Genomic DNA, 141118 nt, shown 5'->3' on the forward strand with positions numbered 1-141118 from the left:
AACTTTACCTCATGGCAAGCAATGCCCCTTTCACCTTTTCAACGCTCACTGGTTTTCTGAATCAGATTACCTCCTCCGTGTATGTTGCCCTTTTGAAACAAACAAAAAAATCACTTCAGATTTTGGTTGGGGTTTTGGGAACAAGTTTTATGAAATAAAAAAACACCAAATAGCCACACACAAAAAATTAGTGAGGTGTTCTTTCCACCTGTCTCTGTACACCCAAACCAAAAGAAATTTTGGTTTTAGCTTCTGTTGTAAGCTGCCCAGTTTTCTGTCTGAAAAAGACTAAAATCTAATAGACTTTTCCAGTCTGAGGCAAGCCATGCTGAGAAGTCGCACACTGGTTGTGTGAGAGAAAAGGAGCTCTTTGATTGTTGTGACAGGAGAATAACTTTCCCCTCAGAACAAAACGGTTGTCGCCAAAATACCTGATAACTTTTTGAATTCACTGATGTAAGAGGGAGCCAAGAAAGGGCTAATCTTGATATTTCTGACTCAAAACATCAGTTCCACTGGTTTCCCTTTTAGATTACACAGATAATCCAGTTAAAGATTTCCCCCTTTTCTTCTCTTCTTTTATTACGGTCTTTATCTTCATCTTCCCTTTCCTTTCTACATTTGTCATCAATGTTGTTTTCCTTTAACACAGGTCAGCCACCAAGCACTTATCAGTTACATTTGTTTGATGTTTCTACTGCTTTACAAATGATAAAACGCCTTGATATTTATTTATTTTTAAATGTCAGCGGTGCAAGCGTGGCTCTCTTGAAGCTGGCAAAACTAATTTGCTACCTGTATGCAGTTTCCTCAGAAAATAATAATACCTGTTTTATTTTTATTTTGAACCGTTGTACTGGTTATTTTATTTATTTACAACATATACACAGGAAAACCTAGCTGTTACCCAGCGGGAATATTTGATTAAAACAAAAATAAATCCAATAAGATAAGTTAATATATCCCTTCCAGCAAAACCGACCTTAGGAACTAGGTTGGTTGTCTCATGAATAACCAGCAACTACAACTGTTTTGTTGCAACGGTGGGCAGCAAATAGTGGAAATTGTTCTTTGAGGACTAGAAGCACAGAATTTAAATTAAGGAAAGGGTGGTGGGGATATAACTGCCATTACAACTTCTTTGCAGGAAATGCAATCACTGCCCCTTCCCAGTTTTTGCAACAGTTGCAGCTGGGATGCCATGCACCGCAGCGACAACAACAGACCGATTATGAGACATTTTCCTGGATTACATGAAGTGCCAGTGAGAGAGAAAAATTCCAGAGAACTCTTTCATTACGTGCCTCAGTTTCCCCAGCCACGCTCTTTTTAGAGACATTAGGACACTTCCTCACCAAAGGATGAGGTAATGAAGAAACAAAGTGGCTTTGGGTGTTGCATTTGAGGGGGATTGTTTGGTTTAGTTTGGATTTTATAACAAATTTGCACTTCCTGGAGCAATACGTCAACCCCAATACCCACATCTACGCTGCAAGATTTGCACTTACACAAATTTTGTGCTGCAGTTCTGCAATGGGTTAAAAAATGTGAATATCAGGGGGCATTCATTAAAATTGCAGACTAAAAGGCATTAGGGTAGGGAAATGTGCTTACAAAAGTGTCTACATTAGGCAAAAGCTATTTTTTAAAAAAATGCATATTATGAGAAATACACACTAAATATTGACAAATTTTTGTGATTACCTTTTTTAAAAAAAATATATAAACTGATGTGGAAATGTTGCAAACTGAATTTATGACTGAATAAGAAATTGACAAGATTTATCCATCCCTTTATGTGGGAAAGAGGTGGCATACAGTACATCCCTGGTGAATCTGAGTTGCGTCCAAGTTTTTACTCAATAGTAGTAGATCCATCAAAATTAATGGCCTACTCTGAAAATGACTTAAGGTTGAACACAACCCCATTTATTCAGTGTCAATGCGTGTAAGAAGATTCCCAAAGGCTTCCAGGTCTTTGCAAAAAGTTGACCCAGACTGGCAGAGTCAGCATATTTCTCATCCAGGGCTCACTTCCAACCAGGAAAAGCCGTTGCTGGATGAGAGGTTAAGCAACTCAGCTACACCCAAAACCAGAGTGACAAAACGGTTTGGGAATTGGCGTCATTTCCCACCTCAATTTTCATTATTTTATTTTTAAAGGTGCACGGTCTAATCTGGGTTCGCAGAAAGGCCTAGCTAAGAACAGGCATCATTTTCAAGTTGGCAATATGTGGGTGTGGGTGTGTGGGTATGGGTATGTAAGTGCCATAAAGGCTGCAAGGGGATGCAAGTTGGTTGTGTTGTGTGGAGGCTTGTTTAGTTAGATTTCATCTCATATCCAGGAAGGAAGAAAACTGTTTTGAAATTGCTGTAAAAGCCAATGGCAGGGAAAGAAAAATTGAGCAATGATTCAGCAAAGAAACAAATTTAGAGTGCAGGAAGGTTGATTAACCAAACAGCATATTTATCTCTTCTGAACACAAGTGAACATTTGCAATTAAAAATAAAGTCTACAGATATTCCAGAATTGCTCTGAGAATGTTATTCACTGAGAGATGTGAATACTCTAAAAATCTAACTTCTGAGGTACTATTCAAAATATATACAGTACCTCTCATCTCTGGATCTGAAGATGTAGGCTGTGAAGAATTTGAGGAACACAAAAATGTCAGTTAGTGATTGAAATATACTCAGAGTCGCAAAGTGATTTCATGCTCTTTATTCAGCTCATAGTGGTGAGGAGGAATGAATGAATGTCCCCTCAAAGTACCTGCTTTATATAGATTATTTACACAATGGGCTGCACATGATTGGCTAATTCCGGAATTCTACTGTAAGCCAATCAGGTTGTGGATTCACTTCTATCTGGAGCATGATTGGGTAGTTCCTGCCAACCAATCATACCGCTGCATTGTTCTAGGACCAATCAGACTGCTGCATTCTGAATCCTATTGTTCTAGGACCAATCAGACTGCTGCCTTTTGGATCCTATTGTTCTAGGACCAATCAGACTGCTGCAGTTTGGATCCTATTCAACTCAGTACATAACAGTGATTTTTCAGTCAGCACTACTGAGCCTTTAATAGTTGCACAACAGACAGAAATTAAAGAGGGAAATTTCTCCAGAATTCAAAGTGAAAGTCATACAAGATTGTTTCCATTTGTTCCCTTTCAGGAACTCGGGATGACTACAAATCTCTCCAGGACACTCCCAAATGCTTTGGGTCGATGCCTGGAAGGGACATCAATCTCACATTACAAGGTAGAAGATGGCTTTTCCATGTAGCTGTTTATCAATATAGCACCTTTTTGCCACCTAAAGGGACCCTTTCCTGCTTCTAAATCTTTCCTCTGATCTCCACAACTGTGGTCTCTCTTCTTAGCCTTCCTGGCTCTTTCTCCTCAACAAGCCTTTTCTCTTTAAAAGCTACTGGCATGAAACATTTGCTTCAAGATGCAAAGAAACTCTTGCATTAGCTTCTGCTGCAACAGCCTAAAACTTCTCTGGTTCCTTCCCTCTCACTTTTCACATCTACGTTTCAAGATTCTAGTCCTCACTGTGCAAACATCTCTCTCTCTCTCTCTCGCTCTCTCTCTCTCTCTCTCTCTCTCTTTCTCTCTTCTCCCCACTTATGTTACTTTCTTTGTTCCTCACAATATCACTGGTGCTATGGGCACTGGACGAAGGCTTGAGGGTGCTGTGCCAAGGGATGTAATCCCAATGGGGCTACTCTGGAGAAGGGTCATGTCATTGGTACCAAAAATTGGGTAACACAGGGGTGTGGAACCTCTGGCCTGAAAGACAAACACAAGCACCCAAGGTTCTCTATTTGGCACTTGGGCTCTCTCCAAGCCACGCCCTTCACTGGTCTTCACTGGTGTCTCAAGGTGGGGAGTGAGCGTGTGTACTTAAAAATGGAAAGCGTAATGCTGGTGGTCAACAAAAGTGGTTTAAAGACTGTCTCAAGGCAAATCTAAAAAAAGTAGTATAAACACTGACAACTGGGAAAGACTGGCCTGTGAGCGCTCCAGTTGGAGAACAGCCTTTACCAAAGGTGTCATGGGTTTTGAAGACACTCGAACTCAGGACCAGTGGCGTAGCGTGGGGGGTGCAGGGGGGGCCGGCCGCCCCGGGCGCAACATCCGGGGGTTAGGGTTAGGGTGCGCAAATCCACGGGTTAGGGGGCGCAAATTACTTGCCTTGCCCCGGGTGCTGACAACCCACGCTACGCCACTGCTCAGGACGCAAGGGAGAAATGTCCTAAGAGGAAGGCACGCTTGGCAAATCCACACCATGATCAACTCCTGCCCGGAAACCAATGTCACCAACTGTGGAAGGACGTGTGAATCCAGAATTGGCCTCCACAGTCACTTACAGACTCATTGTTAAAACCGTGTTTATGGAAGACAATCTTACTTGGCTACGAGTGATCGCCAAAGAACATTTGCATTCATTGCTCCATCCAGTATTGTCTCTGGCCCTGCCCACCAATGGAAAGTTGCCCGGAAGGAAATGTGGTCCTTAATCTGAAAAAAAGGGGTCTGCACCCCCATTTTAGCACTACTGTCTATGCATTTGTCTGACAGCCCAGCTCTGAGTGCGGATTCTGGGAAATGAGAAACTGCAGCTTGGCTGTCTAGTAAGAATGGGCTGGCCCTGTCATGGCTGCTTAAGCGTTTTTGTGGCTTTAAACAGAAAATCCACAACAATGTCCTCTTTGCCTCCTGCCAATTAACATGGGCCACAATCCAGCGGCATCTGGGTTTGGGTGTTTATTGGTTTTTGCACAGTGCTGAAATAAGCAGTTGCTCTGTTTAGTGAATGTGGAATTCCTCAGAACCCGGTGCTTCCCACTAATTTTAATTGGCAATAAAACTAAGCCAATCTTGCAAAGCCTGGATAAAAATCTTTCGAACTTCTCCCGTACTGCTCAGCCGAGGAGGAGTTTGGAATTTTTGAAAGCCTCGATGATACCAGATGCATATTGCATTTCTGTTCCATCACCAGCCCTTCTGGCAAGTAGAGAAGTGGGAATTGTTTAAAGGGCATTATGAATGTAGGAAGCTGTCTTAAGCCCAGTCAGACCACTGGTCCATCTTGCTCCATACTGTCTACACAAACTGGCAGTGATTCTCCAGGGTTTCAGACAGGCAATTAATCCCAGCCCTACTCGAAGATGCTCAGGGCAGGGATGTGACTTTGTTCATTGTGTCTCTCAATACCAGAGAATTTAAGGGGCGGGAAAAGACTGCATGGAGGGGACTTCAAGACCCAATTGTGGGCTTCCTGTTGGGATGGATCCAAGAAGGCAAATTCTTGTGTGGCAATGTACCAGCTTGTGTATCTGAAAAAGGAGTGTGTCCCCAGGACAACCTCAGAGCCAGGTGTGGGCTAATCTTAACACACCAGGTGTGCGAAAGTACATTGCAAGGAATGTTCTTGAGGTGTGCTCCTCTCGGTTCAGCTTTCAGGAACCAGTTTGGTTAAGGTAATTGAGCGGCACCCATCTCTCCCCAGAACCCCCCTTGTAAGCATTAGTCAGGGGAATTTTATCTGATCTCCCCAATTCGAAAACAAAGGGGCAGCTTGATCTCCCCGGAAGGTATAGGAATGTTTACAGGAAGATGCAGAATACAGGAGGCTGGTAACTAGGGGAACCTCTCGTCTTTTGAAAGAACGTCTCATTCTTCTCTAACAAAATGTGTCATAATGTTTATGAAGAGTTCTCTGAAAACACGTATGTGGCAATGAATAATGGAAGGGGAACAAAAGCGTCCACTGTCCCTCATGTTTTAAAATATTTTTTTTAACACCCAGAGACGGGGCATGCCATTGAATGAATGAGACATGCATTACACACGTGCATCCAAAGCAAGTAATTGTGGCATCATTTGTTTTGGGTATAAGGAAGGAAGCAACTTGTGCTTCACATCTCCTCTGAAAGGACAGCCTCTCATCTCCCAGCAAAATAGGACCTCAAGTGCCAACCAATTGAGCAAGTCATGCGGAAAAGGACAGTTAAGCTAGAACGTCACAGACGCCCAGACCTGTCCCAAAACACAGGTGCACACAACGTCCCAGTCTAGCCCAGCCTGTCGTGAAGTCTTAACGTTTGTGCGAAGGGGTTTGTGCTTGTTCAACCTGTTTCCTCTCTAACTGCTCTCGAAGCTGGAGTTTGTAAGCTTCTTGGGGAAAGGGCCTTTGGATTGCCCACCCATTTTTGCTTGGACACAAGGCAATAATACTGTATAAATAGTAAGGACCAGGGGTTAGGGGAGTTATAGTCCAAAGCAAATGGAGGGCACCAAGACTTGCGAAGTGCATTTGAGTCCCTATTCTGGCCCCATTCATTACGTAAGACCCAACCAAGGGAATCAGGCACAGCGACTTCTTCACTGTGGCCCCACTACTGTGGCACATACTAGGGACATTTGCCAAGCCTGCTCTTTCCTGTTTCTCTCTTTCCTGTCTTCTGGAATTCTTTTTCTAAATGGTTTGTTTTGCTTTTCCCAGCATCGTGTTTTGAACTCCTGGTTGCTCTCTTACTGTAACCCCCTCAGGGATGGAAATTGCCTTCTCGTGCTTTACGTAGTGCCATCTACTGAAATAGCTCTATAATTTAAATAGCTCCTCGACACATCACCCATCTAGTCAAGCACAATAAATTAAACTAATTTACATGATTAAAGTGTCCAAGGGATGATCATCAGTTGATGTTGTTTATCCCTCTGTCTTATGAATATGGTAGCATATTATCTCCTTCTATATTTGACCAATATGTTGTTACTTCAGCAGTAAAGCCATTATAGTTGTTGGGTTTTGGGGGCGTGGGGCGTGTGCAAGTGTATGTTCCAGAGTTTTATTTGTTTATTGGTGCTTCTGTTTGGAAAACTGCATTCAACAGTTTTTTATACTTATATATATTGAAACTTAAGAGTAAAAATCACATGAAGCTGAACATAGGGAGGATTCAGGACAGACAAAAGACGGTATATCTTTATGCAGTGCATAAACTATGGAATATATTTCCACACGAGGCAGTGATGACCACCAAGTACCTCATAATGCCTGTATTCTGCGGCCACAACTGGAGGCAGCCATGCTTGATGCAGCAGAGAGAAAGAAAAAAGCTAACGCTATTCTAGGCTGCATCAACAGAAATAGTGTCCAGACCAAAGGAAGTAATAGTACCACTATATTCTGCCATTCTGCCACACTATATTCTGCCATTCATTCATCCATTCTGAAGGAAATCAGCCCTGAGTGCTCCCTGGAAGGACAGATCCTGAAGCTGAGGCTCCAATACTTTGGCCACCTCATGAGAAGACTCCCTGGAAAAGACCCTGATGTTGGGAAAGATGGAGGGCACAAGGAGAGAAGGGGACGACAGAGGACGAGATGGTGGGGCAGTGTTCTCGAAGCTACCAGCATGAGTTTGACCAAACTGCGGGAGGCAGTGGAAGACAGGAGTGCCTGGCGTGCTCTGGTCCAGGGGGTCACAAAGAGGCGGACACGACTGAACAACAATATTCTGCCTTGGTCAGTTCTGGGCGCCCCAATTTAAGAAGGATGTTGGAAGATGTGCAGAGGAGGGCTACCAAGATGATCAAGAGTCCGGAAATCAAGCCTTATGAGGAACGGTTGAAGGAGCTGGATATGTTTAGCCTGGAAAACAGGGGACTGAAAGGAGATATGAGAGCCATCTTCAAGTATCTGAAAGGCTGTCACATGGAAGAAGGAACAAGCTTGTTTCCTCCTGCTTTGGAGCGTAGGACTCAGACCAATGACTTCAAGTTGCAAGAAAGGAAATTTAGACTAAACACTAGGAAGAACTTTCTGGCAGCAAGAGCTGTTAGATAGTGGAACGGGCGCCTTTGGAATGTTGTGGGCTCTCCTTCCTTGGAGGTTTTTAAGCAGAGGTTGGATGGTCATCTGTCATGGATGCTTTAAGTTGAGATTCTTACATTGCAAGGAGTTGGAATAGATGACCCTGGAAGGTCCCTTCCAACTCTATGTTTCTGAATACAAGTTGCTATTGCACTTGGGACCTGCTTGCAGGCTTCACACTGGGGCATCTGGTTGACTACTGTGAGACCAGGATGCTGGACTGGATGGGCCACTGGTCTGATCCTGCTACAGGGCTCTCCTGATGCAATTCTTTCACAGGTTTGCAAAAATTCAGCTTTTCATGAGGCAGTATTCCCTGCACCCTGAAGCAGAAACCCAGCCCCACAGAGCATTCACAGACCTGCTTATTGATCTCTGGGAGTTTTTTTTTACCTGAAAAAGAGATGGTGGGGAGGAGGAAGTTGCAAGAGTTGCCAGAGGCTCCATTGCACAAGGGAAGCCTACACCACAATGAGCCCTGCTGCTGCCACTCCTGCCAAAGAAAAGCGAAATTGCATCAGGGGCTTGAAAGTCATCCTTTACTCACATGAGGATTCCGGCTCCTTGGAAAAGGGGGAGGGAGGGAGCAGACGTTGCGAAAGAGGGGCCGTTTTGTTGTCTTGGGCAACTAGAGGCCGTTTAAGAAAATAAAATAGATGAATGAAGAAGAAGAAGAGGAGGAGGAGTTTGGATTTGATATCCCGCTTTATCACTACTCGAAGGAGTCTCAAAGCAGCTAACATTCTCCTTTCCCTTCCTCCCCCACAACAAACACTCTGTGAGGTGAGTGGGGCTGAGAAACTTCAGAGAAGTGTGACTAGCCCAAGGTCACCCTGCTGCTGCATGTGGAGGAGCGGGGACGCAAACCTGGTTCACCAGATTACGAGTCCACCGCTCTTAACCACTACACCACACTGGTGAAGCTGTACCCACTTTCCAAGATTGCTTCCACAATCCACGGGCTGGCTCCACGGCCTTGTTTCTGCAGAACAAGATCTCAAGGCAAGAGCTGGGATGCATCAAGAAGGGAAAGCACCTGTGTCTTGGTTGCCACCCTCTGCACAAATTCGAGGTTGTCAATATCCTTCTTAATGTGCAGTGCCCAGAATTGGGCACAGTATTCCAGGTGTGGTCTGACCAAGGCAGAATAGAGTGGTACTATTACTTTCCTTGATTTGGACACTAGACTTCTGTTGATGCAGCCTAGAATAGCGTTCGCTTTTTTTTTTTTTTTGCTGCTGCTGCTGCATCACACTGTTGACTCATGTTCAGCTTGTGGTCTACTATGACCCCTAAATCCTTTTCACATGTACTGCTAGTAAGCCAGGTGTCCCCCGTCTTATATTTGTGCATCTGGTTCTTCCTGCCGAAGTGCAGAACCTTAACATTTGTTCCTATTGAAATTCATTTTGTTACGTTTGGGCCCAGGTTCTCAAATCTGTTGTCATTTTGAATCCCAATCCTGTTTTCTGTGGCATTAGTTACCCTTCCCAGTTTGGTGTCGTCTGCAAATCCAATGAGCATCCCCTCAGTTCCTGCATCTGTTTATAAATATATTGAACAACAACAGACCCCAGACAGAATTCTGCAACACTCCACTTGCCACTTTTCCCCCAGGATGCTGAGGAACCATTAGTAAGCATTCTTTGGCTTCCGTCAGTCAACCAGCTACAAATACAAATTTTGACCAATTAAATGTGTCTATTTCACAGTCAAGGAACACTGAGGTGGAAACATCAAATGCTTAAGGACAAGGCAAGATGTGTAAATATATCGTTTATTTTTATTTACATGCAGTTTCACGGAACGAGTTGTTGTTCCAGTGGAGAGTACCAGCCAGGAAACACCAAGACTGAGAGAGAACATTCCCACTGAGCAAGCAGTGCTAAGCGTAAGTACACTACAATACTATGATCCTATGATGGCTGTGTTTTTGTGCAGTTGTGTGAAAGCCTCGCTGACTTACTGCAGCAAGGGGAAATCTACCAGTCCCCTAGGGTAAAGCAAAAACAGCATATGTACTTCTGAGTTTGAACAGAGAGCATTACACTTATTACTCAGTCTACACTCACCTTTCCCCAAGTTCCCAACTCCCTGCAAGTTAGAAAGTAAGTAAGTCAAAGATCAGAGGGTAGTGGGTGCCAGTCATCTAAAAGCCCCCAGGTCTCAGTCTCTCTTTCTGAAGAGCTGAATGCCAGGTTATGTTTGCAACAGAGTTAGTGGTTGCCTTGAATTTTTGATGGATGCCAATTACAGATTTAAAAGCACTTAGTCACTCATGCGCGGGTGATAAATCCTTTCAAACAGGTTTTTCCAACCTGCAGCGGAAAACCTCCCTTCTGAGTTCAGGCCTTCAGCATCCCTTTCCCCCCTTTTTAACAAGCCAAACAAAGCCACCAAATAAAATATTGAAGAGTCACTGAAGCCCAGTAAAAACTGACTCCTGGCCTGGCTCTTTATGATACCCCGCAATATCCGGCTTGCTATCAGAAGGTCACGTTTCTGTCCTATCCAAAAGGAAAAAGGGGGTGCAGAGCCGTGCAAACAATGCAGGTTGATCTAGAACACCTGACCGCAATGATTTACTCAACTGTGAGTCAAGGGTTCTCTGTCCATGCTCAGGGGCACCATGTCATAGCTTCGTTTTTGTTCCGGAGCTCAACTGTGGCATTAAGGACGTGCCTTTTCTTTTCCTTCGAGCGGATGAAAGCCAAACTGAGTCAGAGTTGGGTGGCGACCCACGTCACCTGTTGCCCCAACTTCAAGTATTCTTGAACCAGAAAAAAATGCTGCTCCTTCCTCCCCCCCCTTGCACCCTCCCCCTCCGCCAAGTGTTTTGTAAGTGTGTTACGTAAGAAGAGGAGCCCGGCTGAATCAGATGCAGAGTGACCATCTAAAGTTTAATGTAGAGGCCGAAGTGGTGCCCCAACAGGAAACTTGACCGGAAGGACACCTTCTCCCCTCCCGTTTTCAGCAGCTGACGTTCAAGGGATATTTCCCCCCTAGCATTTTAGCAATCAATCAATCAATCAATCAATATCAAGGCAGACTGCCTCTGAGCATGGGAGGTTCAATTTTAAGCCACCACCATGGTTAAAAGGTCTTTGATAGAGCTCTCCTCTGTGAATTGGTTCCATCTTTTTTCCCCTGACAGTCACCTGAGCTTTAAAAGACAAGAGCTGCAAGACAGAACCTATCATTAGGCAAACTGAATTATCATTATTATTATTAGCATTCCACAGATAGACAGACCGACAGACCAGGGCAGTTCAATTTTTCATGCCAAGCGGGCCGCAAGAGAACTTCCAACACAGGACCTGTGGGCCGCACACTGAAGTAAATTTCCGTATCGTAAATAAAAAGTGTTCACAATATATTTAATATTATTTAATGTACACAATTTATATATTTAATTAAATATTTATAATTATATACACAATTAATAGGTTTAACTATTAAAGAAATTTTATACACCAACAGATGCATGCGCTTTCATTAGCAATGCATGACACACACCAAATTTAATTTTTAAAGGCTTTAAGGTGTTCTTTCCTGAATGTTGCCGAGAGCCGCCAAAAAAAGCCTCGTGGGCTGCACCACCCTGATATACCAAAATGCTAAAACAACTTAAATACTAAAAATAACTAAAACAACTTAAAAAGCACTTAACGTAAGTACCTAAAAAGACCCCGATGGACCTGCTACCGGGATGTTACGCAGGCCGGCCCTGAGTAACTATTTCCATGCATCAACTCCCATAACCATTAAAGAGACCTATTTGCATCTGATAAAGGATATTAGGGGCAGGGGGCAAGGTAGAATTTATGAGCCGAGCTGCTGTTGACTCAGTCCTGTGAAGAGGTGTGTGTGTGCGTCTCTCTTCCCTTCCCACCTGTGGGTCCTCTGCAGCTTTCCGGGAATGAGCTGCGACAAAGATGAATCACTTGAGCAATGTGCACACACACCTGCCGTTAAATGCCCCCCCACTCTAGGCACCAGTTTCAGTGGGATCCCTTATCAACAAGACACACCTTACGCATCCTTAGAAAAGAACAACTTGGCCTGACCCCGACCTCGACCCGCCAGGGCCCCTGGGGCTAATGCAGTAGTTCGCAGCGAGGCCAACCAATCAATGAGACCGCCAGCCAAGCTGCAATTTCTCAAGAAAAGGTATTTTAATTACGGGCCTCCGCAGGGGATGCGGTGACCATGAAAGACAGGCTGGCCAGCGCGAAGGAGAGAAACTTGGCATCCCCCCAAGAATGCGTTTCCACAGACAGCTTTTCTGAGAAAGCGGGTTCTGCTCTCCTGCAGCCTGGTTGCTCTACATGCTGCTCTGCCAGTCAACCAAGAAAAATGGCAAGATTTTGAGGGATGTTTGAAGAAGGCAGCGGGGAGGCTTTGATGTACGGCCTGGGCTGGTTCAGCTCTAGCAAACAAGGGTTCCTTGCTTGATAAGATGACCTCAGTCTCCAAACTGTGGGGGAAACGATGCAAATTGGTGAAGACAAGGATCTTGAAACGTATTGTGACCTTGAGGTGCCCCAAAAGCATGACACTTGTGAAATGATTCACACACCCTGACAGCTTTTGCTGTTGTTTCTGTTACTTGTGGATGTCCTGGCAAGTTGATGATGGGGGTCTCACCTCTCCTTTAGAAGAGCTCTTCAGCATTTATGACACGAGCTTCCTGGAGCTCATGGAGCCTGCGCAGCACCTCGTGCGAATCCCGCTCGCCATATTGGTGGTTGTTGCGGCTACGGACGTTAACGGTGCGGTTGGACTTCTCCTTCCGGCCGACCACTAGAAGCAAGAACATAAGATTAAGGGAAGGCTGCTGGGTCAGGCCAATGGCCCATCAAGGTCTAGGGTCCTGTTCTCACAGTGGCCAAATGCCCCAAAGAACCCAGTAATCTCGACAGTCTGCCTCTGAACCTGGAGGCTCCATAAGGACATCAGAAGAGCCTGCTGTATTGGACCAAAGGGGCCCACTCAGCCCAGCATCCTGTTCTCATAGGTCACTATGATGCTTGTGGTGAACCCGCAAACAAGACCCAAGCACAAGAGTAACACTCCCCTGTCTTGTGTTTTCCAGCAACTGGTATTCAGAAGCATTGCTGCGTCCAACTGTGGAGGCACAACACAGCCTCTCCAACATGGCTAGTAGCTATCAATAGGTGTCTCCTCCTCCTTCATGACTTTGTCTAATCCAACTCTGAAGCCATCCAAGCTGGTGGCCATCACTGCCTCCTGGGCGAGGGAGTTCAATAATAATAATAATAATAATAATAATAATAATAATAATAATAATAATAATAATTTATTCGTACCCCGCCCATCTGGCTGGGTTTCCCCAGCCACTCTGGGCAGCTTCCAACAAAGATTAAAAATACATTAAAATGTCACACATTAATAGCTTCAGTGAACAGGGCTGCCTTCAGATGTCTTCTAAATGTCAGGTAGTTGTTTATCTCTTTGACATCTGATGGGAGGGTGTTCCACAGGGCAGGCGCCACCACCAAGAAGGCCCTCTGCCTGGTTCCCTGTAGCTTTGCTTCTCGCAGTGAGGGAACCGCCAGAAGGCCCTCGGCGCTGGACCTCAGCGTCCAGGCAGAACAATGGGGGTAGAGACGCTCCTTCAGGTATACGGGGGCCGAGGCAGTTTAGTTTAACTACACATTGCATGAAGAAGTACTTTCATTCTAAGCAGTAGTAGAGAAGAAACAGGAAGAGACATGGAGATTTGGAGGAGACCACTTGGCTACATGGATTGCAAGCTTTCTGGGGACATAAAACAGGGCTGCCCAAACTCCCCATTGTTTTTTAAAATTGCCCCTACACTTGCAAGCATATAGCCCAAAGCGTAACAACTCAAAACTTGATTCTGAGCCCACTCCAGAGACTTTGCTTATTCTTCACCCTTGTGGATGCTGCAGCTGTACAAGAAGTTTGGATCAAGCCCAAACTTTTAATCAACCTAAGACAGCTGGGGTGGGGTGGGGCAATGATCCAACTTGGTATAACGTAGCTTCCTACGATGGGGAAGGGCTGTAACTCAGCGGCAGAGCAGAAGATCCCGGGCTCCTTTGCCGGCACCTCCATCTACGGCTGGGGAAAGACTCCCCCCTGCCAGAAACAACGGAGAGCCAGACAGTGTAGCCAATGCTGAAGCTAGATGAACCAATTTGGTCTGACTCCGGGTTAAGGCAGGCTATTTCCACTCGCTTTTGGAGATGCCAGCTCACCAAACTGGAAGTTGTACTGGGCCAGCTGGGCTTTTCGGATCTTGCGGTTGAGGGTAAAGCTTTGGTCGGCATTGATGTCTGCCATGAATCCTGCCTGGTGGAAGAGCTGGTGGACCTGAAACACAAGCGGGAGAGTGTGTGAGAGAAGCGTCAAATACAGTGGTACCTTGGGTTACATATGCTTCAGGTTACATACTCTGCTAGCCCAGAAATATTACCTCGGGTTAAGAACTTTGCTTCAGGATGAGAACACTTCCTTACTGATAATCACACACCCCAGTTCTATCCCTCCAGGGCAGCTACACTTTATAAAAATATATACCGTATTTTTTGCTCTATAAGACGCACCAGACCACAAGACGCACCTAGTTTTTGGAGCAGGAAAACAAGAAAAAAAATATTCTGAATCTCAGAAGTCAGAACAGCAAGAGGGATCGCTGCGCAGTGAAAGCAGCAATCCCTCTTGCTGTTCTGGCTTCTGGGATAGCTGGGCAGCCTGCATTCGCTCCATAAGACGCACACACATTTCCCCTTACTTTTTAGGAGGGAAAAAGTGAGTCTTATAGAGCAAAAAATACGGTATTTGTGTATGCTAAACATTCTGTGGCAAAGCAATTCCAGGCCTTTCCATCTGAATGTCTTAATCCTTTTAACTGCATGAAACTTATTAACAGTATTTAACATTTGACTAGGGGACATGGGGCGGCAGGGAGTGATTACAAAGAGGCCAAACAATTAAATAGAAGTCCTGCCCATGATAGATTGGGGGGGGGCGCTTTCTTGACCTCCTCTACAGCTTTTTCCACATTTCAGCAGAAGCACACTTTTCACACCAAGAGGACTAGAGTATTTTTTTTAATGCACTGAAATTCCTAGAAAGCTGAATTGTGCACCTAATACTTCTCCCCTTCACATGATTTCACAGCGTATAACGTTTTGTGTATAACGAACAGGCAGATCCACTCTGGAGACTGCTAGTTCTTCTTGTCTCTCACCTCGCAGGCATAGTCCTCCACGTCTGGGCCAACAGGGATCACCATAATTTGGAATGGGGACAGCCAGAAGGGCCTGCAATGAGAGCAGAAAGCAGAACATCCTCAAGTCAGCCTAATTCTTCCTTCCCCTCCTGCAGCTCCCACTTCCTCGGTGATCTATTGATTTATTAACTTTTATGGCTGGCACTCATCAGCTTTTGCAGCTCCACAAAAACCCACGGTCCTGATTCCTTGACTGCTTTTGCCCCCGCATTGCGGCATTTTCTGTTCACAATAAACCCCGGAGAGCATATATAGCTGGCTCCACAGGGACAATGCCAGCTTAACACTTAAAAGTTGGACATTTCGGTTGTTGATTTTTCTTTGACAGGTAGAAGCACAGCAGCAGGGAGTGATCTGGCCTATTTATAAGAACGTAAGAAGAACCGGGGGACGCGGTTGGTGCTGTGGGTTAAACCACAGAGCCTAGGACTTGCCGATCAGAAGGTTGGCGGTTTGAATCCCCGCGACGGGGTGAGCTCCCGTTGCTCGGTCCCAGCTCCTGCCAACCTAGCAGTTCGAAAGCACATCAAAGTGCAAGTAGATAAATAGGTACCATTCCAGCGGGAAGGTAAACAGCGTTTCTGTGCGCGGCTCTGGTTCGCCAGAAGTGGCTTAGTCATGCTGGCCACATGACCCGGAAGCTGTCTGCGGACAAACGCCAGCTCCCTTGGCCAATAAAGCAAGATGAGCGCCGCAACCTCAGAGTCAGTCACGACTGGACCTAATGGTCAGGGGACCCTTTACCTAAGAAGAACCAGATGGATCAGGCCAATGACCCACCTAGACCAGCATCCCGTTCTCCAGGTAGCCAACCAGATGCCCCAACAGGAAGCCTGCAAGCAAGATTTGAGCCAAGGGCAAACCCCCCTCCTGTGGTTTCCAGTTTTCAAAATTATTACTGACTCCATCTGTGAAGACACAGCATAGCCATTCTGGCTGGAAGCCATCAACAGCCCTCTTACTTCCGTGAATTTGTCTACTTCCCTTCTAAAGCCATCTAGGTTGGTGTCCTGCAGGAAGGAGTTCCATAGTTTAACTATGTGGTTCAATAAGAAGGACTTTCCTTTGTGTCCTGAATCATACAGCTTCATTGGATGTCCACAGCTTCTAGCGTTACGTGAAAGGGAGATAAAACTTTTCCCCATCCAGTTTCCCCAGGCCATGCATCCTTTTACGAACTTCATCTATACGTATTTGAACAAGAGGAAACGTTTTCAAACAATGGCAGCCTCCACTTGCAGTCGCTTTAACCAGCTCATCCTGCAACATGGCGAGACCCAGCAAGGAAGATCGGCGGCACAGCTCCCCCGGTCACTCACCACTTCCCGCCGTAGTTCTCCGCCAGGACAGCCAACATCCTCTCGACAGAGCCAAGGACCGCTCGGTGGATCATCACTGGTCTCTCCTCCAAACCACTGTCTTTGCTGTATGGGACATGAGCACACGGAGTCAGCACCTGAACTCTCAGGGCTGTGTACGCTCCAAGTTCCTGAAATCCTTTTGGGTGAAGCTAACCTTGGTTTCTGCCCCAACGCTGCAGCCTACGTTGAATGGCGGAAATTAAGAAGGTAAGAAGGGCCCTGCTGGATCAGGCCAGTGGCCCATCTAGTCCGGCCTCCTGTTCTCACCGTGGGAAGCCATCAGATGCCAGTGGGAATCCCCACAAACAGGACCTGAGCACAAGAGCTCTCTCACCCCTGGGATTCGGAAGCACTGCTGCCTGCAGCTGTGGGCTGAGTGCGTTTGCGTAATCTAGGCCAGGGGTGCAAGCTTCGCTCAGGTGGGCCCTGTAGCTTCCCTGTGGATTTGTGGCGAAAGGCAGGAGATGGCACATGTTTAGGAATGAAGGAAGCTGCCATACCTTGAATCACATCATTGGGGTCCGTCTAAACTGACTGGCAGCAGCCTTCCAGGATTTCAGGCAAGAGACGTTCCCATCCCTTCCTGCAAATGCCGTTTAGAACTGAACATGCATGCAAAGCATGTGATTCTACCACTAAATAATGCTAATATTCCAGTCCTTGTGGTTCCAAATCAGGGGCTGACTTAGGAAAGCTACCTTATACCCGAGTCAGATGCTTGGTCAGTATTTGTCCACACTGTCCAGCATCTGGTCTTCAGGGTTTCAGGCAGGGGGTGTTCCCAGACTTAATTGGAGAGGTCAGCAGTAAAACCTGGGACCTTTCGCATGCAGATTCTAGCAGCTGTTCCTGACTTCCTGCTGGGAAGGTGAACAAGGATCTCAACCCCTCCCTTCCCCAAACCAAACCAAACCACGTCAGGTCTGGACCAAAATTTCATTTCGGGCTTTTTTTGCTTTTGCCTGCTTGCGTTGTTACTACTGTTTTGTGGTTTAAAATTAAGACAATTGCTTTTTTTAGATGATAGATAGATAGATGTATGGTAGATAGAATACCAGTACTTTGAAGGGGCCCAGTCTCCCCACCTAGATATTCCTTATTTCTAAGAGGGATCTTTGCCAAGATGCACAAAAAAGCTTGCCCAACAACAAGGTTACAGTCAGACCTCTGGCAGGCAAAACACTTCCCCATTCTTCCAAGTCTGACACCTAGAGCTGGCACACAGCTGGTGCCACGCAGATTGCAGATTAGCTCCTGCAGCTGGTAAACCAATCTCCAGAAAGCTACTAAACAAAGGCGCCTTCACATTCCTAGGCAGTTCCTCTTTCCCTGTCCTGTGGTCAGACAGGGGTTGGGTAGGGGAAGGACCAGTTGCGAAAGTCGGGTGTGAGGAAGCAAAGGGAGAGGGAGAGAGTGAGAAAAGGGAACCTTCTACTCAAAGAGACCCGAGAATGAGGCTCCTCTGACGGAATCACCGTGGAGATTTTGCGTTGGCTCTCTCAGAAGTTACGCACTCATGTCTGAGCTTCTTGCTTGATGTTATAAACACTATGGCAATGTGCTGTGCTCAGTGTAGGGCTTTTTTGCGGGGAGGGGGGGAGCGAAGGGTGCAAGCCCAGTGGTGGAGCATCTGCTTTGCATGCTACGGTGCCAGGTTCATTCGCACAAAACTTACTCCACGTTTTGTTTGCACAATCTGGCAGGTCTGGAAAGAAACTCGGGTGCATCTGAGTCACTTCAGCCAAGATCTGAAAATGCAAGAGCCTGTAGCTCTGCGGCAGAAAGTCTGCTTCGCATGCAGAAGGTCCTTCGGGTCAATTCCCAATGGCATCTTCAGGGACGGTGGGCAAACACTCCTGTCTAGAGCAGGTGTGGGGAAAACTGTGGCTCACCAGACATTGCTGAACTACAGCTCCCATTCATCAGCATCCCCAGCCACTGGCCATGCTTGCTGGGGCTGATGGGAGTTGAAGTTCAACAACATCTTGAGGGCCAAAGGCTCCCCACCATCACCTTACAGAACCACTGCTGATTAGTGCAGGGCCACAATGGAAACCTGTGCCTCTCCAGGTGTTATTGGGCTACAGTACCCATTATTTTTTTGTTTTAGTTTTAACCATTTTAACTACAGTGGTACCTCTGGTTGCAAACGGGATCCATTCCGGAGGCCCGTTCACAACATGAAAAGAGCGCAACCCGCAAATCTGCACACGCGTGGGTTGCGATTCGCCGCTTCTGCGCATGCGTGTGACATCATTTTGCGCTTCTGCGCATGTGCGAGTGACGAAACCCGGAAGTAACCCTTTCTGGTACTTCTGGGTCACCGCAGGACGTAACCTGAAAGAACGTCATGTGAAGCAGACGTAACATGAGGCATGACTGTATTTATTTGTGTTTTTACCTTGTATTTTTACTGTGTGAACCGCCCTGAGATCTTGTGATGAAGAGTGGGATCTTAATAATGATAAGAATGATAAGAATTCTAACCAGTAACTATGCTGGCTGATTGGGAGTTGAGCGTCCTTCCATGCTGTTGAAAACCAGTCATTTTTCCAGAACCATGAGGACTGGGACCTTGCTTTATTTCTAAGGGAACAGCTATAGCTGAGCAGTTGAGCACCTGCTTTGCATGCAGAAGGTCCCAGGCAGGCAACTCCAGGTAGGGCTCTTCAAGGCCCCCGACAGAAAACTCTGCCTTGTCAGCCTAGACCAAGGATCGGGATAAATCCCAGCCAGTCAGGATGGTGGGAATTATAGTCTGGACAGCTACAGGTGTGTCCAGGGGAACCAAGAGGAAGACCCGAAGTTGCCTCCTACCCAGTCAGACCATTGGCCCATCAACATCAGTAGTGTCTGCACTCACTGACAACAGTTCTCCAGGATTTCAGGAAAGGAGACATGGCGATGCCATTTTACATAGGACCTTTTGCATGGAAAGCAGATGCTCTCCCACTGAACTATGGCCTTCCCCTTAGACCATAATGGCCTGACATGGCAGGAGACAGCTCCCTCTGTTTCCAAAACGTTTTCTTTTCATTAAATCCCCCTGCATGAAAATTCGAAGGCAACCTGGGAATTTTAGGGGATGGCAGGAGCAAAGTGGCAAGTATGTGAAGCCCCCTGGCTATCTACCTGGAGCAGAGCTCACCTTGCGTATGAGAGATCAAACCGGATGGGCATCTGGAAATCCAGCTGAATGGTGGCACATTGGTGGTGCCGGCCAAGGGCATCTTTAATCTGAATATCAACCTGGGGGAAAATGCAAACACAGAGAATGCTGTGAGGAACAGGACCCATTACGTGCCTCAGCTAGCTTTGACCTGCAAGTGCCGTTGGGCGATGTTCAAAGAGGATCAGAAAAATCCACAGAGGATAAGGCTGCCAGTGGCTGCCAGCCCTAATGGGCATGTTCTGCCTTGACTGTCGGAGGCAGGCAGCTTTTGAACGTCAGTCGCCGGGACTCAGAAGTGAGAGGAGTGGGCTTGGTTCTCACTGTGAACACAAGCACATAAGAAGAGCCTTCTGGATCAGGCCAAAGGGGGCCCATTTGGTCCAGAACCTTGTTCCTAGAGTCGCCAACCAGATGCCCCAATGAGAACCCACAAGCAGGATTCAGAAATAACAACAACAACAACAACAACAACAACAACAACAACAACAACAACAACAATAATAATAATAATAAAACAATTTTATTTATATCCCGTCCTCCCCAGCCAAAGCCAGGCTCAGAGCAGCTAACAACAATAAAAATAGCACAGCATTCTAAATCAATTCATTCTAAAATCAATTCAAAATCAAATTAATGGCAACCATTCGGCTAGAGTTCTGTGAGGATTACCAAAGGAGGGGGTCAGACTGTGCCTTGGCCAAAGGCCTGGTGGAACAGCTCTGTCTTGCAGGCCCTGTGGAAAGATGTCAAGTCCCGCAGGGCCCTAGTCTCTTGTGACAGAGCGTTCCACCAGATCAGGGTCACAGCTGAAAAAGCCCTGGCTCTGGTTGAGGCTAGCCTAACCTCCCTGTGGCCTGGGATCTCCAAGATGTTTTTGTTTGAAGACCGTAAGGTCCTCCGTGGTACATACCAGGAGAGGCGGTCCCGTAGGTACGAGGGTCCTAGGCCGCATAGGGCTTTAAAGGTTAAAACCAGCACTTTAAACCTGATCCTGTACTCCACCGGGAGCCAGTGCAGTTGGTAAAGCACTGGGTGAATGTGATCCCATGGCGAGGACCCCGTAAAGATTCTCGCCGCGGCATTCTGCACCCGCTGGAGTTTCTGGGTCAGTCTCAAGGGCAGCCCCACGTAGAGAGAGAACACTCTTCCCTCCTGGAGTCTTCAGCAACTGGGATTCAGAACCACTGCTGCCTCTATGACTATGGAAGCAGAGCAGAGTCACCAGGATTAGCAGCCATCCATGAATTTGTCCTGTCCTATTTTAAAGCCCTCCCAGTTGGTGGCAATCACTGCCTCCTGTGGGAGAGAGTTCCATAGTTTTAACTCTGCACTGCACAGAGAAGGACTTTATTCCAACAGCTCTGAATTTCGCAACATTCAGCTTGGCTGGATGCCCACAAGCTCTAGAGTTAGGGGGAACCAGAGCCTAGGTGGGTCCCCATTGGCCGCATCCAGCTACCGGGCTCTTCCTACGGTTCAGGATTTCTGGCAGGCGGGGCCACTCACTGACCTTTGGCCCGTAGAAAGCGCCATCCCCAGGATTGAGCTCCCAAGGCTGTCCAAAGTCTCGGAGGCTTTTTTCCAGCAGCTGGAAGGTGAGAGAAAAAGGAGGAGTCAGGAAACTGAGCTTGTTTTACCCTTGGCAAGCGCCCGCCAGCTGGGTGGTCAGGTCACGGGAGCTTCTTTGAGCAGAAAAAGGACCTCAGGGCATGTTTGCCTAGCAAACAGGATGGAACAAAGGATATTTTTAAAGGGGAGAGAAGCGTTTTGAGAACACACACAAAGCTAATCCTTCCCATCACTGCGAGGGATAAAACCCGCACGAATATGGATTGAAACATAACAATGAAAGCTATTTAAGTGCTTCTTGGGTTGATCAATTTGCAGGCAGGAAAAAAAAATTGGCTCTCCTAGGCAATGGCAGGGGGTCTCATTCTTACCTCCTCGGCCCGATCCCAAAGGTGAGGCTCCCCAAGGAATTTCTCGGGGCGGGTGGAAAGGTAGAAGCGCAAAGTGAATCCGAAAACAGAGTAGACAGCTTGAAGGAAGTCTAGGCAGCCTTGAATTTCTCCTTCCAGCTGAATTTGAGGGGTGGGGGAAGAGAGAAGAGAAGAGGTGATAATATCCCGTCCCTTCCTGGTTTGTCCCGGCATTCCCTCCTCCCCTTTAAAAGATGTTCCAGTTTTTGCCCATTTGGTATCAGAACACTTTTATGTTTTATTTTTCTTCTTATTGATACTCATCAAAAGGTACACAAAAGTTTATACCCAACACAAATTCTATTTCTCTGATATACGAGAATAAAAGAAATGTTTTAAAAATCCAATCAAAAAAGAAATAGGAGCAAAGAGGAGGAAGGTAGAAGAAAAGGAAAGAGAGAGGAAAAGAAACAAATGCCAGTCTCAGAGCGCGGTTTCAACAGAGACAGGTGGAGCCTTTGGGTTCAGCCATGCAGGTACAGTGGTACCTCTGGTTAAGTACTTAATTCATTCCAGAGGTCCGTTCTTAACCTGAAGCACCACTTTAGCTAATGGGGCCTCCTGCTGCCTCCTCACCACCAGAGCACGATTTCTGTTCTCATCCTGAAGCAAAGTTCTTAACCCGAGGTACTATTTCTGGGTTAGTGGAGTCTGTAACCTGAAGCGTATGTAACCTGAGGTACCACTGTATCTTGCCATCGCCACATCCCTCACCTGATCCATGGCGCAGAAGATGTGAGCGTCATCCTGCTGGAACCGGCGCACCCGTGTCAGCCCAGTCAGGGCCCCCGACGGCTCGTTTCTGTGCAGAACCCCAAAGTCAGCAAGGCGGAGAGGCAGCTCCCTCCAGGATCGGGGGCGGTGGCCAAACATGAGGCTACGTGGAGGAAAGGGAGAGGAACTTGCTTCTACCTCTCAAGGCACATCAGTGGAGCTGTAGGGGCAAGCTGAATATACCCCCCCAGGTCTCCATCCCTGTCCCCCCCCAATAATTCATAACTCACCAATGGCCAGGGCAGTTCATTGGTTTGAGGGCAAAGGTCTCCTTTTCGACCCTGAAGGAGAACATGTTCTCGGCATAGTGCTGCCAGTGGCCAGACGCTTCCCACAGCTTCGCGTTGTAAATGTTGGGGGTGATCACCTCAGAGAAGCCACGCTTGAGATACTCACTCTGGGACACCAAAAATCAAAAGGGAGGGGGATACCAGGAGTTGGGGGCAGAGAATTAAGTAAGAAATGGAGCATCAGTCCCAGCACAGCTAAAAGATATTTAAAATTAGTTTTCTTCATGCACCAGTTCATTAAAAATAATAAACGTTTGTTTTTTAATTCCTGACTTTATAAAGGTAAAGGGACCCCTGACCATTAGGTCCAGTCGTGACCGACTCTGGGGTCGCGGCGCTCATCTCACTTTATTGGCCGAGGGAGCCGGTGTACAGCTTCCGGGTCATTTGGCCAGCATGACTAAGCTGCTTCTGGCGAACCAAAGCAGCGCACGGAAACACTGTTTACCTTCCCACTGGAGTGGTACCTATTTATCTACTTGCACTTTGTGCTTTCGAACTACTAGGTTGGCAGGAGCAGGGACTGAGCAACGGGAGCTCATCCCGTCGCAGGGATTCGAACCGCTGACCTTCTGATTGGCAAGTCCTAGGCTCTGTGGTTTAACCCACAGCACCACCCGCGTCCCTCCTGACTTTATAACTCGCTCCAATAGGCTGACTATGTGGTTCGTCTTTTAATAAAGTCTGCATAGGAAATTAGGTCGTTTGCTTGCATCTCTTTGCTCACATATAACGGGCTGATGTAGCAAGAGTGGCATAAACTGTCTTTTTCAAACTGGCCATCCTATTCTCCTGTCCAGGACACAGATTTTCTCCAGTTCTTACCATACAAAAGCCTGACTGCGCTGTACAGGGAAACATATTTTGCATTGTATATATCAATAATGAACACTGGGTTTAAAGTCAACTTGAATTGTCATTCTTATGGACTGTTTCTGATACTTAGCCAGGGAAGGATGAACTTAGATCGTCCGCCTCAAACAGTGTGTGGCATCAGAGACCAGCTCTGACCTTTGCACATAAGTCACGCACAGGCAAACACTCCGATCTGGAGCATTTGAGAAGCGATGGATTAGGAAGCAGAGCACACCTTAATGAAGTCCATGAGAGTTGTGTAAATGTGCGCTCCTTTGGGGAGGAAGAAGCAGCTTCCTGGGCTCAGTTCATGGAAGAAGAAAAGCTCTTGATCCTGTAGAGGAACAAAGTCAGTCTGTGCGGCGTAATAGTTTAGAACGGGGGAATAGGTTCTGAGAGACCAGGGTTCAAATCTTCACAAGGAGACCTTGGGCCCAGTCACTGTCTCTATGGCAGGCATAGGCAAACCTGGCCCTCCAGATGGTTTTTGGGACTACAACTCCCATCATCCCTAGCTAACAGGACCAGTGGTCAGGGATGGTGGGAATTGTAGTCCCAAAACATCTGGAGGGCCGAGTTTGCCTATGCCTGCTCTATGGCTTGCAGGAGTGCTGAGAGGATAAAAATGGGGGAGAACCACGTACAACCATCTTGAGCTACTCAGCAGGAAGGCAGGGTGTCAGTGCATCAATATATACCGTATTTTTTGCTCTAGAAGACTCATCTTTTCCCTCCTAAAAAGTGAGGGGAAATGTGTGTGCATCTTATGGAGCGAATGCAGGCTGCGCAGCTATCACAGAAGGCAGAACAGCAAGAGGGATTGCTGCTTTCACTGCGCAATGATCCCTCTTGCTGTTCTGGCTTCTGAGATTCAGAATATATTTTTTCTTGTTTTCCTCCTCCAAAAACTAGGTGCGTCTTGTGGTCTGGTGCGTCTTATAAAGCGAAAAATACGGCATTTTACAGGTGCTTGTTCGTAAAGGAATGTGACCCCCTGGGCTAAAAAAACCCCTCCCCCGCCCTTGGGGGATGGGGAGAGAGGGAGGGAAGCATTTCCTCCCAGAGGTTATACCAGACCCGACAGGTCTTAATTCCACCTTGCCTATCCGCCGATGATCCCGCTGGGCAGCCTCCTCTTGAGCACGTTCCCATTCCGCGAGCTGCTTGGGGCTGGGGAAGGAGATGCCGTAGACCCGCTGCAGGGACTCCTTCGAAGGGTCTCCGTGCCAGTAGGAGGCGGCGTTCTGCCAAGCCAAGAGGAATGACAAAAATATATATATAAGCATGCAATATTGCCTGGTCCAGAAAGAAGGGTTTCTGAATGTATGAAGGTTCAGGACAGGGGAAAAGAAAGCAGTGAAACTATGGAACTGGCTTCCGGGGGAGGCAGCGATGGCGGCCAACTTAAGATGGCTTCCAAAGAGGATTTGAGGCAAATTCATGGATGGCTATGCTCTGCCTCCACTGCTAGAGGGAGCAATGCTTCTGAATACCAGTTGGTGGGAATTGCGAGTGGGGAAAGTGGTTCTTGTGTTCAAACCCTGCTTGCTGGTTTCCCTTGAGGGCATCTGTCTTGCCCCTGTGAGAACAGGATGCTGGACTAGGTGGGCCCTTGGCTCGATTCAGCAGCCTCTGCTTAAGCTGTTACATTAGCGCAACTTTGGCATTTCTACCATCTGGGATATTATTATTATTATTATTATTATTATTATTATTACAGTGATACCTCATGTTATGTTTGCTTCACGTTACGTTCTTTCAGGTTGCGACCCAGAAGTACCGGAAAGGGTTACTTCCAGAAGCGCAAAATGACGTCACAAGCATGCGCAGGAGTGTCGAATCGCAACCCGCACGTGCGCAGACGCGCCGCTGCGGGTTGCGCTTCCTTGTTGTGAACGGGCCTCCGGAACGGATCCTGTTCGCAACCAGAGGTACCACTGTATTATTATTATTATTATTATTATTATTATTATTATTATTATTGCTATTTAGACTTAATGGTCACTTGCTACCTAACAAGCCTCCAAGTGACTTAAAAACATAAATACAAAGGGGGGGATTATATGAAACATTAAAATGTTCACACAACAGCTATGCTTAATTAATATGCCTATCCTTATTTTATTGATTCGCAGCATTTGCACTAGGCTCTTCAGCCCCCCCCAAAAGGCCCCCCACCCTACTGCCGGATGCCTGCACATGGGACGTTAGCAACCACCTTCAGGAGCTTCAGTGCACGGATCTCCCCCGTATGCCGGACGTGTGGCCCCCGGCAGAGGTCGATGAAGGGCCCACACCTGCAGACAGGAAAGAGGAGAGACGGTGAGTATCGGGCCTTGATTATTCCTGATGCTTTGACTCCTTAGGTGGCGTACTTATGCTCCAAATGGAGAACAGCCTTTAACAAACCTGTCATGGGTTTTGAAGACGCTCGAACTCAGGACAAAAGGGAGAAACGTGCTAGGAGGAAGGCACTCTTGGCAAACCCTCACCGTGATCAACTCCTGCCTGGAAACCAATGTCCCCACTGTGGAAGGACATGTGGATCCAGAATTGGCCTCCACAGTCACCTACGGACACACGGCTAAGACTGTGTTCATGGAAGACAATCGTACTTGGCTACGAGTCCTTGAAACTTGGCTATATTTTATATTTTTAAAATATAAATATCTCTTTAAGAAATATAACTAAACAAAACTAAATTAGAATAACAGGAGCATTGACGCTGTGGCGATCGCAACAGGTCTGTTAAAGGGCTAGGTGGCAATATTGCTTACACTGATGCCCCTAAAGGGTTTTGCTACAATAAGAGGAGCCCTTTGGGGAATTTAGTTGATCACTGTGAGGACAGGATGCTGAGCTATTGACTTGATCCAGCCCTAAGGCTCTTCTTAGGTTCTTACCACATATAAGAAATAAGATACGGGATGGAAATAAACTGACCTGCTTATCTCCATCGCCAGGAATAAGCTCAGATTTGCACTAAAGATCAGGAGGCACTCCTGTTTTCTCAAAAGGCGGGTAAGGTAAAGGTAAAGGACCCCTGGACAGTTAAATCCATTCAAAGGAGACTATAGGGTTGCGGCGCTCATCTCGCTTCAGGCTGAGGAAGCCAGCGTTTGTCCGCAGCTTTCCGGGTCGTGTGGCCAGCAGGACTAAACTGCTTTTGGCAGCAGAACTCCATGATGGAAACCAGAGTGCACAGAAACGCCATTTACCTTCCCGCCGGAGCGGTACCTATTTATCTACTTGCACTGGTGTGCTTTCGAACTGCTAGGTTGGCAGGAGCTGGGACAGAGCAGCGGGAGCTCACCCCGTTGCGGGGATTTGAACTGCCCACCTTCTCATCAGCAAGCCCAAGAGGCCCAGTGGTTTAGACCACAGTGCCACCCGCGTCTCAAAAGGAGGCAACAACCGCAGGTCAGCCGTGGATGTCCAGAGTCGAGGGTTTCTCTCACCTGTACACAGTGGCAGTCGGAGATTTCACCTTTTCGTCGATAATCTGAAGTTTGAACTTGTTGTGCTGGAAGGGCAAAAAAGAGAGCCAACAATCGTCAAGGAAGTTTTGCAATAGTTCGCTGTGAGAAACAGGGTGCTGGACTACGTGGGCCATTGGCCTGATCCTGCCAGCTCCTCTGGTGTTCTATCCATCCTGCAACCGCATCACCCAAAATCCCACTTCCCTGAACACTTTCCAAAAGAAGAAAATTAGTCTGAATGCTCAACCCAAAGCTGCTGGCCTGCATGCAGAAGTCTCCCGGTTCAATCTCCAGCATCTCCAGGTAAGGCTGGGAATATCCCCTGCCTGAAACCCTGGAAGAACCTCTGTTGGATCATCAGTCTGGCTCATTAAATGGCAGCTTCCTCTAGTCCTATTTAAACTGGCCTATTAATCAGAACCATGAGAACTGAAATCTTACTAGCTGTTTGAAACAACCCACACTACAGTGGTACCCCAGGTTACAGACTCCGCTAACCCAGAAATAGTGGTTCAGGTTAAGAACTTTGCTTCAGGATGAGAACAGAAATCGGGCTCCGGCGGCGCTGCAGCAGCAGGAGGCCCCATTAGCTAAAGTGGTGCTTCAGGTTAAGAACAGTTTCAGGTTAAGTACAGACCTCCGGAACGAATTAAGTACTTAACCTGAGGTACCACTGTACTAAAAAGCCATTATTAGCTCCAAAACAGTGAGAGAAAAAACAATATTCAAAACACAGCTCATCATTTCAATAAGAAGTAGGGTCAAAAGAACAAGCCTGCTTAAAAGCAAAACATGTGAGGGAGCAACTCCTCTCCTTTGGGAGGAAGCCTCAGAAATGTGAGGCCACCACTGAAAAGGCCCTGTTCCCTGCATTCAACAGCCTAGTTGGACCTTAATTGCAGATACTTAGACCTGGGCTGGTTCATTGAAAATACATAGGTGAAGGCTGTCCTTCAAGGCTCTCTCTACTGTTGCATGAATGGTATCCTGCCATTAGACCTGGAGGCTGTGGGTTGTATTCTCTCTCTGCTAGTGCAAGGGCAATTCAGCACAACAAGCTGTGCCAGTGGAAACTTGTTGTGCAACAGATTACACAACCTATCGGTCAACACAAGTGACCAGCAACCTATTTACATGTTCTCTTGTGCAAAACACGTCAGCTATGCCTGACTGTGAGTTTGCACCTATGTTCCCATATCCAAGAAGGATATGCAAGAGGAACCCTGCACTTTTTCTAAAAATCGGCCACCAAGCCCAGCCGTTCCCCATGCTTTCTGGTGCCTTCTAGATCTTTTGGACTACAGCTCTCCCCAATCACAGTGTTGGCTAAGGATGATGGGACCTGAATACCAAAATATCTGTAGGGTATGAGCCCAGGGAAGGCTGAACTAGGCCATCATTCTGTTTCCCCACAAAAGCCCAAACAAATTATTCTGGGAGGCCCCAAAAGAGAGGGCGGATGGCAGATGTTTATGTCTCCAACAACTGGGATAGACAGCCTCTGAACATGGAGGTTCAGTTGACTAATAGCCACTGACAGGCAGCACTTCAGAAACTGGTTTAATGCCCTCTTAAAAGCTACACTAAAGCCTCTGGTTCATTGGCGCATCCTGTGGCAGCAGATGCCACAAACTGAAGTCAACTTCCAGGAATTGTAGACAACCTTGCACCCGTTTCAGAAACCAGGCCATCAAAACAAAAACAGAAGAAAAAGCTTGAAGAACCTGTTGCCAGCCATTTTAGTAATTTTCACAGCCACAACGTTTTCAGGAGTGGAAATTCCAGTAGGGTAGGAAAGCAAAGCAAAGGGAAGAATGCCCCACAGCACCTTGAAACTAAGGTGTGGAACATCTGTGGCAGCCCAGATGTTGCTGCAAGATTCCACCCTAGTCAGTGGTCAAGGATGACAACAAGAGTTCCAATCCATGAACACCGGGGAGCACCAGATCTCAAACTGGAAATGGACTAGCAATACAATTACCGGTAACTTCTGGACAAGCAAGGCCTCAGCTCAGGGGACAAATATGTCACATTTTACCTAAGCATTAAACTAATTTTCTTGTCCTTCTTGTGCTCCTCTAACATAGTACTTGTCCAGAAGATGTTGCCTTCCTGGACACTCTTGCCATCCTCACTCATCTTGGTTTCAGGTGCAAAATCCAGTTACGTCACTGGCAAGGCAGAGGCCCCGGCATTTAACTAAATAATTCTAAGCTTCTTTTTATTCCATCTTTCTACAAAATGACGGAGGGCGCTTCTGACATTCTTTGGCGTTTGCACCTTAAAGAGCTCCACCAGATCCTCTCGAGAGACTTCCAGCCGTTCAAAGGGATGGTTCTTGGCGATTATCCCCTTGCAGATTTCCTCCAGGACCGGCAGGTCTTTACTGGACACAGTCCTGTGAAGAAGAAAGAAATGAGAAGCTCTTTACAGGACACATGGAGACATCAACAGATAATGTCAAACAATTATAGGCAGCCCAGACAGACCCAAAATGACAAAGAGGGTCATAAAACCCCTGATCTTCAAAGTTTTGATACCTAACCAACAGACAGAAAGATAAACCCTTGATTTGGAGCAGCCAGTTCTGTGGACCAGACAGCCTTTGTCCCTGCATATGTTGTGAACTGCTCCTAATCAAGTTTATTTACTTCCCTGCTTGTTTGATCTTAGAAACTTTGGAGATTAAGGCTTTGTTATCCTGTTTGCCGTTTTCAGCAACCCTTCAACCAGCAACCCTTGCAAGTCTTCTGCCTAAGTCAAACTTTATGACGATTCGGAGATTAAATCATCAGGATTTGGAAAGAAGTTTCAAGACTAGCAAAATTTCAGTACAGAAAAGTCATTGCTTGACCAGTGGCGACACCTAGTGGACTGTAGAGGTGCAACATGCACAACCACGGGATTGAGGAAGTCCTACAGGCCAATTCATTCGTGCAAGGCAAAAAGTGTGTGCATGCACGCGCATGCACACAGACCACTTTCAGAAGGAGATTCTTTTCACAATCAATATCTCATGCACCATATGCCTATCCTGCCTCTTTTTTTTTCAACAACAAAATCTCAAAAGCAATTAACACATTAAGAGGAACATGTGAAGCTGCCGTATACCGAGTAAGATCATTAGGGTGCATCTAGCACAGGGGTCAGCAAACATTTTCAGCAGGGGGCCAGTCCACTGTTCCTCAGACCTTGGGGGGAAGGCGGACTATATTTTGAAGAAAAAAATGAATGATTTTTGCCCGGCCGAAAAGAGGCCTGAAGATGCTTCGCTTTACTAGTCCCAGCTATCGTCCCAATAGCCGCAGTTGGACTTCTCCAGCCAGCCAGACGCCATGGCGGGGTAGGAGGCTGAGTCGGCCGGCGAAGACAGAAACAGCAGCCCCAGAGGAGGAGCTGCGGGCAGAGGTAGGGGAACCGGGGCGGCGCCAGAGCTTTTACCCACTACCTGCTGCTGCTGCTGCTTCCTGAGAGGCACCGCAGAGAAGAAGACAGAGCCGCCCTTTAACCTACAAGCAGTGGCCGCGGCCACCGCAACGAACCGCCTGAACACCATGGGAGGAATGAAGGAGGAGGGAGGCGGCAACGAAGAAAGCGCGCGAGGAAGCGGCATGGAAAAGGGGCGCGGAGAAGGAAGGGCTGAGGGAGAAGAAGCAGAAGGAAAACGCAGCAGCCACTGGTGTCGCAGGCCCCCTTCACAGCACCGCCCTGCTGAGGCAGGCAAGCCAACTCCCGCCATCAACGGGGCCTGGCGTGGGACAAGATTGCTCCATCTCTGAGGAGAAAAGCACCGCCCTGTGAGGGAGAGGGAAAGAACGTGTGCGCTGGCGAACCACACGGCGATTCCTGGACTGTCTGCAGGCCAGATCTAGAAGGCAATTGGGCCTGATCCGGCCCGTGGGCCTTAGTTTGCTGACCCATGATCTAGCACAATGCTGTTAACAGTGACTGGCAGCAATGTGTCTCTGGTGCTTCATTGCAAAACAACATCAAACCTAGCATTACGTAAAATACATTGAACAAACACACAAAACGTAACCAGCTGTGCATTCACATAAACAATTCTCTCCTGTATTTTTATACTTCTCTTGCACATTATCAACACATAAAGTACAACATTGTAAGCAGACGTCCCAATAGATCAGTTCATTCACAGAGTCCAAATATCTGCTAGTTTCTGCTCCACGTATGTCTTTGTATGTTCATAAAATCCAAATGGGAGCTTACTATAGTTCCAGAGAATCTTGACAAGGATTTCCGGAATAATGCCTTGTTTCGCCGTCCTGGGCTTATCAGTTGTATGTGTTCATATGTTTTATATCAAGATAATGGAATTTATGAGATAGTGGTTTTGTGTTGATAATGCGCAAGAGAAGTATTTGATACCGTGATAAAAATACAGAAGAGAATTGTTTATGTGAATGCACAGCCGGTTACGTTTTGTGTGTTTGTTCTCCGGTGCTTCAGACAGGGAGTCCTTCCCGGCTCAATCAGAGACAGAACCTGGAGCCTTCTGCATGCACCCTGGGTAATCTCCCACTGAGCTACAGCCCTGGCTCTAAGCAATAAAATTAAGATTCCAGTCCTCATGTTTCTGAATAAAGGGATGATTTAAATGGGGACCCAGGAAGGTGGCTTATACCAAGCCAGGCCATTGTTGCATCTAGCTCTGGGTTAGGCTGACTTTCCCCTATTTTCTCCAAGGAGCGTACTCCGTTCCAGGTCAGCCCTTTAGCGGGAGAAATCATTTTCTTATTTTATATATTCGCTTCCTTCCACCCCACCCCCGAAAGGGAAGCAGGTGGGATGTAACGAAACACCGCAACCACAAAACACACACAATTTAGAAAGGATAGATGTCCACTTGCAACCTTTTCTTATAATAGGGTTATAATAACTGACTTGGAGCATTTCCCTGGGGGTTTCCACTGAGCTACAGCTGTTCCTTAAAAATAAATCAAAGTCTGCAGCCTTTATGGTTCTGAAAGCAAGGCTTAATTTCATTAGGAACAGAAGGAACTGCCTTATACCACATCAGACCCTTGATCCATTATTGTCTACAGCAGGCACCCCCAAACTCGGCTCTCCAGATGTTTTTGGGACTACAATTCCCATCATCCCTGACCACTGGTCCTGTTAGCTAGGGATGATGGGAGTTGTAGTCCTAAAACAGCTGGAGGGCCAAGTTTGGGGATGCCTGGTCTACAGTGATTGCCAGTGTCTTTCCAGGGTTTTAGGCACAGGAAATTCCCTGCCCTACCTGGAAAAACCATTCAGGCCCTTTGGCATGCCAAGCAAGGACTCTACTACTGAGCCATGTGTCCCTTTCACTTGAGAGAGGGAAGGCAAGGCCTCTCCAGCGGCTCAGCCGAGAGACCAGGGACTTTAGCTTCCAACTCTCTTTACATTCCAGCCAGTTGTTACAAGAACTCCGTAACCTGAAGAACTACAGACTGCATCTGCTGTTTTCCTCTCCTACCCCCTTTCCCTTTTCTGCCGCATCTTTTCAACAACACTTCCCACCATCGCCCTTCCAACTTACCTCTCCTCATCCAAATACATGTCGTAGAAGAAGCCATTTTCCGTGCTGGGTCCGTGGCACAGGTAGGCACCGTAGAACTGCTCGGCGGCACCTCCTAGAACGTGGGCACTGGAGTGCCAGAAAAGCTGGCAAAAGAGAAATTTGGGGAGAGGTCTAGTTAGGTACGCAGGAACTCCAGGCTCCTTCCCAACGCAGCAGCGCTGCCCCCCTCCCCATTTGCAGAGGCGAGCTGAGGACAATGGTCAAAACAAACCAAGGGAGAATATTATTATAAGAACATCAAAAGAGGCTGGCTGCTAGATCAGGCCGTTAAGAAATGTTGTCTGTCTGCAGGCGTGGACTTGGTTGAATGCATATGATGCACCTTAGAGAAACAATCTTCTTGAAAAGTGCTACTAGACAATCTACAAGCCTGAAAAGGAATCAGCAGTTTAGGCAAATAAGCTCTGTCTGGTGCTAAAGGTACCTTAACAGCTGGACAGAAAATGGAAGAACAGGCCGGGGTGCTCTTTTGCCAGACAGCTTTTAAATTAAACAAAATGGCGTTTTCCTTAAAGCTTCAAAAGTGAAACTCTTACGGAATTCTAATTCTAAAATGTCTGCTCCATAAACAAGTCCTTGCTGGTGGGGGGGTGGCCAAGCTAACCCAGGATCCTGTCCTCGCAGTGGCCAACCAGATGCCCCAATGGGAAGCTTGCAAGCAGGACCTGAGTGCAACAGCAGCCCTCTCACCACTTGTGAGTCTCAGCAGCTGGTATTGTTCAGAGGCATTTACTGTCTCTGACGGTAAAGGAAGAACAGCCCTAGATGCTGCTAGTCACTGACAGTCTCCTCTGCCTCCTCCCTGAACCAGCCTGACCCTCTTTCAAATCTAAGTTGTTAGCCATCATTATGTCTCATGGGAACGAATCCCAGAGTTTATCTGTGCTCTTTGTGAGGAAGTCCTTCCTCTTCTGGACTCACAGCTGTCCATGGAGGCGCAGGTCAATTCTGTGTCCAGGGCAGCTGTTTATCTGCTCCATCTGGTCCGCAGGCGGAGACCCTACCTGCCCGCAGACTGTCTCATCAGAGTGCTGCATGCTCCGGTTATCTCCCGCTTGGACTACTGCAATGCGCTCTACGTGGGGCTACCTTTGAAGGTGACCCAGAAACTACAACTAATCCAGAATGCGGCAGCTAGACTGGGGATGGGAGCGGCCGCTGAGACCACATAACACCAGTCTTGAAAGACCTACACTGGCTCCCAGTACGTTTCCGAGCACAATTCAAAGTGCTGGTGCTGACCTTTAAAGCCCTAAACGGCCTCGGTCCAGTATACCTTGAAGGAGCGTCTCCACCCCCATCATTCTGCCCGGACGCTGAGGTCCAGTGCCGAGGGTATTATGGCGGTTCCCTCACTGCGAGAAGCCAAGTTACAGGGAACCAGGCAGAGGGTCTTCTCGGTAGTGGCACCCGCCCTGTGGAACGCCCTCCCACCAGATGTCAAAGAGAAAAACAACTACCAGACTTTTAGAAGACATCTGAAGGCAGCCCTGTTTAGGGACGCTTTCAATGTTTAATAGGTTATTGTATTTTAATATTCTGTTGGAAGCCGCCCAGAGTGGCTGGGGAAACCCAGTCAGATGGGAGGGGTATATATAAAATATTATTATTATTATTATTATTATTATTATTATTATTATTATTATTATTATTATTATTATTATCTTCTCTGTCCCAAATCTTCCAGCCATCATGCAAGGAGCTAGGAAGAAGCCCAATATAATTCCGAAAGGATGACACCCCAGGAGCCTGAGGAAGGAGGGCTGGAGGTTGAGGTATTTCTGCCTTCGCCTACAGAGCAACGTCACCAGACTGGACTTTCCTGGCAAGAATGACCACACCACCCTGACGGAGAAGGCCGCCCACTGGGACATTCCTCCTGAAAGCATCCTCTCCTGGAACACTGGCAATGAGACACAGCTTGGGTCCAAGCTGCCCGGCAGCCTGCCTCTACAAGCCCCTGAAGCTCACAAGCTAAGGTTTGATGCAGGCGACCAGCCCCATTTAGCTCATAGCTGTTCACACGCCTATTACCCACCAACGAGCTCCTTTTAAAAGCTGCTCTTCCTGTAGTACAGGGTCTGAGGAACCCATTTCTTGGCCAGGCAGGGCAGTCCTTTCTCTTCTCCACCCCCCCGCGCCCCCCACAAAGAAATGCTGACAGGTGGGCAGGGCCACCCATCTGTTAAAGTTAACCAATAGCGGTGGGAGGAGAGAGGTCTGTTTCACCAGTGCCTTCCTCGCAGGAAAGGATTCTCTGCTTCTCTTTTGCGGTAGATATTTTTTATTTATTTTAAAAAATAGTATTAATATAAATTTACAGAATTTATACGAACACTGTGTTTATCAGCTGATGAGCAGAGGGTTCAAGCCTGCTGCTTGGGCTACACGCCAGTTCCCTGTGGAGGATCTGGTGGGCACCGCCAATGAGGAATCAGGGTGCCTGGCAGTGCCAAACCTTGATTTCAGCCCCCAGAAGTTCTGGTATCTGGAAGGGGAGTGAGACCCTTTTCCTTGCTTGCTTGCTAAACTCCAGTCAAGATTTAGCAGCTCCCTTCCCTCTCTTCCGCACAAGTGAAACTCCTCTGGGTACTCACCGCCCGCCCATCCCGAGATTCAAAATCCACAAACTCCAAGCTGGTGTCGCTCTCCAGCGGGCGATCCAGGTCATGGAGGCTCCCATTCACCCGTGCCACCACGGCACCCTGGGCCAGACTCCGGCTGCAAGAGCAAGAGCAGTAATAATAATAATAATAATAATAATAATAATAATAATAATAATTTATTATTTATACCCCACCCATCTGCCTAGGTCCTCCCAGCCACTCTGGGCGGCTTCCAACAAAACACTAAAATACAATAACCTATTAAACATTAAAAGCTTCCCTAAACAGGGATACCTTTAGATGTCTTCTAAAGTGGGAGGTTAGGACACATCTGACTGGCAACTGCCTCGCAACCATGAGGAGAAACGGACCAGATATTTATTTTTATTTATTTTAGGTACTTCTGCGCTGCTTGATATTAATAATCTCTAAGCGGTGCAGAAACATATTGTTATTTTTAAGGTATGACGATTGCCCCCAAAAGGCAGAAGCTGGAAACTGCCTTGTAGCGAGCCAGACTATCTGTCTACCTAGTTCAGTCCTGCCCACACTGACTGGCAGAGGTTCTCTAGAATCCCACAGGGGGGTCTCTTTTCCCAGCCCAGCCTGGATATGCCACTGGGGATAGAAACTGGACCTGTCTGCTTGCAAAGCAGATGCTCTCTCCCTGAGCTACGGCTGTTCCAGTGAATCAGAAGGTTTCAGATTCTGAGTTAAAGAAGAGCTTGCTAAGAAGGCCAAAGGTGCTGAACCTCCAGATGCTGCTGAACTACAACTCCCATCAACTCAGGGGCATCTCAAAAAACTTCAAATGTTACTCATCTTCTAGGGATATGTTTTTACAAGTGAAGGACAGGATCTCAAATTTTTGAATCGCACCTCTCTGTTCATATCTCAAGAGCTGCCAACCCTTTGCCTAAAACAGTTTGGTGTTTTTTTTAAAAAAAGTGTTCAAGAGGAAGCACATTTGAAGAAAGCACATAGCAAACATCTAACACACACACCTGATCTGCAGCGCCACTTGATACGGCGTGGTCATCCAGGCCTCCCCGTTTATTTCACTGCCACCTGGTAGGGAAATCCGGATCGGCCGGCTGTTTTTGTGGCTTCGCTCGGCACATCGTTCAGCCGCAGCAGCTTTTAGCTTCTTATAAAACGCCAGGCGCTCAGAGATGTGGGAAGGAAGAGCACCCGCCTACAGGAGAAGACATAGGACAGAGTCAGTCGCCGTGAATTCTGGCCTTACCTTAGGGAAATGGCCACTTTCAAAATGCAGAATGACTGACAAGACCCCCATTAAAACAGATGGCCAGGAAATCTATCAATGTTCATATTTGTTAAAGGTAAAGGTACCCCTGCCCGTACGGGCCAGTCTTGCCAGACTCTAGGGTTGTGCGCTCATCTCACTCTATAGGCCGGGAGCCAGCGCTGTCCGCAGACACTTTCGGGTCACGTGGCCAGCGTGACAAGCTGCATCTGGCGAGCCAGCGCAGCACACGGAACGCCGTTTACCTTCCCGCTGGTAAGCGGTCCCTATTTATCTACTTGCACCCGGGGGTGCTTTCGAACTGCTAGGTTGGCAAGCGCTGGGACCGAACGACGGGAGCGCACCCCGCCGCGGGGATTCGAACCGCCGACCATGCGATCGGAAAGTCCTAGGCGCTGAGGTTTTACCCACAGCGCCACCCGCGCCCCTTACATATTTGTTACAGGACTGGAAAAAAAACCACTCCAGGTACTACAGCCAACATAGTTCTGTTGAGGGGAAAGTGAAGAAGAGTTACATGGTTTGTGGGGAAATGGTACCGTTTGCCGAGAATGATGGAAAGGGGTAAGCAACTGCCTTGGAGCAGTTTTCTCCCCAAAACCGGTAGCAGATAAACCTGGAGGCAGCAGACTCCCTTTTATACCAGTTAGGAGTGTCAGTGTGACAACTGCCAACCCAAAGAGAAACTGATATACAGACCCCTGCACTGTCTCTCCAAGAACAGGTTTCACATGGGGCGCCCAGAATGGCAATTCAGCGCTCAGTCAGACACTCAAGGGCAAACATCAGATGCTCCCAAGATAGAGGAAAAATAAAGAGCACCTACTAACGGGAGCTTGCCTCCAAAGGATGCACAACTTGTACAGCGATGCTACAGGAGTGCATTTGGCACCTAGTCGTTTCATTTAGCAAGCCCCAATTGGGTGAGTTGCAAATGTATGGGAGCACCATCATAAAGCAATAACCTCTAAGGTTTGGGGTGGGGAGACTGGATGATGAGCTCCGAAGGTTGTGAAGGGAAGAAAGTACTGTTTTATCTGGAGCGACGCTGGACACCAGGGATTGCCCGGCAACCATGCTTCTTCATTCTCAGCGGTGTGGGGGAAATGCCACAGATGCACTCTGTGCATGTTCAGAGATGCTCCATTATGTTGTATCGCTTTGCAACGTGTTTTCTCTACGCAGCACTGTCCTGAAAGCAACGTTAAGGAACGGCCAAGTTCAGGCCAGACGGTCTCGCCTTGGTCATTCACATAAATCTGAAAGTGCTGGTGCTTTGAATGACCTGCTACAACAGGCAAAAATCTGGCTCTACTCCTGGGGCGGATGGAAGGCCTCACTCGTTGAAAGCCTGCCTGCTGGACAGAAAAGCAACAGCAGCAGCACAGGAGCTCTCAAGACGAGAGGCTGCAGCTTTAGAAGTTATGGGGCAGCAAGAAAAATAGGATTGGAGACTGGGAAAAGGAGGGATTCGAAAAATAAATACATTTAAATTAGAAGGCTAGCAACAGACCCTGTACAGCCTGCAGAGATGGCTCTTCCCAGCCCAGATCTTCCTCCAAGGCCAAAGGACCTTCATCTTTTAGGAGACCCGTGTCAAGTCCTCAGTTCCCACGTGGGAAACTGCCGGGGTCCCTCTGGCCGGTTGCACCCTCTGCAAAAGCAGCTCCAGCATCCCTCTCCACCTTGCAAACTGCGAACCGGGAGCAGCAGCAGCAGCCGCCGCCTGCGTGGGACTCTGCGTGTGCTGATTGGCCGCCTCTGCAAAGAGGAAGAGAACGCAGATTGGTAGTCTAGCTGGCCAATAGGCTTCCTCCCCCTGGAAGGAGTTTCCTTCCCCCTCCCCTCCTGAAACAAGGACTCGAGGATGTGAAGTTCCGCCCACCTTTCCTCCCCCGCCCGGATCAACGCGACAAGCAAATGAAATTCTGCAGCCACCGATTCTCTTGCAAATTAAGAAGGGCTTCTTGCATCGCAGGCTTGCACGCGAGGTTGCCAGCTGACCAGAAACTGATATGCAGGCCTTTGTGTAGGGTACAAAGGGGGAAAGGCTCCCCTCACGGCATGCAGGTGAGAAGCACGCTTTAACCATGCTGAGCGAGGTCTGTCAACCTGCACAGCTGCAGCGGCCAGTTGGAAAGTTGGCAGCCCAGTAGGCGCGGCCCTAGCGTTGGCAGGGAACGCTTAAGGCAAAACACAGCCTAGCTGCACAGGAATTTGGTGGCCATACACTGAAGAGAACTACATGTTGCAATTAAAACCAAAACATACCCAATTTCTGCGTAACAGGCATAAAGCATGCAGCTTTCAGCCTGATAGGTAGAGTTCAGAAAAAGCTGCATTGGTTGGATTTCCACGTCCCCTACAGTACTCAAAGGTCTTTAAAAAATGCCTTTATTTATTTAAAACATATGTGGCATAATCAGTGTGCTAAATAAAGTAATTTTGTTTCTGTCTCATTTAAATACTGTAGGAGGTGGAAATTCAACAGGTGCAGCTTCCCTATCCATCATAGGGAAAGGGGCAAGCTTTGAATTGTGCCCAACTGAATTCTACTCAGAGTAGACACATTGAAAACAATGGACCTATATCATGTCCATTTGTTTCAGTGGGTTTACTCAAGAGTATGACTAACACTACATACGAACCCTTTGCCTGTTAGGCTGCTGATTCAAGGGCCCAGGGGTTCCTGTCAGGAAAAAGGTCATGACCCCATATCCTCCTAGCAGCTCCATGAAATCCTATAAACCAGATTATCAGTGTGTACATACAAAAGGCAGAAAAGGCGTATTTAAGCATTAAAATCACATTAGAAAGTAATCACCCAAATATGAATTGGATCCCAGTCTTTTCAATGAGCAATTTGTAGAATGGGCAGGATTTGGCCAAAGACAGCCTCTTAAATTCCACTAATTTTTTTCCCAGTAGGAGAGTTAAGTGCATATCCTTGAATCCCTTCTACTAGAATCAATGTGGTATAAAAGTACCAGGGCTGGCCAAAGACATTTTGGCACCCGAGACGAACCACAAGATGGTGTTCCTCTCCTCCCTGAAATGTAAAGATCTACATGGCAATCTGCTGCCCCTGTGAATCCGGCCACCTGCAGTGGTCGCCTCATCTTCCCTTGAGGGCGGGCCGGCCCTGCCAAGTGCTCATGAGAGCCAGACAGCTCTCAATATATTTTGGCCCCCCACCCCAACACCTGAAATTGATATCAAATCCCTAACCCTCCCCATTCCCTCCTAACACCGAAAAGGACCATATTTCACCCTCTTGGTTTTTCATATTTTTAATCGGCAAATCCAAGCAGCTCATACCAGTTTTTTTCCCTATGAGTAATGGCAGAGTGGGCTCTTTACTCTGAAGTTGCTACTGGTGTCTGTTCTATCCGAATAATGCCTTATTATTTTTCACACGTACAACTGAAAAACCCAAACTGTGTCCTACCTTTTAAGACTTGTTCCATGGATTACTGCCTCACTCACACAAAAACCACCCCTCTCAAGCATGGCCTAGCTTTTAAGGCTTATTCTGAGGATGATGGAAGTGTTTGCGAATTACAAACAACTTGGTCCTACCTAAATTTATTTGGTTGCATATCCCAATTTGGCTTACTCTTGGTTGCATGTGCACAGGACTGCAGTTGTGTGGATCGGGCCCCATATGTAAATACAGATAAGCTCAGCAGAACTCACTCCTAACTCTGGAGGTAAAGTAACTTAACTACTTAAGTAAACAGCATGCTAGGAAAATAGATAACCAGGTTGTTACCTTGGCAAAATAATCAGATGTGCAGAGAGAGATGATAAATGTAAAAACCAAAACCTAAAAACAAGGCACAGACACAGAAGAAATAAATTGCAACCCAGTCTTGTAGGAAGCCTTTAAAAGGAGTTGATTCGGGTTTACAAAGAACAAGAATTGAGGAGGTCTAATCCGAGAGTGCCCACATGAGCTCTATGCCCAGGCTCATGTGGTGCCATTTCAAGGAATTTTTTATGACGCTGGTGCCCAATTCAGGTGGGAGAGGATTGGGCAGTCTCACCCCATCCCCTGGCAACACACATGCATATCATGTATACTACAGATGCTGGATTTGCATGATCTATGCCTCTTCAAAAAGAGAAGGCAGTTTGTACACGTTGATGATTGGTACTATTGGGCCCATAAATAATTTGCAATATCAGCTTGAAGAGATTTAATAGACCACTGTAAGGTTTGAAGCCCCAGCTCAGGTCTGATCGGTGCATGGAAAGGGGACTGGTTCTCTATAGGGGCACTAAGCACACCTGCCAAAGGAGAGAAGTCCAGAGTTTCTAGGCAAGGGTGCTGTAGGCATCAGAACGTAAGGAAGGAAGAGCCTGCTGGATCAGGTCAATAGGCCATTGAGTCCCAGCATCCTGTTCTCACAGTGGCCAAGATGTCCTTAATGGGAAACTCACAAGAAGGATCTCAACACAAGAGCCCTCTGCCTGCTCTTGTGGTTTCCAGCAACTGGGATTCAGACCCATTGCTGCCTCCAACTGTGGAGGGCAGAACATAGCCATCACGGCTAGCAGCCATCAGAAGTCCTCTCACCCATTGATTTATCTAATCCTCTAATCTAGGTTGGTAACCCATCACTGCCTCCTCTGGGAACAAGTTCCATAGTTTCACTAAACACTGCACGGAGTTCATTTTCTCTGCCCTGAACCTTCCAGTATTCAGCTTCGCTGCATATCCAGCACCCAGGCGTGTGCTCCTACGGCAAAGACGCTCAGCACATGAACACAGGTCACACTTGTACTCCATGCTCCCAGCAACATCACTCTCACAACCACAACTCAAGCCTGGTTCCACTCAGCCAACATTTCCACACCAATAGATTTGGCTATTTCAGCATCAGGTGAAGCTTTTGTCTGTGCAACTTTATTCTTAGATCTTCCTGTCCAAGCCCTTTTGGCACAGATGCCGCCTTTGGTTTCGTCTTACTCCCCAGGGTCTTCATTGGACCAGGCCTTCTATCGCCCTAGGATTCAGAGCACCTCAAGCCAATGACTTGAGTAGAAACAATTTAGCCAATAGCAGCAAGACGCACTTGTGTGACAGGGAGCAAGCAAGCCAATTGGAGCCATAGGTTTGTGCTGCCATTGCACAACACCTGCCTCCCTGGGGGATATTTTTCGTCGCATGCTGCAAATACATGCTATAATCTTCTCTGCCCTCAGGGCTTTCCCTGTGAACAAAGATGTTCTTAGAATCATAGAAATGTAGAGCTGCAAGAAACCCAGAGGATCATCTAGCTTTCAAAATATTCACCCTGTGAAGTTGCTCTAGCTGGTTTAAAAAGCGCCCCCGTCTTTTGAGCCAAATTATGAACCATTGGATGTTTCTGGCCATCAGGTCACCCCACAAGAACAAGTCAATTCAGGCCAAGGAACAGAAGCCAGTCATTCAACAGGCCTGAAGACCACACAGAGCTCCTCCTCCTTTTCCCTTCTGCTTGTGGGAACCACCAGTGACTCAAGGCCTCCGATGCGCACGGTCCTCTGTTTCAAGCTTCCCCAATCTGGTGCTCCAAAGCTGTTTTTGGACTTCAGCGCTTCATCAGCCATGCGTGCAACTGAGCGCCACTTTAGGCGAAAACAGCGCTGCTACTTGCACTTGAACTTAGCGATACTGCAGACAGCAGTGGCACCTTAAAAGCAGGAACCCAAGGTTCCACGGCTTCTTCAGCTCCCTGTCAGCCTTTCGGAGGAAATCTTTAAGAGCAGGTTGCCGAATCTTGTGCTTGAATAGTCCTATGCACATCTTCTCAGAAGCCATTAAGTTCAAGGCGGTTCACCCCCAGGTAAGTGTGCAGTGGGTTACAGGTGAATTTTGACCCTGTTCATGGCTCTTTTGGGTAAGATTTCTTAGGGGCACAAGAAGCTGCCTTATACAGAGCCAGGCCATTGGTTCGCATAACCCAGATCTGCCTACACTGACTGGCAGCAGCTCCTGGGTGTTTTAAAGCAGGGGGATTCCCAAGCTTTACTTGGGAGAGGTCCAGGAATGAACCGGGAACCTTCCACACGCAAAGGGAGTCCTCTCCCAGTGACACAGCCCTTAGGAAGAAAAATAAAAAGGAACGGTGAACTGCTTTAAGCTGTAACAAAGCAGATTTTAAATACTGGATTGGTTGGCAACCAATGTAGTCAGGTGGCACAGTTTCTAGAGCGAAGAGCTTATAATTACATCAGGGTAAGAACCTGGCCAACCTTAACTAGTTATAGGCAAGTTTGGAAAGCTTTGTGATGGCTCTTTGGTATCTCAAGTGGAAATAGTTCCCCAAGGTGCTTTTCTTGGTATGGAGATGCAAGCAAGGCCCCACTTGCCCTCCTCTTGAGATCAGCAAGGCTAGACATCTCCCTCTGCATGTTTAAAGAACCAGGCCTGAGACCAGAGGAGTCATACTGTACTTGGCAATCAGAAAGGCCCCAGATAACTGTGAGAAAGCATTCTAGGGTCACTGAGATGGACCGAAGTGCTCAACCCTAGGGAGCAGGGAGCCAGTCCAGTGAAGAAACTCTGCCTCAACCGTTTCAAGACTTTCCCCTCACATAATTATCTTTTTCCAGTGGGGATTTATGGCTTTCTGCGGGTCTGCTGTTGTCCTTGTTACTCGACAGCCCTCCACACAAACTTCTAAGCCAGATTTCTATGCAGCCTTCTGATTTCACGGGCACAAACAGTACAGATGGGTCGTCCCCCCCATTCAATTGGGGGTGCTATCAGGCATACCCTAGTTATGCCTGCCCCAAGAGTTGGCACGGTTGTAAATACTTAGGTACGGACTTGTGGAAGATCCCATAAAAACAAGACCAGCAGGATGCAACAGGGTGTAGACCCAGTGGGCTTCCACTCTGCAAAGCTCAGCCCCACCCCACCCCATGAAAACACTTCCTAGATGCAGCCACTGACAAAAGGGTGACTCCTGGCTGCAGAAATGCTGTTCAGTCAACAAAAAACCCAAGCAAAACCAGTTATTGGAGGCTCCTTAGCTGTCCCCCACCCCCGGGGAAAAAAGTTTTGCAATGGTAGTCTCCTCCACGATGATGGACATTTCTGTATTCTTCCCTTGGATGCATATGGCCTGATAGTATTTTGACCACCACCAATCACAAGAGTGGGTGCACAGGTGGGAAAGCTTTGCACCCTGAAATTAGTATTCTCTGATTTAAAAAAAAACCCAGCCTGTCACTGCTCAACTGGTTGACTGACCACCTGCTGCCCCCACTCTACTCCGGTGAGAAAGGCGAGGGGCTTAATGTTTGAGCTGCCGCTTGAATGCCACCACAGCAGACTTGGGCAACGAGGACCCTGATCCCTTAAGGCCACAGTCCTCTGCAAACCAGCGCAAGAAGCAGCGTTTGGATGGGTATTTAGGAGCGCGTCTAGCAGTAGCTGGCACTGCACAAACCAGTTTAAGCAAGTCTACTGAGACAGAGAACAAACAGCGGGCTTTTAAAGGTTTTGGCTTTGCCAGGGTGGTGGCATGAGCTAAACACCCCCCCAACACACAATTTACCAATTGTGATGCTTTTAATGAATCATGGAGGATAAAGCGATCCATGGCTACTAGCTCCGATTTGCGTTAACTACCTCCCTACATGTGGACTTCCTATAATAGGCATCCGCTTGGCTGCTATGAGACCAGGATTTTGGACCACACGGGCTCCCTTTGGGCAGACCCAGCACCCACAATTCTTAACTCTTGTTTCAGGCCTTTAAAAAACTTTACATGTGCTGTGGCAGTAGCAAAGTACCTGCTCAGAATGACTTTATCCGGTAGATTAAATGGGAAGGGCTGTTAAAACCTCCCTCTCCAACACACACACACACACACACACACACACACACACACACACACACACACAAAATAGGCACACAGTTCCCTTGGAAGGGACCTCAAGAGTTATCTAGTTCAACCCCCTGCAATACAGGAATCACAGCTAGAGAGTCCCCGACGTATCAGTAAAGCAGTGGTGCACTGAGCTGCTGCTACTGCCTGAGATTGCGAGTGCAAGCAGGCGCACGCAAACAGATTTTCTAAAGGCCACCTTCTCCTTTGTACCACAAGTAGTGAAAATAAAAACTCTCCTGTCATTAGGGTAGGGGGGTCATATCGTAAGGCAGCAGTGTCTTTGAAGTTCAACTGGAGGCACGCAGATCCCTTCCCATGCCGTAAGTACATTTCTTTATGAAAATATAGTCAAATGTGTGCTGCAGCCCAGGTCGGGAACCAGAAGTGCCAGACCTAGCTGTTTTTTAGAAGGCTTGTTTGTTCCAGCAAGACTGCGCCTTCTGAAGACGGTAAATGTGGCTTCTCGTGCCCTCTACCCCAAACAGATGTTTAAAGTTATTTTAAGAACTACCCGTCTACCCAATACTTAGCCTCAAAACAGTTTTTTTTTAAAAAGAGCTTTTAACATTTTATAACCAAGAGGTAAAAGGGGGTAGGGGTTGGACACAGAGGCAAAATGAGCTTTGCCCAACAAGGGAAACAAAGATTTGACAAAAAAACAAAACATCCATTCGATTTCTTTCAGAATTATCTGCAGGCCAGGAATGGTCAAGATGCACAATCCCCATTTCCCCCCCGCAAAAGTGAAATAAAATGTATCACATGCTGCCTTGGAGCCCAATCCACAGGGCAGAGAGCTGGGTCCCTGGGTTCTCCTAGAAATGGAGGCCACAACAAGTCAAGAACACTTTATTAGTATACAATACAAAAATAAGGAAGGAGGGAGAGAGGGCAGGGGAGGGGGAAGAGAGAGAGAGAACCTCAAAAAGCAAAACAAAACAAACCGCACTGCTCCGATTGTGTTTTAAGCTTTGGAATTGGTTTCCAGACCTCCTTCCAACACAGAGACAAGATGCATAAATTAAAAGAGCAACAGTCAAGACTTCCTCCAAGGGGGAGCGCTGTGGGTCTTTCGGAAATCGGGAGGCGGCGCTTCTACCTGCTCTGCTCTTCCCCCTCCAGGCTGGGTTGGTGCCGAAGAAACCACTTCCGGCTCCGATTCCAGGTTGCAAAGCAAGGAAGGGATGGATGGGTGGGGGTCCCGTTCTCAACCTTATGCACCTATTGCACACTTAAGAGAGCACTTATTTACAAGAAGTGTAGAGATATATATATATATATGTATATGTATATATAAAACATTCAAACTAGGGTATTTTATTAAATCGTGTTAATATACAATCAAGAAGATGGTCTGCAGTTGCTTGCTCTTCAGCCCAATGCACATCGGGTTCTCGGTCCCCCCTCGTCCCCCCTGCAACTCCCCCACAAGAAAACACTTGAAAATAAAACCAAGCCAACAAATATTAAACTCTCCCCACCCCTCCTCTTAAAACAGGCACACACAAAGAAAATGAAAAGCACATCCATTATGTACAGTGTTTGTTTCCCCCCCCCCCTTCCGAAATGGCAGCACAGCCGCACACTTCCGGGGGGAATGGGGTGTATCCCCAAAGCATATGCTCCCTTAATGTGGGAAGCAGGTTCCCTCGCGTTCCCCCAACCCTGAAAGCTACCCCCTGCCCGAGATTCGGCTCTGCAAACATGCCAAGTGCCCCACCACCACCCCAGAATGAAATACGCTATTTCCCCTGCGCTATGCAAGTAATTTTGCCTCGGAAGGTCAAAATGCGTATCTAAGGGGAACTGCGCCGGAGGAATAATGGACACCAAGAAATCTGCGGAGGGTGCTGCTCCCACCCCAATGACCCTATAAAAATCTGCCATGAAAGTTACTTTTTTGTCATCAATGAGAAGTGGGTTCCGTAAACGGGATACTTTCAACCCCCGCCAGATACCCCCCCTGTCCAAAACAGCTGGAAAGTAAGGGGGGGAGGAGACTTCTGTGTCTCCCTTCCTCTCCTAGGAAATTCTGCCCTTCATGACAGAGACTAAGGTTTTCCTTAAAAAATACATGTTTATTTCTTATTTCCATTTTGTTTCTCTCCTTGTCAGGTGAAATACAAAGGTAACAGCAAAGGGAAAGGGTGTGTGAAGAAACCAGAGACAGGGAAATCCTTCCTGCCCAACAACCTAACCTTTTTTGTTTTGTTTTTTTTACACACACATATGTACATTGCTAACTGCGAACATCTTAAAGTAAAAGCACAAAATCATTCTCATATATATATATATATGAATATATATATATATATGAGAGAGAGAATTGGGGGAGAAGAGGGAAAGACATGGAACTCTTACCATTAAAATATTTTTGTCTTTCTTACAGGTTCCCTTTTCCTGCAAGAAGCCCTCCCCCCGCCACAATGGCACCCCCCCAATTCTTAGCATTCTGTGGCAATCTGAGTAGCGGTTAACTCTGAGGGTGCTTTTCATCGCCCACGGGTTAATTTTCTTTTTTTAAAAGGATCCATGGAATCGCCACAGAGAGAAAGAGAGCAGCAGAAATAAGAAGTTTCACATTCTATTCTCCTAGGAAGGAAAAACAAAGAAAACTGCGCCGCCGCCAAACCACCTTTGCTCGTTTTCAATATTGGTTTTGAGTCCCTCTGCAAATTGTGAAGCCTGTCTGAAGAAACCGTGGGAAAATCTAAGAAGCTGACTCGGGGAACGCTTCACAAGAAAGCTCTGCTGAACAGGCCACGTCAAAACGAACTGGTCTGACGCGGGAGAAAGCTGCGATGGATTTCGGCCCCGTGGGTTTATATACAGGATAATGCAAGTAAGTGATGTTTCTGAGGTGGGAGGCATAGACCCACAAAACCTCCCTAATGTCTAAAGATGAAACACTTTAATCTAGAGTGGCACCAGAAGCCATGCAGTTAAGAGAGAGATTAGCTGTACAGATTAGCCACAGACTGTTGTTAGCTCCCTCGTGTCACAAGGTGGGGAGGAGAGATATGTTTTTTTTTTCTGAATGGCAGGTGCAATTGGAGCTTCACAATAGCGAGGTTAAGCTGGTTTATCAGATGGGCGCCCCCTCCCTGCAAGCACTTCTGGGAATTTCAGTTCTGGGGAGGGGTGTTAAGGTTCCTGTGCTCACAAGCCAGTAGCAACCAGGGATCTCTGAGAGGGGTCCTGCCAGCTGCACAATCAGCTTGCGAGAGGATTTAAACTCGATTTTCCTGCTTCCTGGTAAGAGATGAGCTCAAGAACTGCGAGTCACAGACCCCTAATATGGATAGTGACAATCTCTTCTGCTTGGGGTTGGGGATCAGAACAACAGGATCTGAATGAATTTGAGTTTACCCTTTTGAGGTCTGCCAGTCGCTAAAATTAATTTTTCAGGGGGAAAACCCCTGGGAGTAGACATCACCCAGATTGGGTGGATCAAGGAGGACTGTAGGGAAAACTAACCCCCCTTTTTTAGAGCCTTGGCATTTTAAAACTGTCAGGTTTTAATAAAACCAAACTCTTCATAATCCCTGGACCTTCAAGATCTACCTGATATATAAAAACTGTTCATGCTATGTACTTTTTTTTAAAAAAAGGAAAACTGTGCACATAAGAGCTGTGGAATATTGTTTCAAATGCACAGAATAGCAGATTATTCCTAACGTTGTTTTTTTTTAAATGTAACTTTCCTGTCGCCTTAAAGGAAACGTGGCTATTAAGTGAATCCCAGTTTTTACAGAAAAGTCGTCTATGCCCACAGCTGCGTTGAGAGAAAAATAAGGAGGCAAATGGGCAGGTAACAGGTGGGAGGGGAGAGAGTAGAGAAGAGAATCTGGGTGGAGTTCATCTGGCAACTTGAGAACAGCTCCGCTCTCGAGGAGGGATTTTGGGGGAGGGAAAGCGGGAAAAGACTTGAGGAGAAGGAAGCAGGAGTCGCCTGGCATCAGGTACAGCCATTCTCCGTGGAACCCAATTGAAGGGACCTGAAATTCACTAGGCCAATGTGTCTGCTGAGGCACAGATGACCTGTACAAAATGCTACGCATTAACCAAGCCGTTTTCACTGACTGATGGCACCTCCTTGCCCATTCCTCTCCTTAAAGAGCGCAAAGCTCGCTATCTGAGCAAACTAAGTTCAGAAAAAGCAGGAGAGCTTAGCAACGCTCAGCAGAGTCCTGGCCAAATCCTGCCCTCTTGTGATTTGGGGGTGAGGGAGGGACTGAAAAGCAGCAGCTTTTAGCAATGCATAGCTGGCTTCAAGAGGAAGGTGACCAGGGGGAGAGCTTGGGCCATATATGCTCCCCGCCCGCACCCCTCAAAATGACTCCAGCAGCCTCAGCCGGCTATAAGCACCAGGATAGAATTTGCCCATTACCCACCCTGTGTATAACCTGTCTCCAGATAGCAATCTCTTTAAAGCCCTCGAGACCCCGGGCAAAGTGGAGTTATTCCGGCATGGGCTTCTCCCGCTCCCATCCCTTGCCAATCTGAGAAATGTATGAGAACCTAAAGGACTGCAAGGAAGCAAGAAAAAGGGGTTAACAGGTGCACAGAAATAGCAAATCCTTCCCTTTCCCCTACGGTTGACTCAAGCAAATACTAAATGTGCCCATGAAGAATCAGCCCAGGTCACTGAAGGGTGCGGGGAGAGTAATTCTGACCCCCCCCCCAAAAAAAGGAAAAGAGGCACAAGAAAAGTTAAAAGCGACAGCATGAAAGGCAAGCTTTGACTTCTTGGACCTTTTCTCTTCCTAAATTGTGTTAGGATCTTTTCTCCTAACTGTGACTTCAATGCTAGGGGAGTCCCAATATATATATATATATATATATATATATATAAAATATAACCCTATGTTTCATGAACTGAAAAGTCTTTATTTCTACGTTCACTTTATGGTTAGGTTTTTAGTTATTCTGCAAAAAAGGAAAGCCAAAACCAAAACTCACTCTCTAAATTTAGGCCGTCAACTAAAAAGCCCCTCCAAACAAGCAAAGAGAAAGAAAATGGGGAGGGGGGAGAATGCAATAAATGCATTGAAGTACAGAACATACCTTAATTGACAACGAAAAAAGTTGTGGGGCCCTTTAAGGGGCAGACTGGTTTGTTGTTCTTGTTTTTAAAGAAAAGATTTTAAACATAAAACGAAAGTGAACATGTCACTTCCGCCGCTCTCTAGAAAAGTTCTGGAACACCTTCATTCAGTACCTGGGAGGGAAGAAGGGACGTTTTGGTGCGAAGAAGGGGGGGCCCCTGGCGAAGGGGGGCCGAGGCCTTTTTAAGCTGTTAAAGGGGTCTCTGTTTAAGAACAATTCCCTGGGTCGGAAATCCGGCCTCTGGTTTCTCATCCCCAGCCCGCCTCGGTTTGTGGCGTCCCGGTGAGGGGGGACAGAGGAGCTGATGTTAAGGGCCGCGCCCAGAGGATCTCTTGGGAGGGTGCCCAGGCCCATGTTCTCTCTCGCCCGGCCGCCATGGTCGCGCTGCCCCTGGCCCAGCTGGTCCCGAGAAGCTCCCGACGGCATGCTAAAATGCTCCTTCATTGTCCCCTGGTGCGCGGCCAAGGGGCTCTGGCGCTCGGCGGCTAGAGGGGGAGCCGGGAACGGGAGTCCGAGGTCCCCGGGAGGGGGCGGTGGGCTGGAGAACGGGACGCTGCCGTGCTCCCCGGGGAGAGGAGGGGGCGGCTGGGTGGGGAAGGGCACCCCGCTGCGTTCCAAGGAGGGAGGCGGGGGGACGCCGTGGGGCAGGCTGAGCGGGGAGGCGGCTTCCTTTGAGAAAGGGCCGGCGTGATCCACCGACGGCATCCGGGGCGGGGGGACTGAGTGGTCCCGGGAGAAAAGGCTGCCGAGATCCTTCGGAGGCAGGGACTGAGGCCCTGTGGGGGGAGGCGGCCCAATTTGGTCCATGGGGAAAGACGCCCCGTGCTCAAGGGGAGGGGGCGGCACGTGGCGGTCGAAGGCGGCAGCGGCAAAGCCTCCGGGTCGGAAGTTGTTGACGTTCTCCTGGAACGGCGGCCCACGGTCTTTGTACTGGGTCGGGAAGCTGGACACGCCGCTGCCGCCGCCACCACCGCCGCCACCCATGGGAGCCATCTCTGTCGTACCCGAAGGACCGTTATCGAAGGTACTACCTGCGCTGCTCAACTCAAACCACCCCGCTCTGGGGGTCTCTCGCCCGTGGCCTCGGCTCCCTTTCCCAAGGACTCTTATGGACTCTACTGTCTGAATGGGCTCGCCTGACATGCCTCTGCTGGAGGCATTGTGGTAGCCCAGCGTTTCGATGGGGGCTCCCTTCTCTTCGGTGCTGTCGGGCAAATCTAGGCAGGATGACGACACCCTGGTCTCGATCCGGTAATGTTCCTCTTGCTGCTTCTGCTGCTCCCCCCCGGGAGGAACCCCCACCTGGCCGAGGCCCGAGAGGCCCGTGCTGTCGCTGGGACCCCCTTTCGCAACCTGGCCGAAATGCTTGCTCTCGTCCGAGGGCTTGCGGGAGGCGTTCTTCAGCATGTTCTTGAACTCAATGGTCGAAGTGGCAGAGATGGAAGACACGACGGGCTTGTCTGCGTTGCTCGTGGGGAGTCTACTGGCCGGGGCCAGGAGAGCGTTCTGTGGTGAGAAAAGCGACCTTTGGGGGACCAAGTGTGGGGAATCTGGATACTGCTTCTGAGGCATGGGTTTGGACAAGCTGTTGTGATTGGAATCCGGTGGGAAGAAGACATCGTTCTTGCTCGGCGTAGGCGAAGCATCCGAGCCGGAGTCGTTTCCCCGCAAACCGTAGCCCCCGTATATTCCAGGCGAAGACAATGGGTCGCAGCTTTCGCTCTGGTCGTGGAGAGCTCTCATTGACTGGGGGAAAGCAGATTTCAGGCCAAACCCAGAGGCACGTTGACCGTAACTCGACAGAACAGGCGGGTACTCGGAGGGGTCAGAAAGCTTAGTGGACTTCAGGATTGACTTTCCTGGCTGCTTCTCCAGGTTCACCAAAGCAGAAGGCGGTGGGCCGGAGTAATCAAAGTCACGGTAGTCTTCATCCTCCTGGAATGAGGTGTCTGGGTAGAACTTCTCTTGCGGGGAGTCCATTAAAGAGGAAGGCAACTCTATCCCATCAGAAGACTGCTTGTACATGCTGGCTGGAGAATCTCGGCTCAAGCTGAAGGACCTGTACACCGAGTTGGACAATTCTTGGGTGTAGCTGTCATCCCGGCTCTGAAGGGGTGACCTTGTGCTACTCGGAGTAGAGGATCCGGGGCTGATGATCTTTGAGAGCAGCGACATGGTGTCCACGTTGCTGGATGACGGCTTGTCCATCATCTCATCTTGAGTCGGAGTCCCGCTCCTCTCATCCCGGACAGGAGTCCCATCAATGCTGTCCATAGAGGTGCTTGTGGGTCCGCGGTTGAAATCAGAGGACGACGACTGGCTCTCGGGGGGCGCGGCGGCAGACCCCAGGCTGCTCAGAATGGGGATGTTGAGGTTCAAGCCGCTGAAGCCTGGGTTCCCCTTCAGGAAGTTGTGTATCTTCATTTCCAGACTCGGGGAAGGGGGTTCCAACTCGAGCTTGGCCTCCGCCAGCTCGGAGGATTGGCTCGTGGGGTTCTCAGCCGGCCGAAGGGAAGGGCTGACATTGTGGGAGCCGGAGAACCCCAAGGAATTGGTGGGAGGCTTGAAACTGGAACTGGGGAGCCCCACACTGTGCCCAGAAGGAACCTTGTTGACCGAGGTGGAAGAGACCTCAGCCGAGGAGGAAGAATTTGGAGAATAGCCAAAACTCTGGGGCATGAAGGGCTGAGCATTAGAGGAAATGTTCCTTCCTTTTACAGAAGAAGCCGTCGTGTTGGCCGGCGATGCCGACGTACTCTGGGATGCCATCTCGGTGGGCTGGGCTGTGTTCCCAGCCACACTCTGGAGGAACGAGGAGAGACCTGGAGCGGAAGAGGAACATTCTGATCAAGAAGCAAGAGGGGCAAGAGAGCCCCCTCCATAAAGCAGCAGCCTTTCAGCAAACCTTGGCCACTTCTTTTAAAAATCCTTTTAGAATCTAAGCCAACCCAGGTTGTTATTTTAACTAACCGTTTTATTGGGCTGTTTTGCTGGTGGTCAAGGGGCTGGGAAGCCCCAATCTGCAACCACACAGTTGTGCCAATCTCAACGTGGCCTCCGAGAGGCCTAATTCCCCTCCACCCGAGTCAAGCAGGCACGTGGCCACATGTTATTTTATGTATCACTGTGATTTTGGGAGACTGGGTTGTCTCAAATGTTAGTCCTACTTAAGAGTAAAAAGGTAAAGGGACCCCTGACCGTTAGGTCCCGTGGTGGCCGACTCTGGGGTTGCGGTGCTCATCTCGCTTTATTGGCCGAGGGAGCCTGTGTACAGCTTCCGGGTCATGTGGCCAGCATGACTAAGCTGCTTCTAGCGAACCAGAGCAGCGCACGGAAACGCCGTTTACCTTCCCGCTGGAGTGGTACCTATTTATCTACTTGCACTCTGACGTGCTTTCGAACTGCTAGGTGGGCAGGAGCAGGGACCGAGCAACGGGAGCTCACCCCGTCGCGGGGATTCGAACTGCCGACCTTCTGATCGGCAAGCCCTAGGCTCTGTGGTTTAACCCACAGCGCCACCCATCTACTTAAGAGTAGAACTGCTTAAATTACCCAACACAACTGAATCTCAGTCCATTAAGCTGAACTTACTTGGATCCCAACCTTTGCAAAATGAATATAAGCTGAAGATGGCATCCAACATTAAGGCGGCTGATTCCAATGGGTTAACTAGGAGTATGAAATCACCCTAAATAAACATTCCCCCTGAAAACAATACTAAGGACATTCTGGCACATTTTAAGCTCGAAGCTGCTCTTCAAGGAGCAAGCTGCCTCAGCCAGGGGGGATAACTAAGAAGGTCCATTCCAGCAAGGGAGTCCCCCATTGATGCTCGCCCAGTCTGACCACTGGCCTCATCCCTCCCAGGCTGACTATCTACTTACCTTGCAGGCCTGGTGCAGCCTGGCTCTGGCTCTTGGAGAGCACCGAGAGGATACTTTCGGGGGTGATCTCGACTTTGGAGAAGATATTGGCCAAAGGGTTTGGAGGGGCAGTCAGGGGGCCCATCCCTGCGGTCTTCAGGCCGCTCATAAGTGTCGTTGGGCTGGTTGGGGTGCCAGGCGAAGGTCTTGAGGCAGGACTGACGCCTGGAGGGAAGAAAAGGTTGCACAACGTGGAATTATACAGAAGCCTCTGGGCCTGACACACTCCTGAGCCAGGATAAAGACCACGGTTCACCCCAAAACTCCAAGAAACTCACGCACCATATAAAAAAACGGAAGAGGGAGAGAGGGTGCCAAAGGCTGGGAAGTCAGGTTGGGCTAGGACTTTGTGGAGGTGAAGAAAACCCGTAAAAAGCAGAGTTTGGAGGAGAATTCAGTTTCCCAAACATTTCCATTTTTTAAAAAAACTTTTCTAGCTCTCTTGGCTACAAAGATATGCTGGGAAAAGGGAGCAAGCAGACCTCACACCAAGAAGGGTGGCCAAGTGCGGTTTCCAGTGTTGGGGGCTTCAGTGCCGCTGCCCCTCCCACAACTAACAAGCACAGAGGTAGGTTATGCAAGGAGAACGTACGCCCAGTTTGCGTCATTTATTCAGCCTGCAAAGGACCCCTTGACACAGATGCCCAAGACCCAGTCCAGTTGTCACAGAGCACCAGGACACGCGACTCTCACCTGTGTTCTTCATCACCGAGGTGAGGCTGCTGAGAATGGAGCTGATCTTGGCCAAATCCACATTGGCGAGGTTCGGCAAGGCGAGGGCAGGGGACTGGGGAAGGGGTGCTGCTGGGGTGGCCGGCTTAGGGGTTGTAGGGGTGATGGGGCTTGGAGCCAGTGTTGCCACAACCGGAGCAGGTAGCGCTGCTGCTGCTGCTTGCAGTGGTGGCACTGCTGCTGCTGCTGCTGCTGCAGCTGTCGTGGAAGGAGACATTTTTGGGACGCTTTCAGCCATCTTCGCAGGGGGCATTGTGGAAACAGCCGGCTTCTCTTTCCGTTCGTCCACTGGTGCAAAAGACACAGAGAGGAGACAGTGAGGAGAGGGCATTGCTCAGTCCACACCAGCTTTCCCTAAGCAGGGACCCTCCAGGTGTTTTAGAATACACTCCCCACAGTGGATAATAGGATTGGCAGCCAAACATCCAAAGGGCTTGGAGAAGGAAAATGCACAGAATTCATTCATATGGTCATTCATGGTGTTTGCATTACTCTGTCTGTGTGTGCGAAACAAAGTTTAGAACAATTCTAACCATTTCAGTTCCTTATCCCGCCTGCCCCCCAATGTGGCAGTTTATGTGTTTCCTAAACCTTCTGCGGCCACTGCCAGCTTGGTTTCCTAAATTCATCCCCAGTGCCCCCTACTCTTAACCTATGAAAAGCATTATATAGAATAGCGCTTTGCACGAGCCACAATGGAAAGAACATGATAAAATTCAAAACAGTAATTAACTGCATATTGAATCACAAAATCTGATTCAATCTATTTAGTTTAATTCGTTCAACAAAATTGATGAGCTTGAACCAGCTCTTGCTGCCAACTTTCCAAACTCTGATAGTCATTTAAAACTCTGGTGCCCCCCCTTAAGTAACCCCAGTGCCCCCAAGGGGACAGTACTGCCCATTTGGGAACCATCGCTTTGCTTGTCTCCCTGACACAATGAGGGTTTCCCCACCCTTTTCTCCACAGATCCCTCACCTCTTCCCACCCCCCAGAATGGCAGAGTCCAGAACCATCTTTACATGTGGCCATTCCCTAAGTTCAAAGCCCACCCCCCCAAAAAAAGCCCTGATGGACAACCTACCGATGATCTTTGGGGCCTCCTCCTCCTCCTCCACATCAGAGAGCTCCATGTCCTCCACGTCACGATTGTCCGTTGCGGGCTCTGGAGTCGGAGACTTCTCCCTTTCTGCCCCTGGGGAAGGGGAGTTGTCGTCCTCCCCCATCCCAGGGAAGGGAGACTCCGAGCCAGTCGGGGAAGGGGCGTCCATGCTCGGGGAGGGGACGGGCGATTCTTCAGGGTCAGGAAGCGTCGCCTTCAGCTGGTCCAGTTTCTTCTTGAGGTTGTTCACTCTGTTAGCAAAGGTCTTGTAAGCCTGGCCAAAGCGGTGGAATGAGAGAGAAAAGCCGTGTTCACGTCTTGCCTTTAACAAGCGTGCACAAATATTTGTGTTTTCTGCTGCCCAGAAAGTAGGACCTGAACCATTGCATTCAGATTACAAAGAGGAAGACTCTGACTAAACATTGGGGGGAAAACCTCCTGATTGTTTGACAGTGGAACAGACTCCCGCTCAGAAGGTGGTGGAACCTCCTTCATTGGAGATTTTTAAGCAGAGGTTGGGTGGCCACCTGTCAGTGATTCTTTAGCTGTGGTTGCAGAAGGGTTGGAGAATTGGAAGGGATTCCAAGATGACCCTCGGGATCCCTTCCAACTCTATGATGTTTTGGTGCCACCACTGAAGAGACTCTGTCCCTTACACCTGGGTGCTGCCCCGCCCGAACCAAGAGGACACTCTGGAGCATGCCCAATGCTCTCCTGTGGCTGCCCAGAGCAACACAGAACTGGGTGCTTGCTCACCACCTATCTGTTCGTTAAGAAATCCTCAGTAGAGTTCTGGAGGAAAACTGCCCTCCACACCCAATAGCGCAGTTTGAAAGCCACAGGTTTCCAGTGAACATGAGATTGCGTTAACTACACTGACTCAGTTGATGCTTTAGCCTTTCTGAACTTGGTGCCTGTGGGACATTTTGGATGGCAGCTCCACCAGGCCCTGCTGGCCAATGCCCAGGGCTGATGGGTGTTGTAGTCCCAAAGACTTGGAGAGCACCATGTGCTCAGCCGGGAGGCTGCTTTATGGAGTGGAGAAGCCCCTTGCACTCACATTTGCCACCACCTTGACTTCCTTGTATTGCGCTTCATAGAAGATCCCCGCGTTCTCAAGCACCTCTGTCAAGGATGGGCCGCTTTTCACCTGCTTGTCCAGGCTGTTGACAAACTCTTCCAGCTTGGCACTCGCCTCCTCAAACTCCTTGGAGAATTTCTTTCCCCCTGTTTTGTCTGAAAGGGGAAAGAGATTTTTTTGGCTTAGCAGGGGGAGGAGAGAAAGCAAGAGAGACCAACCCTTCCTCCCCCAAAAGAAATCAACAGGCGATGGTCAGTACTAGTCCTACTCAAGACATATATATTCAACAAAGCGAAAGAAAAGAGAGAGAAATTAGAATACAATACAAAGCCCTCTCTCAAAGGTAGATTTTAATTCTTGTCTCACACAGAAGATGGTGGACCCTCCCATCTCTCACCTGGGAGATCTTCAGAGCAGACCCAATTAAGTTAGTAGACCTATCTACTCTGGATCTCCTCTGAGCAGAACTTTGTGGAGACAAGCCATTGACCCTACACCTTGGTGGTGGTCGTGGGAGGATAGGCGTGTGTGTATTTGTATACAGGCAGGGCTATGTAAGTGTTTGGGCAGTTCTTAAGGTAACGTGGCTTAAGGGAAATCCGATGCCCCGCCCCGCCTGCGCACTGCACCTTTCAAGCACTTCAGGGTCTCGGTGCTGCAGACGTCGACTCGCATGGTGGAGAGTTGCTTTTCCTTCAGCTCTATCTGGTCCTCAGAACGCTTGTAGCAGAGCAGCTCATCAACCAGGGACTGCGGCTGGATGGGGAGGGAGGAGGGAGAGAAAATGAGAGAGATGTGGATTCCGTCAGACACAAAAATGGAAGCAAACTGATTTATGAAGCTGAAAGTACTTTGTGGGGAGGCAGGCAGGGAGAGAAGAATGCAGTGCAAATGCTCCCAGTTCTTGGGGTTGGGAGGGAGTCCCACTGGTGTACAGAAAGATGGGAAACCGTTGCAGGTATGGGGCACACAAGACATTTTTCCGGCGTGGCATTTTTCTAGGGTAGCTTCTCTGCCCCTCTCCCCACCAACACCCAATTCCCTGACCTCCCTCTCACGTACAGTGCTGATCTCTGACCTCTTGGCTGCCATCTCAACCACCAGGGCAACACACTGTGTGGCAGTGGGCAAAAGGTGACCGTTAAATACACACCCAGCAACAAGAACACGCAGGCCCCGGATATGCCCAGGATTCAGCATCTCTCTCTCCTCCTCCTCCTCCTCCGGTTGACCAAGCTGCTAACAAGGCTCCAGGATCTATACTTTGGCCCTGCAGCTTGCAGCATAGTCTTGCCCTGCTATTCTGGCACATGCACCCCAAAACAAATTGCCTTTGTAATACGATTTCCAAATCTGTCCCTTCTAATCTTTTTAAAATATGTGGATATGTCAAAATACATCCAAACACATGACCGTTACGTGTGTGTGAGAGAGAATGAATGAATGAGCAAGACATGCTAGATTTTATGTTTTCAAATAGAGGGGACCGGCCATATTTGTGCGGCTTCCAAAAAAGCACTTCTTCGTGGGTTCTAAAACTACAGAATACCCTCTCACTGAGGTAGTTACGCCCCTCAGCTTCAAAATAAGACTGAACAAATTCATGCAGGAGTGGGCAACTAGCCACAATGGCCATGCTCTGCCTTCCCGTTCAGACCAGCTGCTGGCAGCAGCAAGAGAGGCTGGTGCCATTGTGCTTGGATTCTGTTTGTGGGCTTCCCTTGGTTGGCTACTGTGGGGACAGGATGCTGGACTAGATGAGCCACTGGCCTGATCCAGTGGGCTCCTCTTAACTTTCTTGTTTACCCCCGCATCCCTATGGGTAGCTCGAAAAACATGCAGAGCTCCTTGGAGTGTCTAGCCTATCCACTCTGCTACCTCATTGACACTCTGTCTGAAGGCAGATATGGGTGCAGAGTTCAAGGCAGGGGCCGGGAACCGGTGGGCCTGCAGTTGTCTCTGGATGCCAATTCCCACCAGCAACCTCCCTGGTCACAGGGGCTGTACCAGCTGCTGGGAGTTGGAGTCAAGCAACCTCTGGTCCCCAGGGCCTGCTTTATGACTTGAGCACCAAGGGCCACCAGTTTGTCATCCCTGCTGCAAACTGACGGTTTTTCGGGTCTCGTGCCCATGCACAAAGCGAATAAGGTGAGGAGGTTACTGGACTTACCCGAAATTCTGCAACAATCTTGGACTTCAGTGCGGCTTTTGGATTTGTAGAGGCTGTGGGAACAAAGGAACAAGGTGTTTAAGGAAGATAGTGCAGGCAGGTGCAGCATTCTAGGGGAGAACCCCTCCTTCGTTTCCCACATGCAAGGGTCTGTGCAAAATCCCCCAGCAGGAAGCCACTATCCTCCCTCCACACTCAATTGTAACACGGATGCTTCACACATGCAGGGAGAGTGATACACCCGGGTTGGTTGCTCCCCAGGAACAGCCCTCTGCCACCAACCATCCCCCCTCTAAACCTCTGAGCGCACTGCTGTGCCTCTTACTCTAAAGAGGCAAGAGGAGGAATCCCCTCCTCTCTCTGCATGAATGCCTGTTCTGTCCTAGTGCAGGGCAGCAACTAATGCAGAGATGCGACGGGCAACTTCTTGTGATAGGTGGGTCATTCTGCAGTACCCCCCACCCCTGCCAAATGCTTGCAAAGCAACGCCTTAGCTTCCTTGCTCTAATTTGCTGCTTCCAGAGAGGAAGAACAGAATACTCCTTTCAGGATAAATCCAGATGTTGCTTAGCAAAATGAAGACTATTTGCAGCCTCCTTTACGTCTCTTCTCCTGACAGAGGAACAATGTGCCGTTAGAGACAGGCTTTCGGCCTTGTGCCAAACTGGTTTCCAGGTGGATCCAAGCCCAACTCCCAAACATTAGCCTAATGCGGTTGACAGAAGCCTTTCCTGTCTGACGTCCCATTGGTCATCTTCTCTTAGCCATTTGGGGCTTTCCTGTCTGTACTGCTGCTGTGCTGGTGGACTTATAAGCTGTTCTCCGAGAATGCCAAAGACGGTTTGTTATCTGCGTGCTCTCTCTCTCCCCGCTGCATTTAAAGGAGCCTGCTGTTTAAGTTAACCTAGTCCAGCGCCACTGGATGCAGGTCCTTGGCTTCAAGTCTGACCGGCCAGGTGTAAATTGCCACTCACTAATCATGTGTGCTGTCTCTCCTTCTTTCAATATACTAATGCCAGCTCCCCTAAACACCCCACCACATCTTTTCTCTGTACACCATGGGCTAATTTAAACACAGTGATATGTCCTGCATAATTTTAAGAAGCTCCTCTCTTGTTGCCGTTAGCAAAGGACGCTGCCAGCCTGATGAAGAACACAAGGCACTGTGAGTGCCTACGGTGAGGTGTGTTTTTTTGGTGTGTGTGTGTCTGTTCTAGGCTGTTCCTCAAGGAGGTTAAAATATCAAAAGCTCAGACCGTTTCCCGTGAGGATTTCCTTACTTTGAGGTTTCTTCCATGACTTAGTTGGCTGTTTGCTCTGAGTTTCTTTCTGCTGCTTCTGAGCTTTGAAAGTGGAACCTGGAAAACATTTTTGTTTGGTTTTGTTTTTTGTTTTGCAGTCTGAGATTATGGGATGCCCTTTAGGAGTCTCTATGCATGTTTAAAATAAAAAAAGGGAGAGAAAGAGAGAGACCAATAGAGGTTGATACCTGCTGGCAAACATTTGACAAGGCAAAGCAGCAGGAGACTTAAAACCAAAAATCTGAGCTTACAATGCGGAAACTTCCGAGGACGGGTCCCTCCGCCTTTCAGGATTTCAACCATGCTTTACATGAAAAGGACGAAGTTGGCAATCTCAAGGAACAGAGTTGGGACCTCAAGTGAATTTGCAGGCAGTAGTTTAAAAGCCCCTTTCGCTTGGCTTGTGAGCGCAGACAGGAAGCCTTATGTCCATGGATGTCTGGCAGCTTAAATGGACTTGAAAGATTCCACCGTGCAAATTAAATACGGAAGTCTCTCACACTTTTTGAACATGCCACTCCCCAGAATTCATTCTATATTCATGGCCCACCCAGCCCAGCATTTAAACTGTAGGGGCTCTGCAGACAAATAAGCTCTGAGGAACAGCAGGGCTATAGATAACCTGGAAAGCAACGTTAAAAATCTCTTGCTGCAGCGAGAAAAGTCTGTTGACTGGGGCACTAATCCAAGGGCAGCGTTACAAGGGAGATGGTACCTGCGAACACCAGCACCCCAGACGAAAAGCATCGTCAAAATAGCAAAAGCAGGACTTATCGTGCAACATCATGACCATCTGTGAGGCTTCAGTGTACGAATGCTACTCTATGGGGCTATTAGGTTAGTCTAGACAAAGGAGGATCCTGCTTCCCTGGAGAGAGTTTCCTTACAGTTGCATACAAAAATGTACTGCATGAACTTTCCACTGGGATATGCTGAACTGGAACTTTGTTGCCACAGCAAGCTAAAAGATTGCATCACTCACCAGTGTCACACAGAATCGTAATAATATTAATAATAATGATTTCTTATTTATACCCCGCCCATCTGGCTGGGTTTCCCCAGGGATGTATATTTAAGTAACCTTTCAGATATTTAAAATTAAGGGCGGAAATTAAGTGGCAAGAGGTGTAAACCACAGCAACCTGGGGCAGACAGTCCAGAATTCTCTTCCCTAAGCAAAATGCCACTACTGACTTCTGTGCAGGTGCAGAGAGATGATAGTTAATGGATTTAAAAGATAAAACGTTGTCCTCGTAATCTCAAACCAAACTCTGCCTCACTCACCCTCTAAGTCATCACCACGACTGCACAGAAGTGAAAAAGAGTAATGGAGAACTTACTTAAAGCTTCTTTCAGTAACATGATGGTTTCTTCTGGATACACATTTCTATCTTCCCAGATTTTAAAGATTCTTTCTATAGATTTGGAGACTGATGGATCTCTGAAAAGGACACATAGATAACACATGACTGTTTCTAGCGCATCAATTCGCCCTCTCCTCTATGGACATACAAAGTGCCAGAAGAGATGGCTGATTAAAATAAAATGCAAAGAGGAGGCTTCTCACCTTACCTTCTCTTTCAATAATTTTCTGAAGGTGGAGATAGCAACTAGCACAGGTTGGGGCAAATTACTAAAATATGTACAACTGATATTTCCCCCCCCCCAATTCCACACACAAAAAAATGCACATTCTGACATAGATAGTAGCCTGAGCCTCAGCACGTATCTTACAACGCTAGTGCAGGGATCTGCCACTCGCTAAAGTCTCTTCCCCCAAATTCTCCACTCTGGAGGTGCATTCCTACCATGAAACAGACATGCGTCTAAAGGGTGAAGCTGTAGACTGTTTTTTCCATATGCAAATTTAACAAACACATTGACAGAGCTCACAGATGGACTAAGGTGTCTTTTCATCTGGCAACACCCTGGCTTTCAGTTAGCACAACTTGTTCTTACAAAAGGGCAAACAGTGCTGCGCTTGTAAAACCAGGGGTTAGATCAAGGCAGTCAAGAAACACCTGAAAACAGGGATAGTTCGCTGAGAAAAGGCAAAAATCTCCCCCCGAAATCTTTCCCTTAGGACAGTTTTCATCAACCTGGTGTCCTCTAGTTTGTTTTTGGGCTACAATTCCCACCTGCCCCAGCCAGAGATGAATATTAACACAAAAGCCTGTGGCTTCAGAGCTAAAATCACAAAATTATTTTAGATTTTAAGATCTTGAGTTTGGACAGCAGCAAAACGAAAAGACTTTTGTTGTGTTGGATGAGAAATGCAGGGGGAAGCCATCAACTTACTTCACCAAAGCGGCAGCCTCCGGGAGCACTTCAGCAAACGTGTCACGGAACACAATCGCGTTTTTCCTTTTGCAGTTCTGGATGACATCATTGGCCAGGTAGAAAAGGTTCAGCCGATGCGGAAAGGCAGCTGGAAAGAGCAAGGAGGAAGAAGGTCAGTTGGTGCACAAAGTCACGACCCGTGAGCCAGGAAGGCTCCTTTGGTAAAGCCACGGGATAAGGGGGCAATGCGGGGTGGAAATTATTGCAACACTTAATTTTCCTGCAGAAAAAAATGTGTTTTGTAAAGTTCATCAGTGACAATGAATGGATGCAGGATGCAACTGCAATATTAGGCAAAGCATGGCAGTTTGGGCTTCACTTGCCAAATACTAGTAAAGCAAGCATGCTAATGGGCAGCCTTTGCCAACCTGATGCCCTCCAGATGTTTTGGGCTACAACTCGCTTCAGCACCAGCCAGCACATGCCTCGGGTCAAAAGGCTCCCTACTGAAAAGCCCAGCAGAAATGGGAGCATTTAAAAAATGTGACCTGCAATTTTAAAAAGTGTTTCTGCTCATCCCTTTCCACAGCGTGGCAGAACAGATTCTCACCCTGAACAGCACACAACCACAATGCCACCATCTGCATGAATCCTTGTGATTCTGCCTTGCAGAGAGGCAGGGTCACTCTCTGAAGACCAGCTTGGCAACTATCGAGAACCAGCAGTGCTCAGGAAGCCAGGGCGGATGCTGGAGTCAATACTTGTAAGGAGATGTGCAAGGAGCTGCCTTGGACCAAGCTGACCAGTGCTGTCGACTCTGACTGGCAGTGTCCCTTCTCTGCCTGATTAAGATCCTTCAGTTGGGAAGTCCAAGCATTTGGAACAGGAACAGGAAAACCTTCTCAGCCTGAGGGCCACAAGTGAGTGGTGGGCGGAGCCAGGGACAAAAACGGGCGGAGCAACGAATGTAAATTTTATTCTACAAACAACTTACACACCCCTCTCTATTCTGAATCCAGGCAAGCAAGAGGCAAACCTATGCAATCTTCCCCCAGCCAGACAGGGTATTCGCCACAGTATGGGGAAAGCAGAGGGCAGGTGAAGAATGATGTCTCCCCATCCACCCCACTGCTGCCGTCACAGATTTCCCCCGGGCCCTACTCTGCAGCAGAGAAGGAGCCATCAGGTTTCCCAGACTCCACAAATGCGGCCCAAGTTCAATATCCCCAAACCCTGATGCAGAACGATGGCCCCTCCTCATGAGGCAGCCACACATGGGCTACTGCAATCCCTGCAGTCGGGCCATTCAAGGGCAGCTCCAAATCCATTCTGCAGCCCTTCTGATCTGTGCTCCCAAACTGTAAGCCAGATGGGCAAGTCTTGTCCCTGCTCATATGAAGATCCGAGCAGTGCAACAGACTGTGCTGCAATCGGCTCCCATCACATTGGGGACAGATGCAGGGCAGCCTCGGAAGGCGCTCCTCCTGCGTATACCTTGCCCGGAAGCAACCCAAAAGCCTGACTCAATGCTATGTTCAGCAGGTACTTTTGCTAGACCTCATTTATTGCCTCAAAGGGGAGAGACAGTATGTTTTCGAGCACAATTCAAAGTGTTGGTGATGACTTTTAAAGCCCTAAATGGCCTTGGTCAAGTATACCTGAAGGAGCATCTCCACCCCCATTGTTCTGCCCGGACACTGAGGTCCAGTGCCGAGGGCCTTCTGGCGGTTCCCTCACTGCGAGAAGCGAGGTTGCAGGGAACCAGGCAGAGGGCCTTCTCGGTAGTGGCACCCGCCCTGTGGAACGCCCTCCCACCAGATGTCAAAGAGAAAAACAACTACCAGACTTTTAGAAGACATCTGAAGGCAGCCCTCTTTAGGGAAGCTTTTAATGTTTGACAAACTACAGTACTGTAATTTAATATTTTGTGGGAAGCCGCCCAGAGTAGCTGGGGAAATCCAGCCAGATGGGTGGGGAATAAATAATAAATTATTATTATTATTATTATTATTATTATTATTATTATTATTATTATTAGCAGCAACAATTGTTCCTTGCTGGGCCCATATACTGTTGGTAATGTAATGAGGAGATGAAACTCAAGATGTAAAGCACCTGAAACCTAATAAAAGGTTACATACCCCTTTTAGCTTTTTAAAATTAGTCTGTTCTCTCTCTCATGATGCACGGAATGTAACCACCGGCAAACAGAAGTAAAAAGCACAGAATGCAGCTTCTCACTGTAGCACTGTGTGGGTGGGAACCTCCAGCCTCCAGGCCTCTCAATCTGGTCCTCAGCACCGTCCCCAGGGCACACCTCTGTCTGCCACTGCCCTCTCTTGTGCCTCTGCCTGGCGGGAACATAGGCCTGAGCTGTGGCAATGCCTCTTGCCTGCCTGGACAGCACAGAACAGAATCTAGCTCACCGGACAAAAGTTAAGGAGTCACAACTGCTACTTTGCCCACTTTGGTCTTGCCCAGGAGCGAATGCAGCCCTGACTGAAAAGAGGTCCCTCCCCAGGGCAGTGTAACAGAAACAGCGCTATCAATTTTCAAATTCCAAATGTGAGAGATCTAGCTTCTCACACTCATCAAAATGACTAGGACAGCACAGTGAAATCTTGCCTATTTCCCCATGCCATCGCACACCCTGCACAGCATCAAACCATTAATTGTTCTAATTAAGTATTTATTTGCTTGCAAGCTCTCCTGCCATCGGTGAGGTTTAAAAAACAGAACAAGCTGTCCTGGCTGCAAAGTGCTCCAGAGTTGTGATTAAGGCCTCTTACATGTCTGGATGGGAGGGTGGAGAGGTAGGTGCATGTAGAAAACTGTTGCTTGCACAAGGCTGGTACGTAGCCTACTGCATAGGTAAAGGTAAAAAGAAAAGGGCCCCTGGATGGTTAAGTCCAGTCAAAGGTGACTATGGGGTTGCGGCGCTCATCTCCACTTTCAGGCCAAGGGAGCTGGCGTTTGTCCACAGACAGCTTTCCGGATCATGTGGCTAGCAGGACTAACCCGCTTCTGGTGCAATGAAACACCGTCATCAGGGTGGATAAAAATTAATGATTAAAAAAATAAAATAAGTAAATAAATAATCTTTTTTTAAAATAAATCAGATTTTTAAAATAAAATGCTTTTGGAGGAAAAAGCTTTCTAAATATTTTTCTATTTAAGTTACATTACAGTCCAAAGGCTATTCATCAGGAAATAAGGATTTGTTTTAGGTTTTTCATGTGTGGTAAAACTCAGTCTAAGGTTTTTTGTTTTGCTTAAGTTTAACCACATCAGTTAACAAACAGGGATACATATGCTACAATGTTATTGCTTTAGTTGAATAAATTGTTTAAATTGTTATTAAGGAAATGATCATTTTTCTCCTTCCAATAAAGTCCAGCAGAAAAGTTGTCCAAATATAAACAGTTAACTTATTAAACCTCACAATAATTTCATAATTACCTGTCTATGTATTTCTAATAGTATAACCAAATTAGTAATTTTTGATATAACTGTAAAAACTACTCTGAAAATTTATTATTCCAAAAATGAAACCTTCATCTGCTAGTAAATATTAAGATTATACCAGCAAGAATAAGTCTTTCTGTAAAAAAAAAAAAAAATTTAAACCAAGTCTTTAAAAAAAGGTAAAGGACCCCTGACAGTTAAGTCCAGTAAATCAAGTCTTACTGACTAGTGATTTAAATTTGATTTAAATCAAATCTACCCTGACCGTGACGGAAACCAGAGCGCATGGAAACGCTGTTTACCTTCCCGCCGCAGCGGTAACTATTTATCTACTTGCACTTTGATGTGCTTTCGAACTGCTAGGTTGGCAGGAGCAAGAGCAACGGGAGCTCCCTACGTCGGGCGGGATTCGAACCGCCAACCTTCTGATCGGCAAACCCAAGAGGCTTAGTGGTTTAGACCACAGCGCCACCCACGTCCCACCTACTGCGTAACAGCAAGCATCACAAGACACTGATTTGGCTTGGACAGCCGCCTTGGCCCCTGGCCCTCAAAAGGCTGCCAACCCGAGAATGCTTCCCTTGGGTTGAAAATGTGCCCCACCCCTGCAATATAAAAAGGGAAGGAAGTAGGGCCAATTTGCATTAGCTACAAACTCCCAAGGTAAAGCCGTATTCTAACGCTCATGATATGCAAAGATTGAAGTCTATTTTTAAGTCATCGGAAACTATAAAAAGCTACAACACAAAATAGCATGCTTATTCCACAAAAGACAGAAACAGACAACAGATTTTCTTTTGCCTGGCCTACCAGCATATTCTGCAATTACCACTGATTCATCAGTGAACTGACAGCCAACTGCTCTTCAAACCAAACATAAGGCATGGTGAACTGAGATCTGCTAGTGGAGACATACTTTTGTCAGCAGGCTCTACAGGGACTGGTTTTAAATAAAAAATAAAAAATTCAAGCCACTAATTTAAATCAAGCTGAGGCGCCAACAGACTCAAGGGACCTATCTGTTTGATCAGCGGTTTTTTATAGGTAGCTCCCATTATGCTAAGAAAAGCCTTTAATAGTTTCTGCTGTCACATTTCAGGGTTCCAATTCTGCAGAAAATATTTGCAAAGATGTTCCTCCCCATAAAACACTCCAAAGTCATTAACAATAACACCAACAGAAAAAGTGTATTTCCAAACAATTTATTCAAGTAGAGGCAGGTAGAGACAGGTACAATCCTCCCCTGACTTAATCACTTGTCGGGATATGAAGGTCTTCAGTAGGTGCCAGAAAGACAGTAAGAGATGCTGGCTGCCCTGATACGTAATGGAAGGGAGCTCAATTTCCTTCAGTGCCACTCCAAAGGCCAGATTCCTACACTGTAACAAACAGACTTCCTAATGTCATGGTGTCCGGAGAAAGCAGCGATTACTAGGCAGACAAGCACAATTTGGGGACTGGAAGATGCTCTTTTTTAAGAGGGTAGAAAATTAGACTGCAAGTCCTAACTCTTGTTAGCAAGCACCTCTTGTTCTCAGCTTACCCCAGGTGTTTTACAAACCCTGGGATTCTTCTGAAGCTTATGAGGGTTTTTTGGTTTTTCTGAAGATCAGAAACGGTGGGTAAGGGACGCGGGTGGCGCTGCAGGTTAAACCACAGAGCCTAGGACTTGCCGATCAGAAGGTCAGCGGTTCGAATCCCCACGACGGGGTGAGCTCCTGTTGCTCGGTCCCTGCTCCTGCCAACCTAGCAGTTCGAAAGCACGTCAAAGTGCAAGTAGATAAATAGGTACCGCTCCAGCGGGAAGGTAAACGGCGTTTCCGTGCGCTGCTCTGGTTTGCCAGAAGCGGCTTAGTCATGCTGGCCACATGACCCGGAAGCTGTATGCCGGCTCCCTCGGCCAATAAAGCGAGATGAGCGCCACAAACCCAGGATCAGCCATGACTGGACTTAATGGTCAGGGGTCCCTTTACCCTTTACCTTTACTAACGGTGGGTAAAAGCAGCCTGCCCAGAATTACTCCTCTTTCTATGAAGGACAGCAAAAAGGGGCTAGAAACATTCTTGGGCATACACAGAGCTCACGGAGGGTAACTTCTGAGCCTGAGAAGACATGCATGTGTCTCATGGGAACTTAAAAAGATGCTTCTTGCTATCTCAAAACACACAAAGAAGATGCAACAGGGCTCCTTGGCAATGGCAAGCAGGAGAAGGGTCATGGCTCAGTGGTACAGAATTCATGCCCTGCATGTGGAAGGTTCCAGGCTCAATCCCCAGCATCTCCAGGTAAGGCTGGCAATATCCCCTGCCTGAAACCCTAGACAGCTGCTGCCAGCCAGTGTGGACAACACTGAGCCAGCTGAACCAAGGGACTGACTTCCTACATTCCTATGTGAGTGTGAAGATCACCAGCTTCCTTGATCCTTTGGGTTTACCACCAGCTCCAGGAACCTCACTGGACAATAAAGGCACCAGCTTAGCTCCTAGCACCCACCCACAGACACACACATATACCCACACACCCTGCCACTTCAAATGCTGCTTCGCCCTGTGCCCAGTTCCACGTCCAGCCTGAAACAAGCAGACCTACAGCAAAGTTTCATCACTCCATTCTTCCCCTTCCCTAATCTGGAGGTAGGCAGACTGTGGACTCTAAGCCCATCATCCCTGACCACTAGCCACAATTGCTTGGAGTCTAGAAACATCGGGGGGGGGGTCCTACAAGTTCCTTGCCTGTTTACAGGTCGCTTGGGAGAGAGGCGCACAACCCCTTGTACTCCTACCAAGCCAGGGACCTGCTGGAGAAACTCAAGAGTTGAAACACAACCACCTAAGCCTCTAACACAGAGACACTGTTGTCCCCAAACCACCTATGGCAAAGTATTCCCTCCCCAAATAGCACAATCCCATGCATGTTTATTCATACACTCTTTACTTTTGATTTTAATGTTTTGTTTGTTGTAAACCGCTTTGAGGTTTTTTAGTATCAAGCTGTGTATAAATGTTATGAAATAATATAATAATAAAATGCCACTTGAAATACTGCTTAGTACCTGTACACAGGACTGCAAAGCCTTTGCTTTTAAAAAAGTGCTTTTTATCGTGCTCATTAAAGAAATTGTCCAATGCCAAAAAAGAAAGAAAAAAGATCAGAGGAGACATTGAAAAACAGTCAATGAAAGGCTGCGCTCAAGGCAGGAGGCCTCCTTTTCCTTCAGAAAAGGCTCCCCCCCCACCTCCTAATTCTTCTCTCCCTTTGCTATGCAGAAACAGCACAAGGTCTGACCAAGATTCCACCTCTTTCAAAACTCTCACCCAGTATTTGTTCCTGCGAGAAAACAAGATGCACCAAGCACGCTCCCCAGCTCAAAGTCTTGAATGGAGCAGCAAAATCAGAGGAGAGTAAAGTTCCCTCTCTTTTTGGGTGGGGGCAAGGGCTTTCAGATATACTGCCATCTGTGTGTACTCAACAACCAGCCACAAGGCTTCAAAACCCTAAAATGTATTTTATATAATTGACTTTTTATTTCTATTCTTTGTATATCGTATTGTTTTATTGCTATGGCCGAAGGCTGATGCAAATAAAGATTCGTTCATTCATTCACCCACCCACAAGGGGCAGGTCCAGCCATACTAGTTCTAAAAGCTGCCCCTCTGTGGGGAGCGGGAAAGACCCCAGACAACGGGCATCCAAGCAGCAGCAAGAGAACTGCCTAGGATGGGGGGCAGCCACACGGCACCCATACATGTGCCTTCCACAGCCCCCTTCCAGCACCCACAGGGCTCCTCCCCTCCACCTGCTAAAATCAGCCTTGAAAGAAGCATTCTATCGTAGCCATTAGAATATGCCAGGGTGCGCGGCTGAGTTGAGATGCTTCTCCAGCATCCACAATAGTGCACGACTAGCTCCTAAAATGCTCAGCACTAGCCCCTCTGAATCAGAAATGATTTTTCCAGCCCTGCCTTTTAGCTCTCCCCCCTCCCACCCCTGCTGTTGTTATTCATTTCGTTTCTATACCGCTTTATATCTTCAGCAGAAAAATAATAATCTCAAAGCGGTTTACAACACATTAAAACATCAAAAACAAAACAACAATTCAGAATGAAACATTACTGCTGAAAATCAACAAGTAAAATATACATTCTTAACAGGAAACTAAATATTATCCTAAAGATTTCAAAATAAAACATTGCAAAAGAGGTCAGTGGCAGAATGCACATTTAATGTAGCATAGCTAACCAAAATAAATAAATAAATAAATAAATAAATATCTTAAACATTTCAAAAGAAAACATTAGCAAAGGAAGTCAACTATAAACTGCACATTTAAAACATCATAATTAACAAGAGAATAAAATATTATTATAAGCAAAGAACGTATCTGCTGCCAATGGTGGTTCATGGTGGGCGGCGAGTCTGCACTAAGAGACAATAAAGATGGCCTCTTGCTACTCCTTCCAGACACCGACACCCTCCTTCCGTCCCTTCCGCTTCTCTCAGCTTCTTACGCTGGAAACAAATATTTTCTTTGGCCTCCTGCAAGCACCAGGTTCACACACCAACCAAACCCCACACATCCCACTTGCTGGTGGCCAAACACACTCTAGGGGGTCTACTCTGTGGTCCTGGCTTAGCAGAAGGAGACCCTCCCTGCCCAGGTCCTTTGGCACAACTGCAGGATGAATAAACCCACCTGGGATTGAAGTGGCAGCTGTGCGAGGAGCCCAAGAAGGAATGTGCCCGCCCCACACAGCCAGCCCCGAATCAAGGAAAAAGCCTTCCTTTTCAGCAGGTGAAGCCATAAATATGAGAAGAGGCGTTCAGGATCTGACACTCACAGTGGAACCGAGCTCAAGAGCCCTCTCCCCTCCTCTGGTTTTCAGCAACTAATACAGTGGTACCTCGGGTTACATACGCTTCAGGTTACAGACTCCGCTAACCCAGAAATAGTGCTTCAGTTTAAGAACTTTGCTTCAGGATGAGAACAGAAATTGTGCTCTGACGGCGCGGCAGCAGCAGGAGGCCCCATTAGCTAAAGTGGTGCTTCAGGTTAAGAACAGTTTCAGGTTAAGAACGGACCTCCGGAACGAATTAAGTACTTAACCCGAGGTACCACTGTATTCAGAAGCAGTACTGTCTTCCAGTCCCTCCCCAAGAGTCACAATAAAATTGCTCGGGGGAACAAGACAACTTCATTTCCTCACCTTTGTTCCAATGGGAATAAACAGAGGAGTGGAGTAATTAAAAGAATCTCTGGAAATTTCCTAGGATCTCCCCAACCCATCGTCTCTGTCCCTGTGCCTGGGATGAGGAAGACGTAGCAACCCAGCGGTGATTTTACACATCTGGAGATATGAAACAGCTGTGTAGCGCATGTGTGGGTGTGGGTATGGGTGTGGAGGGAGGCTCTCAGCACAAACACAAGCCACTTGATCCTTGCCGTGGGGCTGGGAGGCCTTGTGAAGAGAGCACTTGAAACCTCTTGCCATAAAACGCAGGGCCTTAGGAAATGCAATTTGTGCGCGGAACGGGAAAGGAGCAGCGCATGAGACAGACCTTCAAAGGTGAGACTCTCTTGTAACAAATTCGTGGCTGCTCACTGCACCTTTAGGGCAGTAGTTGATGCAGCCTGTCAAAGATCGGCAAGTGGTCTGCTGTGGTTAAGCAGCCCAGACGGAAATTGATCCAGTGGCTTTTTGATAAAGCTGTAATGTTTCAGGGTATCACCAATTCAATGTTATGGCTGCTTAAAAAGGGGACCTCCTTGGTTCAGTTCTCGTGCCTGCTCCCCACTGCTGCCAGCCCTTATCCTGGCTGAACCATGTAAGCAGAGCTTTGTAGGTACTGACTGTATTCACATGTCATGATAATAACCCAGAATTGCATGCTCTTGGCTTCTGGGGAATGAGCAGCAGCCCTGTTCCCAAGTGATGCAGGGCAGAAATTTCTACAAAGCCAGGTTTTTCCCCCCATAGAAAAACTTCCCGTTTCTGAAGTTTGATAGTAAGAACGCACAGCACAGGTGCCAACTGCAAACACGATTATTAGGCAAGCTTGGCCGTTTCAAAGTTTCTAGCTTTACAGTGGTACCTCGGGTTAAGTCCTTAATTCGTTCCAGAGGTCCATTCTTAAGCTGAAACTGTTCTTAACCTGAAGCACCACTTTAGCTAATGGGCCTCCCGCTGCCGCCACGCCACTGGAGCACGATTTCTGTTCTTATCCTGAAGCAAAGTTCTTAACCCGGAGCACTATTTCTGGGTTAGCAAAGTCTGTAACCTGAAGCGTATGTAACCCAAGGTACCACTGTATTTACTAATTACAGAGCAAAATTAACATGCTAAATTAGATGGGCAATAGGACATTTTCTGTTGCAAACCAAGCATTTTCCAGAAAATCTACACCACTGTCATGAACACTGACCAATCGCTCCCACTTCTCTCTTCACCAGTGCAAGAAGCAAGCTGAGATTCAAAAGTGACAAACAAACCTTGGTTTAAGGCTGGCTGGGGATCCTGGCTTGTTAGAGAAGAACAAGCCAAGACCCTCCGTTCATGAATTGTTGGAAGCCAACTTAACTGTGACTGCTAGCTTATTCCTCCTGCTTGTGCCAGGCAGAAATGAAGTGGGGGCAACTGGGCCATGTGGGCCCCTGATGTTCCACAAGACCAGTGCCACTGGCTTATCCTGATGTGTGAACAGTGGCCACTGGGAGAGTTAAGCCCCTCAAGGCAAACAAACCAAGCTTTTCCCATCTTGCCAAAGCAAAAGAGAACATCTACTAGCGACACTGTCTGGTGCCTCTGTCCTAAGCAGGGAGAAACACAGGGACCCAAATGGACCAGAAATGCATTTAAAAAAAGAGGGTCTGGTGTTCTTAGAAATATAGTAAAGCTTAGGTCTGATTTATTTCTATCATTTTCCAAAATTCCTGTGGGCAAAATTGTTCTTCACTCCCACCCCAGCTTCAAGATGTATGGAAGTTGCAAATGTCTAAATCACACAGCCTCTGCATTTTATACTGATTGTTGGCTTTTAACTGCATACTTTTGCCATTTTTGTGATTCTTACTCTACATTTTGCTTTAACGTAAACCACATAGAGGTCATTTTGACAAAATGTGCTGTACAAGAATGCAAAGTAAGTGATAAATGAATAGCATAAGTTCCAAATGCTGCTGCTTCATTGGCTGAAGAATGCAGCACTATCTTTCTTGCTGGCTATATCACACCCCCAAACTATTTTTCTCTGTTCTCCCACTCAAAATTTGAGTTCCGCTCTGGCTCAGAAGCACATCTAGCCTCCTGCTAACTTCCAACCTTCACAGACTGTTTAAGAAACATCTTCAAGGTATTAATTAGCTCCCATTCAACAAACATCAAGCACCAAAATCTGGCAAACTCCAAAGTCCAGAGTTAGGCAATACCTTTATTAGGCACAAAAGTGTGGCAAGCTTCTGAGCGCTGCAGAACTCTTCATCAGCTAACGTTACACAAGGTAGGGCATGACTGGATGAGGATTTCTTTTTTAAAACGAAAAGTTAAGCGGGTTGTTGCATGGTGAGGTCAGCCTGTATGTAAACTCCATTCTGAGATGGAGATTTGCAGGCTGAGTCCCTCCCAGGTGTTGAGATATCAGGTTGCACACCTGGGATTCTAGGATAAAGAAGCAATGGCTGCTCCCCATCTCTCAGAAAAGAAACGCCTGGCTTGCGACCTACTTTGGTCATACGCTGTTAAACAAAATACACAAGCTCTCGGGCAGGTAGAGAATTGAAGCAAAGAAGAACATGGCAGTATCAGCAAAGCCAGGAGTTAATTTAGGAAGATGCACTAGATAAGAGAGCCACAAAGTGTAGTGCTACCCAGTGGCTGGAGGGAATGTAACTGTATCATCTTCAAATTGTAGAAGACAAGCCTTTAGCAGCTGCTAAAGTATTAGCAGGCTGTTTTTACAAATTTATTTAGCCTGCTACTGTTTTTATCCATTGTTTTAATGATTTTTAGATATGCTATGTTTTAATATGGTGATTTTATTATTTAATTATTGCAGGTGTTGCTGCTAACATGCTGGGAGCTCCCTTGAGAAGCTGCCTATAGATTAAGGATTGTAACCAGCTATTAATGGGCCTGACTAACTTAGGTCCATTAATTTCAAGGTGTCTATTCTGAGTAAACCTAGTTGGATACAACTAATGGAATTTTAAAAAAGAAAAATGGAGATCTTACTTAAGAACCTCTACACTACACATTTTGAATAGAACCTTGCTTTAGAAACTGTTTCACTCACCATCCCAAAATAGTTATCATTTTGTTGTCATAGACTCCCCCTCCAGGTGTTTCCCAAATTTTCTACTGACATCCAACTAAGCCAACTGTCCTCTGAGCATAAGGCCATTGATTACAATGGGTTTAGTCTCGTGTTTGAGACTAACAATGTGTATCACCCTTCCAATTATTCTATCAGAAAAAATGAAAAAGTCCTTCAGGAAGGAGAGGAAGAGGAATAGGAATAAGAGAGAAATCAGAGCATCCCTTCTGGGGGGGGGGCTCCACATTTAATTGTTCACACATACAGCTCAAAACTAGCTACTCGGTTTGTTGTCCCTTGACTGGTCACACATTTCAACAGTAGCAACCTTTCCATTCCAATTGATGAGTCATTTGGCTAAACCTGAAGGCTTTGTTACATGCAGCCATGTGAACAAGAAGCTTGTCCAATTTTTTACATACACGGTCTCCTTGTGTCTTTTCCAGTTTGGAAATAGCAGTCAATCCATTTATTTCCTTCCACGTATAAAAAAATCCCTGACTCTGAAGGCGAGCAAGACTTCATTCACCCTGAACTCCTCTAAAGAACCATGTGAGCCACCATGAGTTCCATTGGAGAAATGGTGGGATATAAATTAGACAGACAGACAGACAGACAGACAGACAGACAGACAGACAGAGTTGACTCTTGGCTTGGAGAACAGAAACAAACATTATTCAAACATCCTTTCTACAGGCGGGTTCCCTTTTCCCCTGTGACACTCAAGTCAATATTTACAACCAGACCCAGAAGTTTCTAAAGCAGCTTTGCACCAGTGGGCAATTTTTCAAGGGAAGAAAGAACCAGCCCATAGATTACTCTACCATTCTGCTACCCCTCCTCTCTTCCGAGGTACAAAAGAAACCAGAGAAGGGCAACTTCTGTGTCCTCCAATTCTAAGCTTCTTGAAGCAGGTGTTCAGTGAAAATGAATGAGATTTCTGAAAAACAATGCCAGGGATCAAGGTGTTCCTCCGGTGTGAGAGGTATAGTATTGCTGGCATTGAGGTAGGAGGAGCTGAACCATCACACACCGTCTGGCACAAGCAGGTGCTTCCATGTTTCCACTAAGTTCATGCGTACAATTTGTGCGTCAGCAACCAGGTCCCAGGAGTTCCCAAGGTCTCTGACAAACAATAACTCTTTTTTAAAAATCACCTAGAAATCAATCCAGGTGTTTGCAGGAGTGTGGAAAAAGAATCTGCTCAAGGCTGAGTCCACAGAAGAACCCAGAGAAGTACAGGCAATGGTGGAGCCTCCATCTTCAGCAGGTGCTGCTCTTAAGACCTGATCCTTAAGTGTGGGATTTGCATGCAAGCAGCACGTATGAGAACCAAAATGTCGAGATTCCTGCATTCCCTTCCAACTCTGCAATTCTACGATTCTATAAAAGGCTACCCCTGCCCCCAGATTGTAAAGTATGTTGTTGGATTACAACTCCCATGATTGCTGACCATGGGCTGTATTGGCTGGGGCTGGTGGGAGTTTGAACCCCACAATCTCTGGGAGAAACCAGGGCTGCTGGGGAAGGTTGTCCGAGACCAAACTCTCTGTCCATGCTCAGATAGAATCAGCAAGCCATGGTTTGTTTACGAACACCGGAAGCTGCTTTAAACTGACTCAAGCCCACTGCGGTCAGTGTTAGAAACTGAGATAAGAAAGCTAGGAGCTAAATGGCACCTTAAACCTAGGTTATGGGCACAACAGAATGTCCAGGTGCGCTTTTTTATAGCAAGAATACAAAGCTGAAAATGAATGAACTGCAGCTAAAATTCATGTTCATTTTTCACATGGTCTAGTCCTCCCCTGCCCACCCCCCTAATATTCTTAAGAGGGTCTCTTCCCCAGTCTTCAGAGAGTAACTGGAAGTGTAGAGATAGAAAAAGGTCCTCCTTTCCTTCCGCTCTGCAGTTTTAATCTGAAATCTTAGGTGCGGTACTGCACCCAGAGCTCAGAAACTTCTCACGCTAATGAAATTTCCTGCTGCAAAATGTGCCTAGAACAATGGGAGTTTTGAACACTGACTGGGGTCCACCTAGCTCAGTACTGCCTACACTGACTGGCAGCGGCTCTTCAGGGCTTCAGGCAGGGATCTCTCCCAGTTCTGCCTGGAGATGCCAGGGACTGAACCTAGGACTTTCTGCAAGCAAAGCAGATGCTCTAACACTCAGCTACAGCCAAATGGTGGTTGGTTGAAACTTCTGAACAACCTGGCAGACCAACCATGGTTTGTTTTGTGGCAACAAACCATGGTGTGAAGCCATCGTGTGTGGCTGGCTTGCAAACCGTATGGCTTCGTTCTGAACCCAGCTTAGCCATGGTTTGTTTGCCTCCTGTCACAGATGCTCGCCAAGCTTCAAAGGCACAAGAGGAGAAAAATGAACCAGTTTTGGAGAAATAAGCTGTGTGGCTTGTTTGCTCATCTAAAAAGACAACTCGTGGCTTCTTGAACAAACTATGGCTCAGTTTTATGTGTGAATTCAGCCACTGTGTGCACACCAGAAGCCTTTTCACTGAATGTGTTCTTTAGAAACATCTCATTTTAAAGATCACAAAACTCCCAAGAAGAGCTATTTTGCAATTCATTAGGATTTTGATAAGCAAACTTCATTTTTCTTTTTAAGACTTTTGTTACGCCCAACTGCCTTTTCCGTATCCCACTGCAACTCCTAAAGTTGCAGTTTCTAATTAATGGAAAGAGTTCACATAATACATAGACAATCAGGACTCTCACAGAGACCGCCTATGAAATAGTCCCACAAATGCCGTTGTCACAAGGTCTGGAAAGATAGTGTGAATGAACCAAAATTATCGTGAAGGACTGGCTCAGGGATTCTCAGATAACCCACCATGCACCTCCAGACTATGAGGGGAGCAAGCAGGAGTCTACATTTCACAAAAAGAAAAGAAAAATAAGTATGTGATCTGCTGCAAGTTCAGAAGCTGATCCTTGCAAGAGAGATGTATGAGAACATCCCTAAGCAGCCAACATTCAACACTACCAAGTGCATTCACGGCTAGCGAAGCACTCTTGACTTGTAACTCAGATTTGCATATTCCTAAAACTAGCAGAAGTTGTTCCAGTAAAATCTTACTGCCTTGGCTTATTTCCTTCCCTTCATCGCTAGGAAGCAAGCCAAGTGCAACTGTCTAATACCCTCCTTTGGAATACAGCACTGACTGCACCAATATAGTTGCTCACTTTTGGGGTTTATCTTGCTGCAATTACAGCTTAGGCAATATTTTGCCCCACAGGAACAGGTTTCAGCTCAGCTGCAGGTACAGAACAGAAGGAAGCACTTAGCTCAGTTGGTTAGAGCATGGTGCTGATAAAACGCCAATGTTGCAGGTAGCGATGTTAAATTCTCGAGAATAATCTTTTGGAGAAAATTCTCGATTAATGAGAATATAGGTATTAGAGAATTTTCATTTAAAATAGGAGAATATTCATTTTAATGCATTGAAAATGATATGATTAGTTAACATACATGTTTATTCATGGGTAAACTTGTTCAAACGGCAACCAAAAACTGTACAGATACTTTTATTCAATGGGGCTATGCAGTGAATTCACATTCTTTGATTTTTTTTTGCACTAAACTTGAAATTGAAAATTCAACCTGAATGACTCATGTTAATCACTAAGCCTGCCACTAACCGAGAATTTACAGTTTGTGGAGAATATTCTCCGGAAAATTTTCTAGCAGAGAATATTCTCCAGAAAATATTCTCACCTCACATCACTAGTTGCAGGTTTGATTCCTATAAGGGCCACCTCTGTTTCATTGCAGGGGCTTGAATGAGATGACCCCCGGGATCCCTTCCAGCTCTACAATTCTAAAATTCTGTGATCAGACAGATTCAGATACACCCTAGGCCCAGCCAAATACACAGAGGTGAGCACTTGCTTGAAAATGCAACCTACATTTCAAGCTTCCCGGGGGCTTAAGCATTATCCAAGAGGGCAAACTGAAATAGTTTGCTCACAGAAAGGAAATTCAAAGTGGTTGAGATATCACAGCAATCCTGCTCTTCTTGGACAACCATGCTGAGGACTTGAGCCAGCCGGCAGGTCAAACCTAAGGCGCTCCAGATGTTGCGCTTATGGGGAAGGATAGCTCAGTGGTACAGAATCTGCTTTGAGTGCAGAAGGTCCCTGCCCTGGTGGCGGGTGTCTCCAGGTAGGACTAGGAGAAGTTCCTGCCTGAAAGCCCGGGGAACTGCTGCCAGTGTGGACAATACAGTGGTACCTCAGGGTTAAGAACTTAATTTGTTCTGGACGTCCATTCTTAACCTGAAACTGTTCTTAACCTGAGGTACCACTTTAGCTAATGGGGCCTCCCACTGCTGCCGTGCCGCAGCCGCACGATTTGTGTTCTCATCCTGAAGCAAAGTTCTTAACCTGAGGTACTATTTCTGGGTTAGCAGAGTCTGTAACCTGAAGCGTCTGTAACCTGAGGTACCACTGTACTGAGACAGATGGGCCAGTGGTCTAACCCAGTTTCATGCAGCTTCCTAAGTTCCTGCTGGCCCCACCTAGTGTGTCCAGTGGTCAGGGATGACCAGGGAGATGGGAGTCCAACAGCACCTGGAAGGCCATAGGCTCTCCATCTCTACTTAAATATGGACAGGACAGGGCTCACGATCCAGTATGTTAGGAGAGAGGTGGAAGTGAGATGGCTAAGAAGGACACACACGGACGGACACACGGATACACACACACACACACAAAACTCCTTACATTTACAAACATTAATACAGGCTTGTCAATTGTCACTTGCCAAGCAACTTGTGGTTGGAATTGACTGCCTTGAGGCAAGCTGGGAAGATTTACAAGATTGTTCTTTTTTTTAATAAGGCAACAGTGACTAATAAGGCATTCGTGGGTGGATGGTCCACAAGCCTAGCAACTTTCATAGACTTCTTTGCAAGGCTACTTGCAGCCCCTCCAGCTCGCTAATTGCAAATATTCAAGTGGAGGGGGAAGGTTTATTTAATGGCCAGCCTGTTGAATCCCTGTACACTGTCCAATCTTCAGATTTAGCTATGCACTTGAGGGGAGAACACAGGACAGTCAAACTTGCTTTTGAAAACAGCAGCAGCAGCAAAGGAAGGTTTGCTGGCATTCAAAAGCAGATTTAGCACCCTGCTGTTCAGCGACACTCCAGGCAATTCATGACAGATAAAAAACATAAGAGTTTTTTGTCATCTAGAATTATTGTTAAAAAGTCACCTACATCCATTCTACTTATCTCATTCTGTACCTGAAGTCAACAGCTTGAATGCCGTGCTCTCATTCAGAACCACCCCCAATGTTTTCCATTTCCCAAAGCAATAAAATCTAAGATGCTGGATTCTCACTCAGGCAGGAAGTTTACTGAGCAACCACAACAGCCCAGTTATTGCAACTTAGCCTACATTACAGAAGTAATATGACACATATAAGGGCTAATAATAGGAGAATGTGGCACTTTCTCTAATTACCCTGAGCTGCCTGTTATCTTAGGGAATATTCAGGACAACCAAGCAGGTTCAAGATTCAAACCTCATGCAACCCACCAAGTTGCTGGGTGGCCCTAACCAAGCCACTACTCACTCAGCCTCAGCACCCTCCTTCCCAAATCTTCATCAAAAGGATTGGAATCCATTATTTAAGTGTTCCTTACCGCAGCTTTGTACAGAATACACACCATCACTTCAAACATCTGAAAAGTATTACTGCTCCAAGGCAGACCAACCCATCCTTTTGACCTAATGTATGCAAAGTGTTTCTATACTATTGAAATGCAGTATATGGGTGCTAATAAACTAAGCCCACCTCACTTTGTGTGGGAACTCACCCCACCCCCGCAAATTTTGGCCCTCTTTACAAAGTTATTGCATGGGTCACTGAGATAATACAAGCAGAATCCTTTGGCTTCTTCAGATGCATTGATCAGCCTGCTTGCCATACCACAGACCCTCTCTCAGAAGCAAGCCCCGCTGGCTTCAACTGAACTTAATTCCACGTAACACAGGTGCAGGATAACAGCCTTAAACATCACCCTTACACCATCACCTCTGTACAGATTGCAGACCCCTTTGCACTGCCCCAGAGCCCCCATTCTTAGCCCCCTAAAAATAATTGCTGCAAGGCAGAAGTTACATATTTGCCTCTGAACCCTTTGAAGGGGAAGTGGGGAATGACAAAGTTTGTGTTATTTTATCCATTTATTTATTACATTTTTACCACTCCTTTCCTCCAAGGAGGACAGTGCATTGTTCTCCTCCCCTGTAAAGGAAGTTAACCCTCCATTGTCCTCTTGCTGCCTTGCTGACCATAAAGCAGAGGGTCTCACCACCGCTTTGCAATCCCTTCATATTCAGCCCACCTTAAGGGACTCTTGCAAGGAGCACCAAGGAAAATTCACTCTGCATAAACATTTAAGTGTGTACACTGCACCAATCCCAAATGTTTGCATCAACAGCAAGAATCACCATCATAGTAATTCTTATCATAAAGACCTAGTAAAGTGTTATACTAAACCTGTTATACTAAATTTGTGTATCACCCTTCATCTGTAGATGCACAAGCTATAGTTACCAAGTGAGATCTGCACCCACATAGATGTGATTTTCTATAAACCCGTATCTAGGGGCAACAGAGGAAGCAGACTTATCCTGAGCAAGACCTTGGGTCCATCTAGCACAGTGGTGTCCAAACATTTTCCAAAGAGGGCCAGATTTGATGAAGAGAAGAGCCATGGGGACCGGCCAAAGTAGTTGTTGACCTTTTTTTTTAGGATTGGAGTTGTTGAGGTTGTTTTTAGGATTTTACCCCAGGAGATAAACTACCACAGGGGCCAGATTAAATTGACCAGCGGGCCGGATTAGGCCCCCAAAATGGATTTTGGACATGCCTGATCTAGCACAATATTGTTCTAGACTGACTTGAAGTGTCTCTCCAGAGTGTCAGGCAGGAACCATTCCTAGCCCTACCTGGAGATGTCGGCGATTGAATCTGGGACTTTCTGAATGCATAGCAGATGCTCTACCACTATGGTCCTTCCCCAAGCATTACACTTACACACACCAATAACCACAAACAATGGCAGGAAATCCCACCCAATCCCCCTTGCATCTACTCTCTCCATTCTTATTTCACCGTGCAGGGCTGTTGCAAAGACCAAAGTTGTACTACAACTCACATCTTCCCTGATACACGAGTATGGAGGTGGGGTAGGCTGTATGTCTGAGCATGGATTCAATTGCTGGAATAGCCAGGCCAGCCTGGTAATGGCCCGCTAAGTATGGGTCCCTAAGGGGACCAGAAGGCAAATGGGTGGGCTTCCCTCCCTCAGAAGGCTGGAGTTGAGAATTGAGTGATGTGAGCTAGAAGCTGCAAGAAAAGCTGCAGGCTTGAAATGCAGGGAAAGAGTCAAGCCTGATTTCTGCAGGCACCCATGGCTGCAGCTATGGGGGAAGCAAGGCCCTTCTTGGGGTGCTAATGCTGTGAACCCCTCCATCGTGGTCTGAGGTGGTATATATGTGTAAATAAACCGTATGTGATGAAGACACCACAGACTCCACTGTGCCTCATTCCAAACTCTGGGTAAGTGTTCTGATCCATGTATATGATGAACTTTTTCTATGCCAATAAAGGAAATTGATGGGTGCATTATACACACACACATAGTGAAAGCATAAAGTGCATTTGACCTCATCATCAATGTAGGAATATCAGTAACAGTGCACCCTATATAATATGCTGCGTCAAATTCACACAGATATTGTGTACGCACAAACACCACAGCATAATTAAGAAACTACATGAATTGCCAAGTAAACTATGCATATCTTGTACAAGCTGCCATAATCGTTGCCGCCACAGTCATCATTACCATCACTGTAATAGTAATAATGCACCCTGTATAAAATGAAAAGTAAATTCTACAAAGTGTTTTTGTGCATAACATCATCATCAATCACCACAACGTAGCTTATCATAGTACTGTTAATACAATGCCAAAACAGGGACTTCTGAAGGACTACCTTACCCCGAGGGAAGCAGGGTGGAAGCATTTGCCACTTGTCTAAACAAATCCTTGTCTTTCAGCTAAATAAATAATGCACACTATAAACTAAACTATAAAATAAAATCTGCCAGCTAAGATATACACACCAGCAGCAGCGCCATAATAATCACACCAATACTACTAATAATGCATCCGTTATAAACTGTCAAGTAAACCTACATGTTGTACTGAGATGGTGTCTCTGTTGTAGCATCAATTATCATAATCATAGCAACCTTAATTATGCAGTTTGGATAGACTTCCAAATAAAATCTACACAGAAATACTGTACGCATCATCAGTGCTACCACTAGAGAAATATAATCACAGTAATAATAATGTATCCTCTATAAACTGCTAAGCTACATAGATACGACAGCACTATGAACAATTATAGTAATATCAACAATTACAAACTACCAACTAAAATCCACACAGAGAGACACAGGATCAGTAGCCTCAACATAATAACATTAAGGGTCATCATCACAAAAATATTAATAATGCATATGATATATAAAGCCAAGTAAAATCTTCACCATCATGGTAACATCACACCCTGCATAAAACACCAAGCAAATCTATACACAGGTATCATTATTAATAATTTTATTTATGAACTGCTTCCCAGGAAGCATCTTGGAGCAATTTCCTATAAATTATGCCATATATGACAGTTACATTTATAAAAACAACAGGTAGAGTTCAAAACAACAGTGCCTACACTAAAAAAATAAATCAATTCAGCTCTGAGACAGATACCAAGTGAGGCAAAGATTTTGAAAGGCTCGTTGAAAAAGGAAGGTAGCAGAGAGAGAGGATAGAGACAGACAGACAGCATATAAAAAACAGTTACATTTCTAAAACCCCTTGACAACAACTGCGTACAAAAGCAACTTAATAAAACAACAGCAGCGGCAAACCTTTTCAAACAGCACATGTAAAAAAAACCAATTCAGATCCGGGAGCGATACCAAGTGGGAGGAAGACCTTTTATTTTTTTAGAAGGCTCCTTGAAAGAAGAAGAAGAAGAACGCGGGAGGCGGCGGCGATGCCAGGTATATCCCACACCCCTTGTCTTATCCACACGCCACATAGAAAAAAGCGGCACATAACAGAAACGGCAGCTCAAGACAACCGCATGCAAAAAGAACTTTTTTTTTTGAAAGCAGCTATTTGGAAATCCTGTTTAAAACAGCAAACTATAAACACATATGCATGTAAAAATACAACAAAACAAAATAATTGACGCGTATATCCGGGCGGGAGGGAGGCTTTGTTGAAAGGTGACGGAGGAGGCGTCGCCAGGTATCCCACCTTTGCCACCACCCATTTCCCTGCCCCCCCCCGGCCCTCAGGTGAGCCCCTCCCCGCGCACTCACATCTGCGCATCCACTTGATCCAGTGGTGGACGATGGTGCTGTGGTGCCGCTTGTTCTCCAGGCACCACGACGACAGGCCCTGGATGGACTCCATGGTGTTGGTCACCCCCTGCAGCTTCCTGTCCAGGGACGCCTCCAGAGGGCCGGACGACGACGACGACGAGGCCGGCCCGCCCCCGCCGCCCGCGGCAGCGGCGGAGGACGACGACGACGAAGAAGAGGAGGACGACGACGACGACGAGGAGGAGGCCTTGCCGCCGCCGCCACTGCCGCCGGCCGCCATCTTCCCTCCCCTTCGGTCGCACAAGCAACGCCGCTCGGGAAGGGGGGGGAGGGGGGACGAGAGCGAGGGAGCGCGAGGGAGGGAGCGTGTCTCGGCGCGTGCGTGAGTAGCGTAGCGTACGTGCGCGCGCTCAGCCCGCCCGCCTCGAGCGCGCTTCTCTCTCTCTCGCTCGCCGTCTCCTCTCCAGCGCGCAGGCGCACTCGGGACGAGGCGGAGCTTTTCCCCCGGGGAAACTCATCGCGAAGGGCGGGGGAGGGAGGAGGGGAGCTGATATCGATTATGGTCATAGTTAAATCGCAGCTGCGCATTTAGCGTTATGAATACGAATATATTTTCCCCCAAAAAAGTTTTTATTGGTTTTCACAACATTATCAACAAACAAACAAACACATAAAACAAACATAATCATAACCTTATTAAAAATTACACTTGTTAACATTAAGTGACTTCCTCGTCCTTTTAACGCTTTTCCAAATCACAGTTCTTCAAATAATTTAACTTAAACATTAACATCCTTAGATCTTCACATTATGAAATGAAACATATTAATTCATCACTTAAATAAAATCCTAAGCCAATTAAGTATCTGCAAGCTGTTTTCAGTTTAACTTAACATATTTAACTATTCGTTATACAGTATATCTTTTCCCCGAAGTCTCTCACCTTGGGGCAAGTCCACCACATATGATAAAATGTCCCTTCCTTTTCTTTACATTTCCAACATAAATTATCACAGTTATGATGTATCTTTGCTAATTTTACAGGAGTCCTGTGAATATGAATACATTTATTGGCTGCGTTGTATTGCGTTGAATTTATTACACTGGTAATACGCCAATATCTATTGTGTCGGTTTGTTGCAATAACTTGAAAACAATGAAACAGCACAATTGTTCTGTTTATTGCATAGGTAGGCAAACTAAGGCCCGGGGGCCGGATCCGGCCCAATCGCCTTCTAAATCCGGCCTGCAGACGGTCCAGGAATCAGCATATTTTTACATGAGTAAACTGTGTGCCTTTATTTAAAATGCATCTGGGTTATTTGTGGGGCATAGGAATTTGTTCATCTCCACCCAAAAAAATATAGTCCGGCCCCCCACAAGGTCTGTGGGACAGTGGACCAGCCCCCTGCTGAAAAAGTTTGCTGACCTCTGGTATTGTTGCGATAGCTACGATAATTATGCTTATGAGCATCCTTGCAATAACATCACCATAATATTATATTGGTATAATAATATTCCTTTTGTTAATTGCGTTAATAAACATAATCTTAATGGTGGTGATGCATTTACAGCCGCGCACTGTCTAGAAGCCGCGGCAGCGCAGGGTTTTGGGGGTTTTCCTCGTTTCCGCTCCGTGCAAACGCGGATTCCGCCGTGCGCGAGGGCGTGTGGCCGAGTTGGTCCACGCTCCTCCGAGCCCGATCACGCACCGCGGTGCAAAGTAAGGCCAGCGTCACTTGCGCCCCTCGCTTTTTTTGCAAAGGTTTCCCAGCGATTCAGGGAATCGCTGCTTGCCCAGCCTGTATGCAAAAAATTTGTCAATGAAAAATGTTCCTTGCCCCGATTTTTTTTGTCAGTGCAAAATGTTCCTTGCCCCGATTTTTTTAGGGTAAAAAATAAAACAAAAAACCTTTCCCGCTGGCAATGGCTTTTTTAATATATAATTTTTATATATAAGTATAATTTTTGCAACTGGCGGCCCCGCCCCCCCTGCACGGAGCCGCAGCAGCAGCAGCAAAAGCAGCCGCTCCTCCCACGTGACCAAGCAACGAAAGTTGCTCTGGTTGTTTCCCCCCGCCCGCCTCCAACGAGCCGGTCAAAAGTTTAGTCCTCGTCGAGCGGCGATTGGTGTACGCCGGCGCGCGCGTTCACCTGGACACCAATGGGGAAACTACAGGAGAGCTGAGAAAGCCCAATGAGGAGGCAGCGGCGGCGCGACGCAGCCAATGGGAAGCGAGAGGCGGAGGAGCCAAAGAGCGCAGCAGCGGCTCCGTTCAGGATTGAGTGCCCCGCCCCCTTTCGACCGTGAGGCGAAGGGCGATTTAAACCGTCGCCGTCCCCCTCATCCAGTTTAAAGGATCAGCGACGCTTTGAACGCCGTTCCTACAACAGGCTTCAACAAACCGCCATTTTATATATAGCGCGGGGGGGTGTCCGCTCCCTCAAAAGCGCGTGCGCATGCCCAGCGCGCGGCCCCGCGGCGCATGCGCAACGTGCTCCAACCAAAACTCCCTCTCGATAGCGCGAAGCTGATGTGCAGCATAAGTAAAATGTGAGGCGGCTCACAGTCACTTCCCAGAAGCCTTTGCGCACCAACTTGGCCACACTCCCATAATTCCATGGGCCAGTTCCCAGCATTCACTGGGGGATAAGCCAAGGTTTCTATTTCTACTCCCCTAATTTACATACTGGTATCACTTAAAACAGTAAATCACCTTTGGTGATGTATACAACGAATAAATAAATTTATTTTTTAAAAAATGTTTAAAAACCCTTTCATAATACCATAAATTTAAATATTTCCAGCTCTACATCAATACATATCTCTATGGGAGCCCCTTTTCTGGTTTCCCCCCTCATCAACATTTATAGTTCATGAATTTTGAAAATTCAAGAGGCCCAACATTTTTCACCGCCCCATTATTATTTTGAGGGGGCAGCCCCCCCAAGGTCCAAAAAGGAGCCAAGCACGGAGCCTAGCACAGTGTAGCTTCAATGGCCAGCTTCTACATCTCCAGGAAAAGCAGGGCCCCACCGGTGGTGGCAGCAGCAGGAGCCACTGAAGGCACGTTCAGCTCTACCCCCTGGCTCCTCCAACTTTCTGGCAAGACATTGGGATGTCACATGTGTGACATCGCATGCAAGCGCGCACGCACGCACACACACACACACACACACACACACACACAAATCTCCCTCACAAGTTGTCACCTCTGATCCCTGGCCTTCAAGTGGTGTGTCAGGACCCCTTACAGCACGGGTGTCAAACACAAGGCCCGCGGGCCGAATCCGGCCCGCCAGACCTCATCATGTGGCCCGTGTAGCCGCTGCCGGCCGCCAGCCTTCACCTTTTATTCTCGCTTTTTTTTTTTACACAAGAAAGCCGCCTCTTCAGCGCATGCACGGCAGCCTACAAGCCAGAGAACGTCTGCCCTCTAGCGGCGCCGGCCGTTCTACACAGGAAACCTCCACTTTACATGCATTCAGGAAACCTCCACTTGTTTTTATATTGAGCGCATGCCATCCTGTGATGTGACAGATCCAACGGCTGCCTGAACCCTTCTCTCCTGTACTGTAAGTCCTACAGATACAACCGGCCCTTTGAGGGTGAACAAACTGCTGATGCGGCCCCCGATGAATTTGAGTTAGACACCCCTGCCTTACAGGGTCACAGCCCAATTGATCCAAGGCGAGTCGCAACAGGAGCACTACCACCGTTCAAATATATGGTAAAAAATTAAGGAATGGATCCCCAGATGCATGTTTGGATTAAAGGCTGGTTCTGAAAAGATTAAAGATTACTGCTCTAGAACAGTCTTTGCCAACCTTGCGCCCTCTAACTGCTTCAGACTACAACTCCCATCAGTTCCAAAGGAAGGATTCAGAGGCTGCTACAGAAATAAGAATTTTTAAAAATGAAAAGCAGTTCTGAACACGAGCTGAATTCCATCTGGAAGGGGAAGCCAAACCCAAAGTAGATTTGAAAGGAAGCATAAAAGCATCCCCTCTAATTCATACTTTTGTTGTCCTGAGAGCCCAAGGATAAAAATCCTGGCTCGTGGACAGCTTTCTGAAAGATTGCCTCTAGACCAGACCTAACCAACTTTACAGGAACAAAGAAGTCCTCTGCCATCGCTGGGATCCTTTGTTTTCCAGAGCCCTCACCTGGAATTTACACATTTCTACCAAATCACAGCACAGTTCTGCTTCACCCTCACAACCCTGCACAGGATTTAATATTGCTTCAAAGGGACTGATACCACCTCTAGACCCAGGTGTATCACATCTCTAATAAAACCATTGAAGTTAAAGGACCCAAGTAAGCGAATGTGAATTTAACATCCTTATCATGACACCAAGGGTCACAACGGGACATAGACACAACCCCATTAATAAGAATTTCTGAAGGCACACCCCTGGACACCACAATTCACAATGCAATAGAAGGTCCTAAGGTATCAAGCTACTTTGTCCCAAAATTTTACTTCACCTACTTTCCTCTGGACCATAAAGGCTGATTGCCGAAGAATGGATGCTTTTGAATTCTGGTGCTGGAGGAGGCTCTTGAGAGTCCCATGGACTGCAAGAAGATCAAACCTCTCCATTCTGAAGGAAATCAGCCCTGAGTGCTCACTAGGAGGACAGATCCTGAAGCTGAGGCTCCAAGACTTTGGCCACCTCATGAGAAGAGAAGACTCCCTGGAAAAGACCCTGATGCTGGGAAAGATGGAGGGCACAAGGAGAAGGGGACGACAGAGGACGAGATGGTTGGACAGTGTTCTCGAAGCTACCAGCATGAGTTTGACTAAACTGCGGGAGGCAGTGGAAGACAGGAGTGCCTGGCGTGCTCAGGTCCAGGGGGTCACAAAGAGTCGGACAACTACTACTTTCCTCTGCAGTGTGGCAAGCTGGGAATGATGTGGCACCTTCTATTTTGTATAGAACAGATACAGACTCTAGTCCCAAATCCCAATACATCTGGCTGGCCACTCTGAGAACAGGATGCTGGGAATAGATGCGCCCCCTTTGGCCTGATCCAGCAGGCTCTCGTATCCTTGAATTGAAGGGCGGTACTGAAATGTGAAAAATGCTGCTACAGGAGCACATTTATTGAAAGCAAAAGGATGGCTGGCCTGTGGCCCACCTGATATCGATGGATTCCAACCTCCACCAGTCCCAACAAGCATGATCAATGATTCCTGGTGAAAGGCTGGGAGGGTGGGCTTCCCAGAGGTATTCGACAAGGCCCTAGGCCGACATCCACACCAGTGTGGAGTTGCAAACTTTTTCAGCAGGGGGCCATTCCACAGACCTTTTGGGGGGGAAATGAACGAATTCCTATGCCCCACAAACAACTCAGAGATGCATTTTAAATAAAAGCACACATTCTACTTGTGCAAAAACACCAGACAGGCCACACAAATCAGCGTGTTTTTACATGAGTAGAATGTGTCCTTTTATTTAAAATGCATCTCTGGGTTGAGATGCACTTTAAATAAAAGGACACATTCTACTCATGTAAAAACACGCCGATTCCCAGACCATCCATGGGCCAGATTTAGAAGGCGATTGGGCCAGATCCGGCCCCCGGGCCTTAGTTTACCCACTCATGGGTTAATTAGTGTGTTAGACTAGGGTGCAGGAGACCACTAGGTGTAACGCCTTGGGCCGACCACTCCCTCTCAGCCTAGGCTACCTCACAGGGTTTTTGTGAGGACAAAATGAGAATTACGAACACCACCTAGATTTCCTTGGAGGCAAGGTGGGATAAGTATATGGAACAACAACAAAAACACGTTTGAAGTACCGTATATGGCTCCTCGCTCCTCAAAGAACCCTGAGAATTGTGGATTGTTGTGGATGCTGAGAACTGTAGCCTTGAGAGCTGTAAACTACAGTTCCCAGGATTCTTTGGAGAAAGCCATGTGTTTTAAAGGTGTAGATGTGACCTGCTGTAAGGAAGACGAATGATGATCCAGCAGGATGACTCTTTCTGCTGCTACCCACAATGCAGTTGGTCTTCGGTCATGCCAAGCCTTGAAATCATAACCACTTTGTTTAATGCACAGTGAACAGACTTGCTCAAAAGAAACAGGTAAAGAAACATGGTTGGGTTTTCCTTTTTTTTTTTTTTTTTTTGCTTTTAACTTCTTACCAAAGAAAAAAAAAGTTTATTATGTAAATGTAGGATGCGGGCTAAATCCCCAGCTCCTAAAATCTGCTGTACAAGTTTCCAACGCTGCGATCTGCCCTCTTAACGTCCATCGAAGTCGGTGACCCCACAAGAGCTCCTTTCTCCCCATGATGGAGGTGCCTGGCTGACTTGCCTAATGTCCAAACAAACCTACTGAACTGGCAAAAAAAGAAGAACAAAAAAGCTCAAAGAGCTGCGTGTGGTTAGGAGGCCAATGGATTTGGAAAAGAGAAGACCTGGGCGGCGTACGGATTTCTTTCGACGCTTTCTCCACGGCCTCCAAGTCGGATTGTTTCCAGAGGGCATGACAAGGGAGCTAAAAAGAGCGCACGTCAAGATCCACGAACTGTTTCAGTCCAAAACAAAAACAGGAAAACCCCTAGGTAGTTTTGCTCTGTTTTTTAAAAATATTTCTTTTAATCGGATGCTGTCACACTGCAGGGAACTTGAGGGGAGAAAGTGGGCTTGGGGAGGGGGGGCGCTTGGATGGCAGGGGGAGAGGAACCTCCAAGGCCAAAGTCTCAGCTGAGTTCTCACTCTCCAAACTGAACACCACAAAAAGCCAAGAGAGAGAGGGGGGGCCCTTTAGTCTGTGGATTCTAATACGGACTCGCTCAGAGCCAGGTCCCAGTAGTGCTCTGCCGCGTGTTTCTTAAAGTGCTCCCGTGCCATGTTCTCGGTGGGGCACTGCTTGAATTTCATCTCCCCGAAGCTGCGCTCCTTTGCTGTGCCCTGGAGGGGGGGGAAAGACAAGAGGGGGTGGAATTGGGTTTAGGAGTTAAAAGAAAAGAAAGGAGAAGGAAGAAAGCCACTAACATGCTTAGCGCTGTGGACCAGGAAGTAAACACTTGGATGCTTAAACTGGTTTAACCAGGACGACCCTCCAGACAAAACAGAGTTCTAGGGAGGAGGCCAGCAATCCCAAGAATAAGTTCAGTATCTTTTCACAAACAGTCTGGCCACACCTGGGACGTTGCAGTGGGTGGGTGGGGAGATACAGGCGAGATATTGGAAGAGTGGGGTCCAACAATTTCAGCGTGGCCCAGAAAACAAAGTGCAAAGACCCAGCAATAATTTAGGTGGCTACTTACCTCCCAAACCAGAGAACATTTGTTTGACTTTTTCACAGACTCCTCGTCGGATTCGTCGTCATCTGAAGAAAGGAAAACCGGGGGACGGAGGAGGGGGAGAGAGAGAAGGCTGTGCTTAAAGATGAACACTATTGGACTATCAGCCTGAAGGAGGGCTTTTTCTCAAGTGCTGCACACATCAAGATTGGGACCTCTGTTTGGCAAGGAGATTCAAAAAATCAGCTAGTACATGAGAAGAGCCTGCTGGACCAGGCCAATGGGCCGTCTAGTCCAGCATCCTGTTCTCACAGTGGCCAATCAGATGCCCCAATGGGAAGCCCAAAGGCAGGATGCAAACACAAGAGCCCTCTTCTCCCCTCCTATGGTTATACAGAAGCATTGCTGCTTCTGACCATGGAAGCAGAACACAGTCATCATGGCTGGGAGCCATTGATAGCACTCTCCTCTTATCAAAAGGCTTTGTGGCTACTGGTTATTTTAAAATGCTCTGATTAGTGTTTAGAGTTTTCATCTGTTGTCAACTGAGAGAGTGGAACCACAATTATATACAATATCTTTATTGTCATTGTCCCACACAGAACAATGAAATTGAAAATCTACAAAAAACATGCAAAAACCCCTAAAAAATCTGAAACCCCATTTTAAAATACAATATACTATAGAGACCCCTTATGCTGTGTTTAGAACCAGAATTGCATTTGGGTAGAAACTGTTTCTCAGGCAGCTAGCCCTGGTCTTTATAACCCTATACCTTCTTCCAGAAGGCAGCTTTCTTATAGCACCTGATTTATTTTAAATCACCATTTAAAATAAATACTATACTCCCTTATGCTGGGCATAAGAGGGCTATGCGATTGTGGTGGGTTATGTGTGTCCTTACCGTCTCCTTTTGTATTTGATGTCTGCTCATCCCACTTTATTCGATGCAACATGAGCCGTTTGAATTTTTTCTGTGCTTTAGGGCCTAGGAGGGAAGAGAAAGATCACCGAGGACCATTTTAATTCTGAAGGGAGTGTGGGCAGTCAGCCAAAAAAGCAGCGTTGTTACGTTATTGCGAAAGGTTCTAATAAAGCGGCAGGATTGCCCACATTCCTTCGAGCGCATTTTGAACACGAGGGTTGGAAAAAATGCTCTGTGAAAGGCTTGGGTGGGAGAACGGAGTCTTGGAAAGCCATGCTGCACACCCAACCCACACACCCTCCTGCAAGCCCCACAGGTTCTCTGGAGAACGTCCTTTGATAAAAGCACCCCACTGTAAAGAACTATCCTGCAGCAAGGAATTCCATGCGTTAAGCTGGGGCTGCATGAAGCAGGCGGCTCCCTTTCAGGCCTGGTTCTGCTGCCGAGCGATTCCAGTGTAGGAACCCACGTCCCAGAACACGTAAACCAAGCACAACCCATCCTCGCCCGCCTCACCTCCTTCTACCACCACCACATTGACATCTTTGTGTAAAACCACAACTCCTGTTAGGTACAGCTGGCCGGCGTTCGCTTCAATTTTGAATTTCTTTGCCGGATTGCTTAGATTTCGGACTCTGAGAGAGAGAGAGAGAGAGAGAGAGAGAGAGAGAGAGAGAGAGAGAGGGAAGAGATGTTTAAAATTTTTATCTTTTTTACCAACAACCAAAACACAAACAGTGAAACCCCCCAGGCAGCTGATACAATGGGTATACATAATCAATAATAACATATTCAAATCAACCATATGTACAATTTTATGTATGTTAACACTCCTCCCTCCACAAGGTTTATTTAACTTTTAACATTTTAATTGCCCCAAATTGTTCAAACCTTTCCAAATAATTCAGTATCTTCTCAAACAAATCCTCCTCTTTCTCACTGACCTAAAACCCTTTCATTCCGTGTACCTTCAGAGTTAGATATTCTAAAATTATAATATTATTCCGTTTTTTCCTCCATTGATTCACCCCTAACTTTTGCATTTTCCCAATTACTCGCTATAACCTGTCTGGCTTCAGCTACCATCAATTTTACCCATTTACATTCCTCTTTTGTTTTTAACTCGGTGCTACTCAGACTAATAAGAACCATTAATTTAGATAATCCCACCTTCCTACCCACAATTCCCGATATTTCTATACCAAGCTGTTTCCAAAATTCATTTGGAATTTTGGAGAGAGGGAAGAAAAACGCGTTAAAGCTTTTCTCTTTAAAAGCTTTCCTCTGGGTGTGGGGGGACGGGGATGTGAAGAAGGCGTGGGCAAAGGCCACAGAGAGGCCTTTGCCTCTGGGGATGGAGGAGACTCACCTATAGACAGCTACGTGGACCCCCTGTGAAATATCCTCTTTCAGCTTTTTAACCTTCTTGGCTTTCCTCTGTTCCACGGTTAGCTTCCGTGCAGCGTTCGCCTCTTCGTGAGCTCTGGGGAAGCAAGATTATATATGCAGCTAAGGAGCAAGCAGGGACACTTCCTTTCTCTGTTATCGTTACTGTATTTTTGAAATAAAAGCCTCCTGTGTGATGATGCATCAGCAAGGATAGAGAACTGGGTCTGGATGGTACCAATTTATGTGAATGCACACACGCACACACATGCAAGCATGACAAACAAATCAGCATCAGCCTTACTTTTGCCTCTTGGCCATCTGTGCACGAACATGAGCCTCTACTTTGGTTGGGTCCTGAACGGCTTCCGTTCCCAGAACACGCATCAGGTTAGAGATTCGTACTGCAGAGGGAGAAACAGCGACGGCATTGAGAGCAGAAGTTGAGAACGGAAAAACAGCCCTGGGGCAGCTGGATCGAGCCAAAGGAGCCCATCTAGTCCAGCACCCTGTTCCCACAGTGGCCACCCAGACGCCAAAACAGGAAGGATCTGAGAACAACCGCTACTCTCCCCTCCCATTTCCAGCAATTGGCATTCAGAAGCATGTTGCCTCCGACAGTGAAGGTAGAACATCGCCACTGTGGCTCCTCTTTTCAAGTCATCCAAGTTGGTGACCACCATGGGTAGACAAACTAAGGCCCGGGGGCCAAATCATGCCAAATCGCCTTCTCAATCCGGCCCGCAGACAGTCCAGAAATTAGTGTGTTTTTACATGAGTAGAATGTGTGCTTTTATTTAAAATGCATCTCTGGGTTATTTGTGGGGCACAGGAATTCGTTCATCTTTCCGCAGGGCCTGCAAGACAGAGCTGTTCCGCCTGGCCTTTGGTTTGGACTCAGTCTGACCCTTACGTTTCCCTCCCCTTATGGTTTTGATTTATGGCTATTATTAAAATGAGGCTGCATTTTAAATTGTATTTTTAACCTGTATTTTAAATTGTTGTTTTCCCCCTCCCCTATTATGTTTTTATTGTAATTTTACAGGTGTTAGCTGCCCTGAGCTCGGCCCTGGCTGGGGAGGGCGGGGTATAAATAAAAAATTCTTCTTCTTCTTCTCAATATAGTCCGGTCCCCCAAAAGGTCTGAGGGACAGTGGAAAAAGTATGCTGACCCCAGGTGACCACCATGCCTGTATCTCGTGGGAGCCGGTTTCAGAGTTTAATGAGGTGCTGCGTGATGAAGTCTTTCCCACATTCAGCATCACTGGATAGCCCCCATCCTGAGTTCTAGTATTATGCGTTAGAATTCCAACTTCAAGCTTCAGCGTTTGTTTTTTTTATCTCTCTCCCTCTCTCAACAGAAGCCCCACCTGTCCACTACAAAAATCCCTACCTTTTGGTTCAGGAGGCGGCATGAGGCCTAACCTCACTTTCTCCTGCAACTCCTTCTGCGCTTCCCTCCTGGTCTGGCGCCGTAGTTTCTTCTGCTCTTTTTTGGTGAGGTAGACCCCCAGGGTCACCGGCATGTCACTGTCCACTGAGGTTGCGGTGGGGGAACACACATCACAAGGACAACGAAGCAGAAACATAGTCAGAGACAAGCAGGGTTTTCTCCTTTTAGAATGGGGCTCACCCACCAAGCTTGTTCCGAGGGGCTTACAACACATCTCCGAGTGGCTTACAACACTTTTAAAAACATGAAAATAAACACATTATACCCGTAACAGCAGCAGGAAGCTTATTCCCTCCCACATCTTTGTGTGTGCTTCATTCTATGTGATTTTTAGACTGTTAGGTGTCTGGGAATAATAATAATAATAATTTATCATTCGTACCCCGCCCATCTGGCTGGGTTTCCCCAGCCACTCTGGGCGGCTTCCAACAAAGATTAAAGTGCGGGATATTGAGTATTGTGCCTGTGATATTATAGAAGCCTTCTTTTTTAAAAAAAGTTAGGCCCCCTTTCCCAATATCCACACATTCCCCATACTGTTCAGTTCCTCAAAGACCACTGATCTGAAGACTGGGGGGCGGGGGGGAGGTAGTAAGATCTTTGCTCCCACAGAGCTTCCTGCACTGGTTGTGGGTGGATTGTGAGATACAGCAGCAGTAGCAGGAAGGTCATGCCCTGTGTGGGGTTGACACCTAGCTACTAAAGCAGTCAATCCTAAGCAAGGAGATTGGAGCATCAGGCGAACATCACACACACAGCTTTCCCCTGCTGTACTGCCTATTGGATCATTCCCAAATCCTTTGTGTTTAAAATGTATTGCAAGCTACCTCGAGAACTGTGGTTAGTAGGCAGCGCACAAACACTCCTAAATAAATAAAATGAGCTGGGGCTTTTAGACTCACCAAGCTCTTCATTCCCTGGGGACAGAAAGGGTGGGGGTTAAGGAGAACGGAACAGGGTTTGGCTCTGCACCCATCTGTTCTGCTTCCAATTTTCTTGTCTCTACGGACTCCCCCCAATGCAGAAGCAAAGAGATGGAGCGTACTCACCTGGAGGGTTTAGCTGAGCTGGGTGCTCCACTAGGTTCGTGATGCCAAAATAGTCCTCTTTTTTAAGCGAATCAGCGGCTTTTCTGAAACGGGAAGGAGAATTCACACAGTTGCGGGTGACGCCTCAAGAGGAGGGTGCTCCTATTCTGATCCTCACACTGCTTATGCCTGCTGCAAGGAGCTGAGGCTTGGAGGGCTAAGTGCTCATCTAGGAAAACCCTCTCTATGGCAGTGCCCCAGCTGTCACCTCAGAATAGCTAGCTTGGGAGCTAAAGGCCCCCGGGCTTGATTTCCCCCCATCAAATGCCCAAGTTAACTATGCTGCTGTGCTGCATTGTGTTCTATTAGCTTGGCTGCTGACACGGATTAAGTCCAGTGGAGAGCTCCAATTTGGGAACCATCTCAGCAGGGCTGGCACCTGGTGCCAAATTTAAAAAGCAGGCCCTGCTGGAAAAAAATGAAGAGCTCCCCTGAACAACAAGGGCTTCACCTGCTCTATTCCTGATGTCACAGGACGCCGGGTGAGCCTGTGCAACTAAAAACAGCCGTGGCCTAGCACATTTAATTTGGCCCATGAGCCAAGGGCTCCCCATCCCTGCTCTACAGCAGAGACAGAGGAATCTGTAGCACACTGGAATTTGTGGGACTACAACTCCCACCAGCCCCTAACCGCTGGCCATGCTGAGTACTGGAGTATTGGAACATTTGGATGGCTACAGATCCGTCCGCCCCCCACACTTAAAAACTGAATGCCTTCAGTTCTTTGAAGAAATGTGGTCTTACAAATCCAGGAAAGAAATTCAGCAGGCAGCAAGAAGGGTGCACTCACCCCAAAATTAATTCTAGCCCAGAGATTTAAGAGCTGAAAGGCAGAGCAACTCACAAATCGATGCCATTGGGTATGATGTAGGAGTCCCACCATTCCACCTCGGGGGTGTCCCCTTCCTTCAGCTCCTTCTTGGGGGTGATAAGGGCCAATTTGGTCGAGGTGTGGATTCCGGTCTTCTTGGCAGCTTGAGAAATCTCGGCCTGGAGTTTTTCCAGCTGGGCCTGAGGGAGACAGAAGGGTTTTCAGGGAGGTGCACGGAAGAGAAATAACATGCCTAATTCAAAATACAAACTGCCCTCGAAGCACCAGTTCTCTCTGACGGGGCTTTCTAAGTATCTATGGCAAGGGTGCTTCTGGAGAAGTCAAAGGCCCCCAGTGCAGTGGGCCTGATCCAGCCCTCGCCAGCATCAGCCTGATAAAGAACCATTTGTCTGCTCACCTGCGGCGAATACGCACTGCCAGCAGGTGAGCATTCAAGGGAGCCTTTATGAAGTTTAATGTAGTTATTTATTTTAGGTTGTTTTTAAGGAGGATATTCTGCTCCCCGCTCCCTAAGAAATATATTTTCCTTAAGAGCAAGCAAGCAAGAGTACCATGCTATCTATATACATGGGTTGACTGTGACTCACACTTTGCCTTCCCAGCACAGGAGGAAAGCGTCCGCTTGTGCTGAGCTCCTGCTTACAGGCTTGCTTCCCTGCCCCTTTCTACAAGTTTTGACTTGTAATTAATTTGCTAAGGGGTTGCTGGAAATTGCAAATCTGCGAGGGATAAACTACAGTGCCCAGAATTCTTTGAGAGAGAGAAATGTGCCTCGAATATGCTTCAAAGGCATCGTGTGTGTGCAACACCTCAGTATAAGGCAGAATATGCTTCAAAGGCATTGTGTGTGTGCAACACCTCAGTATAAGGCAGATTCCTATGTTCCTTCCATGGTCAGAGGCAATGATGCTTCTGAACACCAGTTGCTGGAAGCAACAGGAGGGGAGACTGGCTCTTGTGCTGGGGTCCTGTTTAAGGGTTTCCTACAGGCACCAGAAACTCCAGCGGGTGCAGAATGCCGCGGCGAGACTCCTTACAGGGTCCTTGCTGCGGGATCACATTCACCCAGTGCTATACCAGCTGCTCCCGGTGGAGTACAGGATCAGGTTTAAGGTGCTGGTTTTAACCTTTAAAGCCCTATACAGCCTAGGACCCTCGTACCTATGGGACCGCCTCTCCTGGTATGTCCCACAGAGGACCTTACGGTCTTCAAACAAAAACATCTTGGAGGTCCCGGGCCACAGGAAGGTTAGGCTGGCCTCAACCAGAGCCAGGGCTTTTTCAGCTATGGCTCCGATCTGGTGGAACGCTCTGTCCCAAGAGACTAGGGTCCTGCGGGAATTGACATCTTTCCGCAGGGCCTGCAAGACAGAGCTGTTCCACCAGGCCTTGGGCTAAGGCACAGCCTGACCCCCTCCTTTGGTAATCCTCACAGAACTCTACGCCAATGGTTGCCATTAATTTGATTTGAACTGATTTTATAATGAATTGATTTTACAATGCTGTACGATTTTACTGTTGTTAGCCGCTCTGAGCCTGGCTTCAGCTGGGGAGGGCGGGACATAAATAAATTGTTGTTGTTGTTGTTATTGCGGGGGACACCATTCCTGCTCAAGAATGCGGGGCCCCTTTGGTCTGATCCTGCAGGCTCTTCCTATCTATACCCTGCTCCAGCTCTCTGTGACGCCCCTTCCCAGGATGTTGGGTGAGGAGGTTAGGTCCGCTTGCCAGAAGGAAAGTGCTGTACCTTCGTCCGCAACCTCTGGGCAATTTTTTCAAATTTGCCCTTGTCGTGGAACTTGAAGGTCCGCTTCGGCCGCTGGGCCGGAGTGATGTAGACCCGGGGGTCGAAGTATGTGTTGGACTCCATGTCCTCGGAGGGCTTCTCCTTCAGCTGCTGCTTGAACTGCTCCCTCTTCACGGCCCGGATGTTGGCCTTGAGGGTGGGCATGCGGTGTGTCAGCTCCACCTCCTTGCCGGTGGCATCCACAGTGCGGCCTTGCTCGTCCAAGATCAGTGGCGTCGGCTTGGTCTGGTCCTTCAGCTCCACTTTCCTGGGCCAAGACATCCCCAAGGCAAACTCTGGTTACAAAGCAGCCCTGGCCAATGGCCCTGAGCCCACTGGGTACGGGGCAAGAGTCTCAAGCCCGCTCAGTCTGAAATAAAGCCTACGGAACAAGGGATTCTGGGAAGCCGCCTCCCACAAAGAAAGCCCTGGCCCTTTTTTGCCTGTCGGGGTTGTGTACAGAAAGGATCTGCAGGATTTCTGACTCTCGGCTACTCCCCCACCCCCGCCACAAACTAGGCTGCTGAAATAAAGCTTCGAAAGTGGGCAAGGGAAGGCCTTTGTGTGGAAGGACTGTGATTTCCCAGCTCTGCTTCTAAAAGCAAATTTCTGGGCTAAGATACCCTTAGAATTATGGAACGGGGCATCTCTCGAGTCCTCTGCCCCAACCCCGCTTTCTAAGCCACTGTTTTTCCACTTGAACCCAGCTGGTGGGGCTAGGGGGGGTGTCTAGGGAAAACAACATCACAAAATAGATCTCACAAGTCTGAAGTCTGCCCACCCACACTTTAGAACAGGGGTAGGGAACCTCTGGCCTGGGCGCCAAATGTGGCCCCTCCAGGCCTTGCTAGCCGCTCCTTGGGACACAGACAAGCCCTCCCCCCCCAAAAAACACCCCTTGCCGGCTCTCCTCCACACCCACCCTCCTTGAGGGCTTTGGCGTGAAACGTGACAGTTCCATATTCACAATTTACATGATTTTCGACCAGGGCCGGAGGAAGATATCTATAGCATTGATGGATGCAGCCTCCTGTATGAGGTGAGGGAAGAATCACGCACCCGTTGCCCTGTCCACTTTGGCCTCTGACCCCAGGGAGTTCCCCAGGAGGGTCATGTAACTTGGCAATGGTTCCCCACCCCTGCTTGAGACACTTCTCTTGGGGGTCACACTTGCCAGGAAGGGCTGGCTGCTACTGGCTTACCGCGTACAAGGGGCAAATCCCTGTGTGATGGGACATTTCTGCCCATGTGATCCATTTCTGTCCAATGAGAAAAAACAATTCAGTGGCGTTTCATCAGGCTTTTCAACTTTGCAGACCAATGAAATCGAGAAAGAAAGAAAAAAAGAACACAAACAAAGCAAGCAAACCGAAAGCACATCCCACACCCCATCCGCCCCCCTGGGCAGAGTGTTGCGATACTCACGGCGGGGCGATCCCCATGGCGTGCAGGTTGGCCAAGCCAACCATGTTGGTGTTGCCAATCAGGCCAGGCTTCAGGGCCAGCTGGGCCTGGATCCGGGCCTGCAGCTCGGCCGCCTTGCGGGCCTTCTCAATGGCGTCGTTCATGAAGGTGGCCGCCTGCGAGGGCTGGATGGTGTTCCCAATGGGGAGGCGCTCCGGCTGGGTGGTGGTTGTCGGGGCTTTCGGCTGCAGAGGGAGAGAGGGGAGTCACTGGCTGGAACAGCGGGCAGGCAGGGCTGACTCTGGGGCCTCCAGAGAGAGTGAGATACAGCCTCGCCTCCCTTGCGAAAGGGCGCGAAGCCGTAAGAAGGGGGCGAGGAGAGGGAAACAGCCAGGGAGGCACGAGCTGGAGAGGGTGGGAACCCCAGGCTGCATCCAGCGCGAGTCACCCTCCAGTCCTCTCCCTCCACCACAAAGTGTCACCACAGGGGCATCTAAAGGACCATCTTACCCTGGGGGGAGTGGAGAAAAAGCAGTATCATTTCCCCCAAAAAAACAACAAGTCTTTTCCATTCTACTATCACTTAAAAAAAACCAAACCACTGATGCTCCCCCCACAAAGCAGGAATCAAATAAAGAATTTAAAATGGTTGCAATCATCTTGTGTAAACCACTTTCCGAGGTCAGCCTGGAAAGCAGGATCAAAATGCTGTAAATAAGCAGGTAACAGTTCTACTCAAGAGTAAACCCACTGAAGTTAACACACAGCTAACTGAAGTCCATTCTACTCTTAGTGGGAGACAACCCCCGGCTTCTACAGCTCAAACTTTTTTGTGAACTTAAGAGCAATGTTATTGAACTTCCCGCTTTCTAATCTTTTTTGCGGCCAGTGCATAAAACACCACTTTATTTCAAGTCTGTATTGATGGAGGGTTTTGGTCCCTACCGTCTGCGATGCTCAAAATGGGACCCGCCCATGACTTCAGTATTTCATGCCCACAAACTCAAGTATGGATGTGCCTTGGGAGAATTAAATCTCAGGAGGGGCTCAGCTCTGCAGGACCACCAGTGCAATGGCTCTTGCAGGCTGCAACAAGGCTGTACCTGTGGGGCAGGGGGACTGATGAAACTCAGCTGCTTTTTCCTCTCCTCAATCTGACGTGTGGCAGCTTCCATCATCTGCTTGATCTGAAAGTGGGAAGAGGGCGAAAGGTGTTAGAACTGGACCCAAACAGCCTGTCTTGGTATAAGGCATCTTAATAATCATAATAATAATTTATTATTTATACCCCACCCATCTGGCTGAGTCTCCCCAGCCACTCTGGGCGGCTCCCAATCAAGAGCTAAAAACAATACAGCATTAAATATTAAAAACTTCCCTAAACAGGGCTGCCTTCAGATGTCTTTTAAAGATAGGGTAACTGCTTATTTCCTTCACATCTGAAAGGAGGGTGTTCCACGGGGCGGGCGCCACTACCGAGAAGGCCCTATGCCTGGTTCCCTGTAACCTCACTTCTCGCAGTGAGGGAACCGCCAGAAGGCCCTTGGTGCTGGACCTTAGTGTCCGGGCAGAACGATGGGGTGGAGACGCTCCTTCAGATATACTGGACCAAGGCCGTTTAGGGCTTTAAAGGTCAGCACCAACACTTTGAATTGTGCTCGGAAACGTACTGGGAGCCAATGCAGATCTCTCAGGACTGGTGTTATGTGGTCCCGGCGGCCACTCCCAGTCACCAGTCTAGTGTCCATGTGAAAAGCCAGGCCCCCTGAACTTTTGGTCCACAAACAGCTGGAAATCCACAGGCGCACTGATTACGTTTATATTCTACCTTTCCACCAAAGAGCTTGAGATGCCACATCTGGTTAACCCCTTCCTCCCTGCCCCAATTGTTTGATCCTCGCCACCCCTATGAGCAGGGTGGATAAAAATCAATGATTTTAAAAATAAATAAATTAAATTTAAATAGGATTTTTAAAATTTAAATCAAATGTTTTTATTTAAATTGGATTTTTAAAATAAAATGCTTTTGGAGGAAAAATCTTTCTAAAGATAGTTTTCTATTTAAGTTACATTATAGTTCAAAGGCTATTCATCAGGAAATAAGGATTTGTTTTAAGTTTTTCACGTGTGCTCAAACTCAGTCTAAGTTTTGTTTTTTTTAAGTTTAACCACATCAGTTAACAAACATGGATACATATGCTAGAACATTATTGTTTTAATTAAATAAACTGTTTAAATTGTTATTAAGGAAATGATTTGTTTTCTCCTTCCAATAAAGCACAGCAGAAAAGTTGTCCAAATATAAACAGTTCACTTATTAAACCTCACAATGATTTCATGATTATCTGTCAATGTATTTCTAATAGTATAGCCAATCAGTTATTTTTGATGTAACTGTAAAAACTACTCGGGAAATTTATTATTCCAAAAATGAAGCCTTCATCTGCTTGTATATATTAAGATTATACCAGCAAGAATGAGTCTTTCTGTAAAAAAAAAGGATTTAAATCAAGTCTTACTGACTAGTGATTTAAATCAAATCCACCCTGTCTATGAGGCAGCTAGGATAGTCCAAGGTCATTTGGTGCCTGTGTGAGGATATGTACTCCGGCTCAACAGATGTGCAATCCCAGCAAGCTGATTGTGTTACTTTTATTGCTGTTAGCCGCTCTGAGCCCGGCTTCAGCTGGGGAGGGCAGGATAGAAATAATTTTATTATTATTATTATTATCATCATCACTGTCCCAGACAAGCACTCCATGCCTTGCCTCTGCTCATTTGAGACCAACCTGCAGCTTGGTTAGCATCCCGGGGCTTTCAGTCGGGGGTCCGGGGATCACCTCGGGCTCCTCCTCCACTTCTTCAAAGCGTGGGATGCGGCGCTTCTTCACCCCTGAAGATTCCTTGGAAATCTCAGAGTCATCCCCAAAGACGTCCTATAAGCAAAGAGGGCAGAGGAAACTTTGACAGTGACCAGAACCTGGACATCCAAAGCAGCACAAGCCAAGTGAAGTCACGTGACTAGTGGAGGCTTCACGTGGAACTTTCACAGCAAAGAATTATCCTTCATACGATAGGCTAAAGGCTGTACACACCAACAACCAACCCACAGCTTCTTGAGCACCTCATCTGCTTTCAGGTGAAACAAGTTTCTGGTCCTCATGAGTTCAGGCAAAATTGCAAGGGGGAAACACCATGTCCTACACACACACATACAGATTTTTAAAGCTTCACACAGCACTTTCTGAAAAGTTTGCTCTGGATACTTTTTTTTGGTTAAGTCATTTTTATTAATTTCCCAATAAAAAACATCCAATTAACATATCCAATCATAATGGATTATGCTCTGGATACTTTTAAGATGCAGTTAATCACTAAAATATGCATTTGGTACAGTGGCTTAAAATAGGCGTTTTTGCAAACACATTTCAGCTTCTGCTTTCTTCAGTCTAAGAAGCAGCCAAAGAATGTGAAAACTGAAGCATTTTGCTATAAAAGCATTAATATATTTTGTTGTTATTATTATCTACATAATACACATACACAATTTTAAATGCATTGCTGTCAGCAGAGAAACCCTTTCACACAAGGAGCAGTGTTAACCTAAACCTGTGTGAGATTTTACGTTCCTCCTCCCACCCTCCGAAATGAAAGCATTTTTGTGCTGACGGAACGTGGTGTCTCGCAGCACCATCCATGTCCTCCTTTCTCCACTGGGCCAAGGGAAGCAAATTTCTCCCTGCTGTGTCTCAGGAAAAGGACACGGCTGATTGTGGGGAGAAGCAGCTATGATCCGCAAACAAAAACACGGCATGCATAGATACACAAATCCAAACCGCCTGCAAGCCTTAGCTGAACTGCTTTCATTGCTATTATGGACCAAATTCTACATGGATAGCTCCTCACACAAACAGGGAGCTTTGAGGCACACCTACCAGTTCAAGAGAAACAGCTTGGCCACAGCAATTAATTATTTGTACTCTAAAGAAATGTATGCTTTTAAAGTCTCCTAAAATCTCTGACAAGTCGAGATTTAAGGGCTGAGAGGCCGAGGAAGGCAGATGTAGGAAGAAGACCAATAAAGAATGAAAGATGCACACACTTTCTGTTGCCATTAAGGAAAAAGGCCCTTTCTCTTGAATTTTTAGGCATTTCAACACACAGCACTCCCTGGAAGAAGAAAATGCTGCGAGGCGGTATTGCCACCTCCACAGCCAGATCTGAAACTCTGCTGCCTTCATAACGAAAGAGGATGAAGCGTTGATCTCACCTTCAGCTCCCTCTTCCGGTTCCGGTCGCTGTTGGATTTGGAGTGCCGGGAGCTCCGACCTTCCTCCACGGCCTCAAAGAGCTTGTCCACAAACCGCAGAGTGGAGTCATCCAGAAAAGGCTTCAGGTGATCTGTGGGGGTGGAAGAGCGAGGTGGGGGGCAAGAGAGATAAGCAATCTAGGCCACGCCTGCACTTTTCATTTAAAGCACTATTACACCGTTTTACACAGCCATGACTTCCTCATCCCCAAAGAATCCTGGGAACTGTAGTTTATAAGGTATGCTGACAGTTGTTAGAATAAATGCCCTACTGCTGTCACAGAGTTACAATTCCCACAGTGGTTTAACAATCAATTCCTCTTCCCAGAGAACTCTGGGAACTGAAGCTCTCTGAGGGAAATGGGCGGGACTCCTCCTGGCAACTCTCGGCACCCTTTATAAACTACAATTCCCAGAATTATCTGGGGGAAGCCGCAACTGTTAAAGTGGTGCAATACTGCTTTAGCTGCACAGTGCGGATGTGTCCCTGGAAGCAACTGCATGCAAATATAAAGAACTCCACCTGCAACAATCTTGCTTTTTATTCGTTTGTTAGCTGCACCATAAGGAAGCTTACAATTTAAATATAAAACAAGGCATGAAACCATTTTACCAAATAAATAACACTGGGAAACAAAACTCATTAAGCAGCCACCCACCCAAAGTTTTAAAAGGCCATTAAGGAAATTGATTCCACATGAAGTTAAGCAGATTCCATCTCATCTTCAAGACCAATCGTATTATTATCATTGTTTCCATAATATATTAAGCTGGTTACCCCAAAGTCTCAAAGCGACTTACAACACATTGAGAAACATAAGTGCATATTGGGCTGGATGGACAATTGCTTTGTCCAGCAGTACCTTGGTTTACAAACTTAATCCATGCCGGAAGTCCGTTCTTAAACCAAAGCATGCTTTCCCATAGCAGCAGGGGACTCAATTTACAAATGGAACACACTCAACAGGAAGTGGATGTTCTGCTTCCAAGGCAAAGTTCACAAACCAAAACACCTACTTCTGGGTTTGCAGCGTTCTTAATCCAAGTTGTTCATAAACTAAGCTGTTCTTAAACCAAGGTACCACTGTATGTTCATATAGATGAGTTACTAAAGCGTGAAGTATTTGGGGGTTGGTCGGCAAGGATAAAATCAGCAGGGCCATGAGAATTTAACAAGCTACAAAGGAACTCAATTCTCTGCCCCCAGGCTGACCTCAGGAGATGGCTCCAAGGACCTACCGGCAGCTTTCTTCTTGTCCATCCCCTTCCCAACGCAGTTCAAGGCGGCAGTGACCACGGTGGGTTCCGAGAAGCCAAGGACTCGCTTCACGGTCTTCTCCACCCATGGCTTCAGCTCGTCCAGCTCCCGCTTGGAGAGCGCCATCTTCAGGAGAGTCTGAGTAGGCCGGGAAAGGAAAGCACATCTTGAAAAAGCTGCCATGAAGTGCTCAAAAACCAGTCACACTCACACTAGAAAGAATGTGTGCTCCTTTTATGTATCTTTGTACACACACACCAGGCATCATCATGTCTACAGCCATCAACAAAGGAGGCATGTAATTCCTAAGCAGCATTACTTTGGGTTGTGTTCAACATTAGCCATACTAATTAGACTCATTGATGTTAATGGGCACAATTAACTGAGGACCATCCATTTCAGTAGGTCTACTCTGAGAATAGGGACACGGGTGGCGCTGTGGTCTAAACCACTGAGCCTAGGGCTTGCCAATCAGAAGGTCGGCGGTTCGAATCCCCGCGACAGGGTGAGCTCCCGTTGTTCGTTCCCAGCTCCTAGCAGTTCGAAAGCACATCAAGTGCAAGTAGATAAATAGGTACCGCTCCGGTGGGAAGGTAAACGGCGTTTCCATGCGCTGCTCTGGTTCGCCACAAGCAGCTTAGTCATGCTGGCCACATGACCCGGAAGCTGTCTGCGGACAAACTCCAGCTCTCTTGGCCTATAGAGAGAGATGAGCGCCGCAACCCCAGAGTCGTCCGTGACTGGACCTAATGGTCTGGGGTACCTTTACCTTTACTCTGAGTATAGCTTAGCTGGGTATAAGCCAGCGTAACTTTCTCATAGCTTGTTAGGCTGCCTCTTCCCTCACTGTCCACCAATGGTAGGGGGGGGAATCCTCTTCTTCCCAGCCCAAAATCCACTTCCTACTTATTGAGCGACATCTAAGAATACTCCAGACTCCAATGAGATTGAACACTGCCATTTGCTACCAGATCGTACTGAACAATAGAACAAATAAACTGTCTTTGTAATATCTTATTTTAGGCTTAAGCTATCAGATTAGTGGTCAGATCTCTCCAGGGTTTTATCTAGCTGGGGTCCAGAGAACCACACAACCGGTTCTGAATGCCCAATGGAGCCTTTGGCTTGCCTTTCTTCAATGGAAGCACCCCCACTCTACCCCAGCCTCTGTGCTGTACAGCAAGAAGCTTTTCGAACTGGACGACTATCTATCTATCTATTTTCATCAATTAAATTTATATACTGATGATCTCAGGACAGTTCACAAGATAAAAATACAGGATAAAAGCACAATATAGTTAAAACAAAAACAATACAATAATCCCCACAAAGATATTTTAAAGATATTAAAAGATATTAATCAGCCAAAGGCCTGGTTGAAGAGGAATGTTTTCGCTGGGCACCTGAAGATGTAAAGGGTTGGGGGAGAGGTTGCTACCTATGTGACAAAGCATACATAACAGCAGTATGTGCTTTAGAACAAGGGTGGGCAAAAGGTAAATCGGGATCTGACTCCCAACAATTCAACAACTGCAAGAAAAATCTCAAGATAAAAATAAACGAGAGGGATTCAGCTAAATAGTTGAACTAGCAGGAGCCAGAGCAATGAGTGCCATTGGCACAATGCCCCCCCCAAAGTTCTTAGTCAGGAGAACCCCTGCAACAGTGTGCAGGGCTCCCCCTCTGGCAAGGAGGTATCTCTGGCGAGGAGAAAGGTTTGCGCTGATTGTATGATTATTAGTGCAATGAACTTCACCCAATAATTATACATCATGGCTGGCCTTGTGCAAATCATTTGCCAGCCCTTGTGTTCCTGTAAAATATGATAACCTGGTTGCCAGGTCTTTCTGTGGTTCTGCTGGGTGAAGTTTTAGAGATGTAGGTGTTCAAATGTATGATCAGCTGTGTAGCCTCAGATGTAGATCTATATGCATCTATGCATGCTATGTCCATGGAATGTTGATAGGACTTCTCCCCTTGAGGCACTATTTTACAACTTGCCTCTCTCTTGGTGGATCTTGGGAGCTCTACCAAAAACACAAACTAGATCCCCACCTGTCTGACATCTGCAAGCCTCAGCTTTAGAGCATAACACAGGCTGGGGTCCAGAAAACAGAGGGTCCCTAACCAAGAAGGGGCCTGCAACATAAATGGGAATATGCAGGAGACAACAGGGTGAGGGTGCCTTTATTTTATTGGAAGCCTGCACGTAATTCCCTATAGAAATACATATTATTAAATGCAGTCACAGTGGCCTGTGAAATATTGTGCACAGTTCCAATATGCCTGCTAAAAAAATGATACTACAGCACTGCAAAAGGTTCAAGCAAAAGGAATGCAAACTGATCAGCGGAGAGCAAAAAGGCACCTCCTCACCAATGGAAAAGGGCCGACATTCAGGACTTCCTGTCAATAGGTGTCTGGGAGGAAGAAGACATGACTGAAGATTATAAAATGATGCATGGTGAAGACGAAGTGAAGGGGAGGTTTTTTCTCCCTATCTCATGGTACAATGCCTCAAACTGATTGGAAATTCATTCATCACTGAGAGAATAAAGTATTTCTGCACACAGCACAATTTTTAGAAAGGAATTCATTGCCACAAGACACAGCTGTGCCTGATGTCCTTTTAGAAAAGAATTGGATGAATTCACAAGAGGAAAAGAAGGCAGCCATAAGAAACAGAACCTCCATGTTCAAAGGGAGCATATCTGAAAACACAGCGCTGGAGACAAACAACTGGAGGAGACTACTCCTTCCTTACTTCTCTGCTTGTGAACTTCACAACAGAGAATTTAGCTGGCTGCTTTCCTTCTTTTCCTGAATGTCTCCCTCAGGAGCTAGCATGCAGGAGAAGTTGGAGGAAGCTCAATGTGGAAAGGCAATTTATCTCTGAGGACCAATAACTTGCGAGGTTTCCAGAGGTCTCTAGACTTTTTCTTTTTGTCTGATTCAGCCAGGCTCTTCTCTTATTCAACTCTTTCTCTGACAGAGCAGGCCCATGAATTGGACTGCCTGTTAGCTTCCTTCCCTAATCTAGTCTGCATAAACTACAATAGTTTGTTTACAATTGGCTTGTTTTTGTTTTATTATGTATTCTGTGTTCTCATTCCGTATTTTTATGTTGTGAACCACCCTGTGATCTTTGGATGAAGGCAGTATAAAAATTTAGTAAACAACAACAATAAATACAATAGCACAATGGAACATCAATGTTCAGAAGCAGCATGCCTCTGAATGCCAGAATATGAAAACAAGCCATGAAAAGGGAGAAAAAAATAATAATCAGGCTGACAAGGGATGGCAGAGGAAGGAGAAAAAATGTTTCACTCTTCAGGGAGTCCACTAGTTCTCTATGCTAGGCATAGTTGGTCTTGCGCTCAGGATCCGCTAGCTTAGGGGCTTCCTGTTGAGGCATCTGATTGGCCACTGTGAAAGCCGGATACAGGACTAAATGGGGGGGGGGGGTCTCTGGCCTTATCTAGTAAAGGTAAAGTTGAAGGGACCCCTGACCATTAGGTCCAGTCATGGCCGACTCTGGGGTTGCGCGCTCATCTCGCTTTATTGGCCGAGGGAGCCGGCGTACAGCTTCCGGGTCATGTGGCCAGCAGGACTAAGCCGCTTCTGGCAAACCAGAGCAGTGCACGGAAACGCCGTTTACCTTCCTGCCGGAGTGGTACCTATTTATCTACTTGCACTTGATGTGCTTTCGAACTGCTAGGTTGGCAGGAGCAGGGACCGAACAACGGAAGCTCACCCCGTCACGGGGATTCGAAATGCCAACCTTCTGATCGGCAAGTCCTAGGCTCTGTGGTTTAACCCACAGCGCCACCCGCGTCCCGGCCTGATCTAGTAGGGTCCTTCAAATGCTGTTATGGAGCTTCCAGGCCCAGTGGCACTCCATTTAACCTCCTAAGTTCTTGGGGTTATTTGACCTCTGTGAGAACAGGAGGCTGGGCTTGATAAAAACAAAAACCTTTGGCCTGATCCAGCAGAAGGGCTCGTCTGACGTTCTTAGGACCTCAGGATCGACCCAGCAGGGGTTCTCTTGAAAGGAACCACTGTAAACGGGGACGGAACCTCCACTTACCAGAGCAGTCTACCTGTACAGAGTCCCAAAATGCTGGGGAAAAAAGGAGGACCTCCCGCCTTCAGGACCTGCTTGTGGGGCTCCCAGGAGCGAGCCTGGCAAACCCACCTCGGCCTGCCCCACAGACCCCCAAAAGAGCATCCCCTCCCCCTTCCTGAGAGGGAGAGAGGAGGCCCCCCAACCCCTCCCCCAACGAGGAAAGGCCACGCCCCCTGCCGGCCCCCAAATCCCCTCAAGCGGCCCCCTGCCGGCCCTTCTCCTTCCTCGCCCTCCTCTCCCCACCCTTCACTCACCGGGCGGCGGAGGGGCGGCCCTCCCTCTTCCTCGTCCTCCTCGGCCAGGCAAGGGAAAAGGCCGCGCCACAGAACTCCCACGGACGGAGACGGAACGTCGTCGGCGCGCTCGGGCCGGAAGCGGAAGGCGTGCTCGGGAAACGGAAGTGGCCCCGAACCATAGAGGTGCCGGGCTTCTCCCCGCCGTTCCCTCGCCCTTCGAAAGGCTTACGGAGAGTCTCCACGTTTGGAGGCGGGACTTCCGAGTGCCCGCCTCCGACGCCATTTTGTCTCTGGTGGCGGCGGGGGCCGCCCGTTGGTAACCATGGCGACGGCTAAGCCCTCAACCGCTCATCCCTCCCCCCTGATTTCTATCGCTGTATGATAAAAAAAAGCCATTATAAAACCCGGAGGCGTTTAAAATTACAAAACACGTTAATAACCAATAAGGTGTCTGCGTGTTTAAAACAGCCCTGCGGTGCTGTAGGCCGCTGCCAACCCTGTGTCGGGAATGGAATTGCGCACAACAGCCCTGTCGTGTAGGCCGCTGATCCAGATGGGCGGGTTACAAATAATAAATGGTTGTTGTTGTTGTTGTTCTGAATTGCAAACCATGATGGATGAGCACAGTTCATACCCTGGGTTCCTTTGGGAGGAAGGGTGGGATATATATTGAATAAATAAAATGACAACAATGGATTGCCTTGAATGATCCTATACAGTGGTACCTCGGGTTAAGAACTTCATTCGTTCCAGAGGTCCGTTCTTAACCTGAAACTGTTTTTAACCTGAAGTACTTTAGCTAATGGGGCCTCCTGTTGCTGCCGCGCGATTCCTGTTCTCTTAAGAATTGCTGTCAACCTTCCCTTTTTTTGCGGGAAATTCCCTTATTCCAGCGCTGTTTCCCGCTGCTATCCCAGATTGTTAGATATCCCGTGGACTGTCTCCAGGACAGGTGAGACTGCTGATCCCTTATTTTCAAATCTGAAAGTTGACAGCTATGTTCTTAACCCGAGGTACTGTTTCTGGGTTAGCAGAGTCTGTAACCTGAAGTGTCTGTAACCTGAAGCGGCTGTAACCCAAGGTACCACTGTGTTGTAAATGGGGGCTTATGACAGCCCCATCGTGGAATCGCACATGATGCAAGCCCTGAAGTGTAGGCCAAAAAAAACATTGTCGAGATGGCACTGGACTCCACTTGCCCGGATTTGGCAAAGGTTGCTGTGATTTATGCTGACTGGGTCGCTGCTTCACACGCAGTGGGATTGCTAATGATAACAATAATATTTTTTCTTATTTGTATGCAGCCCATCTGACTGGGCAGCTCCCAGCAGAATAGTAAAGCAGCGAACATTAAAAACTTCCCTAAACAGGGCTGCCATCTGATGTCTTCTGAAAGTCAGGTACAGTGGTACCTCAGGTTACAGACGCTTCAGGTTACAGACTCCGCTAACCCAGAAATAGTACCTCAGGTTAAGAACTTTGCTTCAGGATGAGAACAGAAATTGTGCTCCGGCGGCGTGGCAGCCCCATTAGCCGAAGGCCCCATTAGCTGAAGTGGAGGCCCCATTAGCTGAAGTGGTGCTTCAGGTTAAGAACAGTTTCAGGTTAAGAACGGACCTCCGGAACAAATTAAGTACGTAACCAAAGGTGCCACTTGTAGTTGCTGCCACCATTCAGGCATCCTGGAGTCAAATATATACAGTGGTGCCCCGCAAGACGAACGCCTCGCAAGACGGAAAACCCGCTAGACGAAAGGGTTTTCAGTTTTGGAGGCGCTTCGCAAAACGAATTTCCCTATGGGGTTGCTTCGCAAGACGAAAAAATCTTGCGAGTCCCCGCGGGTTTTCCCGCTTCCCCCCCTTTTCCTAATCCGCTAATCCGCTAATCAGCTGTTCCGCTGATAAGCCGCTTAACAGCTGATGGCGAAAAGCCGCTAGACCGCTGTAGCGCTAATCCGCTAAGCTGTCAATGGGCTTGCTTCGCAAGACGAAAAAACCGCTAGATGAAGAGAATCGCAGAACGGATTCTTTTCGTCTTGCGAGGCACCACTGTAGCACCACCTCTACAATCACATCCCAGGTGCTCTCTCCAGATCCAGCCTGGTGTTCCTCTCCCCTAGAGTGCGGCATTAACCCATCCATTTTGCATCAATCTTTTTGTGCTTCTCACTGAAAGTCCAACTCGCTCCCTTCACAGGAGAAATGGCTAGGGAAGGGAAGGGGACATTCGAAACACCAAAGGAGAGTCTTTAATGGTTTGTCTAAAATAGAACATGGCAGAAGATATTATGTTAAACCAGATGCACAGCCCACTAGTTCCCCATTTTGTGGATAAACATGTGGAAGCTTTATTGATAACTAAATTAACTCTCTTTCTTCTCTTTATATACAATTGCTGTTTCAAGCTGCATTGCACACTCCTTTGTTCCGTAGCTTCCCCCACCCTTTCTTCAATATTCTTACTGCATTTTTACTGCATTCTGTAATTGCTTATGTCTGTAACCCTTCTATTATGAAAAATGACCAAAAAAACTTTTTCTTTTTATTATTATTAAAGTAGGCCACTGAACCTTTCATGAGCAAGTCATAGTTCAGTGGAAAAGAACCTGTTCTGCATGCGGAGCATGTCAGGTTCACTCCTCAGCATCTCCAGGTAGGGCTAGAAAAAAAGACTCTTGTCTGAAACCTCCGAGAGTTGCTTCCAGAGCACACAAACTTCTGCTAGCTTGATCAAAGCTGATTCTGCATAAGGCTGCTCTGTGTGTGTGTGTGTGTCTGCAGCATGGGGGTGGGGGAGGTAAAGAGACCATGACTTGCAAAAACCCTATAATGTAGTCCTGGCAATATCAGAGGTGGGAGGTGGGCCCAGGCAAAGAATGGCTAACAACAGCTCTGCAGGATAGGCTACTGTAATTATCCTGGAAGCGGCTATAAAGAGACAATTTAAAGCACCCTTGGAGTGTAGCCTACTTTTGCTAAGCGCTGTTATGCAACAACACCTTTGTGCAATAAATCAGGGGTGTTGAACAGTGTGGTGCAAGTTATACACCTGCTCCCTGCCCCCAAACCCAGTCACTTGTAGACAGTATTATGCTAGATGGACCAAGAGTCTGGCTCAGCAGAAGACAGCTTCCTCAGTTCCACTTCCAACAACAGGGAAACCCAGGCAGATGGGCAGGATATAAATAATATATTACTACTACTACTACATCCTCGCATGCTGTACATCTTTCCTTTACATTTCCTCCCCTTTACCACGTTGAGTGTTTCTTACTTTAGCCCTTATCCAGACAAGAGCACCTCAAAATTGCTTTAAAAACTGATTGTTTTATTGGCCTCTGAAAGAGAAGTCCATTAAAATGGCCGGAAGCTGGACATAAGCCAAGTCAATAAGCAAAGCTACAATGAGAGTGTCTGTCAACTGACGAGGGAGAAGCCTCTTTTTATTTTTTTAAAAGCTTACCCAAGAAAGCAAACATGCCAGCATATAGAACTGTATGCAACAAAGTCTCTGCCTCATGTATTAGTTCTCCCAGCAAAGGGCGGATCCTCCCCATAATTTTGAAGCGTTCAACAACCCAAGTCAACACCTCCAAGCAAAACTGCTTATGCTTGGGATGGAATGCCCAGCGACTTTTGCTTAACACACAAGATATCAAACGGTAACACACTAGTGAAGTTTGTTGCTGACAAACAATATAGAATGTTGATTTTTTTAAAAAAAAAGATAACATAAAAATATTTTCAAACAAAAAAATATGGGGAGTCAGTCTTTCAGAGATCCCACTGAAGTGGATGGGGGGTGTTAGCTTTGCTCAGAAAAGTCATAAACAGCTCATTTCGGTTTTGCAGCAGTTACTATGCTTGGATGTGCCTTCCAAACTCAGCAACCGAGCCATGGGTCTGAGCGGTTCTTCTGCATGAGGAAGTTGATCTTTCGAGCCATTTCCGTGTTATAGATCCTCCGGCACGTCTCGTACGCCTCCCGCTGCCTCTTCCGGCAGGGCTTCTCATAATACCGTTGGCGCTTGCTCCTATCAATGATCCCGTCCATAGTTAGGACCCTGAGCAGAGAACAAAAAGAAGAACAGGGTCAAATTCTTGTCAGATGAGGCCAGAATCAGGATAGCAACCCACCATCTTCCTCTGTGCCAAATACAGAAAAGCTGATAGCTGCCAGCTGTATCCAACTCCCACTCTAAAAATACAGAACTAAAATAACCACCCTCCTCCTCCTCCTTTTCTTTTTTTATGCTGAAGCAGTTTAGAGGAAATGCCATAAAAACACGATGATCGTGCTGAAGACACACCTTTTCACCCCAGCCTTTGACACTTGAGATATGTATTTTTAGGACCCACCCTATTTCCGTGACTGTAATTTGTTTGAACAGCTTGTAGTGTTGAATTTTAAATTGATAGATCCCGCCCTGGGACCTGATGGTGAAGGGTGGGGGATAAACTGAATCTTTAATCATCATCATCATCATGACTTGCAAAATATCTAGGCCACCAAAAATTCTCTAATATCAATTAGGGCTATCATAATTTTGCCAAAAGGACATCTTATTGGGGCAAGGGTCCCCCCCTCCATCCTGGTTCCAAACCTGAGATTCAGGCAAGGCGATCTAGGGACTCGCAGGAAGGCTCTAAAATAAAATAAAAACAGCCCCAATGCATTGCAATAGGCTGGTGGGTGAGAAGGAGAATTAGGAGGTGAGGCTGCAATTATGGAAAGCCATATACAGTACTGAGCACCATTGTAGCTAACCGATCCTGAGAGGCTGACAAATGGAAGCTGGATAGTGGCTCAGAGAGAGCCCTCCAGATTCGAATCTCACTTAGCCATCAAGTCATTCCCCTGTCACAAAATCAGCTCTCTGTGCTTCGCAGGATGAGGATAATATCAGCCTACCTTCCAGGGCTGTAAGGTAGCTGAGACAAAGAGATTTGCCAGTCATTGCAAGGACCCATGAGACCCCAAAAACTATTCAACAGCAACTCTCCCAGGCATGAATTGTAAGATGGAATCTGCAATTTATTTCTGTGCAGCAGAAGCAGCAGCCCAGATAGCTTTAAAAACAAAATACAAAAAATATAAATGCCAATTTTCTCTTTATGAGAGTTTAAAAACAATTCTGGCTTGCTCTGCCTCGTTTTGCATTCACATGGCCTGGGAGTGCCAGCCTGTCAGGGCTGGATGAAAAATAATCCTGAATGAGCTCCAAGCTCCGCCCACCAGCACCCGGCACCCAGTGAGAGGGAGCTCGGTGGCCCCCTCCACCCAGCGGGCCAGCCAATCCTGAGGCCAGAGGTTTCTCAGAATGGGCTTATGCAACCTCGTGCACATCCTTGCTCCTAGTCTCATGGGCTGGGACTGTGAGGGAAGACACATGTTTGGCTAGCTGGCGACACAGGCATCTGAAGGGAACATGCAGAGGGCGCAGCAAAAAAAGCTACACACACACACACCGGAACACAGCAACTGTACTTCTAGCTATTTTTAAACCCTTCAGTGGAAGCCTGAGAAAAATGCAGAGAGAGGCAGGCGAGCTATTGGAGGGGAAACCGCTTCCCCCGCAATCAGGAAGCAATTTGCTCCGACCCTGCAATTATCCCTGCTCTCTGAGGAAAGCTCCCTGATGCATCGCAGGTAGCAGGGAGGTCAGGAACGATTGTTTTCTCAGCCTGCCAAGACGCTGCTGTGTCTGGAGTCCTTGCAACTTTCTGCCTTCTCCTTCCTGGCCCCACAATGCCATCCAAACTTCCAGCAGAATGTGGTGGGCACCCATCCCCAAGCAATTTGGACGTAAAGGCCTTTAGGTTTTATAGCCTATGCAATCCTGTCCATTGGACAATTTTGTTTTAGCAGCCGGCACATATATCATAACACAGGTATCTTCAACCTTTGACGCTCAGGGCCCACTTTTAACCCAAACATGCACTTGGGGACTCGTTTCTTAATCTTTTACTAAATATTTGCATGGGTCAGGCCACATCGCAGTTGCAGGTCCACCAGTTGAAGACAGGTGTTGCAAAACATTCCTGCAGCCTCAAGCATCTAGTCCTTAGTCATTCCTGAGCCCTCTCATTCTCTCCCTGTCTCACTCAAACCTCCTTGCATTTGCACGCAATCTAAGAACAGAGGAAGCTGCCTTATGCAGTAAATCTCTCTCAAAAACAGGTAATATTTCATGGGAACAGGGCATAGCCCATCTCCCCATCAGACCCACAGCTGGTATCAGACACTAACCAAGAACAAAAATGCTTTTGAGTTACCATGCCATGGGCACCCATTTTTGCTGAATGGTCACCCACCCTCCACATTATAAGCAGACATTGCAAGACACACACACCAATAAAGTTCTGCAACCAAGTTAAGTACCACTTGAATCCTGTAAAGGCACACTTTGCATCTCAAAAGCCTAAACACTCATATAGCAGCAGGCGCTGGTTCTGAAGAACAGAACTCAAGCTATTTGTATATATATTTTTAAAGCATGCAGCCTGAGCCCATCATTTTAAAAGTTCCATTTATGATATCCAGCCAGCAGAGGGCATGACAGCCACATGTTGACTAAAGCTTGCTTACAAGACAGCATTACAAGTCACGACTCTCCCTTTCTCCTGACGAAGGTTGCATAAAACCACCTAACTTGACAACACAAGTCGCCTACGTGCTTTTGCCCTAGCAGTCACACATGGCTGCTCAAAATACAACCAGGAAATAAAAGCAAAAGCTACTCATTCAACTCATAGAAACATTGTGAAAATGAACCATGGATGGTTAAGTCCAGTCGAATTTGACTTTGGAGTGTGGCACTCATCTCACTTTCAGGCTGAGGGAGCTGGCGTTTGTCCGCAGACAGTTTTCCGGGTCATGTGGCCAGCATGACTAAACCGCTTCTGGTGCAACAGAACACTGTGACGAGTGCCAAAGCGCACAGAAACGCCGTTTACCTTCCCAACACAGTGGTACCTATTCATCTACTCGCTCTGGTATGCTTTCAAGCTGCTAGGTCTGCAGGAGCTGGAGCAAAACAATGGGAGCTCACCCCATAGCACAGATTCAAAACATTTCAGCCAGTCCTGGGGCGCAGCAAGGTCAAAGGATGTCTTTACCTGTTGAGGACTCGATAGGCAGCCTCCACATTGCCACTGGGCACCATCACTGTCCGAGCGACGAATTTCAAGTGATTAGCCATCTTAGGTGTAGCTGTTTCTAACTCCAGGAACTGGAGGCCATCGGCTTCTGGCCCAAACAAGAGAGTCTCCAAAAGATACCTTTAAAAAATAATAATAAAAGGACACCTCACAGCTAAACATAAATAAAATATATTGGGGGACAACTGTTAGTGCTAGATGCACAAGAAAGTCCTGGTTCAAATCTCTCTGACCCCCATCTGCAATATACATTTAAAGTTTTCATACCACTTTTTTGACAGGCGAAAAACTTGAATCAACAACACAATCTTCAGTTTGTGAGGTCAAAAACTTATTGCCTCACCCCAATTCAGATAAAAGAAAGGAGACTAAAATTAAATATATCTTAAATTCCCAATTGAATAATCAGATATTAACTCTGCAACCCAAGAAAAGTTGCCTTTCTGTCAGGTCGGAAATAGGAAGATGGTCATTGCTAGAAGGGGCTAAAGACTGTTTAAGCAAACTTTTAAAAATTAAGAAACACCAGATTGACCTATATGCGGTGATGCCCCTGTTCCAACAGACCAACTTCTTGAAGGTGATACTTGCGTTCCACTCTGAAAAGATACCATCTATTATTGTTAGGCGGAAAACGCTTTTGTCCATGGCTGATATCGTAGCAACGAGGGTTTTTGCAGATAGCAAGATCAAACCCCTTCTAAATAGGTGCCCTGGCGGTGAGGATATTAGGACAAGAGACTCTGCCTTACTTCAAAATACTGTCAGGCCCCACTGCGATGATTCTGCAGCGTGCCATTCTCGACCAATCTCGATACCCTCTCAAACAGCCATATATGAGGACGGAAACCTGCAGACTGCCCTTGATGAAAGGGAACTTATTGATTCATTCAGAGCCCTCCCTCCGAAAGAACAGTCGGTGATGGTGCAAAGATTTGACACGCTTAAATCGCAGCTTTTGCAAGTCCAACACAGAGGGGAAGATACTAACGATGCTTCAAACAACCCCACTCGGGTTCACCGGACAGAAGTGGTCGACCTTCTTCAGCTCAGCCCCACTTTGAAAACAAAAACCATCCTGCAAGACTCAAATCTTCAAGTTGTTTCTGCCCCCAGTGCTATTCCACGAGACGACCAGGCTCTGCCATCCTCACTTAACCTTCATCTACATCCATCGACCAACACACTTAAGGAGGAAACTCTGATTTCCCTGCCTGACTCAAATCCCTCTTTAACTCACTCATCTATGCCAGAGCTAGAATCTTCTTCAGTTTCGACCAGATATAGAAGTAGTCCACAAGTGATGCCCCTGAGAGAGTCTTCCGCAATCACCGCCCCCGTGATGTCCCCTCAACTACCTTCTTTAAAGGAAAATGTGAATGTTACACTTCGGGACCCGTCGTCGGAAACGATTGAAGACCCGATGGGACGCATCAATAAAATCATCCTAATGCCTGATGATAAATCTGCTAGAGGGTTTCCTCCGACGGACTTAATTTCTCCCTCTCTGGGTATTTCTCTGTCAAGTTGTACAAAGAATTTCGAAATGAAGAGACTTCCTGTTCAGGGATCTATTTCTAGTAGATCATCCTTGGTGTTCCAACAGTCGAACCAAATTGACAGGCATTGCTCTCCCCAAAGAATCCTGGGAACTGGACTTTGTTGTGGGGGCTGAGAGTCGTTAGGAGACCACCAGCACCCAGGTGTCCCTCTGCCTTCTGTCCCCCTTTTGTATTGTTTTTAAGCCTTCTTTCAAATCTGGGGTATTGTTTTAAAAACTATCATAGCTGTTTTAATGACATGACTACAAATTGCTTCAAGATATACACGTAAAAGGCAATTCATGAATTCATACCTAAAACAATAATAATTCTAAGTGCCTTCTGTGGGTACACAGGCCTTTGGCTTTTTATTATCGGCTGCCTCCTTCAGTGGGTGGGATTTTTTAGTCCTGCCTTTAGAAAAATATGAATTTTCTGTTTTTATGCTGGTGTTAAATGCCCGTGTTATTTATTTATTGCTGTAAGTCACTTTGAGATACTTAAAAAAGAAAAAAGGCAATACATGTCATAAACAGCAAAATTCAATAAATTATTATAATAATAAATGTACCAAAGTAATCATTTCTCAGTTGGCAGATCTCAAAGTAGATCCGTGCAGAGTGCTGAAACTCTAGTCACCATTTCTTAAAAAAGAAAATACTGGCTTTTTCTGCCATTTTCTCAGTTCATGACCCAATTCTGAATTGTGAAAATCGGGATTTTATCCAATGCTAATTCCTACTCAGAGCAAACCCACTGAAGTTAAGAGACATGACTAACTTAGGTCCATTGATTCCAACAACAGGTCTACTCTGAGTAGAAATAAGCTGGAGACAACCCTCTGCTGTTTTCATTGCCCCTTCCAGGCTCTTTGGGGCCACCTAAACAAATTTACCTGACTATAATAAATAACATAAAATTATGTACGAAGGGGAGGATAATGAAGGGAGGCCCTTCACACACACCCCAATTTGGAGGAAACTTTGGAGGGGTCTCCCCCTTTTTGGGGTGACCTTGGGCCAAGTCACTCATCCCTCAACCTAATCTACCTCACAGCGTCGCTGTGAGAAGGTAAAACGGGAAAAGGGGGGGTATGAATTTCCCCCACCTCGACCTCCCTCGGAGGAAAAGGAGGGGCATGAAATAAATCTTATTTCAACAAACGAAATAAAACGGGGAGCGCCCGAACTTCTCCCGTCAACTGCAAATAACAAAAACTAAGGGCAGCCCCTTTACCCCCTCAATGGGGAAGGTTAACCCCCCCCAAAAAAATAATTTCCACAACGACAGGGAGAGGAACGCTATCCTCCGAGGGAACCGCCACATTCTTTTTCAGCCCGCCTCCCGCGCTTCCTCCCGGGGCAGCAGCTCCTAATAGAGGCCGGGGATGCGCGCGGCCTACGGCGGACCCGAAGGGAAGCGGGGCCAAGAGGGGCTTCCTCGCGCGCCCCCACCAAGGACTACACTCACCCGCCGCTGGAGTCAGGACGGAGCCGCAAACCGGAACCGGAAACGCGTGCTCCTTCCCCCTTCTCGCTTCTCCGGCCTGCGGCCTAGTCCTGGTCACCATGGCAACGGGAAGGCCTGCGGGGAGACGAGGAGGTCAAACTCCTGCGCCAAAGTTATCCTCTCCCGTTATCACCGAATAGGGACGGCCTCCTTACTGCTATTTTCGGTTTCCCCCCAATCAATCAATAATAATAATAATAATAATAATAATAATAATAATAATAATAATAATAGTTGTGGTGGTGGTTGTTTTGTTGTTGTTTTCCCAAAAAAATATTATTCGTTTTCACAACATTATAAGCAAACAAACACATAAGACAAACAAACATAAATCATAGCCTTATTGAAAATTACACTTGTTAACATTGTTAAGTGACTTCCTCGCTTCCCCTTGGTTGAATTTCATTGTGTGTCCTTTTAACGGTTTTCCAAATCACAGTTCTTATAAAATTTAACTTAAACATATTTAACTAAGTAATCATTAAATTTAATTCACTCTTCCTGATACTCCTCCTGGTCGCGGACTCTTCCGGTTAGGTCGGCTAGCTCCGAAAAATCCATCATCTTCATCTGCCATTCTTGCTGTTGTTGTTGTATTCCTTCCTTCCTTCCTTCCTTCCTTCCTTCCTTCCTTCCTTCCTTCCTTCCCCGCCCATCTGGCTGGGTTTCTCCAGCCACTCTGGGCGGCTTCCAGCAAAATATTAAGATACAAAAATTCATCAAATATTAAAAGCTTTAGACTAGTAGTCTAAACATTTAAAAGGCCATATTGGAAATTACCATCCTGCCCCTACCTAAGAACATTGCATGATAAATAAAAGACCCAACAATGGACCATGTTCAGAAAATGGGCCTTGGCACAAATATATAAAGCAATAGCATAAGAGGGGGGGAAAGGAGGCAGAAAAACAACAACAACCCCATAGCAATAAAATGACTAATAACTCTATGAATAAACAAATTAAGCTCACTGCTGATTTATCAATAGCTTTCCCACTGCAAGCTTTTTTTTAAAAAAATAAAATCAGCCAATAGTCAATGCAAAACTATATGTAGAAATAAAAGCATTGAACTATCCGTGGCTTCTCAACTGCTAGGCAAATTTTTTATAACGCCGGTTAAAATCCACCAATCAATACAAAAAAATAAAAATAAGAAACCAGTGCTTAATACTTGTATAATATGTAAAGCACAGGTTTAAGCATTTATTATGTGTGCCTGCACTGATTTTTTTATTGTTATGTATTGATGGGTTGATTGGAAAAAATAAAAATAAAGGCTTGCCTGGCAATAACTTTTTTTTTTTTACAACAACAAAAATGTTTTTGCACACAGGACTGAGACAGCAGCAGTAAAAGCCAACTGATGCTTGAAACAGAACTTTTTGTTGTTTAGTCGTTTAGTCGTGTCCGACTCTTCGTGACCCCGTGGACCAGAGCACACCAGGCACTCCTGTCTTCCACTGCCTCCCGCAGTTTGGTCAAACTCATGTTCGTAGCTTCAAGAACACTGTCCAACCATCTCGTTATTCATAACCAACCAGTTATTCCATTTTGATTGGTTCAGGAAACAGAACTAGCACCATGCAAATTATTTTCTTCAGTCATTCAGGTATATTGACATGCATGGATTGGCTATTGCTTTAGCGGCCAGGAGGGGGAGCTAGGACTTTACAGTACTTAATTCTGGTGTTCAGTGCATTCTGTTTAACCAAAGACCAGAGAAATCAACCCATCCGTAAAGTATGTCCCATTTCAAGGTGGATGGAGGGAAAGGAGGGCAATACTGTATTTAAGTGGGTCAAGGTGTGATGACGAGAACGGGGCTTGTTAGTTTTTAAAAAATGTATTAAACACACAAAATACCTTATATAGACGACACAATACACAATATTATTTCTTCTTCTTCTTCTTCTTCTTCTTCTTCTTCTTCTTCTTCTTCTTCTTCTTCTTCTTCTTCTTCTTCTTCCTGACCTTCAACCTAAGCTCACAGGGCAGGTTAATATTGAAATTGCATAATATCATAATCAGTTTCAAAGAACTAAAAAATGCAAACATTAAAATATATATCCCAAGCATCAAAAGCCAGGGTAAAGAGGTGTGTATAAATTAATAAATTAATATAACAATACACTATTAAAAATAATTAATAATATAAACTGCCTTAACCAAGGACAACCCTCATGGTGCTTTATTATTGTGGTTGCTATGGTTTTACATTCTTTGCACGCTTCTAACTTGGTTTAAAGCTGCCCAGAGACTGGTCTGTATCAGATGATTAACAAACTGAACAAATGAATAGCACAATGCTGGCTGCAATTGTTAAGCTTCAGTCTTCACGTAGCACTGCCTAAGATATGACACATTTAATTATCCTTCCAATGCAGCAGCAAGAAGGCATCAAATTATGATGATGATGATGATTATGATGATTTTTAAATACTTTTGGAACCATGGACTCAGCTACATTAGTAAAGAAAAAGTGATTTGAATGCACTATAAACATGCACCACCAGATGGCACCAGAGAGCAGCAAATTTTACAACACAATTTTCCATAGAGATTTTTTTCTTTTGTTCAAACGGTCTAATTTCTGACTTATTTCTAGCAGATTCCCCCCCCCCCCCCGTGCATCCACCCCCTGATGCATATTATGGGTGATATGATCTAGGGTCCTCGTGAGAGTACCCCAAATGGAAGAAATGTGTAGAAGTCTGTTGTCTGTAGGTGGAGCATCCCAGACCCTGAAATTTCAAGGCTCAAACTGGAGACCTAGGGTGGGACCCTGATGATGTCAAGGGAAACACCCCCCCCCCAAGATGTCACAGGGATTGGCTCCACGGACAAGTTTATTAGGAGAGGGGAGCAGAGGAGGGCAAACCCAGAGTATGGATGCTATAATTTGGACCCAACTCCTGCAGTGCCCACCTGGACATTCAAGCCCTCCAGATACCACCTGGAGACTTCAGGACAGACCTGGAGGTCTGGCAGGGGCATCTAGCTTGTCCCAGAGTGCCCCCATACCCCTGTTGTTGTTTAGTTGTTTAGTCATGTCCGTCTCTTCATGACCCCCTGGACCAGAGCACGCCAGGCACTCCTGTCTTCCACTGCCTCCCGCAGTTTGGTCAAACTCATGCTGGTAGCTTCGAGAACACTATCCAACCATCTTGTCCTCTGTTGTCTCCTTCTCCTTGTGCCCTCCATCTTTCCCAACATCAGGGTCGTTTCCAGGGAGTCTTCTCTTCTCATGAGGTGGCCAAAGTATTGGAGTCTCAGCTTCAGGATCTGCCCTTCCAGTGAGCACTCAGGGCTGGTTTCCTTCAGAATGGATAGGTTTGATCTTCTTGCAGTCCATGGGACTCTCAAGAGTCTCCTCCAGCACCAGAATTCAAAAGCATCCATTCTTCGGCGATCAGCCTTCTTTATGGTCCAGCTCTCACTTCCATACATCACTACTGGGAAAACCATGGCTTTAACTATACGGACCTTTGTTGGCAAGGTGATGTCTCTGCTTTTTAAGATGCTGTCTAGGTTTGTCATTACTTTTCTCCCAAGAAGCAGGCGTCTTTTAATTTCGTGGCTGCTGTCACCATCTGCAGTGATCATGGAGCCCAAGAAAGTAAAATCTCTCACTGCCTCCATACCTCACTGCCCATACTCCTAGGTAATACTAATACACCTGAGAGCAAAAAAAAAAAAAAAAAGGCCTTAAGGGGACAGGTTGCGTTTCACACGCCTATCTCTGGGTCATAAGCCTTCTGGCAGAAAATGGAATTAGTACAATCTCTGAGGATTCCTCTGACACGCAAACCCACAGCCCAGAGGGACGAAAGCCAATCCCCTACTAAGGCCTTCATGCACTAATAGGTTCTGACAGAGGCGGGGGGCAGGGGGTGTAGAGACCTGGCTGTGATCCCATGATTGACCCGAACCATGAGTGGAGGTGATTGGCACAAAGCGCATTTGATGAGAATCGGTTTATTTCCCCTGAGACACACAGCACAAGCTGCCGGTCAGTTTTCTGGCGGGGGACTCTTTGGCCAAGGGGGGGTCATTGTCAGGAGAAGTTAGTGCTTCTTTTTCTAAACCACACACATGGAGCCCTGTGTCCATACAAACACTTTACCCAATTTGCAAACCCTCTGAGTGTCCCTGTTTTCCCGGGACTGTCCCAGATTTACAGAAGCCATCCCGGTTTTGATCCCAGAATGCCCCGCTTTTCCTTAGTGCACCCCTCTTTTCATCAGAGAAATGTTGGAGGGTATGGAATCATGCGATCCCCGAGCCAAGGAGATAAGTAACTATACAACCTTTAGAAGACATCTGAAGGCAACCGTGTACAGGGCAGTTTTTGAAAAAATGTTTAAAGCTTTATTATGTTTTTATATATGTTGGAAGCTGCCCAGAGTGGCTAGGGCAACCCAGTCGGATGGGTGGGGTATAAATAATAAATTATTATGACTATTATTATTATGGAATAAAGATAAAGGGTAAAGGGACCCCTGACCATTAGGTCCAGTCACGGATGACTCTGGGGTTGCGGCGCTCATCTCGCTTTATCGGCCGAGGGAGCCGGCGTACAGCTTCCGGGTCATGTGGCCAGCAGGACTAAGCCGCTTCTGGCGAACCAGAGCAGCGCACGGAAACACCGTTTACCTTCCCGCCGGAGTGGTATCTATTTATCTACTTGCACTTCGTGCTTTCGAACTGCTAGGTTGGCAGGAGCAGGGACCGAGCAACGGGAGCTCACCCTGTCGCGGGGATTCGAACTGCCAACCTTTTGATTGGCAAGCCCTAGGCTTTGTGGTTTAACCTACCGCGCCACTCGCATCCCTCTATTATTATGGAATAGGACGTCCCTATTTTCACCAGAGAAACATTGGAGGGTTTGGCCTTGCAGTGCAGAGCTCGAAAATGCCACTCCATACATTTTAAGTTCTTAAACCATAAACTTTGCAAACCAGCAAACAAAGTTCTTTAGCCGCATCCTTAGAAGCCAGCATCACCCAACAATTTGCTGATTTGGCTTGAGATTGGCAAGTCCGGTTTGGCTGCCTGCTTTTGACATGTGACGGTGATGTGTGCTTCTTGTTAGTCACTGCTTTCTGACGGTTACTGACAGTGTACTGCTGACTGCGTCAAATTTTCAAGGGTCAGCGTGGGCTTTTTTTATGCATTAACCCCTCTTCTGCAAGCCGAGTTGCACTGAATCGTCCAACAATATGATAGCTACCATATTTTTCACTCCATAGGACACACTTTTTTCTTCCTAGGGTGAAGGGGAAATGTCTGTGCGTCTTATGGAGCGAATGCGTGGTCCCTGGAGCCTCAGGATTTTTGCATTGGGTCACCCCAAATTCACCATCAGATCACATAGCATGTCCATGGCTACAGCCTGCACTAAAAAAACCACGCACCCACTGTTTCGTGGGGCCGCAATGGCGCAAAAACGTGGTTACAGGGCACGGATCCACATGGGTTCTCAGTATTTTTGCATTGGGCTACCCCAAACTCACCATCAAATCACATGTCTGTGGCCACAGCATGAACCACAAAAATCATACATCCACTGTTTTGTTCAGACTATTTTTTCCCCTTGTTTTCCTCCTCTAAAAACTAGGTGCGTCTTATGGTCAGGTGCATCTTATGGGGCAAAAAAGACGATATCTTAAAATACCCGAAGGACTTTCTGTCCCATGGAAGATGGAGTCAGCTTGCTTTCCTGCTGCTCTGAACGGTAACGGCTCCATACCAATGGGTTCAAATGATGGGAAAGGAGGGTCCGACTAAACATTAAGAAGAACTTTCTGGTAGTAACAGCTGTTCAACGGAAGAACAGACTGCATAATAAGGTGATGGACTCTCCTTCCTTGGAGATCTTTAAGCAGAGGCTGATTGGCCGATCTCTCAGGGATTCGTTAGCTGTGCTTCCAAGCATTGCAAGAAGTCCGGCTAGTTCATCTTTGGGGGCAAACGTCCAACCTAAAATTCTCTGGCTTAACTGCAGCATGCTTTCAGTATTATGAGTAACTTTCTAAGGAAACTGAAGTGTTCCCATTGGAATCATTAATGCCCATTTATCTCAAAATACCGACACAAAGCCTTTTTTTGTTTTAAACTGAAGTTTATGCAGAAAAAGCGAAAACGAAAAAAACAACCTGAAACCAAAGGATGGTATTGCTGATCTACTCAGTTCCTCAGAGAACAGGCAGCACCACACATGGAGAACTGATCCTTCGCAACACTGCAGAAAAAGTACAGTAACCTCTGCGTTGAAAGCCAAGGCTCCCAGCCAATAGCCAATACCCAGATTTGCAAGCAGATACCGGTACATGACAGGTGTCCACACACACAGGCCAAACTCCACTTTGATGCATGGTGCGTCAACTAACTGAATCACGAACCTGTTGTTCTTTCAAGGTAGAGGCCTTCATTACAGAGACACAGGCAGCGTCCCTGCGCTGCAATTTCTCCTGGATACTGGTCACCTAAGTTGATGGAGGATGGGGGCTAGTGGGTCTGCAAGTACAGAAAGGGGCAAGCAAAAACGATCAAATGGCTGAAGCAACTCCCCTGTAAGGAAAAGTTGCGGCGATTGGAACTTTTCAATTCAGGGGAAAGACAAGTAAGAGGTGACATGATAGCTTATAAAATTCTTCATGGACAGCTTCCAGGTCATGTGGCCATCATGACTAAGCCGCTCCTGGCGAACCAGAGCAGCGCACGGAATCGCCGTTTACCTTCCCGCTGGAGCAGTACCTATTTATCTACTTGCACTTTTTGGCGTGCTTTCAAACTGCTAGGTTGGCAGAAACAGAGACCGAGCAACGGGAGCTCACCCCGTCGTGGGGATTCGAACCGCCGACCTTCTGATCGGCAAGTCCTAGGCTCTGTGGTTTAACCCACAGCACCACCCGCATCCCTTCTTAGGCCAATATCCTCCCCCAGTTTCTGTTTTGCAGGACAGAGAAAGAGAGAGAGAGAGAGAGAGATAAAAGCTCCTTGCCAAAGCATCCCTCCTGCAAATTCCCTGGCGAAACAACTGGTTCACCCACAAGAGCTCCCTGTGGGTGATAGAGAGCAGCAGCTGCTTTTGATGTGGGCTGAGACCAGACGCTGCGGTGCCTCTTGCAAGTCAGGGCATGGACCGCCTCACCTGTCAGCATCACGAGGCAAAGAGGTGAAGCCAGACACACCTGGAACAGGTTGGGCTCCCGAGGCGGGCAGCAGGTGGAACACACGTGCCCAGGCTGTCTCTCCCACTTTGGAGCCTGCGACGGGCAAACCTGTCCATCTCAGCTTTCTAATCTCTTCCCACAGTGAGATTTACCTGGCTGAAAGAACTGGCTGCAGCTTTTTCCTGCATTGGTTACTTCAAGGCTGGATTGCCGCAATGCGCTCACTGTGGGGCTTCCCCTCACGCTGCAGTCAGAAGCTGTGGTCGGTGCAGAATGCTGCAACACGATTGCTGACAGGAGGGAGGCCCTGTCAGCATAGAAAACCTGCACCGGCCACTGATTTGCTACCGGGTCTAGTTCAAGGTGTTAGTATTAGAATAATAATAATAATAATAATAATAATAATAATAATAATTTATTATTTGTACCCCGCCCATCTGGCTGGGTTTCCCCAGCCACTCTGGGCGGCTTCCACAAATACCAAAAATACACTAATATATCATATTAGTTATTATTATATTATTATACACTAATATGTCATATTAGCAACTGGGATTCAGAAACAATTGGTAATAATAATAATAATAATAATAATAATAATAATTTATTATTTATACCCTGCCCATCTCTGGGCAGCTTCCAACAAAACACTAAAATACAATAACTTATTAAACATTAAAAGCTTCCCTAAACAGGGCTGCCTTTAGATGTCTTCTAAAAGTTTGGTAGTTATTTTTCTCTTTGACATCTGGTGGGAGGGTGTTCCACAGGGCGGGCGCCACTACCGAGAAGGCCCTCTGCCTGGTTCCCTGTAGTTTTGCTTCTCGCAATGAGGGAACCGCCAGAAGGCCCTCGGTGCTGGACCTCAGCGTCCGGGCAGAATGATGGGGGTGGAGACGCGCCTTCAGATATAAAGTCCTTAACAACTTGGGACCACTCTACCTGTGCGATCGCCTTACCCCATTATATGCCCACTTGACCGCTGGAACTCCCTGCCTATAATAATAATAATAAACAATAATATTTTTTTATTTATACCCCGCCCTTCCCGGTTCACAAACCGGGCTCAGGGCGGCTAACAACAAATTTAAAACACTTAATTGATGCAACAAAAAACAGCATAAAATACGGTATAAAACGTGAATAACGATCAATTCAGAATTGAAAAATCAATTTAGGGGGGAAATTCATCCAATAAACATTAGATGATCACCAGGGCTAGCTGGCTAAATTAGTCCTATTTGGACCAGCGAGGAGACCAGGGGAGAATTAGCTGTGGGATCCCAGAGAGGGCAATCTTAATAAAAAGGGGAGGGGGAGGGAAGGAAGAGGAATAAAAGATCAGGCTAAGTTCAAATTGAAAGCCAGGTGGAATAGCTCTGTCTTACAGGCCCTGCGGAAGGAAGTTAAATCCTGCAGGGCCCTGGTCTCATGAGACAGAGCATTCCACCAGGTCGGAGCCAACACTGAGAAGGCCCTGGCCCTTGTGGAGGATAATCTAACTTCCTTAGGGCCCAGGACCTCTAAACTATGTATCAGGCAAGCAGCTTCACTGGACTTTCTGGTGTATGCTAAAAACATTTTTGTTTAGGCAGGCCTCCCAGACACGTAAAATGTGGAGGTAAGTTTTAATCAGCTTTTAGTTGATTGCTGATTTTATCTTTTGAATCTTTTAAAGAGTTGGTTTTACTGATAATGTTCTATTCTCTTTGTAAACCGCTTTGAGGATTTTTATTTTTAAACAGTCAAGAAGTGTATCAAGTTTATGAAATAAATGAATGAATGAAAACTCATTTAAATGCAATTCACCACCACTACCAAGACACATATTTTGGGATGCAATTTTGCCTGAAAAGGCACCATTTTGCATAGCCATATCCTGTAATATAATGCATTTGTGTATGTTCTTATCACAAATCTAGGAATTTGTAAGCGCAACAGGATATTCTGTGGGGGCGTTTTGTACGCATTACTGGGCTTGCAAAATTCAGAAGCGTGCAGATTTCAAAGGACAGCCGAGTTTCAGTTCTCCTCTTGTTCCAGAAACATCTAATTAGGGTGGTTTGCAAACTGAATCCAATTTCTCCCCCACCCCAAAGGTGGAACAGAATTCCCAGGGAAGCGCCCTTTGCAATGCACCCAACCCAGGTAAGGAGCAGAATTCAAGCCTCAGAGGACAGGACATCATACAGAGTGGCAGGAAGCAGACTCCTCTGATTGGATACTCTGGGTTTATGGGTGCCTGTCCTCTCAATTCTGCCCCACTGTGATTGGTCCAGGCTCCTATCGACCCACGGCATGCACAATCCTCCCACCCCCTTGCTATCACAGAGAATGAGAGATCAGCAGCCACAGCAGGGAAGCCCAAGTTGGTCACTTTCCAAGCCCATTTTTTAACTCGCCACACCTAACCAGCTGGGGGAACCTGGGATTCTGCTGCAAAGCTTGGAGCTTAATGTACCCCTTTCCGCAAGGGTCAAGTTCACTGCATGAACAGTGTTAAAGGAAAATATTATGAAAATGATGTACAGTGGTGCCCCGCAAGACGAACGCCTCGCAAGACGGAAAACCCGCTAGACGAAAGGGTTTTCCGTTTTGGAGGCGCTTCGCAAAACGAATTTCCCTATGGGCTTCCTTCGCAAGACGAAAGCCCATAGGGAAATCTCCGGGACAGCGGGGAAGCGCAGCGCGTCTTCCCCACTGTCCTCGGACCCCCTCCGAAGGCTGGAGGTGGGGCGGAGAGACCTTCTCCCCGTGCCAGCCTTCGGATGGCTGTCCTGAAGACTTGCGGTGGGAGGAGGGTTTTCCTTCCCACTGCCAACATTCAGAATGCTGTTCTGAATGTCGGCGGTGGGGAGGAAAAACCCTCCTCCCACCGCAAGCCCCGGGAACAGAGGAGAAGCGCTGCCGCCTTCCCCTCTGTTCCCGTACCTGTCCTGAAGGCTTGCGGTGGGGAGAAAAGCCCTTCTCCGCACCGCCAGCCTGGCAAGCGGTCTCCATAGGAACGCATTAATTGATTTTCAATGCATTCCTATGGGAAACCGTGCTTCGCAAGACGAAAAACTCGCAAGAAGAAAAAACTTGCGGAACGAATTAATTTCGTCTTGCGAGGCACCACTGTATAGATGGTGCTTAACCCCTGTAAAACTAGCAAAGATTTACCACAAGAGTCATAATCTATGTTGGAAATGTAAAGAAAAAGAAGGTATCTTTTACCATATGTGGTGGACCTGCCCCAAGGTGAAAGACTTCTGGGAAAAGATTTATAATGAATTGAAAAAAATGTTGAAATATACATTTATTAAGAAACCAGAGGCCTTTCTACTTGGAATAATAGGTTTGGAATTGCCCAAGAAAGATGTTAGATTGTTTTTGTATGCCACTACTGCAGCTAGAATTTTGTTGGCCAAAAACTGGAAATCACAAGAAATACCAATAGTGGAGGAATGGCAGATGAAGATGATGGACTTTTGGGAGCTAGCCGACCTGACCGGAAGAGTCCGCGACCAGAAGGAGGAGGAGTATCAAGAGGAATGGAAGAAATTCAAAGACTATTTAGTTAAATATGTTAAAATAACTTAAATAGAAATACTTGCAGGTATCAGATTGGCCTAGGATTTAAATATGTGATGTCATAGAATACTATGGATAAAAGTTAAAATGAAAATAAAGATGTTAATGGACTAGGTAAATTTTATGTGAACTCAGTTTTGGAAAACTGTTACAATGATTTATATGGAAACTCAGGCAGGGGGATTTGAGGAAGTCACTTAACAATGATAACAAAAGTGGAATTTTTACAGTCAAGATATGTGTTTGTTTGCTTGTCTTTTTCTTTTCTTTTTGATGTCTTCTTTTTATGTTTGTGGATATGTTTGTTATAAATTTGGAAACCCCCCCCCCAAAAATGGGAAAAAAATGTACACCTTTCCTCAGCAACGGCACCACAAGTGAGCACATTTGCACACCAGGTGCTTCCCACGAGACAGGTGGGGAGAAGCCTGCCTTTGCATCCAGAAATGCAGAGCTTTTTGGAGCCTTACCTATAAAAGAACCACCTTTTTCCCTTGGGGAGGAGAGGAACCCACAATGCTAATGGCACCCGCCTGCTCAACTAACCTGCTCCACTAATTGTCCTCCCTAGACGTGGGAAAAAATGTAAGCAGGTAACACACCAATTACAAAAAGGCTAGTCAGTGTGTGAAATGTTTTGAGGTTGTGTTAGAGGGACGCGGGTGGCGCTGTGGTCTAAACCACAGAGCCTAGGGCTTGCCGATCAGAAGGTCGGCGGTTTGAATCCCCCCGACGGGGTGAGCTCCCGTTGCTCGGTCCCTGCTCCTGCCAACCTAGCAGTTCGAAATCACGTCAGAGTGCAAGTAGATAAATAGGTACCACTCCGGCGGGAAGGTAAACGGCGTTTCCGTGCGCTGCTCTGGCTCGCCAGAAGCGGCTTAGTCATGCTGACCACATGACCCGGAAGCTGTACGCCGGCTCCCTTGGCCAGTAAAGCGAGATGAGCACCGCAACCCCAGTCGTCCGCAACTGGACTTATCGGTCAGGGGTCCCTTTACCTTTATGGCAAATTCCTCCCACTTTGCACTTCCACCTGTGGTTTGTAGAGCTACAAGATGGGATTTTTGTTGGGCGGAGGGGAGCTAGAATGTCCAGCCAGTAGGGTCCAAACTTTTTTCAGAGGGCCAGATTTGATGAAGTGAAGGGCCGTGATGGAAGATATTAACCTTTTTTCAGGATTGAAGTTGTTGACCTTTTTTTTTTAGGATTTCACCCCAGGAATTAAACTGTCACAGGGGCTGGATTAAACTGACCGCCTCCAAAACAGACTTTGGACATGCCTGGTCCAGACCAATTCTTTTGTTGCATAAATAGCTTAAACTGGCTGTGTTAAGTATCTGCTTTGTTATGTAAGCTTGCCACAGAAACTAACTAGCTGGAGATCTTTCGGGAAGGCGAGAGGAGAGCACGTGTGTGTTTTGGAAACAACAGTAAGCCAGGCAGTTTTGCAACTGGGGCGGACACGGACACACACCCCGCAGGACTTTTGTCTCGAGGCAGAATCCAAATTCCACACCCCACCTCCATCCCCTTCCTAAAATGCGTTTTAAAAACCAGCACACAGGTTAGTGCAGGTTGCAAAATGCTGCAGCGTGATTGCTGACAGGAGTGGGGCCTCCTCAGCGTGCACCTCCTCTGCTCGGAAATCTTCAGCGGTGGTCAAACCATTGTTAAAATGGTTGGATTTAGCTAAAGTGGCGAGGTTGTTTAATCACGGGAAACATCACTGTCAACTTTTACCAAAGATTGGAAACTCCTTATAGACTTTTTGCATGAAAAAGAACTTAAGATATCTGGGGTTTTGAGGAAAGAAGAAAATATTGGTTTATACAGCAGAAAGAGGAATTGTTAGGTGTTATTTTGGAATGGATGTTTTGAATCATTTTCTCCATATAGCTAACAAGAGAACTGGAAGTTTCCTTCCCTCTTTTCCTTCCCTTCCTCTGCCCCATCTGCTTTCATTCTTCACTCCCCCCTTTTGATTTGTTTTTTTCTCTTTAAATGAAAAGATATTGGATATTCCATCTTAATGTTTCTATTATTTTCATTCAAATCTGAATAAAATATATTGGTGGGGATAAGAAATCTGCACTTTTTGCAGATTTTCTACTGAGCCAAGTTCAAGTTGGTAGTTTTTTTCTTTTATTCCAAGTTCAAGTTGTTGTTGATTTTTTCTTTTATTCCAAGGAAACCTAGTTGCTCTGAACACTCAGGAAAAGCAACCCAGGCATGGTTTTTTTAAATAAGTAGGTTCGTGGGTGATGCACGAACAGTAGAGAAAGTAACACACATAACAAAAACCTCATTTGGTGCCTTTTATTGAAACCAAACATGTGGCGCTCCTGTCCTGGCGAACGGAGACCAGGCTACGGCGTTGCCCCTCCGACACACATGAAATGCTTTTAAGTTAAAAAAGAAAAGGCAGAACATTTGTAAAAAGGGAAGAGGAGAACGGGATGGAGAAATAAAATAAAATTCACACATTTCGGGAGATGCCTGTCAGGCGGGCATCAGGAATCGCAGTGGTAGGCGGGTCTTCCGTCGCTGGTCACCATGTGCCCCTCGCCCGATGTGGGCAAGTGGGGTAGAGACCGAGAGAAGCCGCTATGGGGCCCTTGACCAAGGCAGCTGCCCACTGCCGTTGCGCCTGGCAGGCTCTGACACCGAGGGGGCTCCCCTGGGCCCGGGCGCAGCCGGTCGGTGTGGCGGCAGCTCATGGAGAGATGGGCGGGCGTTGAAGAGGTGGGGCGGCCATAGGGGTTGTTCTGGAGGAAGACGACGAGCCCATAGGCAGTGCAGTTCGGCGCCAGCAGGGTCTGCCCGAAGACGGAACTGGCCCGGCCCACATCCGCGTTCCCTAAGGGGGGCGTCGAAATGGGCGAGGTGTGAATCCACGTCAAGTTCATGGCGGGCCAGTCGCCGCCCAGGAAGCGGGGAGACTCCCCCAACGGAGCGGTGGTTTTGTCGCCGGGGGAAACCAGGTCCCCGAGGTGCGTCTGGTGGAGTTCCTCCGTGGGGGGGCTTTGCGTGGGGCCCTGGCCGGATGGCAGCCGGGTTTCAGGGAGGTTCTCCTCCATGGATGACTGCTACGCAAAAGGAAAAACAACATGGCGTCAGAAGTTGAAAGGCGCAAGACTGAGAACCTAAGTAGAGCTTGTTGGATCAGGCCAAGATCAAGCCTTTTTATGTAAATACCTGCAATTTTTTATCAATTTTAGAGTACTAAAATCCAATATAAACCACATTTAATAATAATAATAATAATAATATGGTATTTCTACCCCACCCATCTCGCTGTGTTTCCCCAGCCATTACTAAAATCCAATATAAACCACATTTTATAATTAATAATAATAATAATAATTTATTATTTATACCCCACCCATCTGGCCGTCTTTCCCCAGCCACTCTGGGCGGCTTCCAACAAAATATTAAAAATACAACAAAACGTCACACATTAAAAACTTCCCGAAACAGCTCTGCCTTCAGTCTTTATCCATCTCAGATTGCAATTCAAATATATATCAATCATAAAGCCAATTATACATTTTGTGTGGCCTCCCGCGTGCTAGATTTCAAAGTGAGATGATTTTATTTCACTCTGCTTCCGAAATTTTAATTAATCCAATTACATTCAGTCTTGATCTTAATCCCTTATTAACAACTACAGAGTTTTTGACTTCCATTTGTATTAACACATTTTATTTCAGCAAGAGGAGTTCTGTATCCCATATATTAATGTCTGTGCAGTTGAGGGAGTTGGGTATGTTTAGTCTGGAGAAGAAGAACACGTAAAAGGTTGTTCCAGGGAAGATGGAGCAAGCCTGTTTCTGCTGCTCCAGAACCTAAGACCTGAACCAATGGATTCAAGATAGTGGCTGATTATTTTTCCTCAACCCAGCTCAAAAGAAATACAGGAAAGAGGAAGGAGAAGAGTCTGCTGTATCTCACCTCGGCTGTATCGCACGAATCCTGCGTTGCGGCCACACCGCAGTCAGCGCACGCATTCCTCACGGCGATGTGAGGGAACCAGAGTTTCAGCATCCTCTCGACCTGCAGCAGAGTGCCCAGGTAACGCTCCCTGGAAAGGGAAAAAGGAGAACAAGTTCGTAAACACCTGGGTCAGGCAGCCAGAAGCCCTGAAGAGCAGCTGTCATGTCACACAGTTGGCAACAATGGGTAAATCAGGATTTTCCAAAGTTGGGTCTCTAGCTGTTTCTGGACTACAATTCCCATCATCCTTGACCTGCTAGCTAGGGATGATGGGAGCTGTAGTCCATAAACAGCTGGAGACCCAAGTTTGGGAAACTCTTGAGAAAGATGGATCAAGAGCGTGACTCAGCGTTAGGCGAATCCCACACTTCCTCATTGAATCGGTCCATTCTTTCATACCATGAGGACTAGAATCTTGCTATTATTTTTAGGGGAATTGCATGGCATGGAGGAAGTGGGCAGAGGAGTGTTTTCCTCCCTTTCTCGTAAGACTAGAACTCTTGGCGATTCAACGAATTCAATGATTGGGGGGGAAAAGCACTTCTCCACAAAGAGCGTAAACTATGACTACGGAAGTCCCTCCCTTTTAAAGGTTAAATCAGCCTTTAAATGCCGAACCGGAGGGGATTCCTTCCTCTCCCATTGCTGCAAGGTTCTTACCCCATTTCTGGTTTCTGGAGAACGCCAATGATGCGCTGGATGCGGTCCATGGCTACGCTCTGCTGGAAACTGCTTAGCCCTGGAAAAATCACAAGATAGAGAGAAAGAGAGATTAGTCTACCTTTCCTGGGCATTCAAAGTCTCTCTCCTGATCAATAAAGGTTCGCAGAGACAGGAAGCATCATGTTAAAGCAAGCATCTGGGGGACTCACCCACTTCGCCCCCCATCAAAAAACTGTCCCCTTACAGACCCCGAAATTTACCATCTGAGGAATGGGAGCAGGCAGTGCGTGAGTTGGAAGATATCCCAGCTCCTGCCATGCCGGAATTCTTATTATTACTATTATTCTTTATTAATTTTGCATATTATTAATTTTGCATATTGCAGCCCACAACAGAAATGAGAACACAAAATATGCAACGGAAGAAGAACAAACCAATATTGCCCACCTCCCACAAATTCATTTAAAAGGCTGGAGAATATTGTTCAGCCCAAAGTCTGGTTATAAAAAGGTAAAGAGACCCCTGACCATTAGGTCCAGTCATGGCCGATTCTGGGGTTGTGGCGCTCATCTTGCTTTACTGGCCGAGGGAGCCGGCGTACAGCTTCCGGGTCATGTGGCCAGCATGACTAAGCCGCTTCTGGCGAACCAGAGCAGTGCATGAAAACGCCGTTTTCCTTCCCGCCGGAGTGGTACCTATTTATCTACTTGCGCTTTGACGTGCTTTCAAACTGCTAGGTTGGCAGGAGCAGGGACCGAGCAACGGGAGCTCACCCCATCACGGGGATTCGAACAGCCGACCTTCTGATCGGCAAGTCCTAGGCTCTGTGGTTTAACCCACAGCGCCAGAGGAACGTTTTTGCCAGGCACCTAAAGATATGCAATGAAGGCCCCTGCAATGTGGAAATGTTGCATCTGCTCAGCTGGCAACACCTGCTGAGAGGCCACTAGGAGCTAGCTGCCTTAGACAGAGTCAGATCCTCGGGCCTACCTAGCTGAGTGTTGTTGGCACTGACTGGCAGAAACTCCCCACTGTTCCAAGGCAAGGAGTCTATCCGTAGCCCCACCTGGAAATGCTAAGGTTTGAACCCGGGTCTTTGCGCGTGCAAAGTAGGGTCTCTCCTGCTGCGCTCGCCACAAAATAACAGCATGGTTCTAGTCCTCATGAAGGCAGGGCTGATTGAATTGGGAACAGAGGACGCTGCCTCCTGCCGAGTCGGACTCTCGGTCCGTCGGGCTCTGTGTGATGCTCTCCCACTGATCTACAGCTCTTTCCTTAAACATAAAGCAAGTTTCTAGTCCTCGTGGTTCAGATTTAAGACAGGAAGCTGTATTATACAGACGCTTTGCTCAACTAACTTAATATTGCCTGCACGGACTGGCAGCAGCTCTCCCAAGGCTGCAGGCTGGGGACATTCCCAGCCAGGGGTGCGAATTTAGACTAGCTAGTACACACACTTCCAACAGGCAACTGTAGCTGCGTCCTCAGTGCTCAAGGGCGGATTTCCAAGCCAGGCGAAAATGCTACAGGACAGGGGAGAAAGCCCAGGGCTGGGAGGGTGCCATGGCCTCGGGGAGTGTCCTGAGGGCCAGAAACAGAAGCTCTGAGGGCCGCACACCTGGATTCACCTCCGCAACGAAAACCAGGTTGCGAAACTTTTCGGCGTAACTTCCCTCAGGGGAATGACAATGGCTAAATCCTTACTTTTTTTCTTTGAACCCCACCCCTCAAAAAAAAGACCTTTCCTCTTATCCTCCTCTGACACTCTACACTTCTCCTATTCTTCCCTTGCAGAGAAACAGGGAAAGCGTTCGCGAACCCTGTTCACCTCTCTTGCAATAGCACTGGCAAAACTGTGAGACCCCCAAAAGCCCTGGAGGGCTGCTGCCAGTCAGTGTAGACGGCACTAGCTAGATGGTGGGGCGGCCTGACTCTTGGTGAGATAGCTCCCTGTGCCCTTTGGAGCTTTTAAGGCAGCAAACTGAAGAACAGAACTGAGAATCTTCCAGGGCGGCCTTGCAAAAAGATTCCCTTTCATCCCCCAAACGGGATCTTAGAACTCTGTACGTTTTCTGTGGATGGCTCCAAGTCCAGACCACAGGAAGGAAGAGCTTACAGCACATACCTGACAGCCACAAAACTGATGCTACCTTTTTATTTTATTTTATAGGATTTACAGAACCAACGCACTGCAGGGGTTGGACTAGAGGACCTTCAGGGGTCCCTTGCAACTCCAGAATTCTATGACTGGGGGGACACCCCTCAAAGTGGTTTACAATTTTTTTAAAAAAGGTTAACAACAATCTAAGGCAGCGGTTCTCAACCTGTGGGTCCCCAGATGTTGTTGGACTACAACTCCCATCATCCCTGAGCTCTGGCCTTGCTAGCTAGGGGTGATGGGAGTTGTAGTTCAACAACATCTGGGGACAAAGGTTGACAAAGGCTGAATTCTAAGGCTTTTGAAAGGTTAAAACGACATTGACTAAAAACGGATTAAAAGGAGTCTCAACGTTCTGCATGTGAGGATCTAGGCTTGTCGAAACAAAAACGTTTCCAGCAGGCACTGAAGAGAGTGCAGTGAAAGTGCCAGCCTGATATTCAAGCGGCAGGGAGTTCCAAAGTGGAGATGCTTCATTGTACATCTCCAATTCAAGCCTTGCCCCATTCCTGGCCGGGACCACACAAACACAAACAGATGATCAAATCCGAACCAACAGAAGAGGGGCGGGGAAGGGGAAGCTGAATTTCCTCAACAACTCAAAACATCCAGCTGCCAGACTTTCTTACCTCGGTCGAAGCGGCCCATCTTCAGCCGGTTGAGAAGCTCCACCAATGGATGAATGAAGCCCTGGAGTTCCAAGCACTGTGGAAAACAGGGGGATAAAAGGAGAGAAGCGTCAGCAGGCTGAACCAGGCAGGAACCTGTAATTCAGGGATCGACCCGGTGCATTGCAGGGGGTTGGAATAGATGACCCCTGAGTGTCCCTTCACACTCTGCAAATCCACGATTCTAAGAAATGCAGAATAATGGGTCCTCTATAATGTGCACAAATTGGGCAAAATGAGAATGGTTTTCCCTTTTTTTACATAACATATACGGCATTAACTAATTTTTAAAGTTGATTTTTAAATTGATTTTACTACTAAGCACGTTCATTCTCATTTATTTTTTATAACTAAACACCTCCTCTTAAGTTATGGAGACAGGAAAATTGCATCTAGGACGCTCAACCCCGTAAGCACGACAAATCCTGCTCACAATGCCCTCTCTCGCTGTTACAATATCGCTCAGCATCGCCAAGGGCTGGGCAATACAGTCATACCTTGGAAGTTGAACGGAATCAGTTCTGGAACTCAATTCACCTTCCAAAACGTTTGGAAACCAAAGTGCAGCTTCTGATTGGCTGCTGGAAGCTCCTGCAGCCAATCAGGCTTCCAAAAGAACGTTAAAAAACCGGAACATTCACTTCCGGGTTTTGATCGTTCAGAAGCCAAGGCGTTTGAGATCCAAGAAACGAATTTATCTGTCTTCCAACATCGTGATATACAGTGGTACCTCGGGTTAAGTACTTAATTCGTTCCAGAGGTCAGTACTTAACCTGAAACTGTTCTTAACCTGAAGCACCACTTTAGCTAATGGGGCCTCCTGCTGCCACTGCGCCGCCGGAGCACTATTTCTGTTCTCATCCTGAAGCAAAGTTCTTAACCTGAAGCACTATTTCTGGGTTAGTGGAGTCTGTAACCTGAAGCGTATGTAACCTGAGGTACCACTGTATCACCAGCTAAATAAGGCATGGGCTGACTCCACGATCCTTCCCACATTGTGATTTTGGCACAGCACAGAAACGTGATAATTTGTGATACATCGGAAGCCCGAAAATTATGAAACCGGCATCACAATGTGGACTTCGGACCGATTTTTGGAGGATTTATCGATGTATCACCTTACCCTATCATCACCTATGCGCTCCCCGCCCATCCTGGGGACCAGAAGCTTGTGTTTTGATTTTGTGAATCAACTGAATCCGCCATCTTTGGCCACTGACCTTCTGTGCGAAGATATGGTCCCTCTCGGTCCAGCAAGGAGAGCGTACGTCCTCGCGGTCCGCAACATGGTTCCTCTGCCTCTTTACTCCACGGAGAGGCGGCTGCGCTGCGTATGGGTGGGGCTGGACGCCCCCATTCTGGCACCTGCCGCTCTCTGCCCGTCTCCGGCCAGCGGGATTCCTCCGCAGGCCGCCGCCCGTATCCGCCAAGCGGCTATAGTACGCCTCGTCGAGGGCCGGCGGGTGACGGCAGCAAGGTCCCGTAGGCCGCAGCCTGGCCGCAGCCAGCAAGCCAAGCGGCTTCCTCGTCCGGCGATTGCGCTCCCGGCAAGGCAGGCTTGGACTAGTCCGCCCCAGCGGTTCCGGGGAGAAGAGGAAAGGCTGCCGGCCTGGGTAGGCACCCCTACGGTGCTTCAGGGGCCCCGACTCCTTCTCCGCGTCGCTCCCGCCGTCTGAGAAGACGTCAAAGTCGGCGCTGCGGTCGTCGTCGTCCTCGCTCGTGGCGCTTTCGACGGAGTACATAGACTCGCCGGAAGAAACGCTCTTTGAGGAAGAATCCATGGCTGCCATCGAGATATATCTGGGGCAAAGGAAAGACACGTGAAAATTTAATCAACGCTGCTTGCGGACAGGCAGTCAAGAAAAGAGTTAGCATTGTTGCTAACAACAATAACCGATTTTTTACATGGCACTTTTGGAACTCGCTGCCTGTTGACATCAGGCAAATACTCTTTTTGGAGCCTGCTAAAAAACCTTTTTATGTTTAGACGAGCCTCTGTACAGGCAGGTGGAATGCTAAGGCATGTTCCAGTCTGTTTTTTAGTTTATTTATTCCCAGTTTTATTTATTTTGCCTATTTATTAAATGTGTAAACCACCCTTCCCCTGAAGAGCTCAGGGTGGCTCACAGCACAACAACACAAAATAGAAACAAAATATGCACAAGACTAAAACCAGCCCATTATCCCTACTCCCACAAATACCATTTAAAAGGACGTAGAATATTAATCAGCAAAGAGTTGCTTTACTGACAAGTTTTCTTCCCTTGGTAAACCACTCTGAGGTATTTTGGATGATCAAACAGAGTAAATCTTGTGAAACAAATAAAATAAGTGTTTGTTTATATCCCAGCTTTCCCCCAGAATGGGACTCAAGACGGCTTGCACAAATTAAAAGAACACAGATAAAATATAAAAAAGCTAAAAGCGTACAAAAGACAGCTGCTAAAAAGTAACTACACTCTAGTAGAATTAAAACGAGATAAAAAAATTAAAATAACTTGGATTCTGTGCCCAAGTTTTAAGTAATTCCTCAAAAGACAGGCCCTTCCAACCTAAATTAGTAATTACATTAGTAATTACTAATTACATTAGTAATTTAGTCAGCACAGGCCAGCTGACTTTATAAAAGGTAAATAACCACATTAAAAAAAATGGGGAAGCACTTTTTTTTAGTGGCTAAGCAGCCATTTTGCAAGCTGGATCAGGCCACCGGCCCATCTAGTCCAGCATCCTGGTCTCACAGTGACCAATGACCCCCCAAAAGCTGGGAAACGAGATAGACTGCCCCTGGACCTGGAGGTTCCATAAGAAGACCGGAAGAGCTGAATCAGTCCAGTGACTCAACTAGTCCAGCTTCCTGTTCTCACAGTGGCCAACCAAATGCCCCAAGGGGAAACCTCAAACAGGACCCAAACACAGGAGCAACACAGTGTCCATCAACCGGCATTGAAAAGCACTGCTGCCTCCAGCTGTGTTGACAGAGCATGGCCGCCCTGGCTGGCAGCCATCGGTAGCCTTCTCTTCCTGCATTTAATTTGTCCAATCCTCTCTTAAAACCATTCAAGCTGGTGCACATCGCTGCATCCAGTAGCAGTGAGTTCCACAGTTTAACTGCGCAAAGAAGTCCTTTCTCCTATCCTCTCCGACTCTCCCAACATTCTGGCATTGGGAGAGAAACTCGACCCACTGTAGCCCTACCTCAAAGGGGTGTCGCTGCACCGTCACTTGTGGGAAGATCTCATGCACAGCCACCCGGGCAGAGCCCACAGAGT

At 47.0% G+C, this 141118-nt stretch overlaps 5 protein-coding genes and 2 long non-coding RNA genes across 13 annotated transcripts in view; 1 reads left to right on the forward strand and 6 right to left on the reverse strand.

Annotated features, from left to right (window-relative positions):
* Positions 1–1047: 1047 nt before the first annotated feature.
* LOC128404376 (uncharacterized) lies at positions 1048–9914 on the forward strand. The gene is made up of 3 exons (XR_008328095.1): positions 1048–1366; positions 3179–3265; positions 9689–9914. It is a non-coding gene; the product is annotated as an uncharacterized LOC128404376 (long non-coding RNA).
* Positions 9915–11251: 1337 nt separating this feature from the next.
* TARS2 (threonyl-tRNA synthetase 2, mitochondrial) lies at positions 11252–38413 on the reverse strand. The gene is made up of 18 exons (XM_053369911.1): positions 38054–38413; positions 36278–36468; positions 35265–35388; positions 32626–32750; positions 29364–29481; positions 27063–27127; positions 25823–25901; positions 24702–24848; positions 23840–23938; positions 22690–22856; positions 22400–22562; positions 21647–21784; positions 21217–21294; positions 19683–19783; positions 16493–16597; positions 15132–15204; positions 14137–14251; positions 11252–12694 (listed from the first exon to the last, which is right to left on the reverse strand). Exons 1-18 carry the CDS (start codon positions 38117–38119, stop codon positions 12546–12548), a joined length of 2103 nt encoding a protein of 700 aa, XP_053225886.1. The 5' UTR covers positions 38120–38413; the 3' UTR covers positions 11252–12545.
* Positions 38414–45259: 6846 nt separating this feature from the next.
* RPRD2 (regulation of nuclear pre-mRNA domain containing 2) lies at positions 45260–83666 on the reverse strand. Of its 3 annotated transcripts, XR_008328094.1 has the most exons (12): positions 83333–83666; positions 62144–62273; positions 61186–61286; positions 59825–59974; positions 58545–58597; positions 57004–57130; positions 56354–56529; positions 55276–55567; positions 54152–54478; positions 53420–53623; positions 49494–52357; positions 45260–45657 (listed from the first exon to the last, which is right to left on the reverse strand). XR_008328094.1 is itself a non-coding variant. In XM_053369899.1 (11 exons), the coding sequence occupies exons 1-11, from the start codon at positions 83613–83615 to the stop codon at positions 49641–49643; spliced, it is 4488 nt and encodes a 1495-aa protein (XP_053225874.1). In that variant the 5' UTR covers positions 83616–83666; the 3' UTR covers positions 49254–49640. The 3 variants fall into 3 exon arrangements, 2 of the variants coding, with proteins under 2 accessions (XP_053225874.1, XP_053225873.1); XM_053369899.1 differs by lacking the exon at positions 45260–45657 and having other exon boundaries at positions 49254–52357; positions 59825–59902; XM_053369898.1 differs by lacking the exon at positions 45260–45657 and having other exon boundaries at positions 49254–52357.
* A 5708-nt stretch (positions 83667–89374) lies between these two features.
* On the reverse strand, positions 89375–109548 carry PRPF3 (pre-mRNA processing factor 3). Of its 3 annotated transcripts, XM_053369909.1 has the most exons (18): positions 109423–109530; positions 107416–107459; positions 105021–105177; positions 103743–103873; positions 102262–102408; positions 100576–100659; positions 99494–99717; positions 99271–99327; positions 98030–98336; positions 96295–96461; positions 95412–95494; positions 94303–94446; positions 93214–93313; positions 92893–93006; positions 92040–92158; positions 91503–91586; positions 90623–90684; positions 89375–90263 (listed from the first exon to the last, which is right to left on the reverse strand). In XM_053369909.1, the coding sequence occupies exons 3-18, from the start codon at positions 105163–105165 to the stop codon at positions 90117–90119; spliced, it is 2115 nt and encodes a 704-aa protein (XP_053225884.1). In that variant the 5' UTR covers positions 105166–105177; positions 107416–107459; positions 109423–109530; the 3' UTR covers positions 89375–90116. The 3 variants fall into 3 exon arrangements, with proteins under 3 accessions (XP_053225884.1, XP_053225883.1, XP_053225885.1); XM_053369908.1 differs by lacking the exon at positions 107416–107459 and having other exon boundaries at positions 109423–109548; XM_053369910.1 differs by lacking the exons at positions 107416–107459; positions 109423–109530 and adding an exon at positions 109130–109221.
* Positions 96769–97584, reverse strand: LOC128404377 (uncharacterized). Its single transcript, XR_008328096.1, has 2 exons — positions 97141–97584; positions 96769–97091 (listed from the first exon to the last, which is right to left on the reverse strand). It is a non-coding gene; the product is annotated as an uncharacterized LOC128404377 (long non-coding RNA).
* Positions 109549–112814: 3266 nt separating the features above from the next.
* MRPS21 (mitochondrial ribosomal protein S21) lies at positions 112815–119698 on the reverse strand. 3 transcript variants are annotated; one of them, XM_053369919.1, is made up of 3 exons: positions 119576–119698; positions 116523–116684; positions 112815–113467 (listed from the first exon to the last, which is right to left on the reverse strand). In XM_053369919.1, exons 2-3 carry the CDS (start codon positions 116603–116605, stop codon positions 113287–113289), a joined length of 264 nt encoding a protein of 87 aa, XP_053225894.1. In that variant the 5' UTR covers positions 116606–116684; positions 119576–119698; the 3' UTR covers positions 112815–113286. The 3 variants fall into 3 exon arrangements, with proteins under 3 accessions (XP_053225894.1, XP_053225896.1, XP_053225895.1); XM_053369921.1 differs by lacking the exon at positions 119576–119698 and adding an exon at positions 118677–119569; XM_053369920.1 differs by lacking the exon at positions 119576–119698 and adding an exon at positions 118420–118588.
* A 12968-nt stretch (positions 119699–132666) lies between these two features.
* CIART (circadian associated repressor of transcription) overlaps positions 132667–141118 on the reverse strand; it is a 13026-nt gene continuing 4574 nt past the window's right edge. The window contains exons 2-6 of the mRNA XM_053369105.1: positions 139067–139646; positions 137808–137883; positions 135018–135096; positions 134316–134445; positions 132667–133450 (exon numbers count right to left, since the gene is read on the reverse strand). Coding sequence (XP_053225080.1) covers positions 132875–133450; positions 134316–134445; positions 135018–135096; positions 137808–137883; positions 139067–139636 — 1431 coding nt within the window. The 5' untranslated portion in view covers positions 139637–139646 and the 3' untranslated portion in view covers positions 132667–132874. The remainder of the gene's footprint in view (positions 133451–134315; positions 134446–135017; positions 135097–137807; positions 137884–139066; positions 139647–141118) is intronic.

The sequence above is a fragment of the Podarcis raffonei genome, chromosome 16, assembly GCF_027172205.1.
Source record: "Podarcis raffonei isolate rPodRaf1 chromosome 16, rPodRaf1.pri, whole genome shotgun sequence".
Lineage (NCBI taxonomy): Eukaryota > Metazoa > Chordata > Lepidosauria > Squamata > Lacertidae > Podarcis > Podarcis raffonei.

Excerpts from the sequence above, each read along its gene's own strand:
- TARS2 (XM_053369911.1), bottom strand. The coding sequence starts at position 38,119 with ATGAAGGTCCTTTGGCCTTGGAGGAAGATCTGGGCTGGGAAGAGCCAT. Across the intron at positions 36,469-38,053 it reads ATCTCTGCAGGCTGTACAGG|GCGGGTGCTCTTCCTTCCCA; the intron begins GTCTGTTGCTAG and ends CTTCTCCTGTAG. Across the intron at positions 16,598-19,682 it reads TTTGATCTCTCATACGCAAG|CAAAGACAGTGGTTTGGAGG; the intron begins GTGAGCTCTGCT and ends TGTCCCATACAG.
- RPRD2 (XM_053369898.1), bottom strand. The coding sequence starts at position 83,615 with ATGGCGGCCGGCGGCAGTGGCGGCGGCGGCAAGGCCTCCTCCTCGTCG. Across the intron at positions 62,274-83,332 it reads GATCAAGTGGATGCGCAGAT|CTGCCTTTCCGCATCGGCTG; the intron begins GTGAGTGCGCGG and ends TGCTCTTTCCAG. Across the intron at positions 56,530-57,003 it reads GACCCTGAAGTGCTTGAAAG|ACAAAACAGGGGGAAAGAAA; the intron begins GTGCAGTGCGCA and ends TTCCCCTTTCAG.
- PRPF3 (XM_053369908.1), bottom strand. The coding sequence starts at position 105,165 with ATGGCGCTCTCCAAGCGGGAGCTGGACGAGCTGAAGCCATGGGTGGAG. Across the intron at positions 103,874-105,020 it reads GGACAAGAAGAAAGCTGCCG|ATCACCTGAAGCCTTTTCTG; the intron begins GTAGGTCCTTGG and ends CCACCCCCACAG. Across the intron at positions 93,314-94,302 it reads GCCGCCTCCTGAACCAAAAG|TACGAATCTCTAACCTGATG; the intron begins GTAGGGATTTTT and ends CTCCCTCTGCAG.
- MRPS21 (XM_053369919.1), bottom strand. The coding sequence starts at position 116,605 with ATGGCTAATCACTTGAAATTCGTCGCTCGGACAGTGATGGTGCCCAGT. Across the intron at positions 113,468-116,522 it reads GCCTATCGAGTCCTCAACAG|GGTCCTAACTATGGACGGGA; the intron begins GTAAAGACATCC and ends TTCTCTGCTCAG.